At 43.8% G+C, this 143361-nt stretch overlaps 4 protein-coding genes across 4 annotated transcripts in view; 3 read left to right on the forward strand and 1 right to left on the reverse strand.

Annotated features, from left to right (window-relative positions):
* Positions 1 to 16165: 16165 nt before the first annotated feature.
* PPM1L (protein phosphatase, Mg2+/Mn2+ dependent 1L) lies at positions 16166 to 95853 on the forward strand (the record flags this gene model as incomplete). The annotated part of the gene is made up of 4 exons (XM_079539799.1): positions 16166 to 16568; positions 77239 to 77409; positions 92336 to 92497; positions 95507 to 95853. 4 exons carry the CDS (start codon positions 16166 to 16168, stop codon positions 95851 to 95853), a joined length of 1083 nt encoding a protein of 360 aa, XP_079395925.1.
* A 9424-nt stretch (positions 95854 to 105277) lies between these two features.
* Positions 105278 to 106240, reverse strand: B3GALNT1 (beta-1,3-N-acetylgalactosaminyltransferase 1 (Globoside blood group); the record flags this gene model as incomplete). The annotated part of the gene is made up of 1 exon (XM_079539643.1): positions 105278 to 106240. The coding sequence occupies one exon, from the start codon at positions 106238 to 106240 to the stop codon at positions 105278 to 105280; it is 963 nt and encodes a 320-aa protein (XP_079395769.1).
* A 4118-nt stretch (positions 106241 to 110358) lies between these two features.
* Positions 110359 to 110943, forward strand: ARL14 (ARF like GTPase 14; the record flags this gene model as incomplete). The annotated part of the gene is made up of 1 exon (XM_079539644.1): positions 110359 to 110943. The coding sequence occupies one exon, from the start codon at positions 110359 to 110361 to the stop codon at positions 110941 to 110943; it is 585 nt and encodes a 194-aa protein (XP_079395770.1).
* Positions 110944 to 127232: 16289 nt separating this feature from the next.
* KPNA4 (karyopherin subunit alpha 4) overlaps positions 127233 to 143361 on the forward strand; it is a gene marked incomplete at both ends in the record, with an annotated part of 18154 nt that continues 2025 nt past the window's right edge. Inside the window, 16 exons of the mRNA XM_079539828.1 lie at positions 127233 to 127301; positions 131472 to 131516; positions 132590 to 132679; positions 132766 to 132795; positions 132888 to 132940; positions 133201 to 133296; positions 133409 to 133494; positions 135169 to 135255; positions 137404 to 137573; positions 137662 to 137706; positions 138426 to 138557; positions 138803 to 138931; positions 140217 to 140321; positions 141345 to 141416; positions 142005 to 142167; positions 143275 to 143361. The exon at positions 143275 to 143361 is cut by the window's right edge and continues 8 nt beyond it. Coding sequence (XP_079395954.1) covers positions 127233 to 127301; positions 131472 to 131516; positions 132590 to 132679; positions 132766 to 132795; positions 132888 to 132940; positions 133201 to 133296; positions 133409 to 133494; positions 135169 to 135255; positions 137404 to 137573; positions 137662 to 137706; positions 138426 to 138557; positions 138803 to 138931; positions 140217 to 140321; positions 141345 to 141416; positions 142005 to 142167; positions 143275 to 143361 — 1459 coding nt within the window. The remainder of the gene's footprint in view (positions 127302 to 131471; positions 131517 to 132589; positions 132680 to 132765; positions 132796 to 132887; positions 132941 to 133200; positions 133297 to 133408; positions 133495 to 135168; positions 135256 to 137403; positions 137574 to 137661; positions 137707 to 138425; positions 138558 to 138802; positions 138932 to 140216; positions 140322 to 141344; positions 141417 to 142004; positions 142168 to 143274) is intronic.

Here is a 143361-nt window from a genome sequence, read left to right on the forward strand (position 1 = left end):
TCACTCACCTGCCCCTCACTGCGTGTTATTTAGCTATCCCTGGTCCATAGGCAACCAAAGCAAGTTTCTTCTGCCCACCTGCATCCCAGCTGTACACAAAATCACTATCTCATGGGGAATTCTGCTGTTGCAGCCCCTGATAAAACAGGAAGTTCTCCTTACACCAAGGTTTGCCTATTTTCTAACCTGTACAATCATTCTGGTGTTCTACTTTGTAATAAGGACAGTACCACACTAGCTACCTTGCAGACCCTGAGCACATATGGTCTGAAAAACAGACTGGAACAACATGGAGAGCTCTCACTGTATCTGCTAATAAAATTTCATTCGGTTTTCATATAAAAACAGCTGTGCATACTGCAAACCAAATGCACAATAACAGTCACATTGTTATGAAAAATGTGATATCACAGGTGAGTGGCACAGGATGAGAAGTGGAGCTTTCCAGTAGCACTGGTCAGGGACATCGTGGCCCTGTCTCTGTTTTCTCATTTCTTTTCCCCTCCTCATTCACATCAGAAGTGCACACACCTCTGGTGAACAGTCTCAGTAAACATTTCAGCTATGCTCTTGAATGAAATTCCAGCTTTAATTAAGGACTCTGGAGCTGACTCAGCTGTGCTTCTGCAGCAGCAGTCTGGAGAGATGGCACAGAGGTGATGCAAACATCAGCTGTGTTCCAATGCACTGAACTGAGGGACGCGGTTTAGTGGGCAATGCTGATGATAGGTGGACGGTTGAAGTGGATGATCTTGGAGGTCTTTTCCAACCTTTGTGGTTCTATGATGATCCTGAACGTGTCCAGCTGCAGAGCGTGCCACGTTGGGCACATCAAAAGGATAATGGCTGTTTGGTTCCTTAATAGCTGTTCATTACAAACGAGGGAGAGGAGCGTCCACGCAAAATCTCCTCAACGCTCCCCGCTCCCCACAGCTGGGCCGCGCACCTTCCCGCCTTCTCGCCGTTCCCTCACCTCAGCGGCTCAGCGGAGCCCGCCCGAACTCCCTGCAGCAGCCGTCTAGCGGACAGACGCCTACAAGTCCCAGCAGCCCCCGCGGCAGCGAGCCCGTGCAAGAGGCGGGAGGGCACCGCAAGGACTGCTGGGAACGGTAGTCCCGGGGGGGTAAGGGCGGGAAGAAAAGCTCCCTTAGGGAGGGACAGCGCGTGGGCGCAGCGTGAGAGGGAAATGTCAGTGTGGTCCTCTTAGCCTCTGCTGCAGCAAAAGCACTACGCAAAAGGTTATTATTATTATTTTTAAGCTTAATTTCTCCTACAGCTCAGGCAGGACGGGAAATGCACTGCTTTCAAACAAATAAAAGCTCCTTACTTACACGAGCCTGTCTCTTTTACCTCAGGTGCACCTCGTGATTTTGTGCGCACAGTCTGCCATCAGAGCAGTGTTGTGCACCACAGCCACGTTCGTGCTGACTAAAATCCAAATGGGCTGTGAAAAGAAGAGAACTCAGGTAAAATCTAATCAGTCATACTTTTTTTTTTTTTTTTTTTTTTTTTTTTAACAGCTGCAGGATAACTCATTATGTGCTATGAGCAAAAAAAACAATTGCTCCTGCCTTTGTGTAGGCATTTTTGGTGTGCATAGTGAATCCTGAAGTGATTGTATGTGCAGTGGATTTGAACAAGCAGTGTAAAAAGTGAAAACAGTGCAAGGAGAAAGCACTGGGGAATGGTATAATTCATCTCAATAATATGCATTATTTCTCTAAAAGGTCACTTTGGTGAACAGTCATGGGCTTTATGTAAAACTTATTTCAAGTTTTAGCCTTTATCAGTGTTGTCAAATTAGACCTATTTATAGCATTATATGCAAAATTTCCTTTCGCCCCTTCATTTTGTGAGTTCTATTTTAATCTGTGGTGTTCTGTGAAGAGAAAGTAAATTCTATATGGTGCTGAACGGAAAAAAAATGTTGCACAAATTCCCTGTAATAATAGAAAGATAGCTAGAAGTTTGTCTTCTGCTGAGAGAACTGTCCCAGAGTGCCCCTTAGGTGCCTTTCATAGGACAGAAGATGGTGTTCTGTGAAATTTAATCTGCAGCAGGAGGAAAAGAAGAGACAGTTGAAAACTTAGGAAATCAATTGTAATTGCTGACTCCTAAGAACTAGAGAAGCAAACATCCTATCATGGCTATGAGAGTGAGAACAGGGATAACGAAATGAGAGCCTTCTAAATACACTGCCATCAAGGAAAGACAGTAAGAAAAAACCCTGCAACTTCCATATCCTGGAATGCTGTCTGCATGACAAAGAGAAAAGAGGCCCACCAGCAATGCTGCGCAGTTAAAGGAGAGGAATGTGCATTTTTCCAGGCTGAAATAATTATTAATAAATAATATTAATAAATAAATAGTATGAAATAAATATTAATGATCATTGCTTTCTAGAAAAATACTGAAAGCAATATCCAGGCTGTTACAGCCCAGCAAATCCTGCAGCTTCCATGTGGCAGACCCCCTCACACTCTAGCAAGCATTCTTAAGAAAAAAAAGTAAATCTTGTATATGAGAAGAAAATAACCAGAACTTAATTTCATATAGGAGTTGAGGACACTTAGCCAGTAATCTGATCAGTTGTTTACACTGCCAGCTCCTTATCCAGGGGGGGTCTTTCAGTTGCCTGTGCATTGCCCAATAGATGACAAATGCTGTACAAAGAAAGGGGAGGGATTTGCATTTTCCAGGCTGAAATATTTAGTCATTGCTTCCTACAGAAACACAGAAAGCAATAGCCAGGCTGTTTCAGCCCAGCAAATCCTGCCTCTTCCATGTGGCAGACCCACTCACACTCACAGGTTTGAGCTCAGCTTGCAGAACAGAGATGCTTGTACCCAGGGAGGACTGTGCCCTTTCTTTGATCGCCATCTCTGCTCTCCCAAAGAGCTTCCAACTGCAAAGCAAAGCAAAGCTTCAGCACGGTGGGAAATGCCAGCACGCTGGGGTCGTCTGTGCACCAGAGTCTGTGTGGCTGCAGATGTGTGTTCCACCACGGACTCATCATCGCCGCCAGCAGTGCCTGTCAGCGCTCCCAGAGCAGGATGCTTCAGGAGTCAAAGTGTGTCCTGTCACCTTTTCCTCTTGCAATGCTAATTAGACTGTGCACTCTGCAAGCGCACAATGGAGGCACAGGAGGTGTTTATGCATTTTGTTTGTTGTAGCCCTGTAGTTATAATACATGCATCTCAGGACAAGCAAATGGGCTGAGCAGAAATGCTAGAATTAATCCTGTGTTTTAGAAACAGAGTCAGCAGATAAAACTGTTTCTGCTTTAAGACATTTATTCTACCTCATTAAAACTGTGTTTGGGCCACAAGCAAATAACACAAATAACACTTCTCTTTTCCCCAGATACTTTTTTTCCCAAACTTTGTATCTACTGTGGCCCACTGAGGGGAAAAGCCTTGTTTTCATATCTGATCAGAATGGAGACAGATTTTTTCTTCTGGCATTGAAGAATAATGTCCCTTGTAAAAAAAGTGTCAGACAACTGAATCTGCATAAAATGCTTCTGTTTCTGTTTGGAATTAATGTACCTAGCTAGAGAACTGGCAGTTTGTTGTTTGAGAAGAAAATATCAGCTAATGATGTTTAAATTATCTACAAAGGTCCTAAAGATCTGAAGCATCTCCCCTACGTACATTAATTTATCTAACTGCTTTTCCTTTACGTCCAGTCTTTCCATAAGAAGCTTTATGAAATAATAAGGCTAAAATACAGGGAGTTACTCTGTATTTTGCTTAACAGTGCTACAGCTCACTGTAAATCAGGGGTCATGGATTCGGACTTGCAGTTAGATTTTTGGAGTTAGACCCATTTATACTTGGAATTAACACCTAATGGGAAAGTGAATCTATCCATTGTTTATTCCTTTAATTTCTGAATAATGACTTTGTTGAACTGTGAGTGAGAATCTGAGGCAAATTTTATTCTTTATGATTTTTCCATCAAGAAACAAATCTTGTGCATTTCCACTGTCAGGGTGATCAGAGATGCTGCCTCTTTATTCATATCATTCTGACAGAAGCTCAGACTTTTTCCTGTGTATGAATTCTCATCTAGACATTTCTTTTATGTGTCCTAGTTTCTCTAGGAGTATGGCACAGGAAACAGGAGTGTATCTTCAGTGGAATTCCCAAATCACCACTGACAAAAATAAGATAGAAATACATGGGGCGGGGGGGGAAGGAATATAGATGTATTGACAGCTTGCCATTTACAGTAATACCAAAACAATCTGTGTGCCTATTATTACACATTGTGTTTGTATGTACATGACTGCTGGAACATTATATACAGTTCTAGTGGTACAATAAGATGATATGAAATTTTTACGTCGGCTTTAACAGTACTCCTATAAAACACTTCTTTTGTATGTGTGAAATTTCTCTGATTTTATTGCTGTCTCCTGAAAAGTACTATTTAATACTGCTGAAAAGAAATCATTTATGCATCAGCAGGGAGGTTTCTTTTCTGTAGCTTCATTTCTGCTGCAATTAAGGACCACCAGCAGGATGGTATCTTGTACATACGCTCCTAAAAGGTGGATGGTCTGTTAAACATGGTACAGCTACTTGCTAAGCAGTAGTTTAAGAAGAACTAGGATTATTGTGTTTAATTTTGGTCAAGGAAAAGCATGGTAATGCTTAAATGGTGAGTGAGGAATTGAGACTCTTGATATTTGGTATGCATTAACAGTGCTTTCTTCTGTTCAGACACCTCAAAGGCAGAGATGCTGTAGCATGTTAGAAGTAGAAAGCATCTTCTTGGACAGATTTATGTGGTCTTTCAGTTGTGTCAACTGCAGGGCCGGAAGGATTCAGAAGCAATGGCAGATTGATGTTACTGAATATGATGACAGTTAAATGGCCTTGCATCCATGAGAGGAGAAATAAATATGTGAAAGCAATGAGCAAGAAATAGAACCAGTTAAATGCGCTCTGAAATATTTTCATTCAGTTCCAGTTCTCTGTAATTTAATTGTCCTTCAAGTTAAGTTCAGCAACTTTTCACCTAAGAGTGAACTGCATTAGCTTCCTTGGTGCCCCTTATAGTTGCAAACTGTGAAAGCAGTGGGCCTTTAAGCCAGAAGGTCTCATTTTTAACATTTCTCTTCTCTCTTTATATCCTTCTCTTATTAATGGCCATTTATCAATGTAGAATTCTCTGAATTTTAGTATAGATGTAAAAATATCTTCTTTTATATGTATCCATCTTTATGATTAATGACAAAAATGTAGAGACTGGCCTAAAAAGACTGATTCCTTTCAAAATTATAAAAGGCTTTCATCCCATCTTCTGAGCTGATCTTAAATGAGGACATTTTCAGTTCTGGAAGAACAGACATCGTTACCCCATAAAAATCAAAATCTCAGCTCATGGTCTAATTTAGTCAAAAAGAGGAAGGAGAGCTTTTACTGAAAAATGCAGACAGAATCTTCAAATGATAGACAACAGAAGATCAGTGGTAAGTCATATCTTAGGAGAAAAACAAACCAAAGATTTACAGTTGTTAGATTATGTTTACTATTAACCTTTACAGTATAACTAAATAGAAACATTTCCCAGCAGGAATTAGTACTCAGCATGTAGCTTTTGGATCTCCGTGGATTTATGAACCATGTTCAATTACGTTTTTAGTTCTTTCCTCACATACAGCACTTTATCACCTTCCCATCTATCAGAGCACCATAAAAATAGGACCCTGCCACTCCTGAGAGACCTCTTGTTTCCAGACTTCGCAGACTTACTATTAAAGCTCATTTCATGTTTCATAAATTTTTATTTCAAACATTCATCCCTGGCTCACTTTCCTATCTGGATGACATACTGGATCTTATTCTAAGGAGAAATTAAATCCTTTCAGCCATATTTTCCTCATTCCAGATGTAGCTCTTCAGAATCTCTGTGGAGTGTCATTTGAGGGTGAGAGAAAACAAAGCCCATTTTGAAAACAAAGGGCAAACTTATCTAAAGTTTGGCATACGCTGAAATCCTCCTCAGTGAAGCTCATGCAGCAGTTGTTGCTCTCCTGGCTCTACATGTGCAGAGTGCAGTCAGGAAGTGTGCTTCTGTTGGAGGCTGTTTGTCCACATACTCATAGCTTTAAGTGTCTGGAGAGGGGGAGCTCTGAGTACTCAAGCTAGTCATCTTAACTCTATCTCTGCCACTGATTCAAATAGAACAGTAACCTATTAGGTGGATAACCAGGGTTACAAGGGCAGATAACCAGGAGGTCCTCAGCTTTGAAACAAAAGCCATAGTTGCAGGTATATCATCATTCTTGTGACTAGTCCCACGGATTTCATTAGTACGTACATTCCTGAGATTAATTCAGAACAGCCGTATATAGCAGAGCGCAGGCCAAAGGTCGGGGAGACTATTTATGTGCTTAACTGCCTTTCCAGAGCAAGGTCAGTTAAAAACTTGAATTTTAGATTCTTCAGCAGAACTCGGATCTTTAGAGAGCAAACGTTAAGACACAAGGCTTAATTAAATGCCTCGTGATATTAGAGAGGAGTAGAGATTAAGTGAACGTGCTAAGCTTAAGGAAGTAATAGAGCTGGTTTAGCAAATCACAGCGTGCTTTCGAATATGTATTACTTCCCTCCAGCATAACAAAGCTCATTTAAAGTGAGGTTTTTTTCTCTCAGATAGGTTCTGTCTGACATGCTTTCTTGTACTGTCATTCCTGTCTTGATATTTGCCAGCATGAGGCATCTCAAGCCTTCAAGAATTCATTTTGTTGGACTGAGAGGCTTTTATTACCTACCACTGAATCTGCCTGACAAGTACTATGAACTTTCTTACATCTTCTTAACTTCTGAATTAAAACTCTGTAAGAGAACTTTGTGTTGTATCAAAACTGCATTTTACAATGGCCAACATTTACTACCGCTGCTTCAGCTTCTGGTGTTGCATTTCTCAACCTGCTCCTTACATCTCAGTAGCGCAGATTCTCTTGAACATGCTCACTACTGGTAACTTCAGGTAAAAAAACATCTGAAGATTAAAAACATAATTATCTCAGAGACTTAAAAGTAATATTTTTCACATCTTAATCATTACAGAAATAAGTATGAGTATATTTGTTTTTTTCAGCCATATTTCATCTGTTTCATGTGTAGTGATTGAACTAACCCTGGCTAAAGGAAAATCTTTAAAGGGCATCTGGCTCAAAGGTGCTGGAAGAGTGAGGTCTTCCTTTTTATATACAAGACTTAGGTTGTAAATAAATGTTGCTTCACTTCTTCCTAAGAGTGTTGTGATTCAAGACGTCAGTGAATTTTCAGATCTCGATAGACAAGATAAAGAAAAGCAATAGAAGAAAGAAAGATAAATATGCACACAGCCCACAGATTCTGCACATTATGCTATAGTTTGCTTTTCTATCCTCAGATACTTCAGTTCAGGAATCAATTCCTGGTTGGGAACATAACTATCAGAACTCAGATTTTGGCTAGTAGCCCAGTTGCTCTGATATTAGTGCATCAGCCATCTCCTGTTCCATTTCCAAAACCATAGCTTCATGTATTTGTTACTGACAAATGCTGTTAATGCTTAGCCAAGCTCTGAAATTATGTTTTGAGTACTTTACGTATTCCATTACAGCTAAGGAGAAACTGTTTTACCTGCGCACTTTTAGCTGGCATTACTTCTGAAGCACGAGGTTAATTCTAACGTTAAGATGCATCCAGTCAGTGGATCTGCTTTTTCTGAGGTACGTTCCTAATGCTTAAAAGTTAAACTGGAAATGTTTTAAGAGTCTGCAAACGAAGAGTTGTGATTTCTTTGTGCTTTCATTTCTGGTAACAGAGCTGAATGTGGTCTTTGCTCTTTTTCTGTAGCAGTGCAGGTCCAAATGCAAATAGCCCTGGCCTTCTCAAGCCACCCCAGCACCAATCCAGGGCGGCAGCAGGAGGGCAGGGGCTTTATGTGAAGCCAGAGCTGCACGACTGTAGGAATAAAGATTTTGCACTGAAGAAAGGAGCAAACCCATTTCCTCCTTGCTTCAGCAAACAGAACGAATTTGAAATACTGCATCATCCTGAAGCAAATAACATCACCTTCCATTCACTGCATGAGTTTCCTTTGTAATTCCTACGGGCTACAACAAACAAAATGCATAAACATCCCCTGTGCCTCCATTGTGCGCTTGCAGAGTGCACAGTCTAATTAGCATTGCAAGAGGAAAAGGTGACAGGACACACTTTGACTCCTGAAGCATCCTGCTCTGGGAGCGCTGACAGGCACTGCTGGCGGCGATGATGAGTCCGTGGTGGAACACACATCTGCAGCCACACAGACTCTGGTGCACAGACGACCCCAGCGTGCTGGCATTTCCCACCGTGCTGAAGCTTTGCTTTGCTTTGCAGTTGGAAGCTCTTTGGGAGAGCAGAGATGGCGATCAAAGAAAGGGCACAGTCCTCCCTGGGTACAAGCATCTCTGTTCTGCAAGCTGAGCTCAAACCTGTGAGTGTGAGTGGGTCTGCCACATGGAAGAGGCAGGATTTGCTGGGCTGAAACAGCCTGGCTATTGCTTTCTGTGTTTCTGTAGGAAGCAATGACTAAATATTTCAGCCTGGAAAATGCAAATCCCTCCCCTTTCTCTGTACAGCATTTGTCATCTATTGGGCAATGCACAGGCAACTGAAAGACCCCCCCTGGATAAGGAGCTGGCAGTGTAAACAACTGATCAGATTACTGGCTAAGTGTCCTCAACTCCTATATGAAATTAAGTTCTGGTTATTTTCTTCTCATATACAAGATTTACTTTTTTTTCTTGAGAATACTTTCTAGAAACAATGACCAGCAATGACAATAAGCTTAAAAATGCAAGTGATATGACATTTCACAATGTGCTCAGGATACAGCAAGAAGCTTTTTTCACCATTTTTAGATTCAAAATTATTTCATTTCCTTTGCAGAGTCGGTCTCCTGACTGTCAACTTAAAAGTAGAAGTCGACTGAGAACAATGTTTTTGGAGAAGTCATTAGCTATAAATAAAGCAGTTCATAGCATCTGATAAGCAGGCTCCTGTAAAGGGATCCATGTAAATACATTCTGTTCCTTCTCTGTGCGCTGTCATCCTTTGTTTGCCTATTTTTCATCTGCTGAAGGCAGCTGCCAGTCATTCTGCACTCTAAACAGATACTGCGATTGTGGCAAATTTTGGGAGCTGTGAGAATGCTGAAACCCATGGAGGTTGCAGAGGAGAAAACTAAATTTAGCATTGTCTTGCTGTCACCAGCTTCTCCCATATGCACCTGCAGAAATGAATCTGCAGTGGCTGGAAGCAGCAGTAGGAAAGCCCGCAGCTGTTTGAAACTCATTTCCCCATCTGGTGTCAGCTTCACAGTCTGGTGCCTTAGGAAACCTAGGATGATGTGGGAATTGGAGGAAAAAAAATAAAAAAGCAATAAAAGGAAATTAAAGCAACGTCATAAAATTCTCTTGTAGTCAAATGATTTTTCCCATTAAAATACAGCTCCTCTGCAGTAAATCTGCACTGTGGTGAAGCAGATGGTGCTGTGGTGTGTGGTTTTTTTGCAAAGTGAGAAAGAAGGAGAGGCAGTTCTGACAGCTGAACGTATCACACCACACAGCTATTTTAGTACAAATCATACCATTTGGATCTTACTAGGCATACTGCCTTGGAGAAGATGGAGAACAAGCAAAAAGAAGTGCTTTTCACTGTAGGCTCACAGGTCGAGTAGGTAACACTTACTGTATCCTTGTGTAGATGATGTGATTAGGCTTATTTGTGTTTTTACTGCACCTGGCTCTTATGAACCCAGACTTTCTTGTATGATTCAGTGCAGCGTAGACATTTCAATTCAAGAATCTGACCACTGTTACCTGATGTTATCTTTAAAGTCTTCTGTGAGTTTCTGTTACAATTAATTCCTGTATTTTTGTTTGTATGTTTTTGTTTTGTTCTGTTTTCCTAGTACTTTTTGAATTTCTTGTCGAGCTTTAATATTTCTCTTGGAAGAAGGTTATAGCTGTATCCCGTGGACATCAGCAGTGCTCATTCAGTTTTCTGTGTTGACCCTTTAACAAAAGTCTTCCTTCACCCGGCACTTTTACAATCCCATCTGAGCCCAGAGATGTGAATGCTTCAACTTTATTTACTGGCAGACCTAACTCAAGCAAATGCCAAGCAATGAGCATGCATAAATCCACTGTAATTTTAAAAAGAGGGAAAGTCTTAAATTCTCTGTACCCCAGTACAGCAGTTTTCCACTATTTTTATTTTATTACTTCTCTATCTATCTTCATAACTAAAATCTTGGTGAATAAGTGAGCCGTTTAAACTGAGTAACAGGAACCTGTCCACAAGGCACCATAAGAAAGAGCAGCAGTCTGTCCAAATGGATCTCATATTCCCAGGAACAAAAGCACAGAGTGCCTGCAGCACGCCATTCAGGGACCACAAAGCAGTCAGAAAGCCAACTTACCTGGTTTTCCCAAGGAAATGTTAGGCAGCCTAAGGCTGAGTTACCTCTGTCATGCCTTTTAGAAGGCTTTACTGCTGGGGTAAGCTCAAGGGAAGGTGTGAGCGTTGGATCACTGCTGCCCCTTTGAGATTGATCATGGCTATAACCAGCCTCGAGAAGATTCGTGGCACTAGATTCAACTTGAAATCCGTTCTAAACAGTGCAGTCAGTGCAGTCTACAGTTAATTTTCATTTCAGAGTGAGACAAAAAAGATGTCTCTTACCTCAGTTCCCCTCTCATCCCAGTTGTGATACAAGCTTAGCTTGGCTAAACTAAGGATCTAGTTCAGAATGCAACCCATAATGCTTTGCATATAAATGTATCTGAAAGTACTAAAAATGCAAACTTGGAATTAAAATGTGTAAATCAAATTTGTAGTCTCTTGCTTAACGCAAATTAAATGGTCTGCAATATGGGACAAGAAACATCTGCTAAACTAAGTAAAAATTAATGAAGAAGAAAATGAGGTTTCCTTTGTTATTGATTTTTATCAATTCATGTTCGAATCTCAGAAGGATTTAATAAGAAGGCTGGCAGTTCATACCTAATTCAAAGTGATTCTAAATTGTTTAGTTTCTATTTATATTTTGCTTGCATATTTTGGAGTTCTTCATGAAAGTGGTATGTTTGTGATGCATGAATCCACCAGCAAAAACTACACAAGTATGTCCAAATATATCTTCACCAAGCAGTGATGTGAAGTTATGCTGCTATTTAAATGAACTGCTCCAGACAGCAGCTTTGGCAGCTGGGACCATCTTCAGGTTAATCTGCTGGGCTCCTTAGTTTACTTGTTTTGTTGTTGTTTTTCAATTTATTTTTGCTTTTATTTTCTTGAAACAATGTATTAGCTTCAGGTAGAACTTACACTAAGTGATGTACTTCTCCCTGACATCGGTGCACTGGATCTGGGTTATATCTGTTTACCTGCATACCTCCAACCTTCCAAACATATCCAGGAGGCGCTTCCTTTGCGCAGCAATTCGCTGTGTGTGCGTGCTGTGCTTTGGTGCACTGTACTTTGTAGCAGAATCTTAGGCTTAAATAAAAGTCGTTGGTAAAACATGACTCTGTTTTCCAGAAGTCTCCCCACATCCTGTGACCCTGCACACTACGTTGCCAGGAAGTAAACAAAGATCAGGCTTTACACATGAAGATGTACTACAATGGGCGCTGGGAACTGAGAGCCTTGGAAAACACAAGAGAACAACTTGCGTGGAAAATTGCTATTTTCATTCCACGTCTGCAAATGTTCTCTTTCAAGGGCGATGCAAGATGAGCGAAATTTCTGTAATGAGATTTCTCCTGGGTTTATCAGGGAGAGGGGAGAATCTACCTGTAAAGTTTCGTATTTGCTGCAGTGTAAAACTCTGGGAATGATATTATAAAATATGATTTATATCAACTGAAAAGAAGGATAAAAAACATTGGCTGAAAATCCACAGCTTTACTCACCTCTTATCAAAACTCTTACAAAAAACAGTTTCGTATGTTGTTATACTGTTATTCCTCTGGAGAGCTGTGTCTGTCATGGCCAAAGAACATTCTGTATATTCTAAAATTTGTTCCTTGAAAACATCTGAAGAAAAAGCAGGAGATATTTGGCTGCATTGCTATTTTGTTCTTGACATGAAGAAAAGACCGTTTGTAGTTTCTGTTGCAATTTTGTATAGTAGCAGAAGAAAAGGGAAGTGAGTCTATGTGCTTCTTGGGATATTCTGATACAAGTTTCCTTGTTCCACCCTGCAGTGAAAGTTACCATGGACTGCATTGATGTGTACTTCTGGGTTATGGTAGCAGCGCTGTTTGAATCTGAAAATCCTGAGAAGGCTTTTCCAACAGGCAGCACAATACAGTAAAGAACAGAAGCTTACTCTGAATTTTAGCATCCTCTCCAATATAAAACAGAAATTGTCTGGATTTTGGTAGCATTTTTTAGAGGAAGATTCCATCAAACTGGACCATGCATGCCAGTGAAATTATCTAGTGAGACTGATGGACCACGCAGAATCACATCTCCCCTGTTCTTGTCGAGGTTAAAGGAGCAGTGAATTCAGCCTGCATAAAGAGTAAATGAAATAAATTATTATTTTTAGGTTGTCCTGACAAGCATCGTTTTATGCGGCTTCTTACAAACGCGGTGCATGTAAGCAGTAGGAGGAGCTGTTGAGCAAGATATGTTTTTTCTAACTCATTATAAGGTGTATAATTATGAAGTTGATTTGTGAAGCTGACTCAGTGATGGCTTTTCAAGCCTTTCACAAATGAAAAGTGCCAGAGTTCTACTCCCAATAAAACCAAAGTGAAATCTTTCAATCACAAAGCATATGCCACATACTTGCAAAGCTTTTAATGATTTCCAGCACTGAAAAGAAAGTTTTTGGGTCATGAAGTTCTGGTATTGCACTGGGGAGATTTGCTAGAGAAAGCAGTGCAGGATTCAGCCATGGAGTGAGACACGTGAGTCCTTTTGCTCACCCTGGATCAGCGCTGTCTCAGTGCTACACAGAGCCTCCTGTTTTGCACTTCTGCTATCTTCACATAGGACTTGTATCTGTGTCTGGATTATTCATGTTTAATTGGTGGTCCCTTCCATTTCAAGAGTTGAGTGAAAGCAAATTCTCTGCAGTTTTTATATGGATGACTTTGAAATGGCCATATCATAATAACAATTGCTGCTCTCTTGCATCTATTTAGCAGAAGATTTTGCCTGCACTGTATTGTTGCATCTGCATTCCATTCAGAAGTGAAAGCATTGCACACTCTGCAGCTACAGAGTGTTTCAGATCACATTTTCAAGCTGAGATGCTTTTGGAACTAACTCTAACTCTTGCAGCACTGGGGACATATAAAGCTACAGAAGATAGGCAACAAAACTCAGGGTGCTGATGGAGTGCTTCAGGTGGTGTGGAGCATCTTCTGCTGTTGCACAGTGTGAGTACAAGGCCTCAGGAACTGCAGTAAAGTTTGGGTCTGCATGCTGGTGGCTGGAAGAGCACTTTGTGCAGAGTCTGGAATGAAACCACTTTCTTTCACTTGGCAGTCCCATTATCTGGCCTCATACCACTGTCAGTGAAGCACAACTTTTGTACAGCTTACTGTACCCTCATGGCACACGCACATTTATGTTTCATTAGAATGATGATTAAATAAATATCAAATTATTTGGCTGTAGTGAGCGTTATCCTCCACATTTTTAGATGCATGTTATCTTTTGCTAAATATAAGATTGAATAGAATTAAAAGAAGCAAGAATAAAGTTGTTATTAACAGCAAACACAGTTGTTACAGAGCAAATTTTGCTTAGCAGCCACATGCAGCTTATAGCCAGTACAATCAATAACTCAAAAGGGAGCTGCTGTAGCATGCAGCAAAAAGCCAGGAAGAAGAAATTAGCTCTCTAAAGTCGCACATACAAAGACAAATCGACTGTGTGGAGGGATCGGTGTTGCAGTGCAAGCATCCCAGCCGTGCTAAGACTTAATTTAAATAGGAAAAAAGAAATGAGGATTTGTTTAAACTGAGGGGTTTCGCCAAAAAAACTGTTTGTGAAGTGAGAACCCAGTCTGACAGAAAAGCTTCAGCGTAGCTGTTGTCAAAAGGTTAGCAAAATTATTTTTAATTGGTACAACATATTTTTGGCCTGTTTGTCACAGTTAGTCCTATGTTTCCCAAAAGTCCTCCTCAAGTTGGCTGTTAGCACCCACATCTTTGCAGTTATGGTAGTACCAAAATGATGAGTGCTTATCTTGGTCTTTCAGGTAAAGAGCTCCTGGCCCAGCCCACATGGATAGCAGCAGAAGGGAGGATGGAGGTAAGAGAGAGTCTTAGGCCTGGAAGACACGACTTCAGTATTCATTTGAAATACTGACAAAGTGTTACGTACCTCTGAGATCTTATAGCAGTATCACTGTTATTTGCAACATCTCTCATTACCTTCCCTGCTTTCCAGAGCTGGATGTAAGAATCAAAGCTGATTAAGCTTGATTCTGACTTAAGATGATATTTGAAAAGACAGCAAAAAATATTGTGTGAGTTTACACACAATTTCTGTATTACCAGCAGCCTAGAGAGAGGGAGCTGTTGGAAGGCTCAGAGGGCGCGCTCAGCTCTGGCAAAAAGGCAGGTTCAAAGGCAGACTGTTCAGTCAAAATTTCCGACAGGTTTCGTGGTTCGCTAATTCATTTTCAACACCACTCTTATGTGTTTGACTGTCATATCAGCTGTCACACTCTTGGAGGTTGCTGGCTGAATTTTGTCTGTTTTCAGACCCCCGTTCTGCCAGCTGGCTGAAAATCCCTCCCGCTCATTTGCAACTCAGGCGGCGCGCTGAATTGATTTTATCCCGGCAAACTTCTGCTCGCAGTCACAGCTTGTAATTTCCATTGCTTAGCAGTTATCAGAAAAACAACTTTCGGAAGTGGGTCGGAGAAAGAAAATACACATTTTCAGGAGTTCCTTTATTCTTTTCATCAGCCTTGTGTAGACACCCTCAACTATTGGCTTGATAATTTGGAAATGTCTACTTCTGTTCCTCTTCACCCAAAAGTGAATTGCACGTGAGTGCATCTTGGAGATCATTTATTACATGTAGAAGGTAATCTTCTACGACTGGCTTCAAGAACAGCCACAGCCCCGTTTTGTTTCTCTGTTCCTCTGGGTTTGAGTGGAGTCAGGGCTGCCGGGTCTCTAACTGCTCCTGGGCTGGGAGCAGCTCAGCCCGGTGCTTGTAGCCTGGGGGAGTCCTGCGGTCGATCACACTGCTGCCCCCCGATCACTCGACATCGATCTTCGCTTGAATCTACCTCTTGCTGTTAAATCCACAAGAGGGATGTTTTCGGTCGCTATTCCCGCTAACAAAGCACGCACAGCACCGAAGGAGCTGGCGGGAGAGGAGACTCGGGAAGGGCCAGAACAGGCAGAGACGCCCACGGGGAGACAAGAGGTGACGGGAAACCCGCAGACGCCCCTGGGAGATGCCTGCGGGGCTGCAGGCTCCCGGCTCTCGCTTCTCTTGGGCGCAGCCTCGGCGGACTACAGCGCCCGCAATCCCTCTCGCCGCCGGCAGCCAATCCGCGTGGCCTCCCGCGCGGCGCCCGCCGGGACTTGTAGGCAGGCGGGGCCGGGCGAAGAGGAGGCGGTGGCGCCCCGCCCCGAGGGAGGGACGGCGCAAGGCGCGGGGGGCACGGCGGCCAGGTACCCGCGGCGGCCCTGCCAGACGCCAGCTCGCTGCGGCCAGCCCCTGCCTCCGCGACGCTGCGAGCTGCGAAAGCGCCGGAGCGGGGCTGTCTCCCGTGGGGCCCCGAGGAGGAGCAGCGGCCTAGGGGCTGCCCGCGGCGGGCTCGGGCTCGGAGGGGTGCCGCGGCCGCAGGGGGTGTGCGGCACCGGCGGAGCCTTCCCCGCCTAGCCGGGCCGGGCCGGGCCGCTTTCCGCAGGAGGCACGGGGCGCCGCGGTGCCGGCGGCGGCGGGGCGAGGAGCGGCCCCCCCGGGGCGCCGGCCGGAGCGGGGAGCCGCGGGGAGCGGGACTCGGCGCTGGCCGCCTGCCGGCCGCGCCCCGGCCGAGCATGCACTGATCCGCTGCCTCGCCTCGAGCCCGTCCCGTCCGCCGGGAGCGCGTTGCATGGTGTGGGGATACACGGTCTCGATAATAAATGATAGAGGATACAATGACTTTGCTGTCTCTGCTGGGTCGGATCATGCGTTACTTCTTGCTCAGACCGGAGACCCTGTTCTTGCTGTGCATCAGCCTGGCTCTGTGGAGTTATTTCTTCCACACGGATGAGGTGAAAACCATTGTTAAGTCCAGCAGGGATGCGGTGAAGATGGTGAAGGGCAAGGTGGCCGAGATCATGCAGAATGACAGGCTCGGGGGGCTGGACGTGCTGGATGCCGAGTTCTCCAAGACCTGGGAGTTCAAGAGCCACAACGTGGCTGTCTATTCCATCCAAGGCCGGAGGGATCACATGGAGGACAGGTTCGAAGTAATCACCGACCTGGTGAACAAGACTCATCCCTCCATCTTCGGGATATTTGATGGGCACGGAGGAGAGGCAAGTGCTCAACTGGAGAAGGGGTGGGGGGGAGGATGATTACAGGACGAGGAGCGGACGTGTCCTTGCCTGTAAGGTTCGAGCGGTTGTCTTGAGACACTGGGGGATTCCTTTCCTCTTTGGGGGAGCGCGTGGGGGGGAAGAGTCTCTGAGTACGGAGGGAGGAAGGTACTCTATTTGCTTTCTCTTTCATTACCACTTTCAGTTGCAGTGTAGTGTAAATGTGTTCGTGCCCTCTCTGCCCTTTACAGTAGTAAGGTTTAATTAAAGTAAAAGCCGTTGAAGGTGGCTCCTACGTGCACAGAATAATGCTGATGAGCACAAATTCCCTGGAGGCATCTTTTGTGAGCACGGAGTGCCGTGTGCTCTGATTTTGGCAAAGGGCTGTCAGGGGCTGTGCTCGTCAGCAGTGCTTCCAAAGGAGCATCCTGCATGCGTTCAGCCTCCGAGCTGGGCTGCGTGTGTGCCTTCTCTGTGATTCGCCCTCCTCTGAAGACAAACAGGTCATGGAGAATGAATTCCACGCTTATGAGTTACATATTGGTTTAACAAAATAATATTTGTGTTTCATACTTGTCCCCTTCCTAGTGGCAATCCAGAAAAACTGTTATTTTGAAACTCATGGTGTTTAACCTCTGAACTTATTAGATAGTGGTTTCCTTTCAGTTGTGCTGTGCGATTAGTGTTCTTTCATGCTGTAATATGTCCTTTATTTTAGATGACAAATGTCGAAACTATAGTTTCCTCTTTCCTTAGGATTGTGGTGCTGCCAGTTAGCTTTTTGTATGGCAGAAAGCATGTATTTCATAACTGCGGCAAAGAAGTGCTGAAGAGGAGGAGGTTCCTTGTATGACATTAGATCCAGCATCCATTATGCAAGGGATGAAATTATCTTAAGCGTTTTGTTAGGGTAATGGAAGCTGGAGAGGAATACTGAAGTTTTTCATGCAAGTGCTCCTGCTGAGAAGTAAAGCTGTGTGTGCTATACAGTAGGAGTGCTTGGGTTTTAATCCAGCTGCTTCCACAGGTCAACTATTGAATCCTTCCTAGAAGCTCTTGGGCAGTGACCAGACACAGGAGCACAAAGGTGGCATCTGCTGTCCCTCTAAACCTGTGAGTGCTCGCTGGAAAATCCAGGCCTTGGGCAAATAATTATAAACCTTCTCTTGTGTTGCTTGCACAGCTGTAAAGTGATAATGCTTTTTTATTTTTTACTTTTTTTTTTTTGCAGTGTTCAGTGTTTAAAAATAAAGGCAGCACTTTGGATATTGAAAATTGTCAATTTCATAAAAATCATGATTGTGTTTGAACTTTGTTTTCCTTTTTGTGTCTTTTTTTTGGTTGGGATGCAGTTGTGCCAACTCTTATTGGCAAACTCGTGTCAGATCACTGTTCCTTGGCCTTCGAGGAATAGTAGGAGGAATATGTGTACATATCACGAACTGATACGCATCTTCTCATCAAGGGATATAACTTCTGGTCTGTGAATTTGGTACATCTGGCTCTTTTGTTTTCTGAGGCTTTGGACAGGAGGGAATTTGTTCTGTCTTTTGTTGTCTTCCCTGTTGTTTAAACCCAGCGTTCCCGTCTCAAATGATGAGCCAAAATGAGTCTGAAAGAATATGCGTCTCGTTTTTAAACAGTATTCTGAGATTGTTACCAGTAGAAATACAGTGTCAACAGTTAAACTCTGGCATTGCTGAAGAAAGATCTGATTTCTTTCTTCAACTTGTATCATCTGCGTATCTTGGTCCACGTTGGATTGCACACTCAGTTCCTTTAATAACCCAAAGCTAACACAGCATAGCAAAAGGATAAGGAAGTGCCCTATGCGTGTATGTGTGCGTATAGACATACAGATATATTTTGTCATGGAGCTTGCAACTACATCCATAAAAATGTTAGAACTGTAATACTAGATCTGTGGAAAGCTCAATTACCTTAATTGTTTTGATTCCCCAGGGAACTTTTTCTCACTGTGGCCAAGTGTGAGCGTTTCTCTGAGGCCTGCCGTTCTGAAGGGCCTTGTAGATCTTCCTCCAAGCCTTACTGAAGTTAATGTTTAAAAGCGTAAGAGCGTCACTTATTTGTCTTTCTCATGAAATCCCCAGCTGTTCTTAGTGGCCTTTTCTCCCACGAAAAAATAGGTGTCTGATGGCTGGGGGCATCGCTTGTTCTCCCACCCAGTTTTTACTTAGAACCAGAAACGAGACCTGTGTGCTTTGCACACAGCAAAAACAGATGGCAGAAAGTCGGTTTTTTATCTGCGGGAATCATAGTTCTCAATAGAAAAGAGGGGGGAGAAAAGAAATAACAAAATGAATGGTTTTATTTAATCTGTAGTACATAATATTGCATTTCAAGTCTCCCTTTGAAATTGTTTTCTGGATGGCTTATTTGTATCTTTTTGTTTTAAAAAAAAATAATCATGTAACACTTTTCCTGCATAAGTAGCAAAGCCTTCCTAAAGATGATATTTTCGCTCTGGGCTCCCATCAAATATTGCTGTGTAGCAGATAAAGAAGGAAATGCAAATCTCTAGAGCTAGAAACAAACTGTTGTATGTGCAGGAAGAAATGGTTTTCCAAATGGACAATGCCACAAATGAAATGCTAGATTAATTCTTTCCAGCTGTATGCAAGGCAACACATCCCTGCTAATTACTTCCTGCCACATCAGGTTGAAGTAGAAGGAAAGAGAAGCATGATTCAAGTAACACAAATTACTGTGTAATGCTGGTTTATGAGGATATCCAAGTTTTGCTTAAGTATTGCCAACTCTTTGCATAAATTCCACTTCTCTCTTATGTCACGTGCATTTCCATTTTAACGGTTTTATCCTGAATAGAATGGCAGTCATTGACTGAGATTTTGTGGCAGGCTTGCTAAGAAAGCAACAGACAGCAATTATTATTAATGCACCGTTACAGCGAAGGACGTGGTGCACTGCTGTATTGCTTGCTGTGGGGAATAACGTTTTAGAGGTGAAACTTGATGTATGGTGTGTAGTGTGCTCTTTTTATACAACGTCAGGTTGTCTTTTTCCTGCTGGCTGAGTAATTGCAATGCAGTGTGGGCAGAGGCACAGAAACAGGCTAGGAAGAGTGACAAAAAGTTTTGCCCAGTTGTCTCACTGAGAGACCGGTGAAAGGAGTCTTGAATGTGATGTAACTCAGAATCAAAGCAGAAGTGAAGAAAGCTTTTGTCTGTCGCCTCCTCAGCTTCTTTATCAAGCTGAAAGATGCCTCGCATGTTGGCTTTGTTGTTGTTCATTTTTCTGACTGTGGGGCTGTCTGGACTGAGGAGTAACAAACCAGATAAATGATAAAATAATATTCTATGAATTTGAAAGCTGAGCAGTTAGAAGGAAAGGACGTTTCACCAGAAGGATTTAACCATTTTATCTATGACTTACTGAGGGTTTCTTCGAGATATTTAACGTTTAAGTGTTTGGTTTTAGCTGAGATCTCAGTATTGGACGAAGATGAAGCAGCTCACCATCTGCAGTTTTATGATTGTGGCCACGTTGAATATCGTGTTATCAACCCCAGGAGGTGGGAACTTTTAAAATGAAAGCATTAGGACCTTAAGGTCCTTAATGCCACCTGTGCTTGTTCGAGGTTGAAAACTGATGTGGACTACCAGAGTGAGAAGCTCAGTAACAGTCTCATGAGAAGTGTCTTGCTTTTTTTTATTTCTCTTAACCTCCTGAAGTGTTCTTATCCACCTGGATAAGCAGGCTAGGGCTGATTTAGAGAGCTGCAGATACAGTGTTGCAGGATGTGAAATACTCCTTGTTCATAGTGTAGGAAGCTCAAATGTGAAGGCAGAGAATTTGCTGTATATATGGCTATGTATTCAACCATGCACAGAATCTTCTAAAGCTTTGTGGGTCGTGGGACCTTGAGATCAGCAGCACGAACTGTTAGCAGAGATCTCTGGTTACTGATTAACTTTCAAAGACAAGGAGGGAAAAAAAGAAGGTCAGAAGATAGTGGTGAGTCCTTTTCCTTTTTGTCTGAGCCTATGGAAATGTGAATGCTGAGGTAAAGCCTGGAGAAGGCAGCCCAGTGCCAGCTGCGTGCAAATGAGCCTGCTGTGCATTTGAAGTACAGGTACTTGAAAGCATGATGAATCCACCCTGATTCACTGGGCTGAGCTTGCTGCTGTGTGCTGTCTCCTTGAGGACTGCCACAACAAACGAGTTGTAGGAGGTTTGATTGGGAGTGAACTTCTGCTGTACTGCGTGCTGAGGTCACAGCTCAGGTGGTGGTGTTGAACAGCAGTGGGATGGCATAGTCGCCAATGAAAGGGAACAGTTCTTGGATATTGTATTACGGGGCCATGATTTTCTGCCAAGAAAGCTACAGTTGGCTAATTCCGGGGTCTGTGTTCCCACGTGAGCTGCAAAAATGTGATTATAATTGCTTAAAAGGTGCAAAAATTTGTAATTGGAAATGAGAGCTCTTAGCACTGTCACTCACAGCTGTATTTATTCTTCGGGTGTGGAATTGAATCTTTTTCAATTTTTATAAAAATCGAAAAGTCAATTAATTTTCAGTGTATTCTGCCCACTTAGCTTGAATCGGTGCTTCTATGTTTGGGTGCACAGGCAGCTGCTTTAATTAAATCAGTTTTGATTCATAGATGCTTTTAGATTATGAGCAGTCATTTAACTTTCTCTCTGAGCTTGAATAACTCCTAGGAAGTGTTTGTGTGCGTGCTCCTGCTCCGCAGTAAGAGCTCTGCAGCTTTTGCCATAGATGGGATGGGTGTTTCACAGCTGCTGAGCAAGAATGCTCAAGCAGCCCTCGCTGGAGTGCTTGATGCTATTCGACTCAGTCCCACATCCTGCTCACATCCTTAGGTGTATAGGCAATATTTAAAGGCAAATGGAGGCTTGGTAATGAGGAATGCCTCAAATTTCTTAAAGGTGTGCAAATCTGTGCTACTGATGCTACTTAGTGTACTGATAGACAGTGGTAAAGGCACGTTAGCTAGCTTTGTTTGACACAGTGTCCAGCCAGGATGTTTAACAAACAAACTAAAATGCGGCTTTGGGGCAGTGAGATGTTGAAACAGTCAGTTCTGTAGGTCAGGGAGCTGCATATTTTTGAGTTTTAGACTAAAAATTTGTACTCTTTTGTCACATGAGATTACTAAAAGCAGCAGATCGCTCGAGCTTTGTGCACTTTTTTCATGTTTCAGTAGCTCTTTTGGACCACAATAATATTTTTCCTTCTCTCCTTGTTGTTAGAGAGATCCAAATATTTAGGGTGTAAATTGTATCTTAAAACTGGACTTCTGGCTTTTGGCAGCTTCATTTTTTTAAACAATCTCCAGGCTCCAGATGCTCTGTTCTGCTGCAATCCAGTTCTCCCTGGTTGGAGCAGCACAGCAGCACTTCAGGTGGGCCCTGTGCTGTGATTCTGTTCCTCAGGCCTGGGCACTTCTAATTTTCCCTTTAATTTTGGGACCCTTCAGAGCTCTTCTGCTTCACCTGACCTGTTGCACATGTTTCCCTGGCACACGTATCACACCTTCCCAGCAGGAAATGACAGCACGTCCATTGCCCTCGTGTTCTGACAAGGCCTTGCCTTGGCTCCAGGAGCCTCTGATTGTGCTGAGTTAGGATATATTGCTGGATGAGTCCTATCATGTTTTGTGACCCAGCAAGGTGTCCCAGAGCTGTCTGACACTAATGCTCCAAGGTCCTCAAACCTCAACATGCGGAGCTTGCTCTTCATTTTGAGCACATCGTAGATTCTTAATAGATCCAGAAAAAGGAACAGAATGCTTGTTTTCTGTAAGCTCTGTGAATCCATGGATTTCAGATGAGAGTTCTGAAAACTAGTTTAAGGGCAGCAGCTGCTATAATTACACACAAAGTCTGGGGGCTGCCTTTGCTGGGGTGTTCAGCCTGCACCTCAGGGTACCGGAGATGAAGGCTAATGTGAGCTGCTGCTGCTCGTGCCGTGTGGCACATTCATGCTGTTTAAACTGAGCTGCGTGTTCCTAGCAGTGTCTTTGTGCCCCAGTATGAAAACCTCTATAATGAGCTCTGGAATGTGTTCCCTGTGCCACCATCTTCTGAAAAAGGGCGCAGATGAGAGTGAGGCTGTTCTTTCTTAGAAACAGCCTTTATGACTACCAATTCCTGACAGCTGCCAACTCCCTGGTCATGTTCAGGTTATGATCACCATTCTTGTCACTGGCCGTTACTTAGATACCAGCCCAGCTGGATAGACCAGTTCCTCTGGCTCAAGGCCATCTCTTTGCCCAGGAGATCTTCAGTGTAAAAGATCACAAAGGTTTAATGATCTTCTGTTTTTATTAGCCGCGTAGAGTTTCAGTTCACCCTGATGTTAACGTGACAACAGGAGACAGACACTTCCAGAAGGAAGTTTCCATGCTGACAAAGATGTACAGAAAGGCAGCTCGTGATCTCAGAGCTGTTATGAGTTGTATGCGTCATCAGCAGCTGCAGCAAGTTGGAGAGTGCCTTTATTTATTTATTTATTTATTTTGTGCTTTCACTCCAGCCCTTTAGCTGGTGTTAAACACTTGGGCTAGTGCCTTTATTAAAGCAGTTTAAGATTTACTGCCAACTGTAATGATTTTATTTGGAAGTAATATAGCTTTAAGCAATGTAATTCCTTTCATTATTTTGCTGATAAAATGTTTTGAAGGTTGCAGAGCAAATACTGAGAGTGCGTGAATCGTGGTTTGAGTAACTGCCCATTTAAGCCCTATGGCCTGATGCTTAGATATGGAAGCTGTTCCTGGTCTGGGATAAGTGATCTACCTTGATTGCAATCAGGAAATAAAAAGATGAAGCTTTTAAGTCTAGAATAAATGGCTACCTATAAAGTAATCTAAATAGAAAATCTACCTCTTTCTACTTGTGTAGAAGTGTAATTCCAGAAAAGCTGCTGACGTGGCTGCACCTGGTACTGGGCTGGGAGGAAGGCTCAGGCTCCAGGCAGAGCAGCTTCAGAGCTGCTGAGCACTAAAGCAGCCAGTGGGAGAGGATGAAGTGCCACTGCTTGGTTGGTGCCGTGACAGACCTCAGAGCGCAGAGTACCAGTGCTGCTGGTACAAATTGATTGTGATGCTGAAACATTGCTGGCTCTCATCATCTCCGACCTTGTCTGATTCACAGCTGTGTGAGCAGCTGACATCTCCAGCCAGACAATGAAAGGACGTGTTTTAACTGCTAAACCACAATGCAATTATCCATAGCACGTTATGTCGACAAACCTCAAAGTTCCCCTGGAGAAAGGAACGTTTATTTGCATTTACTTTCAGTGCTGGAATGTTATCCCTTGCAAATTTTCTCATTGTCCTTAATGTTGAAAAGGTGTTGCCCCCGCTCCCCTCCCCCCAAAGCCCCCTTAAAGGTAAATATTTTAAGTTCTGCTACAGTAGCTGATGCTGTCATATGGTACTGCTTTCAGTCAGTACACTTTTAATGTAATAAATATCTTCACTTTTTCATTCTCTACCAGATGGAAAACTGCTGAAGGGCTCAGACTGTTTCTTCTGATAGTGAGTGAAGGTGCTCTCTGATGTGTTCCATGGCTCACTTGCACTTCTTTGAACTTGCATTTTAAATGGGAACTTGATTCATTTGCAGGTAGTCTACTCATGGACTCCACCAAAGAATTGCTTAAACTTTCCCTGCAATGTGTGTTCTCCAAACACACTGATGCAGAGGTATTGAAAAATCTGGTTATGATCAGCATGGGATTAAGAGGAAATGGAGGATGAAATGTGCTGATCTCCTTAGTTTCCCTTCTGCTTATTGCCCTGTTACACCTCAGGTTCTCCTGCAATTGAGATGAAACCACGTCTTCTTATGCAAGAGCAATAGTGTTGGCTCCTGGTACTGGGAGCTGATGCTCAGTACCCCGTGTTGCAGCTGCTGGCATTCTCACAGAGAGATGTGTATGTGCTTGGCTGGTCAGGTGCTGGAAACTCTGAACTGTACTGAGGAAAGCTGTTGGTCGGTTGTTTTGTTTGTTTGTTTAATACCTGCCTGAAAAAAGGGCTGTTGCTGTCTTTTCTGCCCATGCAGTTGGAAACATCCAGTGTCTGCTTTGGAATAACGAGGCACAGGGACTCATTATTCCAAAGAGCAGAATGGGGCAGGGTGATGAGAGGGGGAGTTTTGATTGGAAGACAAGAGCATGAGAAGAGGAGAAATGGAAGATGGCATGTGGGTTTGCATCGTTGGTTGCCTTAATTACTGTAAGGCTGGACACAGTTCATAACACAGCCCTAGCAGGACTATAGGGCAGCCATAGGAGAACTACTATCAGTTTCAGTGTACAGTGTAGCACTATTTATATACTGCTTGAGATCCAAAGCCTGGGAGGGGTGTGTGTGTGTGTGTGTGTGTGTGTGTGTGTGTGTGTGTGTGTGAGGGGTTCTTCTGTAGCTTAGGATGAATATTGATTTATTTCTCTGTACACGTTTGAGAAACAGAGAGCATGAATGTGAATTTTGGCTGCATCTCTTTGTGGCTCTTGAAAGCACGAACGGTTTATAATTCTGGATGCTCTGAAAAGGAGACTTTGCCCTTTTTGTTCCTTCTGATGTCCATTGCTTTGCTGGCAGATATTGAGAGTCCTTATTGCTCGGGGTTTAAGGAACAAAATGTGGGACCAGCTGCTCATGTCGTAGTGCCAACTGGCACGAAAATGTCAGACAAGAGCTCCAAGCAGCCCCTCCTTTTGCTTATGCACCAAACATAAATAGTCATGTGAGGTGTTGCATTGGTTTAGAGACAGTTTGATATGACAGACTTTTTCACTTTGCAAAGTGAATGTTTTACGCTTTCATATAAAATACATCACAGAAGTTTGAGGGTTGTTTTGTTTTATAAAAGGGAACTTGTCTTACAGCTACTATTACAGTCGTGGTTTTGGAAGGCAAAGCAGAGTGATTGAATTCTCTGTGGATGAATGCTGCATAAAAGATTTGTAATCTTTGGCAATTAGAAAATTGTTGCTGAGGTTAATGGTGGTATTATTTTTAACTTTGAGGGCAGGAGCAATCTCCTGCCTCCGGGATGAAATTATTTCAATCAGTGCTTTAAATAAGCACTTTCTATGATGGTTCAAATTTACAAGCGTTTAAATCATCAACCTGAATTCTTCTTTTGCTTTAGTATTTGTTTTAGCAATTATATCACTTGATATACTGCCTTACATTATCTGATCTTGTATTGTTTGTGAAAAGGAGGATGGGACACGCTATCGGTTTCTTCTTAGAGATTTTTTTTTTTTTCCCCTATTCTTGTGTGGATATCAAAACTGTCAATAAAGGAGGAAAACTTAAATGAGACCAACGAATGTATCTACATTTGTTAGATGTTACTGAGGGTTTGCTAATAGAACTTTTTGTGCTGGATGTTTTGACCCTATGGAGCGTGAATTTATTTGATATATGCTGTAGGACTTTTGAGCTTGATTGGACATAGAAGCATATTCTGAGTAGATTTGGGTATCTCTTGGGATGTGTTGGCGTTCACTCTGCACACCTCAAGTTGTGTGTGCTGGAGTTTGTATATTCTCAAGTGTTCATGTAAACCCCCAAGGCTGACAATTGACAAAGCTGTTTCTAATAAAGTAAACAACATTATAATGCCACTGTGCAAGAGCCAAAAGCAAGTGTATCCAGCTCCATTCAATATGTAAGTTTTAAAAGCTTTTTTGGCATGTGGGTTATGCATCTCTTATTAAGGAAAACTTGACAGTGAAGATGAAAATCATGTTGATGAATAATAGGAAGGGACGTAACCTCAAACCCGCTCCAGTACAGAGGTTTTTTACTGGAATGCTTTGCTGCTGAGCTTCCCAGCACTCCCAATTGATTGGGAGAGTAGAGTGCAATTTGAGTGACAAGTGCTGTTCAACTTTGAGCTTTTTTCTAATATACAGATTGGAAATTTGGTAGTTTGTCTGTCATGGGGGCTCTGTGTCCACCTAGTTGTGTTTCTGATTCCAAGCATTTCAGAAGTATATCAGGAGAAAACATCAAGTTCTGTGAACAGGTGTTTTCAGATCATTTTACAGGCTTACATTTCAGTTTATGTCCCCTGGCTGTTAGGATACAAGTCAGTAATACAACTGAAAATAGAACTTCAGAGTCCCCCTCGCTTTTTCTCCTAGGTGCAACTGCATCTTTTTTCTCTATCAGACATGAACACCATCAACTGTGTAGCTTCTGTTTCTTTTTAATGTAATACCATCACCTGCCTGTTGCTTTTTGCAGTCTTCATTTTCCTCTCTTAATGTGGTTATTAAGAAAATAATGATTCCTAAGACCTTGCAGAATCGATGCTTATTCCACAGCAGCACTGTGCATCTTAATGGCCATCTTCTGTACCAAAACATGGTTCTGCTGTGTCCCTGTTGCTGTGAGAAGCCCTGATGGACACACCAGGGACGTGAGCTGGGCTGCTGTGGCTGTGCCGAGCCTGAGCTGGCAGTGGTTTCTCTGGCCAGCACTGCTCAGTGCTGTAGCTCTGAAGGCTTGTAGCTGGGGGTTGGTTTCATAAAGTGAAATCAGTAGTATGGAACAATATGAATAAGTAGGAAATACTTTCATGTGCTGCATGAGTGTGGCTGCATGGCACTGCTGGGACCTGGGACAGAATAGATTTTAATCCCTGCTGCCTCTCTGGATTAACTCCCAGACCTTCCAGGCCATCCTTGTGGAACTGCACGGGGGGAGAAGCTGAACTTCATCTTGGTGCTCACCTGCATCTCTGGATGAGAGGCGTGGTGATCTCTTTCTTTGATAACAGCTCTTTCCATGTAGTGAGCTAATGACAAGGCTTGAAAACTTGGCATGATTTGTTCTCTCTTGAGCAACGTAAAGGAGAGTCACTGCAATCTCTTCTTGCTATTCAACTACCACAGGTGTTGCAATGTGGATTCCTGGGGCTGTACTCTTTCTTTCCTCTAATTTTGAGGTGTTGAAAGGAGAGTTAAGTAAATGCCCTGGAAGACTAAAGTTTTGTGGAAGCTGCTGCTTTTGATCTAGGAGGCCAACTGCTAAGAGGCTGGGGCTGTGAGCAGAGCAGCTGGAAGGAGTATGGGTAGTGCTTTCTGATGTAAGGGCAAAGAAGTTAAACCAGGAAACTGTAATTTTTTAATATTCTTCATACAAATGCCACAGATGATCTATTTAAGTGTTTTTGGGGGTTTGACTTTCAGAGTTGTGTTGATAAAACACTTAACACTGCCCCAGTTTTTCTTCAATTAATGTATCTGTATCACAAGACTGTTGCCCTTGGCAGTGAGGAGAGCTTCAAGGTGAAAGTACGGGTTGGGAACAATAAAAGGAAATTAGAAAAATTAAAATTGGGAGTGGAGGACTGTGTTGCTATCATGCCTTCATGTAGCCACGCGAGGAGAGGAAGCAAATGAACCAAGGGAAGATAGTGCATGTAAACCCCAGCTGAACAGGGATCTTAGCATTGCTTAAGCAGCTCTGTGCCACTGGAAAAAAAAAACTTGCAAGTGTTCTTTGTATGCAGGAAGAAATTAGTGAGGAATGAGGGAGGAGAAAAGTGACAGAGCTAATGAATGCCTGATAGGAGCATACATATAAAAAATTAAGTAGATAAAAGTAATTAGTGGTAGCAGTAAGCTAAAGCCCAAGCGGTGAGTTGCCAGGGAATCTAGACTTTTCTAATAAACAGTTTCAAGTTGTGTCACTGCTGCTTTGCCTACTTCCATCATTAAGCCATAAAGCCCAAGAACTTCTTTAAACATCAGAGTTCAGGAGCCTGTCACGAAGCTCTCTCTTCAGGATGAAAATGAGGCAAAACACTCCAGGGAAGCTGTTCTTACTAATGTATCCCTGCAGCTGCTGGGTCCTGCTGAGTGCAGGTCCCATTGATGTACTGCAGGAGGCTGAGCATTTCTTTGCATTTAAAGTTAGAGCTCTCTGGCACACACAGGTGTGCAGGAGCCTGAAGGGAGCTGTGAAGGTCTCACACTGGCAGTGCTCTGTAAGTACTTTGCATTTTTTTCCCTCCATCTCTAGCTGTGGTGCTTTGGGATGATGAGTTGGAGAAGCAGATGGGATTCCTTAAGAATTGCTGGCTTCCTGCTCATCAGCAGGGATACAAGGCCAGAGTTTCACTGGTTGAAGTTTGCCATCCTTTGCCTGTCCCTGTTGTGCGACCTTCAAATGTGATCGTTCTCAATATTTGAGACAATTTGAACCCGCTGCAATTAGTAAATGCATTAATGATCTCTTATTTGCATGTCCTTTAAAAGACAGGAACGAAATACACTGCAGCTGAGTTTCAAAGGGACCAAAGTAATGATGGGCTGACCTGCCTGCTGCAAGCCTCACGTACCTGCTGGGGATGTGATGACTTCTGGTCGGTGAACCTGAAAGAGGGGGCCTTTCTTATTGCTGTTTTCTTCTTCAGTAGGAAAATTTATAGTGCTGAAGAATGCTATGCATAGCTTGGAAAGAGCTTGACTTAATATATTGAAGAATAGAAGCTGGACATCTTTGAGCAAAACTTTAAAAAATACAAGAATAACAAGCCCTGTTTTTTCCTTCTTATGGAAACCCAAAATCAATTAATTGGTTTCTTGTTTCATGCCAGTGAAGATAAGAACTGCATGCTTGGAAGCAGCTGCAAATGCAAATTCTGTGCATTTTTTCAATACTGGGTATTCCCATGCTCTACTGAGAGGTGTTATAAGAATCAGATGTAAAAGTGCAGTTGCAAAGGTGTGGGTATTTTGTGTAATTGCAGTGCACCGTTACGTACTTCAAGATTTGCAGAGAGCCAGTTTTGCTCCTGTTTTGCTATGTGAGTTCTTATCAGGAAAAATCTTGCAAGAAGCTTGAGGCAATAATGGATTTAACACTCATTTAAAACTCGTTTCTTAAGATGAAGAGAAATATTGCAACAGAATGAGCACTGTGCTGGGTTTTGGCAGTTTGGGGACTGACGTGCCCCTACCACTGCTGTGCCTGCAGCACACAGAAGTTTGTTAGAAGCAGCAAAGGGTGCTGTGATGTGGAGCTGCAGCGCTGGGGCTGAACAAGGATGTGCATGGTTAACCTGGGTGCCTCTCAGATGCTCGTCCTGCTGAGCACATCAGTGGTACAGCAGCCACATGCTGCTAATATGCAAAGAAGCTATTTAAAATTAGCACTTCAGTCTATAAATTTATCTTCTGCTGTCTCCACTAGACCTACTTAGTTCCTCTTCATTTTACCCAGCACCCAAGTTGAAATGTTTTACTGCTTAAATAAAATATTTGACAGCTATTGCAGGAGCTAATACTTGATGTTTCTGCATGAAACTAGATCACTGTTCATTAGGATGAAATTGAGATCTCTTGCTAATTAGGGAAGATAAAAGTGCTGCTTCGTATCCTCCTGTATGAGAGAATTTAGTACTAATTACTCATTCTGTGATTTTGTTTTTCACGTACATTTTTCAAGTACAGTTTTAAAATCCTCATATCCTTTCTTGAAACTGAATTTCAGTCTGCACTCGGCGATCTGGATTTAGGAGACAAATAGGGAAGCTGCAAAGCACCAGCTAGCACAGTATCTGGGATTTATCAGTGTTAGTAATTCCTCTTGTTTCTCTGGACAAGAAATCTGCATGCACACTCATTCAATAAATGGTGTGTGGGTAGGAAAGCACTGCGTGTTTGGCCGTGGTGCATACGTAAATAGTGTGAGGTCAGACTTGAAAATGCTGCTGTTCTTTTCAAGTTGAAAGCAGACAATAACCATGGATGTTTTATACGTGGAAAGTGTATTTAGTAGAGCTTTTATTAGCAGTTGAGTGTGGACTTCTTTAAAAATAAATCCCTTCTTATGTGCGTGTGTGTTTAAGTCAGTGATATTCAGCTGTCATTGCCTGTAGGTATTCAACTTGCTTGTGTGTGGACTCTGGAAGCTGGGTAGGCTGTCATCCTCAGCATCTCAGTGCAAGCTGACTTCAACAGAGGAGGAGATTGGAGGGTTTATTGGACTAACTTCTCGTTCCCACTTCAGAAAGTTGCTTCAAACTATCCTGAAAGTGAAGTCTATAAATTTTTTAAATTGCCCATACAGTAAAAATTGCAGACATGGTAGCTGAATAATTAATTGCTCCCTGGTTGTAATCCTGGGGTGAATGCTGCCTTCCCAACTGCAGATTAAAGTACTCAAGTTGTCTTCAGTTGCGAGGCCTTGGTCTAGATGGAATGGAAGCAGAACTTTGAGACCAGAAAGAGAAAAGACTTGGGGCACACGTGAGGGAAGAGATGAGGAAGAGCAGAGGGTAGGAATTGCGGTGTTGTGCAGCTGGATCCAATTTAGTTTTTGCTTTTTGTCAGCGTGTCCAGGACTAGTAGTCTGCCCTTTCATGATCTCCCAGATGGTGTTTGCAGCCCTTGTTTGGCTGACAGAAGACAACTGGAATGACAGCTATTCATTGTGTCAGGGGAACGCCTTGCGTGGACAGCAGCCTCGCTGTGTGGGAACCGGTTCAAAGGCTGTTAACTGACGTGTGTTGATACACAGAAACAGAGGTTGTGAAAAACATGTCAAGTGTGTGATGTAACCCAAAGGTTTATCCTGTCTTAAAAGAAAGATGGGAGGTTTCTTTAGCAAAAAGATGCACTGTGACATTTCGCCATCTGAAAATGAATGAGAGACATCACTGAAAATGTTCAATTTGAGGGCTATGGCTGCTCATCTATGAAACTTGTCAGAGCTGGATGTCAGGAACAGAGAGGTCGAGAGAAAATGTGCAGAAGATGAAGAATCTGGTGTTTAGGTATTTAGTAGGCAAGAGGCTCTTGAGGATTTGTTAGTTTACGTTATTCCGAATGGAAAAATAGGAAACTTTAAAACAAAACAGAACACCTCTGTTGGGTCAGAAGCTATGTCAGAGATGGAGCATTTGCTGTGTAAATTGTGAGCTACTGAAATGGGGGAGTGATATATGAGAACTTGCTTCACTAATTATTGTGGAAACTCCATTTTGCTTACGAAATATTTGGAGTATCTATTGTAAACGCACTTAAAAGAATTTTTGTGTTATTGCTGGATTTATGAGTTCTATTTTAAATTAATCCCATCTTAAAAAAAAATTACTTCTCTCTAGAGAAATAATGCCATTTGAAAATGGGAATGCAGTCAGATTTGTGCCCTGTGATTATTTCATCTTCCCTAGTCCCAACAAATGATAGTTCCCCTCAGTAATGCCTGAGGCTGGGGTTGAGGTAATGACCCTCCTGTGATAAATACTGATTGCACTGATGTCCTCCTGAGTTCAGAGAACATTCTTGGTTTGAAATGTTAAAAAGAAATATAAAATAGTTGCGCTGTTCCAACAGGTCTCACAATATTATCCATGGCTACAACAGAGACAAAGAACTGATAAGCACTTAATAGTTACTTGAAATGATCTAATTTGTCTGGTGACGCAAATACACGATGGTCTGCAAGATCTGTTGAAGTATTGGGTGACTGAATAGGGAAAAGGTGTGTTGTAACAGACAGCAAACACTGAAGTTCAGGATGCAATACACAGCCAGCCTCTGGTCAGCAGACTTGGCGGAGGGTCTGTGTGGTTCTGCAGGAATTCCCCAGCCATGAGGTCATCTGGCCTCCCTGCGCAACAACACCCGGATCCCAAACACCTACAGACTGTGTGAATTTTGTCATGGCTGCTTTTTTCTTTGGATATCTTCCCGTTCAAGATCATCCTGGTTGTGTAAGATTTCAGGCTGACGCAGGAAAGCTCTCTGATGCAGTCTGCTGCTGGCCGCTCTTGCACCTCTGACTTACTGAGGTGTATTCTCCATCTGCTGTTTGGTTCCTCCTGGGTTTTCCTCCACCCTTGTTTTCTGCTTAAAATCAGGAGCAAATGTATTCCTGTATTCTGGGAACTCTTAAGTGTGCAACCACATGTCCAAATGGTGGGCACAAGGAACTGCTTCCTTGCTTTGCCCTGTGAGGAGGATAGATTCGCTTTCTTTGTGATGAATTAAGCTCCAGTTAATTTCATGTATAATTAAGAAAGCTAAATATACATTTCTTCTAAGGCAGGATTTTACATACATAACTAAATGTTCCCCAAGAAGCAATCCTTCGTCATCTTATCAGAAAAGCCACAACTATGGTACTGCAAATGGCACGAGTAAATGCAAGCTAATTCCTTTTTCATGGCGAGCCTTGTGTGCTTGTAATAATCCCTTTCCTGCTGTTCAGTCAGAAATGTGGCACCTGGTGAGAAGGAGCATCCTAACTGAGGTGCTGATTAAATGTCTACTGTGTCAGAAGTATTTACCAGTCAGCTTTCTTAGGTCCTGTGCCTTTTGGTTTAGTCTACTAGTTGGGAACAGAGCAGTGTTGGTTAGATACGTGTATTTACAGACACTTGTGTGTTATTGGAGTCATGGTCTTTAAATGCCCAATAAAAGCTCTGTGTGTGTTACAGAACATCAAATGTTTGCAGAAGACTCAACAGACCAGAAAGTGGCAATAGTGCCCTTGGTTTTCATGCTAAATTCAGATGCCATTGTGAGAAGAATGAAATATGGGAAAGCCCAGAATGGAAACTGTTATTCCACTGAAGCCTGGAATGCACCACAGATTTTCTAGAGGTGTAATGAGAAACTGTTTTTTAAGTAGCAGATATATTAGCCCCAGCAAACAGAATCAAATTCTGTGGATTAAAACTTCCTGAAGCAGGTGTTGAAATCTTTAGCAGGCTCTGATTAATCCTATGGACTGGGTTGAAGGTTTGCTGTTCATTTGTCTTTTCCAGAAAACCTGAGGAAATGGTTCATGAGTTACGTATTTCCAGCTGATCAAAGAAGCTGCCGTAGATATTGGCCTTTTTGAGATACGTGTGTGGTGGGGGGGAAAAAAAAGGTAGATTTTGTAATTAGCAGCATGAAAGAGCAGCGCCTGCCCCACGAGGAGTCAATTGCCTTTGAGGTGGGAGCCCTCAGCTTTTGAGAAAGGAAGAGAACTGTAGCAGGGTGCTTTTTTGCTAGTGAAAAGAAAGATAACCTAACGGTACTGAAATCTGATGTCAGAACGTTTGTTAGAAATCTCTCAGAGAACCTTTAATATGATCAATGTGCGTATTTTGGTGGCCTTTTAGGAGGCTTTAGTGTGCCTTTTTAAAGGAAAAAAGAAAGCAGAAAACAATCGTAGTAGGACATTTCAGTTACTGAGAGATGCAGTGAAAAAGCACTAATCTGCAGTGAGTAATACGGTGTGAAGGTAGGCTGGGTGTTATTGGGAAATTTGCCATGTGTGTAGCTCCCTGCTTTTGATTTGGAGGCACAGAGTAGCTTTCTTTCCAAGCTCATAAAAAATAGCTCCAACCCGTCTTCCTCAGACTATAGTCTGTATTTTCTTAGCTCTCATCTATATTCAGAGGTTCTGGTAGACTGACATTTAATTTGTTTGCACTAAATTACTTTGCATAAACATACAGGTCTTAAAAATCCTTTCTCACCCACCCTAGTGCAATGGCAAGCTGCTGCCAGGAGGGGAGCTCCCATTCTGCGTGCTTTTTCTCCATCCTCCTCAGGTGGTGCTGTGATTGTGGTGGTCCTAAATTTCCTGTGGATCTGCCAACCTGGCTGACACCAAAGATACACAGCTCCCACCACAGACACGAGGAAGTCTCAGGAAGCTGCACATCCTGCTTGGGGTGGACCCACATCTGCCTGAGATGTCTTCACCCCCAGCGACTTGCTATGGCGAGGACTGGTGTCAGCAAGCAGTCTTGGAGCATTGCTTCCCATAGAAGAAACCTGCCACAAAGATAGCCAACAATGTCAAAAAGGTTCTCTGGCAGATAGGATGTTTTTTCCCTTCTGCACAGTATTACAATACTGATAATTTTTTGTTGTTGTTGTTCATTTCACAGCCATTTCCATTTTTTCCTCCACTTTCCTGTCCAGTAAATCTACCATTTTTCTCACTGGGTTCCCTAAGAAAGCCTCGTCCATCCCACTGACTTCTTTAACACCACTCCTTCAGCTCTGCCCCTGCAGTTGTAACTTGGACAAATCTTTTTGTTCTGTTCCAGTTGCTGCACTTCTCACAGATCTACAGTTAAATCTATTCTTTTAACTGGCCTAGTTGCCTTCTGCCTGTTTAATTTTCCTTTTTCTGGACACTCAAAACAGTGCAATTAGATTTGTTTCACTATTAGAATAACTCTGGTATTAAATGGGGAGGTTGATGGCCCTGCCTGTGGTGGGGAGTTGGAGCTTCGTGATCCTTGAGGTCCCTTCCAACGCAGGTCATTCTGTGATTCTGTAATAACTCTCCATGGTCTTTGTTTCCTCCATGGTTTCACTGTGCCAAAAAAAAAAAGCACACAAAAAAGGACATTCCTAATTCCACAGCTCCCTGGAGGTACTGTCCTAGTAAATACTAGGCGCCTTGTCAGCTGACAACACTGAAATGAGGTTGTTTTATACAGCTGGGTTGGTGATGCCCCTCCAAACAAAATGCTGTGAATTTTTGGGGGGGGGCTTGGTTTTGTTCTTTATAGCCTGCTATAACATCATGAACAAACAAACGCGATGCCCTGCAGAGCTCCTCTACCAAAATGAGTGTACTTCTAACAGTTCTGTCCCATGAAATCAGCTACTGCCAGCCAGCTGGTTTGAAGCTCCCAGCCTGCCTGCATCAGGCCCTGCCCCCAGGTAAGGGCACGGGCAGTACAAGGCAGCACCATCTCAGGGCTCAGTCAGCTGCAGCTTTTCGGCCATGGCTGTGCTGGGGTATTTATCTATTCCAGAGGAAGTCTGATACTGGGAAAGTGCTTTTTACCTCTCACTGAGCCACATGCACTGCAGCCCATTGCTAAATGGTAAGTTTCTCAGCAGTAATAACCAGAATGTGCTTTTGGGGTGTCAAGCTGCTGGCTCAGCCTGTGCCTCTCTCCTACCCTCCTCTCTCCCTGACACTTGCCTGAGTGTCAGGAGCTGCTTCAGGCAGCTGAATTGGTGGCAGTTTGTTTGCCCTAGCTTTTAGCTATGAGGCATGAGAGGGAACATGTTGGGCAACTTTCTCTTAAATGGGGCTTCTGTCTGCAGAGGCTGTAGTCTCAGGCACTTATTTTTCTGTGCAACTCTGACATAAAGAACCTGCTTTTCCTTCTGAAGGCAGTGCCTCAGGTGTCAGACTCTTTGTGATAGTCTTACAAGTATTCCTGTGACTCATTCACTACATCTCAGCTGCTGCTTTCTACCCCCACCCGATCTTCCATTGCGTTTTTTATACCTGGATCTTGTTGGTAATTTTTTTTTTTCAACTCAAAAACTTCCTTTTCAAACCCTTCCCCACTTCCACAGATCAGCTTAGCTCCTCTGCCCTTACTGTCCTGACTGTTCTCTGTTGACCCCTTTACTGCATTCTTCTTTTTCCTTTCTGAGTCCGATTAAACTGCTTGCAGTTTTCGGTCAGTCTGTGAAGCTATGGGGGAAGCACTTGCTTCTTTAGAAATGTTTCAGAGGTGTGGGAGAGTGGCAGTGGTGCTTTCCTGCTCCTATGCGTGCTACAAAAGCTCAATCCAGGCATGGATTATGTCTTGTGAAAGGATATATTGCCTAGGAAGGAGGCAGGGTTGGTAACTATAACATGATGTTTGAGTGCTTGGTTTTGCGTGAGCATCCTTTGTACTGGGATACAATGAATTACTTGTCTTTGATATGATAAACTGTTATTGCAGATTTAAAAGTGCTTCATAGTATGCTAGGCATAGTAGAGACAGAGCAAGTCTCCCCAAAGGCTCTATTAATATTCATTACAGAGTTAATAGCATTACAACACTCCAAAACAGACATAATATAGAGAGAAGAAACTTTGTGGGGGTTGAATCTGAGGACTGTGAGCTAAAAGTAGCTGCTGCACTTTTGGAGCTGGAGCGTGTTGGCAGCAGGAGCAGCGACATTTCTCTCCTTGCAGCCATTAAAAGACAGGTGAAATATAGCATTGCAAAGCTTCACATTTTGAGCTCCATAAATCCAGTTGGAAGAGGTACCCAGGTCTCTTGGCACCAGCTCTAGGCAACCTGTTGTGGTGGCCACAGGAACTGCAGTGATGTGCCCAACCTGGCAGCACTCGGTGCTCAGGACTGGTGTGTAAAGCACACTGAAATACTTGCCAGGGTGCATCTTCCCTATCAAACAAAATCTTGTGTAATGAAACCATTGCTCTGCTAAAAAGTAAGCTGTTTGCTCTGCTTGTGTGACTTTGTGCAGCATTCTTGGTATTAACAAGCGGTTTGTTCTTAGCAGTGCTCATACAAAGGAAGCAGTCGTATTTTATAGGCAGAAGGTGGCTAAAATGGAGCAACGTGTTCCTAGAAAAACTGTGTCATTAGAATAAGAAAGGGACTGACTCCATACCAGCAATTGGAGTAGGAGTTCCTGGCTGATTTCCAACCCATTTGGTACTTTGGCTGTTGTACTGGTCAGTACTTTCAGGCTTTTCTTGGCAGCGTACCCAGATGCCATATGTTTCTTCTTTACAGTTAAGTCCCCCAGTTAGTTCCTCATTGGATCCTAGGCAGAGCTTTTGGGGGGGTATAAAGGAGCTTTGTGCAGCAGAAGATGAGGGCACTTTGTCGATGTTTCTTTAGGGCTGGACCCCACTGCCTGTCTGATTCATTCAGCCCCAAGGCTGCCTCTGAGGGCGAGCTGGAGTAGGCTGATGGTGACAAACTCCCCAGTACTCAATAAATGGATTCAGTGCCTTATTCTTCTGCCATTTTCTCACTATCTAGTTGCAAAATATCTGGTATCCCTCACTGTTTATAGGTATTACTTGCACGTTTTTTTCCTGAATGTGGCATTGCAATGAATTTAGTTAGGAGTTGAAGCTGGGGCTTAGCGTGCAGTAAATTTGAGTCTCAATGAAATGGCATATTATTACGTTTGCTTAGAAAGATAGCTTTTGTTGTCTTGGACTCTTTGCATCTCACACATTCTCACTATTTCGATTTATCACCGTTCTGTAATTGGAAATGTGTGCGATTCCAAATTGGCTTTCATGCGTCTTGACCTGTTTAGTACCACCTCTGCTGCATTTATTAGCTCTGAATTGCTTTAATGTAAAAGTAGGTGTTCCGTTTGATGTTTGTTTTGTGTTCTCTCTTCAGTGTAGCAAAATTTAGAGAGAGGAGTCAGAGATTACCTAATAATAGCTGTAAGTTTTATGAACAAGGCCATAAACACTGCGCTTTCTTGCACCGCTGCAGGTGGGTTAATTAGTTCTGCTCCTCTGTGGCAAAGGAACTGAGTGGTAGGTGGCAATCAGCCCTGTTCTGATGTGTTCCCAGCTCAAGGGACTAAAGCTTTTGAATGATTGGGTTGAGGGTTGTTTATTTTTAAAGCCAGTAATTGTCAAGGCTGAGTCTTTGTAAGGTGTGCTTCTGCCTGCTTGGGTGTGGGTAATAAGATCTGTCTGTCTCTTGAGTGGAATCAGTCTGAGCACCATGTGGATGAGCAGCCTTACTTTGGTAGTCGATTGTAAGAGCTTTCGATTCTTTCAGAGCTGTGGTTAAAATCAGGCAGAGCAAAACAAAAGGACAAGTATTAAAATGTCTAAAATACCAATGAAAAGACGGCAGATTATTCAATTCGTACATTTGATGGTGCTCAGATGACGAAAATACCAACTTCTTAATTTGTGCCTTAATAATGTTTTTGAAGGGAAGATTTAGAAAAGAATAATTATAGGAACCGAAGGGGATCAATGTTTGCAAATGATGTTTAAGAACCCTTTGCTGCGGCATCTGCCAGTGGCGAGGAGGCGTCGCATCGCAGGGTCACTGGGGCAGCAGAAGGTCCCTGCTGTGCTGCCATCCTCTGCCTGCTGTTACGGGCGGTTGCAGCATCGCATGCAGCTGTGTTTGGTTTGGGACTCAACTTTGTGTCTCCCTGAAAGTCTGTGCCAGCGTTGGTGTGGAAAATCGTGCCAGGAAAACAAGTGCTCCCATCTCACAAGTCCCTTGACAATCAGTCACTGACATAAGTCGTGTGTGTTTAGGTTTTCCCCTCCTGCAGCCTAAGAGAAGCACTGCTCTAATCCTGCCAGATACGGTAACAGCACGTGGTGCAAAACTTGCAGAGGGTTCTGTTGATGGATTCCTTCATGTGCTGCTTTATTGCCCCCTCAGAGCACAGCCTTTGCTGGGTTTATTCATCCCACCTCATCTACACTCCAAAGAGTCTCTTTAGACCAGTGCTGGCACTGGGTTTTAAACCAGGGGTGACTTTGATGCATCCTGTTTAGGAGACTGATGGCTTGGTGTTATTTTGTTGTTTTGTCTCTTTTTTCAGTATAATTTACATTGTCTACCTGCATGATAATTGTTTAGCTGGGTGCAGACCACAGCTGGTCAACAGATAAGTAACCAGTGATGTAATTTTGAAAGTGAGAACTGCTTGCTGTGTTCGTGTAAAGAAAGGTGAATGTCTCCTCTATCTTTGTTTCGGAAGATTTGAAGGCAGACAGTCTGTGATGAAACATATATAGGAGAATCGCTTTATGACATTAAATTTGTAGAAGAGCTTTTGGAAATAGCCGTGAACGTGATAAAAATGACTTTACGCTCCCATCTGTTGAGTTGCAGGCACAAAAGAGGTGTCTTTGTGTTAAATCCGTGCTGTATGACAAGAAACAGTCAAGCTGTTAGAAACAGATAAACAACTCGATACGGAGCTCCTGCATGCACTGAGAGCAGCTTTGGCTGATGAATTTGAGGGGTGAAAATCATAAACACGCAACAATTATAAAGGCTGAAAGATATTTTGAATTAGAGTTTCTAGCTTCTTAGACTTCATTTGATCTGATCTAATGGGAAGATTTAGGAGGGGTTAAGATAACAAGTAGCAAACCTCTAATTTTAAAATTGATTCCCTGCAAAATCAATTCTACTTCAAAGTACATTATGCTAGGAATAATAGCATGGTTTTGTTTTTGTTGTTTCATATGTTTTCTTTGCAAAGCAAAACTTATTTTTTTTTTTTTGTATATTCCTTCTAGGACTCTCGGTTGCTTGTCGATAAGGATTATAACATGTTGTAAGCATATCATTTTATGAAGAATTTGGGTAGTGAGGAATTAAGCTGCACTGCTGGGGAAACAGTAAAGAAATCGACAGTAGGTGTAGGGGCTGAATCACGTTTGTGGAAATGGTTTTAATAGAGTGTAGAAAAAAACATAAGTGCTGTGTGAAAGCTGAAAATTTCAGCAGAGGAGAAACTGTTTCTGGTGCTGTTGCTACATGTATGCATTTGCCATCCATTTGCTTTGTGCTCCATTAGAATGAGCTGATGTTTCTAATTGAAATACCCATTTTCTGTGAAGGCTGATTTGCTTTTTCAGGTTTCCTTAGAGCTGGAGCATTACTGTGCTGGGGAGCAGCCAGAAACAAAGCACTGACCTGATAAATGTGAGCTCTTTCTCCTGCTGCAGCTCAACCAGCCAAACCCGAGCGTTCCTCACTGCAAGTTTATCTCATCCCAGCATTGCCTAAATCGTGTGTGATGTGCTGACCTTGTGTGAGCAGGACTGTGAGTGCCAGGAAGGTAAAACCAGTACTTCAGATGCACCAAAGTCTTCATAAACGTTTGCTGAAATCCATTTGTTACTCGTTTTTTGATATTATTGGGCTGCATGTCAGTCCACTGACATCCGTGTTCCTCAACATCTGTGTCTTCAGCAGACACTGGGTGCTATTCCTGAGGTTTCAAAGAATGCTTTCTATTTCCTGCCTACTGGTCTTCCCAAACTGATATTTGTGGCTGAGCTGCCTGGATTCGGTGCGCAGAGCTGTCCCCACAAACTCGCTGTGCCTTAAGTGGAGAAATACTAAAAATAGTTGCAGTCCTCAAAAGGAGAGGAAAAACAAATCAGGCTTTGGCTTTTCTTCACTGCTCTGCTCTGTTCTGTAGCCTGGTTTGGATACAACAGTTCTTATGGCAAAATCTTATATTCATCTCCAGTATCCTCATTCGTGTTTGTCTGCGAGATTTGCAGTTTATCATATCCTTGCCAGTGTTTTACTCCCGAAAATTTCCAGCTCTGTGCTGTTATTTGTAGCTTTCTCTCATCTTCTGGTCCTGTTTTACTTAGAATTGAGATATGGAATGATTGGGAAGTCTAATCTTTTCCTGAGCACGAGTTCATTTTCTTCCTCTCTTTCTTACTTCTCTTCCAACACTTCTTACCTGGTCTTTCTCTCCTTCCCACGTTCTGGCAGAGTCTTTGAAAGCTGTATGGTTGGCCCTTTTTCTCCTTTGAAGTCTCAGGGTGAAATGTACAATTTTCACCCTCTGTTCTCCCTGAGCTGAGATGTCATTGTGCGTGGCCAAGTCTCCATCTATCACTTTTACTGTTATAATTTCCTTGACTGACAGTCTATATGCCCAAGGGCTAAATTTTGCAACACCATGTCGCACACATCCATTTCCTTGCACTAGGCATGTCTTGTCCTTTTGGTGGTATTTCCAAGCCAGATTATGAATATTACTGCTTTAAACAGAGTTGTGAGGCACTTCCTCCATTCAGTTCCCAGTCATTTATACTTCTTTTTTACTGTTTTCCAGGTGTCCTTTTAATTCTGAGTTCAACTTTATTATCAAGCTGCTTCTGAGACTGTCAGCCTCAGGTCTGCACTCAAATCCAGCTCATGTCTTATCTGTGGCACTGTCCTGCTTTTCTTGCTGGGGAGAGTCCTAGATTCCCATTGCCTAGTTCTTGTGCCTCCCCTGTCAAGGGAGAAGCACTCCTTGTACAGAAGTCACGTTGGTTTGGTAGATTTTCTAGTTTATTCAGGTGGTCTGTGGTGATGTGGGGCATGCAGCCCTTCAGAGATGCTGAACACAGTTTACTGATCAGGGCCTGATACAGCAGTAGGTGCAGACAGCAGTGAAACAGAATAAAAAGGCACTGCAAAATGTTCGTGTTGAAACAGTTTGCTGTTGTTTGTCAGCTTTGCACAGTAACCCTTCCCTGTTGTAACAACATCTGACTGTTTGTCGAGCTCTGATTTACTCTTTTGATCAAAGAGTTGTTACTCATTGCCTGGCAAGATTTTCTCAACCAGTTTATCGCTCCGTAATACAAATGTGAAACACAGCGTCTGGGGAACTTGAGCTAAGTTTGATATTTGTAACGCCGAGTGAATAAGTGCGTTGTGTTGAAGCTATTTGAAAAGTTCTCTGCATAACAGGTGATCTGCCTGTATGGTACACACAGCTGTTTCATGTCCAGCAGTTCTCACGTGGGGACAGAGTGAGGAGTTGTCTCACAGTGCTGTGATATTTTGTGAGCTTCTGATTGTATCTCCTATATAGATTCATCTACTCTGAGCAGCACTCTACTCTTGATGAGCTTGTGGGCCCACAGTTAATGGAACAAATATCTAATACAGAATCCCCCAGGACACAGTGGTTGTGCTTAAGTGCAGGAAGGAAAATGAAAGAAAGCCAAGAACAATGCATGATGTGTGTGAAACAGAAACAAGCAAAGCCTAAAATCTGCCTGTTTTGCGTGGTGTCTTAATAGAAAGCAATTGTTCCTTGCAGAGCCTTTTAGCCTTTTTAGCCTCCTCCTTCTTTTGCAGGAATGTCAGCCCACTCTGAAGCAGGCTTGGCTGCTTGGACAGAAGAGCTTATTATTCAATTATTGGTGTTCAGAAATGGGCTTGGGTCGTTAGATAAAACCTTGTTTTAAAATTCAGGCCGACGCTATCTTTTAGTTGCATCCCCAAATAGCCTAATGGCATTTGATGAGCTTTGAGGAGAGGTGAGCTTTGCAATGTTTCAGAACAACAGTGTATATTCAGCCTGTCTTAAGTAACTTCAGTGAATTTCTCACACCTGGGCAAGCTGCAGTGCGTTTGATCAGATGTGTGCCTCACTCTTGCAGTCTCTGTTACAGGAGTCAGCATTGCTCCCTGTTGCCTTCAGCATCTTCAGTAGTTTTGCTGAGGTTTGGTCGTTGTGATTCAGACAGTCTGATAGAAGCCAAGTGAATTCACTAGATTGGGCCCCAGTCATTTCATAACAGATGGGCACAAATTAGGTATCACATGGCTGAGGACCATGTAAGTATCCAGCTTAAATGTTTAATGATACAAAATATTGAAAACTAACTCTCCCTTAGCCAGCAGACTAGGAGGATGTGAAAGCTTCCTAGTGACATTTAATTGTAAAGTGAGTGGCTTTGGGATGTGAAGAGCAAATGCTTTGAGGTTTGTGTAGTATAATGAAAGCTCTGTAACAAGTGCAGGACTTTATTCCCGGTCTGGGAATGAACCGTGTCATAGCTTTACACAAGGGTGGAGATCTGTTTTACTTTGAGAAGATAAAATCCTCTGCCTGCGATGCAGAAATGCAAACAGTTCCCTAGGAGCTGCTAGGAATTTGAAATAAATGATCACAGGACCACGTCTTTCTCTTTCATAAGATTCCCCAGTTGTATCAGTTTAGGCTTTTTCCTACTTAGCAAGTACTGCGCTGTGAGAAGAAAGCACTTCATGTTTAACTTCTTGGCTCTTAAAGCAAAAACCATGTAATTATAATTGGATAGCTTTGGAAAGGCATCAGCATGGATTAATGAGGTGGCCTCTGTCTGTGCAGCTCTTATTGATAGTAAAAATCAACATTTCCTCCTGAAATGCTTCTTCCTGCTGAAATGGTACTGAGTTGAGGTATAAATTTAGAAACAGATTTCCTTTGAAGCTTTTAAAGTAAGGAATTAACTGTCCAGAAGTAAAACTTTCCCTTCAAATTACCAATCCTTTCTCAGTTGGTCCAGCTGCCTGGTGACCTGTCCCTGATTTGGGTGCAGGACCTGGCCACTAGAATGAGGTTAAACTGGTGCAGCTGGTGTGTGTACAACTGCTGAACTGCTGCTGTGTTGGAGTTGTTAAATGAGAGCAGTGGTGTCTTGGCAGAAATGGAGTGCTGGTTCCCAGATAAAAATGTAGATCAAATATGGGTTTTTGATTCTTTTGTTTGTATCTATTTCTACTTTGAGTGCTTGTGTCAGTAATAACCAACTGTATCATCAGATGCTTCTTTCTGTTTATCAGCTTATGATGAAAAGTGTTAACGCTTCTGCCTGCTCCCTATCTTCTTATTGAACCATCTCTCTGGCTGTTGAGAATGTGGCAATACTTTGCAGATAAGGAGCAGACTGGAGAAATGCTCTGTGAAAAGGCAAGCCCTCAGCTGCACAGAGTCAGGAGTGTAACTTCAAGCTGGTAGCAAGTTTAAAAATAAATCACATTGCATAAACATATAAAACACTCTATTAGCATAGCAGTTTTGAGTATGGGTAGTAAATGTAATAGGCCTGCTTGTGGCCTTGCCTAAGTACATACTTATAGCCCCTTTTCTTCCTATTTAATATAAGAGGTTAAGATTTCAACCTCTTCAATATGTCAGAAGTTCCAAAACGCTGCTGTGATTGCAAGCTGTCCTTGGAGGAAGCTGAAACCATCTAGTGATTTCTAACCTGCTTCTGTGAAGGCAAGACTGCTTTCTCATGTGTTCCTTCAAAGCTGACGAGCAGACTTGAAGTGCAGTGGAAGGTTGACTTCAAGCAAGAGAGCAGATTGAGCCTGAGAGTTGTAGCTGCCCTTACATTGCAGTGCTGATCTGTAAAGCTCTCCAACCTCTGCACCTTCCTGCTCACGGCAGCACAGCAGGCACTGGTTGTGACCTGTGGTGCAGGAGCCCTCAGAGGTGTCTTCTGGATCTCCTTAGTGGACTAAGAGTGCACGAAAGTAACAGGGTAAACTATTCCATAGCAGCTTTTAGAAAGGCTTACACAGTCAACCAGGAATCGAGCTTTCTTCCACCGTGAGTCATTAGAGACCAAGTTTTTATCCCATTTAATAACTTGTGTGTCTCAGCTCATGCTGAGGCATTGCTCCAGGTCTTGAATTTTAGACGATGGTGTTCATTTCTTTGTGAAAAGTGTCTCAAGGGGGAATTAGAAAATTAAAGGTCTTGAGAAAGTCTTAATGCAGACCTGCGCACTGTTCTGTGATTGTGATAAGCGTGCATTAAGCAGCACTGAAATACAAGTGTCAGCTGAGCAGGTGCTTGCACCCCTCCTGCTCGGATGGAACTCAGTGTGGGCTCCTCCCACTTGGCTGAAATTGGCTTTTAAAAATAATTTTGAAATTTAGAGAAGTGCAAAAGCATGCGGGGCTGTGCCATGGGCTGGAGCAATGGCTGTCCTCACCACTGCTCTCTCCTGGGCAGCTTAGGGCAATCCTAACGGATTTGTCTCAACACTTTCATATGACCCAGTAGATTTCATTACTTAATCTGCGTGGGTTTAATTTTTTCTACAGGGAAATATGTTTAAATTTTCAATGATTTGGATTGCTTGGAATTCTTGGCACGAACCAGGGAACAGGCTGATCCGTGCTGTAACATGGCAGCTTTTATGAGGATCACACACAGAGCTCCTTTGCAAAAGAAGGTCCAGATCCTGCCACCTGTTAGCTCCCCCCGTGTGCTCTGGATTCACACTGCAGGAGTGTGGTGGGCACACAGGGCACCCAGCTCCTCTTGTGTCTTCTGGGCTGAGCAATCTGTGCCAAGCAGCTTGTTTTGGAACATTTACCTTGTGTTTATAAGTGCTTTGCTGTATGCTATTTGGCCTTCATGTACAGCAGTAAGAAGAAAAGGTGATGAGCTGCTCTTGTATCTAAGAAATACTACACGTTTTCCCCTGTTCTTAAATTCACTTGTGAATTTGTGTGCAACAAATGTTTATATCTTCATCTTTCAAATTCTGAGAAACAGAATTGGCCTTTTCTATAGGTTTATAGGATATGATGGTCGATAATTACTGCTTTTCTTCCAGAGAATTTGACCAAGCAGAGAAATAATAGCTGGTTTCAGATTCACAGTGCCTCAGTGAAGAGGCACTTCAGTGTTAAACTTACAGTATCCCTTAAAAAATTCAAAATATGCCTGGCTTAACTGCTTGCATAGATTTGTATAGGAGGGGACAAGTCCTGCTACTGCTTTCAGTGTTGATTATAGAGTGCTGGAGACATGGATAGATCTGGGTCAGCTGAAACAAGCAACGCTGGGTGCTGCTGGTGTCCAGTGTGGGAGACGGAAGGATTTTAATCTGGTTCAAAAACTTAAAGCTTTTCTACCCTTCCCCTCCCCTTTATTTATTTTATTTATTTACTAAGTTTCCAACAGAAACCTCTGTGAAGAACTTGTAGAAGTAGCTTTGGCCCTGCTTTAATTACATGTGTTGAGGTAAACATGCAGTTTTCCTTTACTTTGTACAAGCAGCGTGATAAATATAGTCTGTTTTAATTTGCCTGTCCTGATTAATGACATTTCAGCTTTTCATTTACAAATCACTAGGGCATAGCATGGTGAGTTGTTGGAATAATTGTGCCTTTCAGGAGAAAAGAATAAATGGAAAGAGAATAGCTCTCTAAGACTGTTATTATGCAAAGACTGTGGGAAGCAACATTGCTATAATAGTCCTTTTTGGTGCTTCTATTATATAAATGCTCGGTTTTCTTGAATTTGTTGCAAGTGGAATAATCTGACACATTAATGCAGAGTGAGAGCTGGACCGCCCCGAGATGCGTCAGCAGGAGAAGGCTCATCTGCTGGGATTTGGCTATTCCTCTCTGAAATAAAAAGGGTCACCGAGTTTGGGGTTCGTGCCGCAGCCAGCGCACAGCTGCCATCTGCTGCCCTGGGTGCTCCAGCTCCGAAGGCGCCCTTTGGCCGTGCTGCTGCAGGCACTGCTGCGCCTCCTCAGCTCAGCGTTGTCCCAGCGGCTCGCAGCCTGCTGAGCCCAGCGTGCTTTGAGCCAGAAAGTTCTGGTCTTACTCAGCTACTCTGATGATATTTTTTTCCTGTCCAACATCACGTGGAAGGAAGCAATTAAGACTTTGGGCGATTAACTGTCAATTAAACCGTGGCTCTTCCTAAATTACTTCCGAGTAACTGTGAGTTCAGTTGGTTGAGATGAGAAATTCAGCAAGTAACATCAGAGTTTCATCTGGAGGGAGCTTTTGTGTCCAGAGTGATCGGCTTCTGTAAGACCAAATCAGTGCATTGGCACTGCCAGGCACACCTTTAAAGCATGGCTCCAACCTCATCATCACTAATTGCTGTGATCAATATGCAATTATTGCAAGTAAAACAAGTTCCTAATTAACTTGGTGAATCCAATAATGTCCGAGTTTATTTCTCTCCCTTTTAAATGAGGATTTTAAAAGATACCTTTCGTACCTACTAAATCAATTCAATAGTTTATCCTAATGCAAAATGCTGTGCAGCTGTGTATGTATATACCTAGCTCTTCTTTTTATTGAGAAGTCTCGTAATGGTTTCTGTTTTTTTTCCCCAGTGCTGCTTTATGGCAGCCTGAAGTACAACATAGTTTTGGAGGCCCTCTTTGAGAGATCCTAGGCCCAATAGCTACTTGCCCACCGGTTTCCAAGGCTCGTGTTGTTATTACCCCGGGGAACTTGCTGCAGGGGGAGGACGGCAGTGGCGATGCTGGGGATGCCGGCTGATGGAAGCAGCCGCTGCTGCGTTCTTCTCTTGCAGCTCCTCCTCCTCTATTGTGCCGCTCTCAGCTGGCCTCGGCAGCTCAGTCCTGGCCCTGAAGGACGAGGCTGACAATAGGGGATTAGCCTGGCTTCTGCTGATTTAGGGTGCGGTAATTGGCAGGTGTAAAGAGATGTGTGAGTTATGAATGGAAAACACTCCCCTGGTATGAATATGGATGTGTGAAGTATTGTATCAACGAAAGTAAATTATGCTGAAAAATGGAGCGCTGGCAACAATGCTATTAAGAGAAAATGATATGGGCTCACCCTTTCTGAAGAGAAGTGCCCCCTAGCAATATCATTTGTCCAAATCTGCAGACTATGCAGCCTAACGTTTAAAAGGCCCTTCACTATTCCCAAACTGAGGAATTATTCATAGCATAATGTACATATGAACTATTTTTAGAAGGTGCAAGCTAGAGACTCCATTCATTTTACATTTACTTGGGGATTTAGACTGTTTTATTATGTACTGTGGACTGACTTCTCTTAAAATGTCTTCTCTGCTCAGAGAAGGAAGAATGTAGAAAGTGCTGTGCCTGACTGCTATTTTCTAACCATGCATTGCGTGTTATAAGCATAAACCTCATCCCTGCAAGCAGATACTTAGCAGAACTGTGCCTTGAACAAATTCCCTGCAGTTTCCCCTGTACAACAAGAACGCAGAACACACAAGCACTCTAAATGCCTTCTCAGAGGCTTAAGGAGCATCCTTTACTCCTAGCACGCTAACGCACACTTCGTTCACGTTTGTTTTATCGGTAAGGATGCGTTAAGCTTTCCTTCGGAGCTGCACCACTTAGCAGGATGCGATCTGCTCAGCAGGCGGTGACGCCTGAGGGCACAGCGTGATGCTGGGCGGTGATGCTGGCAGTGCCCAGGGCTCAGACACTCAGAGCTGCAGTCTGCCTTGCAGCGCTCCTCCTAAGGGAGAGATCTGAGGCAAATTGCACTTTGCTTCCTGGTAAAGCATTCGCTGCTGAGGGTGCACAGCTTATATCCTCTGCCTGTCAGCTTTTCACAGCCATCAGACCTATTTTTTACATGAGCCTTTAAACATGGCTGAGGAGAAGCCCTAGCAAAACTCAGGATTTTGTTGGAAGAGTAATATTTGAAGGTACTTATTTCATTTTAAGTATCTTCAGAGGAATCGCTCTGAATGTTTGCCCCGTACCTTTTTCATTAATATTTATATTGGAGCAGCTGAGAAAGCAGAAAGGAAGAGCCTTTGTGTATTGGTCTGTTAGTCTGGAGGTGAGACAAGAAGAACACATGAAAGCACTTGCTGACAATGCACAATAATGATAGAAATAGAATTCTATTTTTATGCTCTTTGGGGAAGCATTTTTGTTAATGGCTTTCACTGCAGTAGGAGCGATGGTATGGCTTTGGCTCGGTCTTGTGACCATTCATATTTGGGTGAGGGAGAAAAAGCATTTTGCAGCTTTCTTCCAAGCACTAAATGTGTGTTTGAAGTCAAACCCTGCGCTGAATTTGGGGAACAATTTGTCTCTTGAAATACCTTGTAACTTGTTGCTAGTGTAACGACTGCCAGAGATGGATGTCATGGTTCATTTTGCAGCCAGAGCTGTTTCATTGGAAGCTGTTTGTGTGTGTATAGAGAGAGCAAACTTTTCTGATATGCTCTGATGAGAACCGACTCCCAGAATAAAGCAGAAATTCTTCTCTTCCTCAGCTCCTGCATCCTGGTAACAAAATTGGGCAGTGTCCAAGGATCCTGCTGTAAGTGCACCCCCCTATGCTTTGAGAGGAGAGCTATTTCCAATTACTGTTTCCACTGGAGATCTGTCACAAACTTTTTTGCCAGTCCTGAGGATAAAATAGGTCTGACGTTCCCAAGTGAGTTGTAAGGCATCATCAAAGATACAGAGCAGCATTGCAGGTGCTTCTGGGAGGTATTCCTGCAAAACAAGGTTATGAGTAGCCTTCATCTTTCACATGTGTTTGGCTGGAAACTGTGTGTTGTCAGGCAGCGGTGAGGGATGAGGGGCTCTGCTGAATGTCCTGGTACATGAGAATCTGTACCAGTGTGCTCCTAAGGCAGAGCTGCTGGAGAACCACACAGCAGAGCATTACCAAGACTTAAAATTCACAGGAATGCCTTAACAATCCCATGTGTCACTGAAACTACTGTGTCCTCTTACTTCTGGTGTTTAATTACTGTTTCACTTTCCCCGTTAATTCTTTTGCTGGGTGAGTATTACGGATCAGCAGAGTAAGCTGATTTTTGACCTTCTGTAGTAGGACTATTAAGATTTGTATAATGTGCTGCCTAATCGGGCAGAACTTGGTTGAAAAGCATGAATTTTGTGTTAGCAGAAGTTTACATCTGCCTCGAAACATCCTGTCCCCTATGCTGTAGCAATGGTGAGCTCCTCCCAACAGCTGTACTCCTCCAATCACACTCCTCCTTTTACCACTTGCCCTTATCTTCCTCTCTGCCCTTCCCGCACAGAGAGGCTTTTTGGCTTTTCAAGCTGCTTATGCTCCCTGGCTGAAGGCTTCTTTCCTTCCATACCCTTTCAGATTTATTCTTCTAGAAGAGAGGCCAGAGCTTATTCCACCCATTTTCCCAGTGTTCAGAAAGCAGCAGAGCTCACCTGAGCCCTTTTCTCTCCTGGTCCTTTCCTTTCCTGTTTTCCAGAAATGGAGCAGTCCTGTCCCTTGTCTGGCTCCTGGCAACAGAAGGGAGAACGAACGTTCCTGCATGGATGCAGGCTGTGGCAGGTGACAGTCTAAAACTCAGCTGAACAGCTGAGTACATATTCTGCAAAAGCCTGCCCTTCAGCAGTATTAACAGTGTAATTTTTTCTTCATATTAATCAGTCTGACAGCTTCCTCTTAAGGACAGCTTCCCACTGGGATGGGAGCTGCAGATCAACACGCTTCCATGCAAAGGTAGGAGGAAATTATAGAGTTTCTAAAGTTTGTAAAAGGCGGCTTAAAGAAGTGACACTTCTCTTTGCTCTTGGCAAACTGTCAGCTCAGTGCTGTCAGCAATTACAGAGGTAATTGTCACTAAAAATGTCGATGGATTGTCTCCACAGTAATGACTGAAACCCATTTGAAACAGGTCTCTGCTGCTGAAGTGCTTTTCAGGACAAAAGCAGTTGCAAGACTACAAATAGTGAGGTTGGGCAGGGTGCTGGGAGACGAGCTGAAGCCTGGAGTCTGCAAGAGCACACATCTTCAGGTCTGGAGCAACTTTCATCTCAGAAGTATTTCTCAGAAACTCGTTGTTTTGTTGACAGTGTGATGTTTAGATTCCTTGAAGTGTTTTTTCAAGCTGTGTGTGCCTTTCAAGTTGTTCAGCCTGTGCATACGCATATTTCGTGCTTTACAAGTTCCACAAGTTCCAAGTTTACCACTTGTCCTTGCTGAACTAGCTGGACTGTGTCAAGGTACAATAACATACACCATTTTTCTTTGTATTGCTTTTTCCAGGTGGAAACCTGTTTGTGCAGCATCGTGTTTGCTTTGGTCTGCTTTGTTAGACTGGCGTTCAAAAAGTATTACTTTGTCTGACAAAGTTGTAAGAGGATGTAGCTCAAAGCAGCTCACCTTGGGAGAGTGTAAGCTTCACAGCTTCGTGTAGGAGTCTGGTTTGTAAGAGCAGATTGGGGCAATAGATGGCACGTCTCTGCACAGTGCTTCTACTGCTGTGGGGGGAGAGCTGCATTTTGTCTGAGGAACCAGTAGTGTTTTCTGTCCTAAAGCTTGGAATGGTGAACTCAATGTGTACTGTAAGCGTAAGAACTAAGATGAAACTGATTTCATTTCTGTGCAGGTCTTGAATACTGAGATTATAAAACCCGAGGCCAGACTTGCACTGATAAAGAACCTATTAAAATGCATCATGTTAATGTGGATTTATTACACACGAGGTTTGCAATTTTTATTTTCTGTGTACAGAGTTCAGTGACTGCTTAAGCCCATTATTTGTTTTTGCATTAGTAGTATTGCATGTCTATTTCCACAGCACAACTGGTGTGGATTAAAGCCTATCGGCACACACTGTTTCTCTTGGCCACTTCAAAGACGTGTGCAGAGCAGCCATAGACACTGACAGCACACACATCATCAGAAAGCAGGACCAATACAGCACAGAAAATTGTCCTTCTCCAAGTGATACTACGGGCAGCATTTAAGAATGAATATTGTTCTTGGGATAGCAAATCTGTGCTATTTCCAGGCTTCAGATTTGCATCAGTCTGCACTGACAGAACATCGTGTCTCCCAAAAGCACAGCAGCTCCCACCCACCGCTTACCCAAACAAACCCTCTCCTTTTTAGTGCTGCTGTTGTGTCAGAAACAACAAAGATAACTCGTCAGGTTTCTTATAAGAAAAAAGAGGGGAGGGCGTGTTCTTGTATTTCCTTCTCTAGTTTTTCTGGGAATGGCTCTGCTTTATTTATCTTTAAACCATTTTTTCTCTGATTTGACTTTTTAAAGACATAACAGCTTTTGAAAGATAGATTTTGTTGCAGGGAGCACGAAGCAAAACCTTGTGTAACTTACCTGGCATTATACGTATGGTGTGTATTAGTTACGTGGTACTCTAAATATAGGAAGTGCATGTATATATTACAGCATGTTTTCTGTACTGCTGTGCTGTTGTTTGAAGCGCTTCAAGTACTGCCAATGTTGAGGGAATTTTCTCACAGAAGGGCACTGAGGCAGTGGCACAGGCTGCCCAGAGATGCTGTGGATGCCCCATCCCTGGAGGTGTTCAAGGTGAGGTTAGATGAGGCCTTGGGCAGCCTTGTCTGGTACTTGATTTAGCAGTTGGCAACCCTGCCCGTGGCAGGAGGGTTGGAACTGGATGATCTTTGAGGTCCCTTCCAACTCAAGCCGTTCTTATGATTGCCTTGGACTGGCAGCTCTGAACAAATTCCCTGTCACTGAAGATTGGCAGGCAACGTGATTTCTGGTTCTTGTTTCGTGGCCGTTCTACCAAAAGTGCCAGCACCCGCTCCTGCTTCATACAGGCAGCCCACGGCTGGTGTTTATGCAGCAGCTGTAATGCAAGCAATGCTAAGTTTAAAAAAAAAAAAAATCTTTTCACTGTGCTGTAATTATTTTGTATTAATATTAAATGGAGGTAATGTATTAAGTTAGCATCCACAGAAAAATTAGAAACTAGGCTGGAGTAATGAGGCAGGCACAGCAAACCCATTTTAGTACAATAGAACTGTTTCAGTAGACTGGTTTCATAGTCAGCATCAATCCTGCTGGCCTGTAAATGTTCAGGTTTAATATTTGGAATTTCCTAGGGAATAGCAGCATGGAATTATGGTTGGACTTATAGAATTATAGAATTGTTTGAGTTGGAAAGGATCCTTGAAGGCTATCCAGACCAACTCCACTGCAGTGAACAGGGACACCCACAGCTCAAACAGATGCTCAGAGCCCCATCCAGACCTTGAGTGTCTCCAGGGATGGAGCATCCACCGCCTCTCTGGGCAGCCTGTGCCAGTGCCTCTCTTGTGCATTCTGCTGTATATCCTGGGTTAGGAGCCCTTTGGTTGGTGTAACTCAGCTCTCCTTGCTTGGGAGCGATTCTGCACTTTGTTATATAAACAACAGTGTGTGAATCTCTAGGTCTTTCCCATCCCCTTTCAAAATATTACTGTTCTTTGAAATGCATTTCCAGATGTCTTTGATTCTGGAGCTGGAATTTCAGAGTGTGACGTTAAAAGGAGAGAAACAAAAGCCACAACTGTTCCTGAGCACATTCAGTGTAATAGGTTTCTGCACTGCGACCATGCCATAGCCTTTCTGCCCTTCTCATGCCATGTTCCCATGTGGTGGCTTGGGGGTTCCAGCCCCAGAGGTGGGAGCTTTCACAGGTGCCTACCTTTCTGAAGTCCCTGCTGCCTGAAGGGTCCCCTGCCTACTGGGCGACGCCTGCTTGGTGCCTGTGGGCAGAGCTCTCTCCACCGCCTGCCCTGTTGCCTTGCTGTCGTGTTCTGTGAGCAATCCAGGAGCTCCGTCCCCACGTTGCTTTGGAAGTTTCGGAGCAGAATCATCCTTGTTGCCGTTGCTGTACAGCAGTGTTTCCAACTGGGGCTGCAGAAGGGCAGACCACAGTCTCGCCCATTCCTGTGATGTGCAAATTGGGTTCGCCATGACTAACAGAGGTTATGGTGTGGCTGGGAGGCAGTTGGAGTTTCTGTAGCATGAAGGAGATTTCTAAAGTAGAAATGAATCTTCCAGGTTTTCTTAAATAGTTCTGTATGTTAGCAGCAGCTGAAATAGCAGCTGTGCTGTTGATTCTTTGCCTTGCATGGTCTCTGTTTAGTAACAATAAAAACACAGCTTAGACATTCAGTCATCCTAATGATTTCAAATTCAGCAGCATGAACTGAACCCTTGGACTTTTAAATGCAGGGGATGCAGATTGTTGGTCATGCTGAGTGCATCTGTCCTAGGCTGGCTGCCTTTGTGCAGCAGGGCTGGGCACTGTGAGGGCTTGTGGAACCCTGCACCAAGCAGCTGCTGCTCTGTCACAGAGCTGAAGGTAGCCACAAAATCTCTGTGTCACCAGAATGTGGCAGAAATTCAGGCAGCCACTGGGATGTGAATGCAGTGGGCTTCTGATAAAGCTGTTTTTCTAAACTGTGTCATAAACCCAGTTTTTAAACCTTTACTTCGAAGTGCTCCAGAGAGGCAGCACTGATTTTAGAGCTTCGTGTTCAACCACCTCGTGTGGTGCCTGTCAACAACACGCCTGATTCTGTATTCATGAGTTCTTTTGCATTCCCCTCAGAAGCAAGAATTACATCTGAAATTCAAATCTTACCTCTATTAGGGCATCTTTTAGCTCTGTGCTGAGGTTATTGTTTTCTTTCTGAAATGCATTCATTAAATGTTTATACGGGGGTAAAATTAGGGAGAAAAACTTGGCACGTGAGCCGTATGCCAGCAGCGGTTTGGCCACTTTGACTTCTGGAAGGAAAAAAAACCTCCTGATTAACAATTATATGCATTATACAGCATATGTTCTGCAAGCAGTACAAGTGTGAAGAAGTGTGTGCGCTCACAAATACAGCAAGCATAGCAAAACACCCTTCATCCACTTCTTGCTTTCACAGACCCACAGAATGCGCCGAGTAGGAAGGGGCCCACAAGAGTCATTGCATGCTGAGGTTTAGGAACTGCATGCTGCTGCAGCACTAAAAGAATGTTCTGAAGGTTATCATCTCAAAAGTTCAGAATGCTGGAGTGAAGTTTCGAATCCATGTAGTTTGTAGCACGCTTCCCCTTACGTCCATTTCTATGCTGTTCCCTATATTAGCGCTAGCTTTAGATTTTGTTTGCATCTTTTCTTTTCTAGTGGTGGTTTAAGGAGCAATGTAATGATAATTCGACATTAACAGCAGGAAAAAATTCATCTGATTAAATTAAAATGCATAGCTGTGATTCCATATTCGATTCTGTGCTCCTGAAGGAAGCCTGTAAGGTTTCTGATCCAATCACGGAAGAGGAAAGCCTGCTCCCTTGGCTGCTTAGACCAAGCTCCTCTGCACTTCAGTTCTGTTCTGTGTCACCCTGGTCTGAGGTCCTCTCCATGGTTGAAAACTGCACCCTGAATACAAACTACTCATCTAATGTTCAATTTTGGGTGCTGCTCACATTTGAACTCTACTAAACTACAGCGTATTGGGCGCAAGCTGGGTGTGGAGCAGAGCTCCATGACCTGTGGCTGTTCTGCATGGTGCGTTCCTCAGTGTCCCCCCACCAGATGTTCTGAAGGTATGAGCAGTGTCTTTTGCTGCTGCGTTCTGGAGCCGTGGTGCCCAACGTTTGTGCATTTTGCACCTGGGGAACCAAGCAGGTCCCTTTCCCTTTGTGCCTCAGGTGACATTTCGCTTGACAGAGTCTGAGAACCACGGTCAGCAAATCTCAAAGTGGAGCTGCAGCCACGACACAAGTCACTATTTGTTTCCTTATGTTGACTGTGGTTCACCCTTTAAAGTAAACACTTAGCAATGCCAGCCTTTGCCTGCAGTACGTAACATCTCGTGCTAAGTGGTTTGTATTTTAATTTCCATAATTCTCGTGACTTAATTCTGTACCCACTGGTACATAACAGTAGTTCTTGGCTAGATGTAAACAACAGTTTTGCTGCCATTGTTTCCTTTTTATAATAACTCATATTTAATGGAGTGGAGAATAAGTAATAAAACCATTTGGTGGTCTGTCTCCTGAAAACAGAAGAAGGTGTAATTGCTTTTTAGTACATCAGTGCCATCAATCCTGTCGTTAGCCAGGAGCCCAAGCTGAGCTGTGCTGACATGACCAGAATCTGTACTTGGGGAACCAAAGATGCAGCTCAGCTGCACTCAGGAATCTCTGTGGGTAGCACCCAGGTGTTCCATCTCTCTCCAGATTTCGATCATCTGACTCAGAGCATGACTTCCAAGAACTCACGATTAAATAACTGTTTCATTTAGGCAAGTCTGGACTTCTAATAAATTGGAAATCCTTTTTCTGCAGTCACATCATTAAATTTTAACTTTCCCAGGCTTTTTCTAGAAGGGCTTTAAGCAGGATTTTTCTTTTGCTGGGCAAAATTACGTTTCTCTGTAGCTGCTGTGGGTTGTGGTGTATTTAAGAATGATGTTACATGGATTAACCTCTAAACTTTCTAGTCTTAAAAATACCTCAAAACCCCAAATATGAAGCAGACAGATTTTTTTGGCTGTTTTATAGCTGCACGTTGGGCATAATGTACTTCATTTGTCATCTTCTGTAATTATTTTTCTAACGCTGCATCTACCACAGAGACAATGTGTGAATTTCAATAAGCTGTGAAAGCTGTTCATGAAGGGAATAACAATTTGGATGTGTGGAGGTAGTTACTTGCATTCATCTATTTTTAAACAGAAGCTTCCTTTTCCTTTTTATTTTTGTCCTTTATTATTAATGATGTTGTAATTTTCCCCAAAACATTGCTGTGTTGTATGTGAGCTCTGCAGACAGCAGTACAGCAAGAGCAATTTCTTTCAATTAGGTTGAATTAGCTAAAATGGGTTAAAGCACCAAGGAAGCAACCGGGGCTGCAAACCTGAGCTAAAAGCCAGAGTCATTCTGCTCTCACGCAGCGCGACTGAAAGAGAACCAAAGGCTTTTCCAGCACAGAGAACTGCGAGTAAAGTAAGAGCCTGCTTGCTAGCAGATACTGGTAGGGCTTCAGTCTCTGAGTTCTGCCCTTTTGGGGTAATTTTCTGGTGTGTCTGCTGTTTGATAATCTCCCATTCAGCGTGCTGTTACTACACGGGTTACTTTTGCAGCTTTTTGCTGTAAAACTTAGGAAACAGCCTCTACCCGAGATCTTCTGATAATTGCTTATAGCTTATTCTGTTCTGTCTGCAACCAAAAGGACTTGGTGGCTTTTGCACAGCAATAAAGGCAGTTGCAGAAGGCCAAGGTTCTGTGCTCGCCAGCTAGTTCTTTCCTCTCCAGTTTCAGCCTCCTCCTTGTGTTGCTGATTGAAAGACCACGCTGTGCAGAGCTCTGTTCCTCACAGTGCAGATCTGGCTGTGCCTTAATGTCCCAGTGCTGCTGCTGAGCTCTGGCTCATGCGTTGCCTTGCAGTTGTCATCGGCGGTTACTGCCGCCAGGCAAGGAAACCAGCGGTGCCTCCGCCTGTTCTTTGACTTAGTGACCTTTGGAACTGCACCCAATGGCTTATAAATTCTATCCTTTGATCTGATTTTTTTCCTTTTGCTTTTTCTTTCCTAGTGTGGTACCTTATTTTTCAGCTGCCAGCAGCTGTTTGAAGTGTAGCCATGTCCCTTCCCCTGAAATCCTTCCAGTCAGTGAGATGACTGTATCTCAACACCTGCTGATCTTCTCCTATATCTATATACACACTTGCATACTCTGTATCTCAGGTGCCTGGTTCTTTATTTAGGACAAATGCAACAATTCTCGTATTAGCACAGGCCTACTGAGTATCACCTTTTTGATGGGCTCTGCTGTTCTTGTCCTCCTGGCAGCCAGGCAATGCTCGCAGCCATAAGCCTGGTGACTGCACTGCATGCTCCCACGTGTTCCGTGCAGGTGCCCTGTGCAGCTCATGTCTGGGGCGCTCTCTACCCCCTCCTAGTCCTTTCCCACTGGATTCTGTGAAAGAAAGCTCTGATTTCTTCTTATGCTGCCTGCTGTGTGAGGAACATTTTGCCAATCTCACGTGGCTAAGCTGCATTCCTCGCTTTCAGGGCTGTTGGCATTTTTGCTTTTCTGCTCCTTCACATTACCTTCCAAATCCTTTATGCTGCATTGAAAAGAGAATGAGGATAACTTGTATTGCTCTTCTCTTCATCTGATGACCTGATTTCCGTTCATGTTGTTTTTGTCTCATGCTGTGTATTATTGGATATTGTCAGGGTGTGACGCAGAAATGCAATTAAGAAATTATACACTAAATATAAGCAAACTGTTTTCTGCACATACTCAATAGATTAGCATCTTGAAAAAGTACCAGGCTGCACTCCAGTGTCTCAGTCCAGGCCTTCTTGGCCAAAATGAACACTGGCAGCAATGATGAGAAGTTTGCAGTGTTATAAATGTGTTGATGTTTGAATACAGAAATGTGAAGACTTCCTGAGAACTGGCAAGTCCCTTCCCAGTGTGTGTTATTGTTATTAGAGGGAAGTCTTCATTAAGGGAAATTTGAGTTCCGTGTCAGGGGAAATGAAGCTGAGAAGAATGCTGCTTATTGCTCACAGAGATGTTGTAATATGAGGAGCCGTAATGATAACGTGGACTTTATTATCATGGAGCTTTCAGCAGTTGCATCGTAAGAAAAGATAATGATGAAATTATTAATGCAGAATGAAATTAGCACAGATTCAATATTTGCAACTGCTATCTTAAAGAAAGAGTGAAATGCTTAAAGTTCTTTTGGAGAGAAATGAAATGGGGGATTTTTGAAGAATAAGCAAACAAAAACAGACTTACTTATCTGCTGCCTGGCAGCCTGAGATGTCCTACATCCACAGGGAAGGCCAGGCGGAGTGGGAGAAGGGCAGGGGGAGGGAGAGAAGGGAGTGGGGTTTATGCAACTGATTACTGTTTAAAATGTGAAGCAGTTTTCTGTGAGGTGTGCAGATTTAGAATTCAGTATGCACACATTTTTCCTACATTTTTGGCAGCCGATCAGTGCATTGAGATATGTGAGGCTACAGCCATGAGCCTGAACTGGTGCTGTGGGTCAGCCCAACGGGCTCGTGCAGCAGGCCTGCTGCTGTCGCCTTGCTGCCCTCACTGTATTCTGCTGCAACTGCAGTCAGCTCAGCTCAATGGTGGCTCTGTCAATTTCTGTAGTGATGTAGCTGTTTCTGGTGTGAAGCTGATAACAGGTGGGTAGCATCACAGCTTACAACAGCAAGCCACATTTTGTCCTGTTCACCTGATTTCTCACTTCTTACACGGCTTCAGCCATCCTATCTACTAAAGGTGCTCCTGATAAGCTTAACCTGAGCTAAGTGAATTTGCGTGAGCAGGAGATGCTTGTCCCTGCCAACTCTGCCTGCGTCTGCTGCCCTCGCCTGCACCTGGGTGTGTGATCCTGCAGCTCTGCAGGATTTGGATTAGCTGCGCATCGGCTCGCTCGCAGACTAAAAGTCTCATGTCGGTTTTTCATTTGCCCCGGTTGGTTTTCAGCCAGATCAGCAAGCTGATCCCTGTGCTGAGCCCCGACTGGGCTGGATGTGATGTAAGTGACACGGGAACACGTGCCTGGTGTGGGCCAGAGCAATGCTGTCCCTTCTGATGACAACCAGCTGTTAAATTGGGCACGTCTTGGATCTGCATGGAAAAAAAGCCGCAGGGCAGGGAACAGCTTTCCCAGGACATGATGTCCTATTGCTCAGTAAATGTGGCAAATGCTGCGGTAATCGGCTCCTGCCTTCTCACCCCACTTCTCCCAGACCACATGCAGGTTGTCCTTGGGTTCACAGTCAATTGGTGTTCTTACTTTTCCTGTCTTGTATCAATGGCATGTGGTTTTCAGTCTAAGTAGTGCTGTGTTCCATCAACGGCTTCTCAAGACAGGAAGACCATGGATGTTGGTGAGACTGAAACCCTACCGAGGGTGCGTTTGGGGCCAGGAAGGTTTTCCTCGGTCAACTGTTGAATGCTCTTCCAGCTTCTACTCTGGCAGCTGCCCTGAAAACATGTGTTTTGAACATCATGCACTGCTGGTTGTTCCAGGACGCAGTAAATCCATTTTCAGACACAAAATGTACAAACATCCTGTTCATTTCTGCGTTAAGCTCCATTCCCAAGGCAAGTCTCTTAAGATCATGCTAAGAGGGGTACATCAAAGGGAAACCTTGTAAAATTTTTCCCCTCGTCTAAAATAAACCTATGAACAAAGCCCTGGATAGGATGTTGGTTCTAAGAGTGTTTTGTGTTGCTTCCTTGTTGACAGTGAATCTGTAACTTCAGGGATTTTTTATATCTATTTATAAAGTATTTTCCATTCCACAATTTAAATGCAGAAGGTTTTATTCTGTTTTGTGAACGATCCTTAAGGCAGAGTGATGAGCTGCCTTCTCTTCCTGCACCTCTATAGCTAGCTGCAGCAGCTTGCATACATGCAGTTAAGAAACAATTAATTAAATTACTACAGTATTCTTTGTAATGTCATTCCACCCAAAATGTGACTCTTTAAATGCTTTGCTCAGAAGCTATGTCTAAATTACCCCCAATTTAACTTCAGCTGGTTTATTTTGTTACACGCAGTGCGATGAGGTTGGTTCCACTTTGCTGAGCTCAGAACAAGTCAGATATTTTGTTCTGTTCCCACCGTTTCTTTGCAGGCGGCCGTGATCAGCATTCCTGCAGTTACAAGAGGTTTTGTGATTGCGCCCATTTCTACCAGGAAATGTTGGTGCCAGTGGTGCAGCTGCACTCCTGTTCTGCCTGCCTGCAGCCCTGCGGTCCCCAGGGGAGGCAGACCAGCAGGGCAGCTTCCAGCTTGCTCGCACCACGCCGTGCTGCGATGCCAGGGAGCGTTTTGGTGCGCCGTGATGTTCCACTCCTAAATCCAGGCTGATTCTTTGAAGTTTTCACTGGAAATAATCAAGGGAAGCTTTCGTTCACCTTCTTCATGTGGTGTTTTATTAAAAATTAAAAAAAGCCAAATCTGACGCATGTGTTTATGTTAAACACCTTTAATGAAAAGAACAGTCACAGAGAGCCGACCGCTGAAGATGTGACTGACCCTGAATTCCCTGTCACATTTCTACCTCAAGTCATCTTGTAGATGAATATTTCATCACGCAGGTGGGGTTGCATGGAAATTAATTTATTAGGTCCCTTTCAAAGTTGAGGTGTTGGTCCTTTTAAAAAGAAACAATCTGCCTGTTATTTTGGCATTGCTTGGGAAGAACAGAGCGTGGGTTTCTCCTGTAATCGATTTCATTACAGGAAGTTTGTGATGTTAAAGCAGGGAGAGGCATTACTCGAATGACTGAGTTTCTAACTTGGTTTTTAAGGGAAAGCAGGAGTGTTTCTTGAACACCTAATTATGGAAGTATTTTACCAGTATTCTTGCTTCACACAATCTATTTTCTTTCACGTAATGCCTGAGATCTGTCAGAGTGCCTAGGCTATGCTGAAAGGTAGAGACCATCATTCTTAAAGGCTTAAGGAGTTTGAGGAGAATTAAGCTAGATGCTCTAGAGAAGTCTGCCGAAGAACAGGGAGCTGGGGAGTAAAAAAAGTGGGAAAGCTGTGCAAAGAGGCCAAGGGCAACAGCATGGCAATGAGGAACAAAAATAGCAGGATAAAGATCACAGCACTACAAAGAAATGGCCTGTAGCTCCTCATGTATATGCAAAACTTGAATGTGACCAAAACAACCTTCGTGGAAGAGAATTCCAAGATATTCACTTACAGGCTCTCCAGACACGTCGGTGTGGTTGTTGGTGATGAAGAATTTCCTTGTGAAACAGCTCTTTATCCAGTGGAATAAAATCAAGCTGAATTTTGTTTTGTTCCTTTATGTTCTTAATTGTTAGGATTGAAGATTTCCTGTTGCTTTATGGCAACGTAACTCATCAATGATGTCACATTCAGGCAGTTTAATCTGTAGTTCTTTAAAAATGTAACCTATCTTAATTGCATCTAATGACAACATTCACTACAAAATGCTCCATTTGAATTCTTTTATCCCTTTTAGTTTCTTTCCTATTTCACAGATGGAGTTTAAAGCTTCGGAAAACATTAAAAAAAAAAACAAAACAAAGCAACATTTTAAGTGTTGGGAAATGTCCAGCATTTCTTGTGGTTACCTGGGCTTTGCTCTCATAGGTTTGATTTATCAGTTCATTAAAATGCTGGTTTTGAAATAATTGCATCTGGCTGTAAGGAAAGGGGGCTTATGGACATCAGAAATGGTGAAGGTCAGAAGCAGCTCTGATTTAAGTTTTCTTGGGCTTTCTGTTTACATGCCTTGTTCTGACATTTTGGAGAGCATCTTTTAGTTCATCTGATTAATTTGCTCTCAAATTCATGCATTTTCATTCTAGAATATCTTGGTTTTTGCATGTAAGTATCTGCAGCTCTTTAAGGTGAGTCTCATTCTTAATGTTTATTTTGCAGGAGATTAAAAATAGCCAAGATTTAATCAAAAGGCCAAGCAAGGCAACCTCATCTGGTCTGAACTCCTGAGCTGGCTCACAATGAGGGATGTGTTGGCTCTGGGCTTGGGAGCTTGCTGCCTTCAGCTGCAGGTTTCTTTCCAAGTGAAGCCCCGCTCGGTGCTCCCATCAGTGCTCATCTCCAGCTGGTGAGGTGCTCTCAGAGGACTGGGCACCAGCAGACTCCGGGTTCTCTCAGTGACCTGATACTAAAAGCTGGGGATTAGCTGCAGTAGTTCCAGAAACAAGCGGCGCTCCTGTTTATAAGCTGTGATTTGCTTTCTCCTTGGGGCAATGAGTTGTGTGAAGCGTGAGCTCTGGGTTGCTCTTTGCGTGCTCATCTGACCGCAAGGTGGCATAGCGATCTGTGCTGAGTGTTGAGGAGCGCAGCGTGGCAGTGCTTGGGCACTTAAACGTTGCGCTCTGATTCACCAAGGGTTGTTCTGGCTTCTCTACCCAAACTGCCTTCCACGTTGTCTCTGACATTTCTCCTTTCTGTCACAAGCTTTTTGGAGGCTGGGCCTCCCTTCTGATTCCTCCTCTCACCCAAAGCAGTCTCATTTCCCTTTGGCTGCACCACACCATCCCCACCTGCTGCCTCTCAAAGTGGTTTCTCTGTTATTGCCAGGTTTTACCTCCAGTGCTTCCTGTTGGCATTTCACTTTTCTCTATTTAGCTCAGTTTCACATCCACAACATTCTCAGATCTGGTTTGATCCCTTTTTGCTCACTGTTGGCACACGTATTCCAGTCTTGCTCAGAGCACTGTGATTCTTTCAGATGTTGCTTTTACCTCCATGTCTCTGCCCCAGTGTCAGTCAGCAAGGAGCAGCCACTTTCTGGAGCACAAAGCACTGACTCCATTTTGGGCTTCCTGCTCAAAATTCTTTGTTCACGTTTTTGTCTTAATCTGTTGAGACGCTCCAAGTAGCATATTTTTCTAATGTTGCTTTTCTGCTTTGGTTTCACCACGGTTCATCCCATCAGTATGTGCTTCTGCTCAGAACAAGGCCTTTCTTGCCACTGCCCCGTAACCTTGTTGTCCTACCCTACCAGAAGGAGCACGTTTCCTAGATGGGTTTAAAACAGGCTGCAGTTTTCTGCTGTGCTGAGAAGGCTCAAATGCAGTTCAGCCATCGAGTGCAAGAGGCAGAGCCAAGGCAAATGTTGCCTGCATGAGAATGCTGGCGTTCTGCCTTCTGGGGAAGACGAGCATTTCTGGGAGAGGATGAAGAGCTGTTCTGACACCGTGTTGTCTTGCAGCACTGTGTGAATATCCCTAGGTAAATGCTGAAGCTGTCTGACTTCTATTTTAGTTTAGCTCTAGAGAGTCAAGGGAGATTGGCAAGTCGTCAGCGTGAAGCTTACAGCCAGTTTAGTGTTTGAGTGAGACTCTTTACCTTGGACAAGCATTATGAAATGCTCATGGAAAATAACAGGTGGGATGGGAGTAACTCTGTGAAAAGGATCCAGATGGAATAATTAGCAGCAGGGAAAAAAGAGAGTGCCGTTCAAGCAGGCCAAGATCTCAAGCAGGAAATCCTGCCAGCGGTGTAACGTTGCTGACAGCCCTAGGGATGGATGGAGTGCCTGGAGACGTGCTGGTGGGCATCTCAGCCCCTGCTGCCTTCACTCAGAGACACCCCAGCCTTCCCACTTGGCTGCTGTGTTAGGCTCTGTTTTCTTTCACATCACCTTCGTGTTTTGAAATCTTACCTTGAAATACATCTGCTTGTTCGTGCCTCCCAGCAAATCTGCTTCCGCTGTGCAATCTGCATTGGTTTCCTTGACATCAACTGTATCAGATATGGTGCAAGCTTGGGTGAAGGTTGTGAGTATGAGGAACGTGTTGGTTTAATACCAGTGTTGTTTAGGAGAAGAAGCTGCTTATTTCAGAAGGAGGGAGAGGCATGGCAGCATGGAATTGCACTGCAGGACCAGGCAGCGCTCACAGCACCCAGCACGTGCTCTGGTCCCAGGCCCGGCTCTGTTTGCAGAGCCCATGGGTACGTAGGTGCCACACTCAGAGCTGTTGTGTCATCCTTGGGCTTGTGGCACGGCAAAAAGCAGAGTGGAGAATGGTTCGTGTGCTGCAGAGTGCAGGGTGTAAAGAGGGGTAGAAGGAAACCGGGGAGAGCTCCGTGTTGGGCAGGAAATGCTGAAGTTAGGGACGGCACCAGCTTTAAAATCAGAGCATCATAGCTTGCTGGGAGGCCTTGGCAAGGAGATTGAGTGCCTGAGAGTGTGGGATAAAAACAATGTAGTAACTACAGAAACTTATAAATCAAACCCTGCAGAAGAAAGATTTGCTACCAGCCCTTTTTGCTGAGAAAATAATCTTGATCTCCCCAACTTCCAACTCCGTGCCTCAGAGGCTGGCAGCTCGCTGAATCAGAAACATGGGTAATTTATTCACAAGAGGCAGGTACTGCATGGGGCTGTGAAAGGGAAGGCTGTAAGATAAGCCACTTGTTAGCTTGTTAATCTGCTTCACAGGGAACTGCCACATTATACTTTGCTGTTGCTCTTGATAAAATCAGAGCAATAACATTCTTCTCACGAGATACATTGTGTGCTGGAGGAGTGAAAGGACAGGACCTGCGGGATGATGGATGCTTCGTAGTGTAAAGGATGCACAGCTGTTCCTGGGCGAGTGATGGCAGGATGCACGTAAAGCGCCTTGCAAGAAGACCTCACTGCAAGTGGGCAAGTTGCAAACCTGTTTTTCTTTAGAAACATTGGCTTAGGTTTATTTAATTTCTATTTAAATTCCTGGAAGTTAAAAGGTTGAATGTATTTGGGAAGTCTCCAAAATATTGAGTGCTGCTACAGAAGTTGCCTTGCTATGTAGCGCTGATAAAAGGTGTGGGCTTTTTGTCGTCTCGAGGCTTGCTGTGAAATCTGAAAACTTCAGGCTGTGTCACTTTAATACACAAACATGCTGAGCAACACAAAAGGCTTAAAATCAAAGCTGTGCTCTGTTATCTCTTCAGACCAGGAGCTTTTTCAAGGAGGTTCTAATGCAAGAGCAGAATAACTTCCAGTTGTGTCTTTGAAGTTTTTTTAGTGTGATATCATGGACATTTAATCCGTACTGCGGCTGCTCTTAGAAACAGTGAGAAATTGCAAAGTGAAGCAGGAACCAAGAGGAGCTGTTTGAACGTTTCATCGCTTCGTGACGTATGTCTTGATTTTGGTGTGACAGTAAACCTAGCGATGACTGCAACTTCAAGTCTGATGCTTCCAAAGTGCCTCAGTTTAGGTGCAGATGATGTATGAAGATATAAAAATGAAGATATAAAAACTGCTGCAGCAATGACTACAACACATGCTTTTGTGTAATTCCAAGGCTGAAAGCGTGTGTGTGGTTGGGGCCAATGGAGACCCAGTGTGTGTCCTGCAGAGCCCTCAGATCTCAGCAGCGTGCTTTTCAGTCGCACTTGAAAGTCAGCGTATTGTGAAGTAATTTTTTTTTGGCCGTGTATGTTTGCTTTTTGGGGACTTTTTGTTGTTTTCATTCAGCAGCAGCCTTACTTCTTGCAACTAATGCACAGAAAGGGCTTTGCTCAAACACTGGTTTCAGCAGCACAGGGCTTCAGCAGCAGCTTGTTTGGCTGAGTAATGCCATTGCTCATCCCTTGCCTCATCCCAGTGATGACAACAGCCCCATGTCAGCTTGACCTTCTGCTTTGTCAGTAAGTGCTATTTGCAACCCCTTGTCCTAATGAGCTAGAGAAACAGAATTACTGGGTACTATCATATTTAATTAAATTGTGGTTCAAGAAGCTGCCATTTAAACTGTAACTTTTATTTCCCTGGCTTGGGTTTCATCTTTCCTTTTCCTAACTTCATTCCTCATTACTTACCCTTCTCCCAGTAATGAGCATCATTTGTTCTTTTTTCCTGCATCTGCCTCTTTCCTCTGTATTTTCCCTGTGTGCCCCCAGGCTCTTGGGCTCAGTAAGCCCAGGAGTGCTGATCGCACAGCCAAGAGAACTTCTTGGTTCTTTAGCTGCATGCATCTTTAGAGAGAAGAAATAACAGCATCCAGGCACTTGTGTTTATCTTAATTGGGAGCCTGATTTAGGCCCTTTTTTCTCTCAAGGATGCTCCTTTCAGGGTTTGTGTAGTGAAATGGCACTACGAGATGAACATGCGTTGGGAACCTTATTTATAGATTGCAATTGGCTGCTCTTCTATTTAATGGAGCTCTGTCTCTGAGCTGATGTCATTTAATTATGTCTTTTGTGTAACTGCTCCCTATTCATTCTTTCCATTCTGGAAGGTTTGTGTCTTCATACTGAAGAGGGCATTTTAATTTTCATGAACTTGGTGAGTCCACAACTTGAGAGACAAAGCTGCAAAGAAAACAGAAGAACCCCAAAGTTGGAGAGGCCTTCTGTAGCAGCATGGATTGGGCGGAGGGGCTGCTAAAGCCATTCCTTTTCTCGCCAGTTACTGATCTACCAAAAATTTATCTGATTTCTCCTCTGTTTAGGAAGAGGGGCTGCAGGTCAATCTCTTTGTCAGTAAGGAGGTGGAGGCACAACTGTGCATCCTTGTTGGAATGCCTGAGCTGGCTTGCTCTGGCTAGACATTGTTTTCCATTAACAGCTCCATAATAAAGTCCTACACTCAAATGTTACTTTTCCATTGGTGCATTTAGGAACACAGTACTCTTCTTAAGGGTGTGTTGTGCCATGATCTTGTGTTTCAACTCCTTACCACCCACATGAAGGGCAAAAGCAATCCTTCTCCTGGCAGCCTGTTACACCAGCACACACAGAGGGCAGACAAAAGTCCCTTCTATTCTGGAATGGTGTTGGATTAGTTTTACACAAACTGTGAATGCAGCACTTTCCTAGCTAGCTCCGTGCTCATTATTTGCAACACGGGTCAATACAGTGGCCTTTTCAGATCTGAAGTGAGGAGAGAACCTAAGCAAAAGAACCATAATTGCATTTAAACAGAGCTCATTGAGTCTCAAAGTCATTATCTTCACAAATTTCAATTTCCATATACATGGCTAAAGGAAAATGTCATCAGGTGCCCGTGGTAAATCGTTTAAAGAAGACATGGGCACATTTTCCCCCTTAACTGTTTGTGTGCACTGTTTGTCAGGGCTTTTGAAAAGGCAGTGGGACACAGTGAGTGGGGCTGGAACCAATTGTGCTTTTGTCATCTATTCATTAATCTCCCGGGCTCCTCTGAGCAAATGGTGCAGCACAACGCAGCCACAGAGCTTGGATTAACCCTTCAAATGCATTTGTTTCACAATGAAGTCATTTATCTTGATTCCTGTCTCTTTCTCCTTGCAGCATTGGATGTAGCATGGGGTTAATTATACATGTGGTTCTTAATATAGAATTTTCAGAAGGCCACTCAGAGAAGAAATGGAGACCTAAATGAAAGCCTGAGAATTGCTTCCAGCATTAGGCTGTGTAGCAAAAGCTCTACCAGGGCAGGACTGGTGTTGTGTTGTGGAAAGGAGCAGTGGGAGCCTTGCAGGTACTCCGGCTTTGGGGGAAAACGCAGCCAAGGTGGCGGCCAGTGCCCGCTGTGTGGCTGATCCTGTGCTTCAGAACCCTTCTCCTACTCTTTTAGACTACATGAAAAGCAATCTTTACAAAGTTGTTCTTACCAGACCAACGGTCAGAAAGTGTAATGCAGGGTTTGCACATAACTTCTGCTGCAGCCGGGACCCCGAGGAGCGCCTTACAGACGGGCGTCTGCGCACCTGCCTTTCCGTGTGAGAGCCTTTAAGTACAGAGCAGCTCCACGTGAGCCATCCGACACCCTGCCGCAGCTACACCGACTGGGCAGCGCTGGAGCGAGCCCCGGTCCCAGCCAGCGTCCCTCTGAGCGCATTTCACGCTGCGCAGCCAGGAGGCAGGCGGCAGAGAGGACTCGAGCAGCTGCGGCTCGGTTCTGCGCTGGCTATGGCTAGAAATGCACGCTGTGCTGCACACAACGGATCTGTGCGCTCGCCTCTCCGTGCTGCACCTGGCAGCACGCCTTGCTCTTTCCTAGGGGAGCCCGGCAGTGTGGGCTCCGTGTGAGCTGCAACTGGGTTGTACCCTGCTTGGGGGTCTGAGGTACTGCCAAGCTGAAGGTACTTGAGGAGAGGAGTCCCAGACGTGACTTCTACAGTGGGAAAAGCAGCATTTTGTTCCTTAATTTCATTCTGTAGTTCAATTGAATTGTTTAGACTACTTTTTTTTTTTTTTTTTTGTAAGAATCTCCAATAGATAATAAATTTCAGACCAGATGGTTGGATTTTGGTAAAATGATAAGCAAGTAAAAATAGAATCTTCTCAGTCTCCTGCGTAATGAACTAATTCTGAGAGTGTCTCAGCCCAGGCTGAATCTTTCTAATTCCTTTGATGATTTCTGCTTGGCAGAAAGTGATGTCTTTAAATCAGGAGAGACCATTTAGACTGAAATATTCCACTACGCTCACTCTCCCTTTGCTTGGAGAGGGAGAACGACGTCAAAGAAAGAAGCGAGCTTCTTGCTATTTAATGTGTCTAAAAGGCTATAAATACACTTTTCACTAAATGCACGTAACAGAACGGAAGGCTTTTGGTAAAAACCTGATTCTTGTAAACCTTCTTATATCCTACTGCCATTTGCAAAAGCATCTGCACAGAAATACCTGTAAGGCATTTAAATAGCTGTACTGATGCAAGCTTACAGTCCCCAAGCTTTAATGATCATTTTCTCAGGGGCTGCACAAAGTTGCATTCGTTCTGCAGAACTGGTGGGGTTTTTTTCCTTCTTTGTTGAACTTGATGAGCTCAGTACAACAATATGTGCAGTATTTTTCTGTACAAAGTAACATTTGCTGCCCAGCTTGCTTATGAGCAGTTCAATACTCTTGTAAAGCTAGTTGTCTTAATGATATTTCAACCATTATTTTCAGTGTTATCTCTCTGCTTCTGCTGCTTCTGGTTCTTACACCAACATAAAAAAAAATTGATCCGCTTAGATTTGATTGTAGTAATACAAGAAAATGTTTCAGTTTCTCCTTGCTGGATGAAATTCTTTCTGGCAGGCCTTCAGCAAATGCAGTGTCGACGTTTCTACTTGGTAATCACTTCCGACCTTCTGACCACGACTTGCAGTTTGGGACCCAGATTTTGCTGCAGTATGAAAAGATGGTGGACAAGTATTTTCATGCACTTTCAAACCTTTTCCTTTTTTTCAATTGTTTCCTAATTCAATATTTGGTTACTCCTCAGTCAGTACTGATAACCATTATCATTAGATTTGGGTCAAACCTTGACATTCGTACTTCATTTTTAATAATTATTCAAGCATTCTTTCTTTGTTCCATTAGCTAAATGCTGCCTGTTGGTAAGTACGGATATCAGTGATGTCTCTTCCGGCCAAGTGGACGTGGAAGTCGTTTGTCTTTTTGAAATACATCATCTCTGCAATAAGCTTCAGTTTCTTATTAGTTAAAACTACCCGGAGTATTATAAAATTACAGCTTTGTCTGTGGTAATTTTCACTTTAATTTACCTACTAATCTTAATTCTTCTCCTAAAAAGAACATGAATAATAATTGGCTTCCCAGCACAATTAGGATTCAGAATTTGTATCCATGCATGTGCAATTTAAGTGCTAATGCATTTGCTTTTATTAGGGTAGTAACTTTGCTTGTTCTCATTATTCTTAATGTATTTACTGAAGCTTTTTTCTTTTTTTTTGTGCACATGTGCAGTTGTCTGAAGACCCGGAATAAACGAATAAACCTGGGTGGAGCATCACCCTCCTGAGCTACCAGGAAGGTTTCACAGTGTGTGGAAGGGGCTGAGGCTGGAGGCAGCCGTATGTTTCTGGTAGCTGGGTAGAATTTCTGTAGTTTGGTTTGTGCCCGTTGTCTCTGGGCCATTCACTGCGCACAGCTGAGAGGAATTTGGCTGCACCATTTGTGTTTGTGCACACAGATAAGGCCTCCCTGAATTTGTTGTCTTTGGGCAAAACCACCCCAGTTTTGCTGAACTCTGTGAGATTTGTGTGGGCCCATTCTCCAGCATGTCTGGTCCCCCCAAGAGCAGCACATCCACCAGGAGCAGCCTCTGCCCTCAGTCTGTATCTCTGTTCATTAAGGAGTGGATGTCATTTCCTTGGGGGTAGAATTCCTCTCCATGGTGATATCTCACTGTGTTCATTGATAATAACTGTAATGATTGCTAACCAAAACATGCAGGAAGGACATGTATTCTCATTTGATGTATTTGCTGCTTTGAATACTTTCAAATCAACACAGTGTACATTAAAGGGATTAAATTCAGGTTACATGATAGGCTTGGTGGCAATTTTGAGCAGACATGTTGAGTAGGTATATTCATAAGGAAACCCTCCTGGCTCTTGTATGATTGGGGTGTAATAATTGTATCAAAGATTGGGAAAGTGATAAATAATGAAGGTTAATTGAAAATCCAGAGTAATTGGATACATTTGCTTGGTGAAAGCACGCACAGAGCACGCCTTTCAGTACAGTAGGTTGTGAGGCTGTAGAGCTAATACAGCAGAAGGCTGAGGAGTGCTTGCACCGAGGATGAGATCTCATGGCAATGGAGAGCAAGAAACGTTCTGCACGGGGGTAGGGAAGGGGTGGTTTGGTATTGCACTGCAGCACTGCAGTCCCAGGTCCCAGCACCACCAAGGGCAGAGCTGGAGAACTGCAGCTAACAGAGGGGATCAGGAGTGCTCGAAAAGATCGGTTAGCCTGCACAGTAACTTGACAACTAACAATGTGCCATTCAATGAGCTCCATCTATTTAGGTTATCAATGAGAAGATAATGGGGTGATTTGATCAATTTGCATGCATTTGCATGAGAAAAGGGAAGGTAGGTGAGCAGACATTTTACTTGATTCAGTGTTGGAAAGTCATAGATAATAGCAGATTCAGACTGGAAATAATGTGAACATTTTCTTTGGTATGTGAAATTATCCTCTAACTGTAAGGATAATTAACTTCCAAGGGCAATAGGAGATTCTCTGTCTCTGTTTCAGAGTAGGAAATTTTTCTAAATGGCTTATTCAAGCAGTGAGAAGGAAGCTGTATGGTCCTCCTGCTTCAAGATGTCAGACAAGATAATCATAATGCTCCCTCTTGATTTGATAGAATTAATCTTTCAATTAGACGTCCAGGTTCCGAAGCAGCCCTTGTAGCTCTGCCAATTACAGCATCATCTCTGACAGGTCAGTCTCTGCACTCAGTTCCTTTCCTTGTCTGTAGGATGAGTGACTGCTTGACTCTATCATATGCAGCACTTTGGGGTAATTCCAATTAATTAAAAATTATTTATTCAAAAATGAATTATTCAAGTATTTTGCTGTCCCTTCCCTAAGCAGAACATGGAAAATGGTGGTTTTGCCTTTACTCTCACCTCTTCTCATCCATGTCCTACAATAACGAGCCCCATGCAGGCACTCAAGTACGTGCTCGACGTAAGGGAATGCGTTCTTATGTGACTGATGGAGGGGGGAGTGGGAGGCAGAGCACAGCGTGTGATTTTTACATCACAAATTTTGTTGACTTACTTGCTTCTCATCCAGGACGTTTAAATAAGTCTATTTAAGAAGTGAGTGACGAGAGCTGTCTTAGGGAAGAAACTTAAATACATAATGTAAAGCCATAAATCATCATCATTTATCATTTCATGTATCAAATCATACATGTTTGTATCCCTTCTGTTTGGTGATACGGCTGCTTGGAGGGCTGGCAGCCATAAATCACATGTAGGCTGTGTCAAAGGAGATCAAGCTCTCTGTGCTCAAAGCACAAAATCAGAGGAAGCTCCACAACAGATGGCCTTTGCTTTCCGTTTCATGGGCACCGGTTCTCACTGGGCAATTCATTATTTTCTACAGTTGAAGCAGCTGTGGATTACTGTAATTATAGATTAAATATATCTCTGACAATCCGGTGTGAATACTAATTTGAACTTTATACATCTCCTTGGAATCAGGTTAATTTTCTCATGATTATACAGCCTCTGATTGACTAAAGATGTTTGTGAGGCTAATATTTCTCCTGCTACGGAAATGAATTGTGCATGGATTGCAAAATACCAGTGGTGTTCTTAGGGCTGTTGAAACTCCTCAGAGAGAATGCCTGAGTCCTGCAAGCGTTTCTGACATCATGCTTTTGCTACCAGCCTTGGTTAAACCCTGGACTTGGCTTTCCTAGGACGCTTACTGATCAATAGCAAGTTATTGGCTCAAATAGTCATTTTGGAGGAAACAAAATAAAAGACACTTTTTTAATAGATATACTGGGCTAAGCGTACCAGAAGCTTGCTGGTGGGAAAATACTGCTAATGAGTTTCTTTTGACTTGTTTGTTCTTTAAATAGTTCCTTGCTGTAGAGGGCAAAATGTTCATCCCAGTGCCATTTGTAGACCTTGCTTTATCCTCTTGAGAGTAGATTATGTTTTGCAGTCATGGTTTCCTTCTGAATAACTATTAATAGACTCACGTCCTTTGTCCAGGGGGTTTGGCATAGCAAAATTCTACTGACTTCAGGGCAGTTATTTGTGGCTCCTGCTGAGGAAGGAGTGGCATCGGCCTGAGCGAAGCTCTCGTCAAGGCAGGGATCCAAAGAGTGCTGCGTAACCATTCCTGTGTGCAGTCAGCACCCAACGGAGCACCGAGGCGACAAGAAACACCTCCTAAAGGTTTAGGGCTGTGCCCCCTAACTGCAGTGAAGTGGGAATAAATGTGCTGGAGCACAGCATGAGGGGTGTGCTGGTGGAACTGCCCTGTTGGCCTTGGCTGTTGTGTGTTGGAGGGCAGGGTGTGCACGTAGATTGACTTCAGGCATTGTTTCTTTATCCCAGCAATCCGAGTTTATATATATAAACATTTATTCCAAATATATTTTTGTAGTGTACTTTTTTGAAATAAACAGGAAACTGCTACCAAAAAATCACTAATGGACTGGAATTCATTTCTTGTCCACAACCTCGTCTTACTGTAAGATATCTGGCAAGTTAAGGGCACTGTTCTTTGTGTAATGAGTTGTGGCATGGTGGATTTTTAGGTTTTGTTTATCAGTTTATTTTGTTTTAAGATATTAGCTCAGAAACATGTGTAGCAAAGTATCCTTGCTAAGGAATTCCAGTCTAAAATACGGAATGTGAAATCTCAAGTGGGATCATCGCATATTTCCAGCAGTACTTCTGGTGGAGTCCTTGAGTTGCTCCCCAGTCTGCACTGATGGGAACTGAGTTACTGCATCCCTGCATGCCCTGGGAGAAGCACTTTGCTGGCTGTGCCTTACGGTTCTTGCTGCTTTCTCCTAATAGAGATCATTTGATCTTTTATTCCGCTTTTAGGCACCGAAGTTAAACTGCCTACTCTGTTATCCCACTTCCCTTCCTTTATCCTATTTTAAAAGTAGCCCCTGCGTTTGCTCTTTCCAAATAGTGCCCTCTGTGAATTTTCAAAGGCAGAAGTTGTTAAAGAAATTGTTTCAGTCAGTCACCTACAGCTGAGCTAATTTCATCTCGCCCAGCCGGCTGGAAAACCCTGATCTGTACAAACACTTCCTAACATAATCTTTCCATATTTTGTCTTAGGATTTTGGTTACCTTCCTCTGATATAAATTGCCACTTGAATGCACAAAAGGAAAGGCAGTCATACTGTAGCCAAAATGAGACTGCAAACACTTCAGCTTTTATGGCATCATCTGTCAAAAGCTTTTCTACTCTGTTGAGCTGTAGACCAACATTTGCCTGTCTTTTTCTTATTACAAATGGACTTGCAGAAACTTTTCTTGCCACCTTGGCTAGCTTTAAGTCATTTTTTACTCCAGTCTCCACTTGTTTCCATCCTCATTATTACATTCTGACCGTGCGTGTGCTTCCTTCTCAGAGTCCTTCCCTCAGCTGAACCAGGAGGTGAGCAAGGTGCCCCTTTTCCATAATGGCAGCTCTGCCCTTGCCCAGCAGCTCCTGACGTGTTGTCTCTGAAGCGTGTAGCAGTGACCCTGTGACCCTCAGCAGTGACAAGAAGAGGCAGAAAGATGTGACAGAAGAATCTTGATCTTGTTTGTGATCCTTCAATGTAGATGCTATGCCAGCAGTACGCTCCCTAACATGGATCTGTATTTTCCTGTGATCCCTGGATGCTTGTAGCAGCAAGGCAAACAGGACAAATTGTCCCAGGAGTATAAAGGTCACACATCTTTGGTTTCCCTCCAGTCCTGTAAATCACTGCAGCCAACGAGGAGCTCAGGTCTCAGGCAAGGAAGTCCTCATCTTCCATTCTTTACACTGGAGATCTGTGTTGTGGCTGACAGCTGTTCCATCTCCTTAGCTTCTCCACCTGCTGTATGTGCACTTGTGCTCATCTTCCCACCCTGTTGTCTGTAGCACTCCTTGCCATAGGGCCATGGACCTGCTTAGCACTTGGTCTCTCCATCATCACATTTGATGCTGGAGAACTCTGGTCTCCTCCTCTGTGCCCATGGGGTGCCAGTGGATGCAGATCCTCTGGCTGCATGTCCCCAGTAGTTGTTTGGCCACCAACACAGCTTTGTGGGACACACAGGGCAGCTGCTCATCCACTGAGGACATATTTCGGGCGGCAGGAATGCACGGATCATGAGTTTGTTTTTTGTTTGTCATGAATTTTACAGGTTGAGCATCCTGCAGAATGCAAGTAAAACAGGGGCCGACTTGAGAAGTGTGTTGAGCCGAGGCTGAGACTTTCTCTTACAGAGATGGCTCTTTCTCACACACCAAACATTCAGCTCCTTTTGTGTAAGGAGACTTCTTGCTCGGGCTGCCATTTGACTCCTGAAGTGGCTTCACAAAGAAGTTGTTAATTAACCTGTGTAGACCTTTACTTCTCCACATATAAGGGAGCTCCCAGAAGGAGATGATTCAGAAAGTAGAGCAAAGGGTGGCACTTGGCATAACTAAAGAAAAAAGAAAGAAAATGCTTGGAATAAGTATTTCTCATTGATTACAAACGTTGGCAAAATTGGGAGTTACTGAAGGGCGATGGGTGCTTTGGAGGTCCAGAATGAGACACAGTGAGGGATTTCAGCATTTCCTGATGTGATTTACATGCAGCGTCATGGAGAAAAAACTGACTTTTTGTGAATAAGCTCGGCAAGTCTTCTACAACATTAATGATGCTGTGACTCTATGATTCTTGAGTTATTTCACTGTAGGTAGGTGCATAAGATAATAGATATAGAAGATAATAGATTTTGTAGAACGAAATGCCTTAAAGGCAATCGATATAAAAGGCGAGGAGTTCATATCCATTTTGTCATTACTTTACAGCTCAGTATCTAGCTGTGGCATGGAAGGCAGACATCTCAAAATCTATTGAGAATTCTTTTCAGATCCCTATTCAGATCGGTCTCAGCGCCATGTGCTTGCTGTCCTTCGAGGCTGGAGGCTGGGCCAGCTACCTGCAGCCCTGGGCTCCAGGCTGGTTGCATCCTGCTTGGCAGAGTAACACTTCAGCAGGAAAATAATTGCTGCACATATGTTTGGAAATGTCTGGCCATTGTGCACATGTATCTCTTCTGGGTCAGGAGTGCTGCTGGGAATGACTTCCAACACTCAGTGCAACGGCATCCCCTGAAGCATGGCAGGAGGAGCTGTAGGCACGTGAGCATCTCAGGAGAAGGCGCTTGGGCAGCGTTTCTCTGGATTTGGGGGGTTTGGATGTCGGTGATGAAGGCGGCCCTGTGCTGCGGGTGCCTCGCTGGGGCCGCCTCCTCACAGCCGGTGCCTTCGGTCCTGGTTGTGTTCCCATCTGCTCCCGTCCATCTGTCTCTGGGCTTTGTGAGGTCTCTGGGTCAGAAGTGATAGCGTTTACAGCCGCTGGTGTGCTTGCTCAGATGGCGCAGGAAAATGAATGTGTATAAACCTCTCCTTCCTGCTCTTCAGAATTGCTGCGGTGGGAGAGCACAGAAATGCCCCCTGCGGGGTGAAGCCTCTTCTCAAAGCAAACGTTAAATATAAATGCCTGAATGTGGACTAAATAATTAGAGTACAGTGTGTCTTTTGGCCTTCCCTTGGAAGGAAACAGCTATTAAACTGTAACATTAAATATGTTGTACTCGTGTGGACAGTTTGTTTGGTTTTTGTAGAATAATTTCATTCGCCTCACGTGGCTTAGCCTGCAGATGAACTGAATGCAACTTCTGTGATATTTTAAGGTTGTGACTTAATCAGCAATCGACTTTGGCAAACTAAATATAGACCCAGGAGAGCACGCTGCTGAGCAGGGCTGAGCTGTGGTCAGTGCCAGGCCTGAAGCAATGTCGTGTTTGTGGTTTTCTCAGAGAGCTGCTGGTGCCTCATGCTGCTCAGAGCAGCAATGCTGGCAGGTGGGCACCTGTCCAGAGGCAGCTGCTCTTCTCATTTACAGCCCTGTTTTCTGCACGTTGCTCTGTAACACTGATACAACCATGCCACCTTGTGTTAATTTCTGTTTTCTTATGGTCTCAATTTTGTGTCTTTGTGACCAATCAAGAATTTGCTGTGGATGTGTAATACATCTGCAGTCTTCCTGTCCAAGCCTGGTTATGTAACAACAGCAGGTGAAGGGATTCCATTCACTCACTCGATACTTCAAAAATTCTTTTCAAACTTTGTTTATGATGAAGAAATGTAGGTATTGTGTTATGTTCCTATTCAGGCATGGTTGCATGGTTAACTGCTTCTGGACTGCCGTAACCTTCCTGCTGAAGGAAAATTATTTTATTTGTATAATGCATTTTCACTGCTGTTTTTAAACGTTACTTTGAGTGGGAAACATTACATGATTATCCTGTATTGAACAGAAAGGTAGCCAGAGGTCATCAGCTGAGATGTAACAAGCTAGCAGAGCTGCACTGAATGACAGAGCACGTGGTGAGGGCTGGGAAGGCTGAGCATCGAAGCCTAAATCCCATTCATGCCTCAGTGCTCCACGGCAACCCCAGGGAATGTAGGAGACCAAGATTATACCTCTTGAGCTACTCTGTGTCTCTCAGTTTGCTGTTTATGGACAATCAGAACAGCACATTGTAAGGAGAAGCCATGACTTGTGCATCCTGCTGGACGGTAGGACTGCGCTTTCGCTCAGAGGAATTTGTTCTGCTGTATCCCTGCATCCATGGGAGTTCTGGGCACATGGTAATTTTGGCAGAGAAATGACCTGTCGATCTTAGCACTATGGAGTTGGTAGTATTAAGAGTATTCTTTGTATGGATTGTTAAATTTGATAGTGCTTTAACTGAAAGCAATACTACTAATGATGCTATGAACATCCATGAAGCTCTTCAAAAGAAGTGCTAATTAAACCTTTGTTTCTTTTCTACAGTCAGCAGCAGAGTATGTGAAGTCCCGCCTGCCCGAAGTCCTGAAACAACATCTTCAGGACTATGAGAGGGACAAGGAGAACAGTGTGATGTCCTATCAGACCATCCTGGAACAGCAGATTTTATCAATTGATCGAGAAATGCTGGAAAAATTGACTGTATCCTATGATGAAGCAGGTATGTCTTTACTTCTTTCTGAGTCACGTGCTACTGAAAGCAAGTTGCTCACCTCCAGTCTTTGGAGGGATCGTGAAGCCTGTTAAAATGTTTTTGTCAAATGGATGCCGTGCACATTGCTGGATCCTTCTTCACAACTAACTTGTTTCTCAGCTCGCTTGGACCACGTGGTCTGGGTGGGCACTGAGTCTGATTTTTAAATGTGTCGTGATGGATGTGGATAGACAAAAACAGATAACTGGTAAAATGTCAGAGGCATTTTATTAGCGCAGTTACAGGGCTCTGATGAGCCCTGCTGTGTCGTGACGGTCTGGATTCCGGAGGGTTTGTAATTATAGCTAATACTTTTTACTAGTGTTTAGTTTGAAAGTAGTTAGAAGTGTCCTAGCTTTCGGATCCTTCAGCTTTGGGATCAGTTGTCCTGATGCCAGGTCTCCTTTATGATTTCAGAGGAAAAGGAACAGATCCTTTGGATGGTGTTTGTTGATCTTCCAAAATAGCCTCCCATATCTGCTATACACATCATCAGCCTTAGCCCAGCTCTGGAAAAGCAAGCATTGACAAGCTTGTACTGTTTTGTTGTGTCACTTTGTGCTTTCAATGCAGTGCTGAGAAATACTCTGAGCACTTGGATACTCAGCCTCCTGCTCAGACTCCTGCTCACTATCAATGTCTTTGATCTCAAATGCTCCAGCAACTTAAAATGCCATGTGCAGTGCCTGTTCTGCGTACTTGCAGGGCTGTGAGCTTTAGTGACTGGAAGCAATTACAATGCTCTGTTAATTCATCAGCTCCTTTCACACTCAGCCAGTAAATGCACCTCATTCTCTTAAACTGCTTTGATCTTAGAAGCTCTGAGCAACTTGCAGTGCCTTTGCAGACTGCACATGTCATGTGCTTAAGGAGCTGTGCGTCATAGGAGTTCTTGAAGGACTGCACAGTTAAACAGGGGCTCAGGGTTTATTTTTCATCACGTATCTCCAGTTTTTAATGATGCTTAAAAAATAAGCTTTTTAAAGTTGTCACCTTCTGTTGCTTCTGCTTATATTTTAACGAGGATTTACCAGTCCAATGAACAGTGTAGATCCTTTGCTGTCATGCTGATTTGGTCACTTCATCTCTCCAGTCATTTTGATTGATTGAAGTTTGTTAGGAAGGAAGAAGACAGTGGAGAAAATTACCAACCTCTGTCAGGAGAAAAAGATAGCATTTTCCTGTATTGAAAACTGCACGTTTGTACAGGGAAAATAAAGACTAAACTGCTCCAAACACACACTTGGAGATTGATGTCATACAATAAAGCAATCATGCAGAAATGCGAAGCTGTGTAAATAAGCGTTATAGTAAAGTCTCAGCAATCAAAACTGAGAGAGGATGCAACTCGCTGTAAATTAAAAGCCAGAACTTGAGGCTGCTAATCAGCTAGAGATACCTCTAGAGGTTAAAGCACCAAGGTGGTGGTGGCTCGTAAGCCTGATCATCTCGCTTGTTCACTAAAAACATGTAACTGGTGCTACCTGCTCCTGAAGGAAGATCTGACTGTGATCTGAGCGCAGAGAATCTGCTGCTCGAGCCACTGCAGCAGATGTTTGTGATTCCAAGCTCTGCAGTATTCAGACTGTTCAGTCTCAGACCAGTTGTGCTGGTGATGTATTTTAGTAATGTTTTGCCATATCAAAGTCAGTTTAATGAGAAGATGAAGCTGCTGGCTTCATCTTCCACAAAAAGTGGAAAGCAGTCTTTAAAATCAAAATAGTGAAATACCTGTGATTGTTGTGTGGGACAAACACAGTTCTGTCTGACAGAAGCTGATGTGAGCCATCAACAAAACCCATCCTGGGCTCCAGGCAGTGTTGCTGGCCGGGATGCTTGCCTTGGCACCCAGAGCCCTGGTTGGGTTTTGCTTCAGCCATCTCCAAACTGGTTCTGAAGTCCTCTCTTCTCAGGAGAGCATTTTTCCCCTTCTTTTCTTCCATCAGTGAGTTCTTTCAAGGAAAATTGGTGCATATTGTACTTAAATGCTGTACTTATAGGTGCGCTACAGAGAAAAGCACTTGTCAAAATGGATCTAAGCTAATTTTTCTGGTTAGGTATCTTAACTCCATCATTTTGTAGGCTGCAAATGCTTTGTGTGTGTGTGTGTGTGTATGTATGTGTGTGTGTGTGTGTGGAATTCTGCTACATCCATCTGCTGGATTAAAACAGTACGACTGTGCATGTTGATTTGGCCTTTGTAGCAGAGCATGCAAATATTAATCAAGTGGAGCTTCGATGGACTCAATGTTCAATTGCCCCTTTTTGTAAATCTTCCCTGTTAGGAAATCATTAGATTTGAAACTACCAAAAAAAGTGAGTTCGTCTAAAAATAGGCAGCTGCTGACAGGATTCTTAGTGAAGTTTGACTGAGAAAGATTTGTAAATGAAAGCAGGCCAAATGTGACAGATGGATACAAATCCTCTCGTAATCTTTAAATCCCTTCGTTTAAAAAGTGGCAATCTTGAGTAGCCATGGCTGGGTTAATTTTGTGCAAGAATATTTTCTCTGCTGAAGCTTTACTGGATGCTGATCCTATTCCTTCCATTTACAGCACCGTAATGCTTGGGCTGGTCAGTGATGCCTCTGCACAGATGGATGTTTAGGACCCTGAAAGGCGCTTTGGCACTGAACTTGTGCGTGCTGGTTAGCTGCAGCCTGCAGGAGGCTCTTCTGACATTTTCATACTCACAGGTTTCTCTTTAATGGATAGCCCCTCTCTGCCAAAGTCCTGTACAAATTGAGTTTCATTACTGAGTGACAAAAGAGATGAATTTCATTTTTCCCTGCCGTGAAGCTGTGGTGAGAGATATTGATTGCGGCCAGTCAGCTCCAAAAATGCTTCCTTAGCCACTGGTTATCAGAGCGTCCCATGTTTCCACGCAAAGCAGGTGGCTGCTGCTCAGCACATCCTCCCCGAGGGGACCCAGAGCTCATCCCTGCACTGCCAGTATCCAAGGGCTGTGCTGTGCTTCACCCTGTGCTGGGGCACCGCATCCTCACCGGTTCTGTGGCTTAGGGTAAGCCCGGAGGAGATGGAGCACGGCGCTGCTGCGGGGCTGGGGCTGACTCAGGGCTCAGGAGGGAACCACAGAGGGCAGGAGGAGCCCACCGAAGGGATCCCATGCTGGCACACAGGGCTGTCACAGCCTTTTTGGTCATGGGGAGCTTAGGTTTCAGTACTTCAGTCCCATTTTCCTCCTCCAACCCACTTTCAGTGCCTCTGAGTAAGTGAAATTGCTCGTAACAGCGGTTTATTTTCTTAAAGTGTATTTTTATGCTAGCAAATCACGTCCCAAATTGCCTGAATGCTCCAATCTTAGCAACATAATTTATTTGCTGCTGAGATAATCTGTCCATTAGCACTATGACACACGGCAGTCTGTCTCTGGGTGAGATGAGGTTTGTGCTCTGCCTCCACCGAACATGCCCACGTGTTGCGTTCCGCTAAGAATTACGCAGTGTATCGCTGTCTTCTCCTCCATCCCTGCAGGATTTAGCAGGTAATGAATTGATAATGAATGAAATGGACTCCTCTTACTCAGCCTGTATTTCTGTGCCTCACAGAACATCATTTTTTTTCTGTAGCTGCAGCTGTGAGAAGCTGTTCCGAGCATGAATGCAGGATTCAGGCTTTGGGATTTGCTTCAGGACTGCAGCCTGGTGCTGTAGTGAGCTATATATCCTATACAGGGATAATAAATACCCTGTCGGAGAAAATCCTTTCTTCCCACTGAAAAAAGAGCTTTATCAGGTAATGTCATCATTATTGTACATCACAGCACAACTGAAGGAAGTTAACTTTGCTGTGATGTTTATTGCAAGGCAGCTCGTGCACAGGAGCAAGCCATTAAAAATGCAGGAAGGAATTTGTTTGGTTTGCTATAACTACCTTCTTTTTCTTTTTTTGTTTAAAGAAAAAGGTCTTAAAATGCTGGGAGTATCTTTCTGCCACGTGTTTGGCTGGTCCTTTCTGCATAGATGTGGTCTTTGGGGATATGCAGCACCCAGGTTCAGCAGTGGTGACTGGTTGGGAGCTTCAGCTCTTGGCCTGAGCGGAGCAGGGGCTCAGGACCATTCCTTGCCCTGCCTCACCACAGCCCTCCCTGGGTCAGGGTTTGGGTGCACTGGGCTGCCAGGCATCCCTCACCTCACCTCCCCTCCCTTCCCCTCACCACACCATGCACAGCCATAATGGCCTGCGGTGCCACACAGCTGTGCCACACATGAAATGACCCGAGCTTCAGAAAGGACTGAACATCTTGGTGGAGTGTGCAGCACTTCGGGAGGGATTTAAGAGCGGGGAGGAAAGACACACACTAAATACAATGAACACAACCATTGCAAAGGCATTGGATTGCACAGAATGTCCAAGAACAAAAAGGAGAGAGCGGTACAGGAGCTGCTGGGAAGAGAAATGCCAGACACAAGGCCTTTCCTGGAGAAAGGGCATGTGCAGGCAAAGGATGGCTGTGTGAATGGCATTTCCATTATCTCAAGAAATGGAACGGGACAGGGTTTCTGTGTGTTGTTGTCAGCACCATTTGCCAGCGTTGTAGCAACGTAGTGAATTTATTTTCCCATTTGTGGCAAACACACTGACACAGCAGATGTGTGACTAACATTGCTCTGTCTGTCAGGGTAACAGTTACTGCTGCGCTTCCTTCTGATGGAGACTGAAGCTCTGTGGCCAGGAGTCCACTGCTGTTTCTCTGCTGTTTGCTTTCTGTCAGGCTCAGGTTTCATTTTGCAATGATTTTTAGATATTTAATCTCAAGAACATGATCTAAACCAACAACTTTCTTTCAATCTCAGTGTAAATTCAGCACTGAGCCTTTTCCAAATAATACAGTAAGAACAATTTTTACCCTTTATAGCTAGATGATTACTTCTGTATAATCTCTGCCTTATGCTCAATGTTTTCCTTGGCACATTTAATTTTTTTTACTCATTAAAACTGCACGTTGATCCTGGTCTCCATGAATCAGAGCTCTGTTACTCAGCAGAGGACCAATAACCCTGGCAAAAGCCACGGGGCCATCACCTCGAGTGGGATTTCTCCCTTGTAGCTGTTCATATTTGCATTAGAGGCATCAAATTCTGGGCCACTTTTCTAAAGCTCTTCAGTAGTGAGCAGGGAGAAACTGGAGGTTCTGGGGCATTCATGCCTTTGTTTTAAGCAAGTAAGGGAAGAAATCTTAAACATGCCCCCCCTTTTCCATGGACTATGAAATAGCTTTTACTCACAGGTGCATACAGGTAGACAGCTCCAGCTGGGAGCCTAAACATCTCTGTAAGCACACCCATGAAAGACATTACATTTCGGTGTACGCTCCAGCAGAAGCTGTGTGACTGTCATTTCCTACACATGAGCTCATGCAATGCCCTGTGGTCTGTGCAATTCCTAGAACATGGACAATGTTTGTAACAACAGGTGTATTAGTTAGGTCTGCCCAAGTGCATGGCGTTATTTTCCTTCAGTTAAGATAGTTTGTTATAATGCATGTAATTATAACCTTTCAGCAGAATCTGGGAGCACTAATAGTACTTTGACAGGTAAGTAAGTGCCTACTTGTGTGTGACATATCCCTCCCTTCCTGATGAGTTTTTTAGCAGATATTCAGCTAATTCAGCCAGCAGTGGTCACTGAGATGGGGGGCAGTGCTGCAGTGCTGGATTGAGGCACGTTCTGACCGCCTGCCCTGGGCCACGTCTGTGAGTTAACCATGTGAAGTGTTCTGTGTGTGTATGTGTAACTGTGTTTGGTTTTGTGCAGCAATACCACATGTTCTTCTCTTTGGCATTTATATTTGTAGCAATTAAAAATGAGAATTAAACATTCTACCATGATGTAAGTTGCACCAAAAAGAGGTGAAGCCAACCCGGCCCTGCAGAGTGTGGGCATTCGGGGGTGTAAGAGGAGAGTCGTTTGTGGATTTGAAACCAAGTAGACAGCAGTGTGTCAGTGACCTGTTCTCTTTCCCATTTCACAAGGTGTCTTTGAACACTTGCAGTAGAATTGCTTGGGATGGACTTTCCTATATAGAGAGCATGTGTCAGCATTGAATTCTGCTGCTGCCTGCGCCCAAAAAATACCACAAGGAAAGGAAAAGTGACTCAGACAGCGACAACAGAAACTCTTGGCTCGGTGCGCTGAGTACATCAAGAGAGCATTTGGGTTTAATTCCGTTCTCTGAGTGCTTGTCAGTTAAGTCTGGAGAGCAGCTTCAATGCAGAGACTTGTTTTCAGGTGCTTGCTCAACTCAGCCCTCAGCTGTGCTGGAGTTGGCTCAGGCCTGTGCCCAGAGGAGCAGTGCAAAGCTTGTGTGAGGACTTTGTGAGGGACACTGCTTTATCACAGCCTGATCGCCTCACTTTCACTCTATCTTTGGCCAATGAAGGTCTTGAAAAATGCATAAGAATTAAAATGCGGAGAATTAAAACCCTTGTTTGAGGCTCACTTTGTGTAAGTTGGTGTTAGATTTCTTTTGAAAACCTTTATCTTCAGTTGGCACGCTGGAGGTGCTTGCTGTTGGTACTGCAGTGTTTCGTCAACATCAGATGCATGTGTTGCATGGTGAGAGATATCAGCACAGATTTATGTTTTTGTTTTTAATTTATTTAAGAAATGTCAAGACAGCATTTGAAGATGTCAGTTTGCTTGAGATTCAGTGTGTGCAGAGAGGACATCAGTTGCAGGCCCCTGGGAGAAAGCCGCTCAGCTAACAGAGCTTTGTCACCTGCTGATGGGAGCAAAGAGAGATGCCTGGAGGCAAAGTTTGTTCTACCTACGAGCCTGGCAGACTCTTTAGAGATCCTTATTAAATTTTCCTGCATCGTTACCCAAACAGCATTGCTGTAGTGGGACAGAGCAGCACAAAATCAGCAGCAGCTACACCTTTGCAAAACCCTTCATTACACTTGCAATTGCAGGATGTCTGTTGAAATGAATCTCTTCAGCCTCATTGCTCCTACTATTGCCATATAACGTGCAAAAAAACCTAATATTTACATTCTTTTGAAAACATTTCAGTGGGAGAGTCATTGAGAAGAAAATATATTGTAATAGTGTCGAGCACATGCACCTGCACACAGATTTATGGTCTGAGGGTGTTGCTGTGTCTCAAGACATCGCTCGCACTCCTGTCTGCATCTTTATGTCATGTCCTTGGGCTCTTATTTGCAGCACTGTTCAGCTTGTGCTAATCCCTGCTTTGCATGCACAACTGCATTGCATGCCACAATCAATCACTGTTAGCCTTTTTCATTATTTCCCGGTTTCTGAATTATACATGGTTCCAAGTAGGAGGAGAAGGGAGCAGGAAGAAAAGAAAGCTTTCTGTTCTCAAGCACAGCTCTCTTAAAAACCCCATCCATAATCTGTAACAACCCATTAAGGTAAAGAAGTTGGCCATAAACATGTGTAACACCTTCCTAATCGAGGCGGCTGCTGAGTTTTGGCAATCTCTGTGCTTTTTGCTTCCTCTGTTTGCATGCTTTCTGTGAATCACAGGCAGCAGACACTGGCTGCAGCTGTCTGCGGGTGTCTTTGGAAGCTGTTTGTCTGTCTGGGTCTGTCCACCAGCTTGATGTGCTGAAAATTGCTTCTGCATAAGAGAATGTAGGAGGAAAACTACCAGCTGCAGGTAGCTTTTGGCCTGAAAGATGATTAGCCTCCAAGTTTGATTAACTTGGTGAAGGGAAGAGTCACGAGCTTGATTTAAGCTGCATTCTCAGCTGGTACATCCTGTGTTGAGCAGGTTTTGTGGGGGGCTCTCGAGATAAATCACAGACCTCTCAACCTGCCCATGGTTCTGGTGCATTGTCACTCCCATCCCTTTATTCTTCCAGCTCTTACTCCCTATCTTCTGCCAGCACGTGAAATACAGAGTCAGACTGTAATCCCTTTGGACAGAGAGCATGTTTGGTTTTCTGATTTTGAGATGCACCTTGGGCACAGAATAAATAACTCTTAAATACCTCCTTGCTGCTCAGCTCTCTCTTTGCACTAATAAGTTTCTTATTTGTTTAGGAGTTAATGTGAGCCATCTGTCATGCAGGGGCCTTGGAGGCAGCTGGAGAGCAAGACGGCTACTTACAGCAGTCCTCAGTGAGATCAGCAGCAACCTGAGTGATGCTCGTGCCACTGCCACCTTATCCTCCACAAACCTGAGGGCTGGAGCCCAGGGCAGTGCAGCCGGAGCCCGGCCCACTCAGCAGCTGCAGCCACCAGCTGGGCAGGGATTTCTGAGCAGGCAGGTCCTGCTCCTGGAAGGTGGCCTCTATTTATGCTGCTCGTGAATAATTTGCCAGCTCTGGGTCTTGTGTTTGGTGCCTACCTGCTGGTGCCGTACTTATTACGTCTGGTATTTACGGCTCACAAAGTGCAGGGCAATGCCCTTGGTTTGCATGAAGTACTGCAGTCTTGATCCTTTGGTCAGAAACCGAGCAATACCACTGAATTTTGTTGGGTGCTTTTAATTTTTTTTATTTTTCCTTTTTCAAATGGGATTTTCATTTTTCTTCTAGCTTTTTCTGCCTTCTTCCATTTCTTGGTCCCTGATGGGAGGTTTGGTTTGACTTGGAAGCCAGTGCCAACATACCAGTACTGCTGGTGCAGACATGCCTTGCCCAGACGTCACTGTGTCCTCCTGCTCTCAAGTGCTGCATCTGCCTGCTTCTGCCTTTATCCCTCTCTGCACAGAGCACCACTCTGTCCTGACAGCAGTGAAGTGTGCAAGATGAAATAGAGCCTTTGTTAAATGTTAGTGGCAGGTAGAAGAGAGATGGCTTCTAAACTATGTGGGAGAGGGGAGTTAGCAAACAGCCCCACGTGGAGGACGCAGATGCAGAGAATCCCAAGGGCAACCTGACGCTTTTGTTCGAGTTGACATTATTGGTAAAAGTCATATGTGACAATGCAGTCATCTTTCTGCACAGAAAGCAATCATGATGCAAAACTTCTCAAAGCTTTGGAAGGTTTCTAGTGGATATAAAAGAATTTGGGAAAAAAATTCTAGCCAGAAAAAAAGTGAAACTGTTTTCGATGTATTTCTACTTCTAATGTATTCAACAACTGAGTGTTGTGCTAAGGTGAAACTGAATATAGGAGCAATGCCAAGAAATCGACTTTCAGGATATATCATATGATAGAATCATAGAATGGCTTAGGTTGGAAGGGACTGAAAAATCTTGAAGTAGTGCTGCATGCAGTCAGGTAGGAATTGCTTCATGAAGGGAATTAAGCTACGATCTTAGAAACTGGATGTGAAGTAGTTTCTATTTCTAAGAACGATGTTTGTTTCAATCTCTTTTAAAAGATGGCATTCTTTACATGTTGGGGAAAGGGTGTTACACCGAACTGATCAGGAAACTGAGACACCTTGCATTTTTTCAGGATGGTTCTTCTTATGTCTGTGCTCTGCAGAGCAGACTTTGCAAAGCAGCTTATTGCACTGCAGAAGAGGCAGGTACAGCTCAGTGTAGGAAACACCAGTGCTGAGGGGACCCAAGGACATGCCTCAATGGCATGCCTGCTTGGCCCTGTGCACCTCGTAGGGAGCTCCAGGAAAAGGAGATGGGGACAATTTCAGAGATGAGATTAGACTAATTTTCTATAATGACCACTTCAGCTTAATGCAAACTCCCTATTACAAGCCCTGTTTGTGTGGGAATTAATGTAGCTTTTAGCCCTCTGGGGCTTAATGCTTTCTGGCCAAACATTAAGAGGCAGAGTTGGCCTCTCCAAAGATAATGCTCGCAGGCTCTGCTATTGAGGTCATTATCCTGCCAATTTTCTTGTTGTGGAAGTGAAGCCGCGCAGTCCCACGCTGGATGCACTGTGGACAGTGGGGCTGAGGCAGCATGTCCTGCTCCTCACTGCAGCAGCCCAGGGCAGCTGGTTCCACTGGTGTGGTTCCACTGGTGGCACAGAGCAGGCTGGGGGACACAGCGGGGCTGTGCGGGTGCTGGGGTGCTGGGAATGGGATCAGTATCTGTATGGCAGACGGGCTGGCCTTCAGCTGAGAGAAGAGGCCCCTGTGGGACAGAGAAGCAGATCGGGAGTCCTGTATGGCAGCACTGGTGATGTCTGTGTTTGCAGATGAGATTTCATAGGAGTAAAGCCTATGCAGAGAGAGTCAAAGACTATCAGAGCTGTGTAAACCCGAGAGAAAGAGAGATGAAGGCATCTTCAGAGACCGTGCTGGGAGAGAGGTGTTTGTGATTAGAGAAGCAAAAGTGAGAACTAGGAAAGAAGAAGTATCTCATCTGAGAAGAAGCGCTGAGCTGGCTGTGCCACAGGCAGATAAGAGGAACAGAAAGAGATGGCTGTCTCTGCTTTAGCTCAAAAACAGTGCTAAGATCTTGGCAAAAGCAGTTTCAGTGGTGAGCCTGAGGCAGAGGCTATGCTGGAGAGAACGTAGAGCAGAGCTGGAGGGAAAGAACACCGCAGGCAATGACTACGAACAGCATGTTCAGTGATAGAAAAGGAGGTGGCGGCCATAAAGCACATGAAGGTTAATGACGTTGTGTTTAGAAAGGGGCAATACTAAGGCAAACTTGTGTTGCAAAGGCAAAGAGCCAGAGAAGCCTAGGGGTGGGGTGGGAAAAGAACCGGGTTGGAATGCAGCCGACTAGTAACTTTGATGTATGCAGTGTGAGGGAGGTTCTGTGAAAGGGGGAGCCATGACTAAAACATAGGACGTGGAAGTCTAATTTTCCAGTTTTCTCTGGGTGCAAAGATCACAGAGGTGGAGGAGGACTGGAAGAAATGTGCTAGAGGAGGTAGGAAGGCACCCACGGGAAGTGCAGTTGTTTGGGAGAGCTGTGGGGAAGCTCCTTGTCCTGGAGCTGTGGCAGTTTAAGAGCTTGGGGTAAGGGCACTGTTTTCAGTTTTTACAAAGGAGGAATGGGCAAAAATTCCAGGTGGAAGAGTGAAAAAGAGAAAGAGCAAGGGACCAGGTTACAGGTGTTCTCTATGAGATATCAGATAGTGGCTGGAAGAGAAAGAAAACTCAGCAGAGAGGGCAGAGAAGAAAGGTGGGGACTTGGTGGGTGCCTGGGAGATGGACTGCACTTCTGCTGATGGAGTGGGATGAGATGGGGACAGTGGGGGAATTTCAGTGAGCTTCTGCCACCCAGGGCAGCCACAGCCTCATCAGCCTGTGCTGCTGCCTTGCTTCACTTCTGTCCTTCTCCCCTGCTTCCTGCTCCTGTCGCCCCGTGATGGATGTGCTTTGTTCACCAGGCCTCAGTCCTTTATCGCTCCCTTCTTAGCCCAGGCCTCAGAATTGCTTTAGCTCTTCTGTTGTCAAAAAAGGCTCCCTGCCCTTTGTGTGCATCTTCTGCAGCTCATCCTGGCTGCCTCATCCTCCTGCTGCTTACACATGTGCCTTCAGCTGCTTCTGTACCTTTATTTTTCCTTTCTTCTATCTCCTGATGGATTCTTTTTCCCTCTTTTTTTCTCACTTCTGTATCATTTCCTTTTCCTCATTTTGATAAAGCAGGTACCTAAAACCCAGTGTAGCTGGTGCAGCCCTGACTTCTATAAGGCACCTTGGCTGGTGCTAAAATATAACACCACTAATCTTAACAGACTCAGAAAAGAAAACAACACAAAAAATCCAAACCAAATGTACGCTGTATCTCTGCAGCCAATATACCACAGGTTTTAAATTTCCTGGTGATTTCCTTCTTTAACTGCCCAGGCAAGGCATTATTCAGGCAGCTGCACCGAGGGGCCAATATAACATGTGTTCTCCATTTTGGACCCTTTATGTTGGGAATTTTCCATTGTGCAATGGCATTAAATCTGAGGCAACTGACAAGTGCGCAATGGTTTCTAACTCTGCACAAGGTTAAATGACTGAAATAAAAATAGATGGAGAAGAAAACAAAGTAAGAGAAGTTTGCTTTCCCATGCAGCGGCAGGCAGCACCACGAGGTCAGGGACTGACGCAGCCTGCCATCAGTCAGGGGCTGCTGCCGAGGCTGAGGCGATGCACAAACTGCAGCCAGCACTCGGGGTGATCTTCTGGCTCAGTTCTCCCTCTCCTTCATACACACAGATCACACAACCAGAAGACTGTAATCAAAGTCTTCATTGTTACGTGGGGTTGTAATAATGGCTGTATCACCACATTGGACATTTCGTAGGTTTGGGTTTTAGTCAGAAATGCAAAAGTGGCTGCTAATTTTCCCTCAGAAATTTAGACAAGGAGTCAGAGTGCTTTTGGCAGGTGCCAGCCACAGAGTTCCACTGTGATCATGATGCTGCTTGAACAGCCAGTAAGAAAAGCCTCATAAATCAAGGCGCCATTAATTGATGTAGTTTTCCTGTTGAAGCAGAGCTTTTATCCATTTACAGAGTTAATGGTTTTTGTTCCTTGAGCTGACCTCAAATGCTAAATTCCACACTGTTCTGCACAAAAGCCACAGGTGCCCTCCTGCAATACTCTGCACCTGCACGTGCTGCTCCCTCCCACAGAGCCACGGCGCCGCCGTCCCGACAGACGGCCGTATCGCATGGCAGCCAGGTGTTGTGGTGTTGCTGCTTACCTGCACTCTTTCTGCTTTCATCTTAATAATGCAGCTCTCTTCCTGATACGTTCCAAGGTTTATTTGTACAACAAGCTCTTTAGCACTTACTGTTGCAACTTCAATTAGCCTCAAAGCACAGGGTCTGTTGGACCATCCGTGACTCCTGTGCAGAGCTCCCACTGCAGCCAGTGGCCCTGTGCAAAAAGAAGGCAGAGTACAACACTTCAGTGCTAATTCAGTGCTTTGAAACCACTACAAGGGCATGTTGCTGGGCAGAATCTCATCATCCGAGGCAGTAACAGGTGTAATAGTAACCATAAACAACCCCCACACCACTCAGCACTCACAGAAAGGATTATTATCCATACTGAGGCATGAGCCTGCACCTGCACTGTGTTCTTTTGTCTTTGTTCTCTGCTGAGGGCAGGCAATGGCACACCGAGTGCTCTGAGCGAGTGCTGGTGCTTCACCTGCCACCCTGCTGGCCTTGGAGCGGGGCTGTTTGGGGGGACGCTGGGGTCTGGTGCTCCCAGTGCCACAGCTCTGCTGCTGGCAGCCAGCTGAGCCAGTGGGGAGCGGCCAGGGAGGTGAGAGCTGTGCAGAGCAGCAGTGCTGCCTCGGGCATCCTGCAGCCCTGTGAGCACCTGCCAGGCTCCGTGTGGCCTTCAGCTAAGGTACCTGTGGAGGGGGCTCTTGGTTTGACAAGGCCCTTTGGGTCATGCAGGTGGACGGTTGCTGTGTCGTTACACGAGCCACAGAGCTGTGCAGCTGGCTGGTTTTTTTAGCCACAAATGGGAAACTATCCAGTTAGGTCTGCAGTGCATCAGTCAGTGGCACAAAATGAGATGTATGCACTGTGAAAAAGTGTTTTTGGTTTAAAGCTGTGCAAGACAGATCTTTAAGATAAAAATAAATCTCCAGAACTCAGTGCATCTAAAAACAAATTGTTTATTACTGGCTATTATATTTATTCCAGTCATGGGATATTCAACTACTGGCATGGGAACTGCAAAACATAGTTTTAAATTCTGCGTTTGGGCAGCAATGCACAAGGTGTGGCTTTGAGAATTTGGAGAATTCCAAGAACCTTTTGTAAGAATTTGGTAACAATTTTAGGACTGCCATACAATCTAAGTGTCAGGAATATTCCCTTTAAATGTTTGTTAGTGAATATATATAAAAATGTATTTGATACCCTTCTTTTCCAAAATATGAATGAAATTCTGGCACCTGGGCCAAAGTCAGTGCAGGGCTTATTTTTAATGCTGGGCATTTAAGTAACACAGCTGGTATCACACTGACTATAAGGGGAAAATGCACCACAGACACGTTCATGGTGGGGTCTGGTCAACTTTCCCTCTATTCTGCATCAATTCAATGAGGAAAATAAAAACAGTAGTGTCAGTACTTTGAAAACAAGCAATTATTTCAATACTTTTCTGTCACTTCAGCTGACAATACTATGCTAGCTGAATACTATGGTCAATGAGTGATCACATTTTTTTCTGTGTATTTAAAGGTTGAAGTAATTAAAACTGTCAAATCATTTCCTTTCTCCAATAAAACATCCTTCAGCTGCATAGCCTGCCTTGGTGGCAGCAGTTTGGGCAGCTGTATTCCCTCCTAACGGCGTACACAGGGCGCTGTGACCAAAGCTCATCCTCAGCATCCAGGTATCCGCTGCCTGGGGACGGGCTGCCATGGGACGTGAGCCCTGACAGCATCCTTGGAGGAGCGAGGGGGCAGAGGCTGTTGGGCTCGTGTACATTCAAGTGCTGTAGCTTCAGTCCATGAAAGCAGCGCGTGGGCTCTGCTGCCAATACACACTTTTCTCTCTTATTACTTTTCTCATCCATTAGGAAAAGACAGCTCTCAGAGACTGGAAAACACTCCTCCCCTTTGAGCTTCTCTCCGCCATTATCCATCTAAAGAACATTTTCCTGCCACTGTTTGTTCCTAGCTGAGTTTAAGATTTTCAGCTTCACCAATGCTCAGCCACCTACCAGTCTGTGCAAGAGCAATACGGAGCAGGTGCTGAGATAAGTGTGCACTCCATGTAAGAACTGGACCAAATAATGGTAAGAGAGAGAGCGAGCAGGGAATAACTCAGTAATACCCAGAGATAAGAGAAAAAACCTCATAGACTTAAAAATCCTTGGAAGAGAGCTGTCAGATTTGATGACAGCCTCTTCCGTGGCGTTGATGGAGTAGAAGATGCTTCAGTCAGATACCAGAACAGCTGCTGGTCCACATGGCCACGGGCAGCCACTGCAGAAAATGTGCTATATAACTGCAGATAGATACGTCCTATCTATCTGTGTTTGCTCCCCTCTCCCCTCTGTTTTTCCTCAGGCACAACTTGTTTGATCGCCTTGCTGTCAGACAAAGAGCTCACTGTGGCCAACGTTGGTGATTCGCGAGGCGTGCTGTGCGACAAGGACGGGAATGCCATCCCCCTGTCACACGACCACAAGCCCTACCAGCTGAAAGAGAGGAAGAGGATTAAAAGAGCCGGTGAGTGGTAACGGATTTGCTTTGGATTGAAAGCTCACCTTTTTCTTCTCTGCTGTCAGTAATACAGACTTTTCCCCTGTGAGACAGTGAAAAATACCAGACCGAGAAACCAGCAGATAAAATCTTCCATTATTAATACAACACTTTTCAGAGAGATTGCATGGTGCAGGCTGAGAAATGGAAACAGGCTGACCTATCCTTAATGAAGCAGTGTCAAAGGAAGAGGAGCAGCCTTCATCTTCTACAGCCAGTTGACTGTCCCAGCCGCTTCCCTCCTGATCTCTGCAGGGAGCAATTAATGAACAGCCACAGCACCCTTACCGGCTTCTCCACACCACATCATATCAGCAGCCTTTATGTAAGAGGCTGGGTCTTAAGCAGAGTGCAATTTAGTTACTAAAATAAGCAGACCACGAATCTAATTAATTAAAGCTACTTTTTGTTCCCCTATAATGACTGTAAATGATCACAAACACATACACAGTAGCAGAAGTACAAGGAAAAGAACATTGGAAATGGTAACCTTGCACAATAAATCTTTCTGGCTTTCTTAACTTGTCACTTGAGACCTCCTGGGCCAGAAGTTGCATTTGGTACCTCAAGTTTAATGGCCAATTCTCCATGAATTTGTCAAAGCCTCTTTTGAAACTGTTTCTGTTTTGGTTCCCATAGCAGCCTGCGGTAGCAACTTATCTGACGAAGAAAAAGTTCCCCTTGCTTGTGTTAACCATTCTGATGAGCATTGCCTCTAGAGATGCTTTGTTTCTCTGCCTCAAATTCTTCATCTGTGAAGTAGAAATAATGCATTTTTTCCCTGAGTGTAAAACATTTTTAAAACCTGCAGGTATTCAGTAGGCTCACACTAGTATAAATGCCTGTACGTGGCAAACTCATGCCTTCTGCTGTTTGCTTTTATCTCCGAGGAAGCTGAAGAGCAGCGTGATTCTTCGTGCCGCTACAGAGGCTGGGGCTGTGTAAGTTCCCAAAGGCAAACAGAATGCACACAGATTGTGAGAAGAAAGAATGGGAAAATTCTAGTCTCACTTTGCTTCATTCAGCTGTGTGCTTGGGAGATGTACTGAGAACACCCGGAGATCTTTTGTTCAGCAGTTGAACTTCTTAAGGCCTCCTTCACCAACACCATCCAGGTGCTCTGTACAATTGTGCATTTAGAGAAGGCCTTTGCTCGCAGCTCTCGTGCTGCAGTTCCCAGAAGCCAACGCACAGAGTGCTCCTGAGTGTTTCTGTAAGGCAGTACGAGGTTACTGATGCCAGCGTTTGCAGCCAGTACCAAAGGAAAGCCACTGGCTGAGAGCACAGGGCCCTTGCTTTCTTACAGACGTTGGTATTACCTGCTCAACAGCATGCTTATAGTTAGCAGCGTGAGTCACAGGCCCGTCAACACTGCCTGCTGCCACAGGGAGCTGCTGCCACACACTCGTGACTGCTGCAGTGCTGCTCCTCTTGCAGCTGAATGACAGCAATCCCACTCTGATTCTTTCCCATGAGACAGAAAAATGCACGTTTCTGCAAAAAATACAAATCCCCTGACAGGGGTGTCCTGAGCAATGGGTACAGTATTCACCTTAGGGGCTGTGAAACAACCACAGCAGTCTTGGCTTGTGAAAAAAGCCCAGTTGGAGCACCACAAGGTGACTGTCACTGATAGAAATTGTATTCACCTTGAATGCACTCCTTGGAGCTGCAGTCTCTAGGTGTGGAATGTTTGCGTGGCTGCCAAAGAGCTCCTATTTCCTTAATGTCTTTTCTTCTCCAGTGACAGCTGGAACTGCAGAACATTTGCTTTTTCTTAACAATTTCTAACCACTGTGTACAGATGACTTTATAAAACAAAACACTACAAGTGCCAACAGACACTTCACTGAACCTCAGGAGCTCCTGCCACTGTCACTTTCAGCTGCCACTTGACAGCAGCACTGGAAAGTCATTTTGCATGTATAAGCACTGCCTGCTTATATTGTCTACTGTCAGTGTGCTGCAACCAGTTAGCAGCATCAGCTATCTCCTCTGTGAGTACAGTAATGGATGCCAGCACTGCTTTCCTCTAATTGTTTGTATAATACATACTTAAAACTGCCTCTCCTTGATGGCATTTTGCTTCCCATCACTCCAGTACATACGTATGATTACTCTGAGGTACTGCAGTTCTAAACACTCGTGAAAAAAGTGCTGGGAAATGGGTGGCTGAGTAATTTGCAATCAAAATGTCCTCAAAACATACTGCAGCAGCTGGACAAGGCTGGTGTGACTGCATAGCTGAGGTGCAATTGCAGTAGGGCAGAGTGAAAAGCTGAATGCATTCTGATTACTGTAAAGAACAAATGTTTTTCTAAAAACACCAAAACAAACAACTTGCAGATGTAAAGACAACAATTCTTCCAATTTGGTTACACGTTTCAATGCTCCATGATAGACCTTTTGCAAATTATTTGTCCTCAAGCGACTCTGACTTTGGATTCATGTTAGAGTGGAGGAAGTATAGCTACACATCAGTGCAGACGTGGCACACAGGCACGTGCACACAAAACTGAAGGTGCTTCAGTTCTGCTTTGACCTTGAGGCACTGCGTAGTTCTCTCCCTAGCGCGGTCAGGCTGGGTGCTGCCCAGGTGCTGGCTCTTATCACTCACTGACTTCAGTGAGAGATGCATTTGCCTGTAAGCAATTCCTAAGCACTGTAAGGGATTTGCAACCAGAAGTAGCCCTAATCCACAGTGCATTTTTCTAACTCAGAATAGCACTTTATGATGGGTTTGTTCACAACACTGTTCTGATATTTTTTGGCACACCTTGTGCAGGGCAGTTTGCTAGAAGAGCTCTAGCTGGAAGGCACAATCCAACTCCTCTTCGCAGTGCTGCGATATTTAATTCAGACAGCTGCTTCTTGAGCTGTGTAACATTTACAAACCTCAGGATACCGAAGGTGAATTTGTGAGTGGATGTGGCAGGAGGTCGGAGAAAGTTGTAACAGTTTGGTGTTTCTCTCCAGGTGGATTTATCAGCTTTAACGGCTCCTGGCGCGTTCAGGGCATCCTGGCCATGTCCCGCTCCTTAGGAGATTACCCTCTGAAGAACCTGAACGTTGTCATTCCTGACCCCGATATTCTCACCTTTGACCTGGACAAACTGCAGCCAGAGTTCATGATCCTGGCATCTGATGGTCTGTGGGATGCCTTCAGCAACGAGGAAGCCGTGCGATTCATCAAGGAACGCTTGGATGAGCCACACTTTGGAGCCAAGAGTATAGTTCTACAGTCATTCTACAGAGGGTGTCCCGATAATATAACAGTGATGGTGGTGAAGTTCAGGAATAGCAGCAAAATAGAAGAACAGTAATTACCAGTGGTTCTTTGCCTCGCCGAACTTAAAACAAACTCTTACATTTTAAACATAGTGGAAAGCTCTAGTAAATCCCATTAAGATTCCACACAGAAAGAACAGATTCCTCCGGGCTTTGTTCTTTGCTTAACAAAAGGAGCAATACAACAAATACATTCTGTGTGATGATAAGAATTAAGTTTCTTCACAAGCACCTGTCTCCTGTGACCTTGCTGCTCCTTAGAAGCCAACTGTAATCTTTCATTTCAGAATTTCCTTTACAAATCCCATGTATGCTTTTCATTTCTCACCTCTCCTTTCTAAAAGGGGTTCGTTCAGACACACGGCAGGGTCAGGGCAGAACTGCTGCTTAATAGCAACGATAGGAATGATGTTGCTTTTTCACTCGTAGATGTGACTGTGTTTCAGAACAATGCTCTAATGTTTCTCATCTCTTTTTTAATCTGCGCTGATAAGGTCGTGTTGGAAAAGCTTGTAGTTGTTGGTCTGTTATGAAGGAGGGAAAGGAGCCAACTGCTAGTCTGCTATCACAGAACTGGCTCTCACACCTTGTTTTTTCCACCCTCAATTAAACAAATCCCTGCCAAGCATGTGGTCAGGTATAGCTACTGAATTACCTGCAGACAGGTTTATTCAGCCTGTGCATTCCTTTAATAACGTTTATTCTATGCCATGTTGTAATGTTAAGCTCCATCAAAGTACTCCGAAGTCTGTCACCTTCTCTATCAAAAAAATAGCTCTCTCGTGATAGAAGAATGAGTGCCATTCCCTGGGACTCCTTCCTGTTAGGTTCCTGGCATGGACTTTTCACAGTCAAGTAAGAAAACAATGCAAGATAAAATTAATTTCATTAGTATTTGCAAAACTAATCAGAGCAGAGTGCTCTACAGAGCTGCCTAGATGGAAGCCATGGCTACGAAATCTTTGTACCGCTGCAGATTAATTTGTGGTTTTAATCTGGGGGAAGACCACTGTAGGACTGATTTTTGGCATAGTGTATAAATGCCAGACAGTGTAATTGCACTGTTCAGTTGAAAGCTTGTGATAAATCTAGATAAAAATATTTTTTTATCTAACTTTCAATATTTAATTATACTTTGGAATCTGTGACTGTTGTCTAAGCTGTGCATCTGATAACTCAGTTGGCTGCTTCACAAGCAAGCGGCAGCAGTGCTGGTGTACAGGACGTGTTTCAGAGGAACACGTCAGGGCTGAGGTAGATGATAATATTTTGGGTGGCTTGCTTCCCTGTATTACGTCCCCTGGGATTCCTTCCCTTCAAAACATGGTCCTCTGGATGATCCGCTGATCTCTTGTCCGCAGGGTAGTGGAGGCTCTCAGTCCTTGGGCCCTGAGCTAAAGCAGGGCTGTCACGCGGCAACTGACGCTGTCTGTTTCTTGGATGAAGATGTACAATCAATTAGATGAAAAACTGCCTTGTGCTTATCACCCACCAGGAGTGTTTTCTGAGAAGGGGGCTTGCTGGTCTCAAATACTCTCATCTGCTGTGGTTGTGCTGGGCAGGTATGATATCTCTCAACACAGAAATGAAAGAGCACAAATTCTGCTTTCCACTCAAGAAAGAATTCTCATCGTAAGCCTTTTCAGTTTGATTTCTAGATGATCTCTTCCCTAACAACCTTCCTTTCTTTAGTTTGTTTGGGGATCTTAGTGACAAGGGCACTGACGGCGCCCTTCCGATTGTATACATGTCCTTACATGTCTACATTCTCTCCTTCAAAACTGTGAGTAGGATTTTTGGGCTCTGAGTAATGGTTTATGCATGCCAGTGAGCAACAGCAGCAAGAAAGCTTGCAGCGTGCTCTGATACCCCCCTGCACTGCCCTCCCCAGAGGATGGAAGGTTTCAGATGTTTTTAATCGCTTGAACAGGACGGACAGCATTCAGTTAATTTTAAATGCAATTGTGCAGTTAAATGGAGAGGGTAACAAACGCCAATAATTGCAGACTGCTTCGGTTATTTAATTTTGAAATAAGTATTTGAGGTCAAATGTTGCAAAATGAGAACCTTGTGTGGTATTTTCATGGGAGTGCTTCATCATGGACTCAGTAATGCTGCAGCAGCAGTATCAAAACTGTGCTCTAGGCAGAGCTCATGGTGCGTGTAGCATTTGCCTTTCCTTTCTCCTTCACAGATGATGTTTCTGTTGCACTGGCTTTTCTTTGTAGAACAGAGACTGGATGTTTGTCAAACAGCTGCCCAGGGAAAAGAAGAATTAGGTGTAGCAGTTCACAGAAGGCTAAAGCTGAGAAGTTTGTACAGCTGCTACAAATCCTTCACAGGCATTTGAGAAGTTGGAAGCAGAACAATGGTCAGCTCCAAGAAAGAAATGACAGACTAATGCCACTTCAGAGAAAAGATTCTGGCTGCCAGTAAACCTCTCTGCAGCTCACGTTCCCAAGTTATCAAGTATTGCTGAGGAATTGCAGACCTTCTCTGGAGCACGGCTAGCCCTCCGGTTGCTCTATTGAGATGGATGGGAAGAGGAGGTGATGGGAAATGTGTGTGTTCACAGACTCTGGCAGCTGCCGTGAGGAAGCTGTGGGACAGTGGCACAGTCTGGGAGTAAAGTGGGCTCTTGCATGGCTTGCTGAAAGGGTTTAAGAAAACCCAGAGTACAGTACAAAACTGTTTTGCAGAGTTCATTCACTCACATGGCCACCCAGTCAGTTACTGGAACAGCCCTATTTCTACCTTTTGAGTGTTTGCAGTTGCAACGGCAGTCAATGTAGCACTTTTAATTTTCTCTGCAACACTCCCACCTCTTTGGTAGCTCCCTTTTCTGGCTGAAGGTGTTCAGGCCAATGACCTCTCGTAAGGCCGAAGCTAGTTTAGGGCATGGTGGTGATGGGTTGATGGTGGGACTAGCTGATCCTAGAGGACTTTTCCCACCTTTACTGTGTCCATGATTCTATACTTACAGCTACTTTAGGTTTAAAAAGATGAAGGACTAATGAAGATGACAGGCTTTGTGCATCAAAGATGAAGGACTAATGAAGATGACAGGCTTTGTGCATCTTCCTCATATGCAGTGCCTACCCACGTTACTCATTAGAGGTCTTCTAAGAAGCTTGCTAATCTGGTTCTAGGTTTCCAGCCATGCTGATTTGTGCCAAATTCTGTTGTGTTACATACGGCTGTTGGGTGACAAGATTAGCTAATGCACACAGTGCTGTACGGCCTGACAGATCCCCCACTGCTCTGATACATCCCATCTATCCTATGTGCTACATCTGGAAAGAAATATCCCCAGTGTCAGAGCTGTGCAACAGAACGTGGTCCAGCATTGCAGAGGTAGCAATTTCCACACTCCATCCAGTGCTGCTTTGCTGCCTAGGCTCCTGCCCAAAGAAGGAATGCACATTTTGGTTACATCTCAGAGCTCCCTGATTCCTGTGTTTGTAAAAGTCTTGTGATGGTTAAGCCGGAGTAGGTCCATCGGTGACATCTGTTCTTCAAGCAGGTGCTGATATATCAAACTCCTGTCAAGGAGCATCTTTTATAAGGTAATAATAATAAAATAAAGAGCTTTGGCTCTTAGTGCCACTGTAAACATCAGTGTAGCCCTGTGATAGAGATGCTGCCATGTCGTGTGGATGGCGTACTGGTACGGCCTTAGAAAGGCTGCTCCTCCCGGCAGCGGCAGGGCTTCCAGCGCGGCCATTGGCGCTCCCGCAGCGGACGGAATGCCAGCCGTGGTCTCACAGCGCCGCCCAGCGGCAGGGATCAGCGGTGAGCCCTGCTGGGCTGCTCTGCTCTGGTAGCGCGTTTGGAAAACGTGATGTCGGAGTGCGTTGTGCCTTGTGCACATGTGCGCTGTGAGGTTAATGCGGACCGTCCTCCCAGCTGCTAAAGCAGCACAGAAAAACACGTGCAGCCATAGGCATAGCTAAGAAATGCAGGCACTTGGTTGCTGAAACTGTGTGAAGCAGCCTGGCATACCATAACCATGCCCTGCATCCCCTGCTAGCTACTGACTTGTGAACAGAAGGTCAGTACCAAAACTACTGCTATTACAGCAAGATGCTTTTTACATGCAGTAGAACGAAAGTTGTGCAGATTTTAGAGTACAGAAGGTCGTTAACGTAAACACCACGTCAGCCTGAAGTAACAGTGCTTGCTGCGTTACGTCACCTCAGAATATACGACACCCTCGCTTTATATACTATTAATCTATCGCTAGTGTCTCTAATAATTACTTGATATAGAGAAACATTTAGTGAAGGCTTATATCAAAGTAAAAACCCAGCTCATCAGCTTGCATTCTAGGCAGTAAGTTTTTAGGCCTCTATAGAATCATAGAATCATAGAATCACCAAGGTTGGAAAAGACCTAAGAGATCATCCAGTCCAACCGTTCACCTATTCCCAATAGCTCCCACTAAACCATGTCCCTCAGCACAACATCCAGCCTTTCCTTGAACACCCCCAGGCTCGGTGACTCCACCACCTCCCTTGGCAGTCCATTCCAGTGCCTGACCACCCTTTCTGAAAAGTAATAGTATCCTGCAACCTGGCCATACAAAACTGTGAGATTAGAAGTTAGAAAATTCTGCTGAAGTCTGACAACCATTCAGACCAGGGCTGCTGCCCCTCAGTGCTGTCCATGTGTAACTTACCTTTCTAAATCTGTGGAGTCATATCCAATGCTACCTAATAAGATATTCACAATTAAGTCTGCATTGATTTGAATTTTAGTTACCTTTATTTATATAGTACCAACAGGCTTGGGTAAGCAGCAGCTTTAAATCCAGTTTTGCCCTAGGTAGCAGTGTCCTGGGCATCAGTTTGTCTCTGGTTATACAGATGTTTTAGATGTATTTTGCTCTGTTAAGCAAAACGTGTGCTGCCAAAGCAGTTGAAGTTTGTCTAAAGCCATAAATAGAAGGTTAAGTCAAGAGCAAATCTTAACTAACATTTTGAAATCCACGTTTATGAGCAGGTCGGCTCCTATATCTGATATTAAGGATGAACTCTAAACTGGTTGAGCAATAGGGAAATGAAGCACTTGGTCCTGCACACAAAGGACTAGCCGTGTCTGAAGCCTGTGGGGACAGTTAGCACTTCTTGGGACAAAGATGCTCAGCATTCCACTTCAGCCTATATTCCAGCAAGCTAAACAAGCCATCAGTTTCAGTGTTACAGAGATGTAGATGTGGGACTGTCAAACATTGCTCTGTGCATTCCTGCACTGTAGTCAGGGGTGAGAGTACTGCAGGTGCACTTTAACTGCATGAGCTTTAATCCTGGAAACAATAACTGTCATGAAGTCGGGCTGGACAGGCTGGCAGTCAAATTCCTGCTCAGCACCCCAGCAAGAAAGGCTGTGCAAATGCCTCCTCCACTGATAGACACTGTGACTGCAAAACCACTGCTACCCACAGTGCTTGGAAGTGCTCTCAAAGAACAACAAACTAATTAGGAAAATGAACTGCACATGAGGATTCTGTAAGGGCAGTGCAGATGTTTCTTAGAGAAAAGCCCACAGAGCAGAACACACAAGATAAGAAAATCACAATGTTTAAGCAATTTGTCTCAGCGAAGGCAGCTTCCATTGAGTGTAACAGCGCTGTTTTATCTTAGAGGAGAACCTCTTCAGGCTTCTTTTTAACATTTTTTCTCTCAAAGCCAGAAGTGTTCTTAAGATCACATCTTCACTGCAAGCTCGGAGGAGACTGCACTTTCCTCTTGCTTTAAGGACCACCACAACCAAAGCATTACTGAGAGAGCAGACAGGGCTTCAGGCTGTCGTCCCGTCAGGCTGCAGGCTGGGATGCACACAGCAGCCACACGCCATCGTCACTCACTATAAAAAAACTTCGTTCAGGTCATCGGGATTAATGCGGCCTGGAAAATTAATGTGCTGCGTAGCAACTGTCAGAAGGCTGGAGGTAAACAGCGCTTAGAGACAGAAACTGTCCCAGCAGAGGTCACCCGGGGTGAACTCTGTGTTTTAAAGGCTTGTTTGACTGGAGGACAACGAAATCCCAGAGCCCCAGCACTGCAGGTGGCCAGAGAGCCTGCTTTGGCACGGGTTGGACTAGATGATCTCTGGAGGTCCCTTCCAGCCCCTACAGTTCTGTGAGTCTGGGTGACTGCGTGAAACTGTGCTATAAAACACATTTCCTCCTACGAGTTGCAGGTTTGTACTGACTAGCTGAGAATCATGTAACAGCATTTCAAGGAGAGAAACTACTGAGAAAGCGATTTTTAGAAACCCAGTACATGGACAGGGGGAAGGGGTGAGTTCTGTTTGCTTTTTACAAGCTTAGGTTTCCTTAGAGTAAGGACTCAGTTACACATAACCACAAAACAAACTATCTGCCTCGCTTCATTCAAACTCTGTTTGCTTTCCTTCTTACACGGAGCACATTTGGGTATGGCAAAGCACAGCAACTGCTTTAAAACTCTCTGCAGTCTATGAACATCATCTCTTACCCCAACACCTCTGCCTTAAGCAGGCTGTAGACAAAGCAGACCAAATGGCACACGCCAGTCAAAAAATAGAGATGAAAAACAGGGAGTAGAGCTCTACCTCCCAAATGCCCTTGGCGTGTCTAACATATCTGGCAGACAGATCAGGAATTCAGTGTCGCGGCCTGATTAACCTCCAGTCAGTTTCTAGTTTAATTTGAAAGAAATAGGATAAATTTACATTATTTTAATGTGCATCCAGATGTTGAGCTCCTTACTGCTAAGACACTTCAATGCAAGTTCATTGTAACTAGACGATGTAAAACGTAGATGCTTCAAACTAAGTCTTAATGCTGAAGTGACTACAGAGAGTAAGGCCTCTGAATCTGCAGCACTGCTTCCTGACTTAATTGAACAGCACCTTGAACCATTTGGACTTAAAGATTCCTATGGACGCTGCACAGGATTGGCACTGTACACCGTAAGCTCCTCTTGCTATGCACCCAGAAGCAGCTTCCAAACATCTTTGTCCAACCAATTATTCCACTTTTCAAGATAGAAAGCCCCCAGTTTTCATATTAAAATCACAGTTCCTTGGAATCCTTCTTGAATATGGTTGAGACTTGCGTGCGTGAGACTCTTAGGATGTGGAAAAAAATTAGCCTATAGTTTGTGATTCATTTTCAGTAAACTGCTTTAAGCAGATGCTATGAAATTTGCACCCACCACTGACTTAAATACTGTCATGACTCCCCAATGGTAGCTTTTTTTACCTCTTGCATGGCAGCTCACACCAGACTCTCCCAGTAGTTGCTTTAAGCAGACATGTGACCTTAGTTGTGCATTATTACAGTCTTATAAGCAATAATAAGGTTGGGTTCAAATATGAATTGTATCTGGGAATGAGTTTTTACAAAAAACTCGAGCACAGATTCAGTAATGCTTTACAGTGCAACTTTCTTGCAGAATTGATGTCATCTGAAGTTACAGTGTCAGGTGGCATAAGAGATGGCCGTTACAAACCTGCATCTGAGAAAGCAGAAGCCCTGTAGTCTGTGAGCAGTGCTGTCGTTCTGGAGCACCAACATGACAGTGCTGGCTTGGTGACACGCACACTTTTCCTGCAGTGCTGTGCAGCCATTTCTCCACCACAGGCGTTTTGCTCTCACCAGGAGCGCTGTCTGCTCTCCCTACCCAGCTGCTGAATGTTGCACAGTCTTTCACAGTCACATTCTTTTTGAAGAAGCAATACAAACTGTACTGTGGTGCCAGTGCTCTTGTGAGAAACCATTTATTTCTAAGCATGTAACATGGCAGGCGTAAAAGCAAAACAAGAAGGCTTTTTTATTTCCACGTAGAAACAACCAACAAACAGTTCACATTGCTAACAGAGCTCCCGGGAGCTGAGCGCAGTGCTACCAACCATGGAGCCCAAACCCAGAGGAACAGCTGCAGCTTCCTCTGCTTCAGGAGCCACCCGGCATTCTTTCCTCAGTTGTGCAATACTGTATCTTTAGCTATTAGTTTAACCGCAGCAACAAAATCCAATCTTGAAAAACTTTGACCTTCTTGGCAAATGTTCTTAGAACACTGAAGTCTGAAGTACTTGTCTAGACAATATTCTCTCCGAGACATCATTTTTGTATTTCAAAAAGTAATGTCCTATAACTCCACTGTAAAACCATGTACAGTTACAGAAAAGACAGAAGTCAATACTGACCGTTACCACAATGTAACAAAAGCATTGGTGAAACCTCAGCCTGGGTACTGGAGGTTTCTGCACCTCTTCTAATTTGTCTCTAAGAGACTATCTGAAAGACAGCCAAATGTAAATACGCCGTAACGTTAGCTGGAGAACAAAAGGTGGCAGTGCTCTGTCATTCTAGATGTACAGGATGTAACTACAGTATCTTCACTGTGTATTAGATGTGTCTAGGATAATTGTTCATGCAATTGCAAATTCTGTATTGCTGTCAATTAAAAGTGTAAACTACTGAAACCTTGGCCTTGCTGGTATGAATAAAGTGGTTAAAATACCCATCTTTACAGATACAGTCACGTTTGTCTTCTTTAAGACATGAGAAGCCTAGAATGACATTCTTGTTTTCATTTTAAAATTTTAAGCAAGAAAACTGTTTTGAAATGGGTTTGAAGTCACAGCTTAAGCACATCTGTCTGAATCTTCCCAGTGTAGCTACAACAACTCGGGGTGCATCAGCACCCACACCAGTGTTATCCTGCAGCACCACCACACGAGGCAGCTCGTACCTGAACTGCACGTGGGCTCTTCTGCATCTAGCCCTGCAACGGCCTGCGAGCATTAGCAGTCCTACCTGACAGACATCACAGCGATTCTATTTTGCATGTACACAAATAAGCTTACGCTTGAACACACACTATAAACATACGTACATCCGAACACTGTTTAAATGAGAAGATGTAAAGCTCCCAGCAGGACAGAGCTGATACATTTAAATAAGAAGGTAGCTGCAAGCTTTGCGCTGTGCAGAGAACAACTAACTTGAGGGTGGCAAAGGATCACGCAGTTCACAGAAGGACCAAAAGAAATATCATTAAGCAGTGATTGAGAAGCATCTTCCCGGCTCATTTCTTGACATAAACATTATTCTTCAGTGACACTTCATCATGAATTCCAGGAGATTTGGGCAGACATCCCTTGGTTACAGCAGAGTGCACAGAGAAGGGTCAAAGCAAGACAGTGCAGTGCATTCCAAGTACCCTCTGTGCATAGGATAGGCACATGGAAATGTGTCAGTTCCTAAATAAAGGCACCAGGAGCCTCAGAGCATCCCAGAGGAATGCTGCCCTCACAGTTCTGCGGCTGCAGCACAGCTGGCTTTCAATCAATGTCATCTCAACATCTGTCTTTGTTCCATGCTCCCCGTACTTCAGTTCAACATTTTTACACTGGAATTCAAAGTTTCAGGTGATACAAGTGTGCATTTATCCATACGTCAGTACAGAATCAAAAGCAAGTAACTGAAATGACGGATGACAAATCCTTCCAGAACCTGATCATTTCACTTGGCGTGATGCCATGCACTGCAATCAAGCGTCGGTATTTACAGATATCGAAATTAATTTTATCAATAAAGAATTGTTGATTACCTTCTGGAATACTGATGGTCACCTTGAGTATATTTAAGCAAATTCCCACATAAACATCCTCAAACTTTATAGGTTTGATATGACCCATCAGTTCATAAATCCTCAGAGCCAGTTTTCCATCCAGTATGTAACCCATCCCACTGCAGTATGGAGGATAAAACTTGAAAGGATATTCATCATAAGAAATGTATGTTTTTTGGTAAAAGCCTCTGTAGGCAACGTTATCTATGAGAGGGTAACCTGTAAAAATGCTTTCTGAGGAGTTGAACTGCAGAAGAAACTTCACTAAGTTACCAGTGTTGATGAAGACATCGGTGTCCGTCTTCATGATGAATCTAGCATTAGAACAGAACTCAGACACCCATCTGAACGCCATGATTGTTTTCAAGGTAAGATTGTTGTAAGTGTCCACAAAATCCTGGCGAATTATGTCACCATAGAGAATGATTTCATCTTCCACTGACAGTGCTGCAGAACTGTCCTCTGTTTCCGTTTCCTGACCCAGTAAGAACAGGGTTAGAACTCGATGTCCCCACCAGAAGCTTTCAGATCCCCATGTTATCCTTATGGCTTGCCTTGACTTCACGTCCTTAGGTCTCGAAGACACCAAGATGACTAGAAATGGATTTATGTCTTTGCATTTCAAGTGTTGACGCGACGTGAAGAGGTAGGCTTGCTTGTACACCGGTTCATACTCATAGAAATACATGCTGTTCACGTGCTCAACCACAGCGTTTGAAGAAAAAGTAATGTACCACATGGTTACAGCAGAAAATATGAGAAGAAAGAAAAAGATCCATTTCAATGGGATCGTGTGCATGACACTAAAAGGAACCAGGCAGTAACAGGAGTATGTCAGTAGCCTTCAAAATCTGTACCACAAGTTCTGAAGTACGTCTCTTACTGAAAAATAGATGAAAAAGTAGTTTTCAGAATGCTGTTGTCCAAGCAGTACCTCGTTCTTAGCGTGCCAGCCAAAGTGTGCTGTAATGAGGAAGACAAACACAAGAATCATTGGCCCAGCTGTTACACGTAGCATTCTATGCACCATGAATCAATCCTGTATCCCAGAGCACAACCAAAATGCTGAGCTGGAAGAGAGCATTTCAGTGAACAAGATGAAAAATATCTAACTTACATTAGATAGAGCAATGCTTAGAATTTGATTTTATATAAATAGCAGTTCTTGGGATTTGACCAATCTGAAGTAAAACACATCAATGTGTGGTCAGTTCTTGACAATCTAAAGGAAAAAAAATCTGGTGATAAAGATTTCAATTCCTTACAGAAAAGCCTGATTCCGTGACATTTTGAGCAACAGAATCAGAGACCAAAGCCTGATCTGATAAGCAATGGAAAAGCTGAGAAACAAGGAAACCATCTCTTCAGGTCCCTTGCCACACCGCGCAGAACACAATCTTAAAGCTGCCGTATCCTTTCTACGTGCCGGCACCACACAGCATCCAGAACAAGAACTGCATTTGCTGCAACCAGGAATCCTTCTGTGGAGCTGTGAAAGTTCAGCTCAGGTTCCCAAAAACCCTTGCAGTCCTGTCCCACCCTTCCCACCCCTGTCAGCCCTTCCAAACCCTCCTCACCGTCTTACTCATCGAAACACCGACACTGAACCATCTTCACCTTTTTTGGACATACAGCAGCTAGCACAGAGGCAGAGCGTGCAGCCACAGAAGTGAGAGCACAGGATGTGTGATCAGAAATGAGTCCTTGCAGACTGCTGGCAGAAGAGGGCAAATGAAAAAAAGTCAACGCTAGGTATTGTGCCAACAGCACCATCAGCTCAACATGACGGCCAACAAAGCATTTCTGCACGTGTGAGGTCACGTTCCCTAAGTGATATGCTGACTGTCTGCAAGTTAGCACAGGTTCATCAAAATAAGGCTTTTATAGTGGTCTGTGGGTGGGCACTACACTCCCTGAAACACCAGACAGCTGTTCCTGTAGTGCCCAGAATCAGTAACACGGGCAGGCACCTTCCAGCTTTCAGCAGCAGAGCTCTGCCTTCAGACCCGTGATGTAAATAGAAGAAGGGCAGGTTAGAGGGGAAGCCCAAGCCCTCACTGCAGCAGGTGGCAGAAAATTCCCCTTCTGTTCTTACATCAAACGCTCAAGCGAAAGAGAAGAGGCAGAGGAGAGGAAGTGCAGCTCAAGGGCTGCTCCTCTCAGGATGACATTTGTTTCCAGGCTCACAGCTTGCTGGAAAGGCCCCGCCAAGGTGAAGTCGCCTCCACGTGTCGTCCCACGGCTCACCGCAGGACCGGAGGTGTTTTTGCAGGAGCCCGGGCTGCGCAAAGCAGCGCCGCGTTCAGAGCGGCTCGCAGCAGCTCTTAAGGACGCTCCGCGCTGCCCGAGCGGCCTCTCTTTGCTGCGGGGAACCTCTTTTGAGAGCGAACACCCACAAGCCACCATTCATTAAGAGGACGTCTGCTGCCCTCTGCTGAACTCCTCAAAACTTAATTCGCTTTCACGTTCACGTTAGCAAAGAAAAAGGCCAAAAAGTTGTCGGCGATTTTTCTTTTCCGCACCTTCGAGGAACCGCCGCCCCCCGAGCGGGCAAAGCGCGGCAGCACAGCGCGGCGGCACGGGGCTCCGGCAGCGCCCGGCACGGCCCGGCGGGGGCGGCAGCGGCCCCGGCACGCACGGCTGCGGCTGCGGCTGCGGCTCTCGGCACCGCGCGGCCCGGCCCCTCGGACGCAACCCCTCCCTCAGCTGCCCGCCCGCCATTACCGTGCTGCGCCGCGACGTTCCGCCGCCGCCTCCTGCTCGCCGGGCGCGTCCGCGATGTCGCGTAGGGCGGAGCGGGACGGGAAGCGGCCCGCCTCCCCCGGGTAACGGCGCCGCGGCCGCCTCGCCGTTTCCCGCCGCTTCCTGCCTCGCCGCTTCCCGCCCGCTTCCCGCTCACGGCCGCCTCGCGCCTCACGGCCGCCTCGCGCCGCAGCCCGCCTTCCGCTCGTCTGGCGGCCGTCTCGCGCCTCGGCCCTCCCGCCTCACGGCCGCCTCGGCCTTGCTGAGGCTCCTGTGGGTTCCAGCGAAGGAGATGTTGTTTAACTGAGCTCGGCCTCCTTCAGCCGCGAAATTCACCGCTGTGAGATCTGCCCTCAGAGCCTCCCCGCGCGCCCCCGCGGCCATTACGGCGTCCTGCTGCGGCGTTGTGGAGAGCAGCCCGAAAGTGTTACGGCACGGGGGTCCTGAGTCCTGACATAAGGCGAGCGGGCTGCCCCGTGTTTTACAGCTCTAAAACGAACATCCGAGCAAACCTACAACAGTAACCGCGCCCCAGCAAAGCAAACGCACCTTTGGACGCCCTGAGGCGAGCTCTGGTTCCCACACGTTTTGCATGGCTGCTCGTCTCCCCATCCTTCAATTCATTCCTATGCATTACTTATAAAGAAACACAAATGCTTCCTTCCGTGGTTTAATACCCCCTGAAAGAAATCCTACATGTAATCCACGTGTGTTATTCAGTATGAAAAATGTACTACAGTGAGCATGTCTCTGCCATCCATTGCTGCCCCCAATTAATTCCGGTAAAACCCCTTTAGCTTCAAGAGAAACCAGCTTATGACTCGTCTGCCGAGGCTGAGGTTCATTTTACTCACAGTAATATCAGGGCAACCCCTGTCATGGGTATCACAACGATTACCCTATCAGCAGCTTATTTAGCCAAAAGACCTTTGCATCTTTTTTGCTGATTATGTATTTTCTGAAGCACAAATGTACTGAGCCCCACGAGTCCATTAGGTGTGAGGCCAAATAAGCAGTGAAGCACTCAGTGTGCATCAGGTTAGCGCAATGTAGATCTACCAGCTGTCCCAAAAAACAGAGACTCAACATGATTCCAATAATATTAGACTGAATTTTCAATTTCCTCTTATTTAATCTATAGCTTAGAACACTAGTTTAAAAATAATCCCTTCTGATTCAGACTCAGATGCTTCCCTCTTTCTTATTCCTTTCTTAAAGGAAATCAACGCAGTATCTGTGAGCAACAACAGGACAGATGATAGCAAAGCTAACAAATGTCAGGTAGCTGAATCCCACCAGAGGTCAGATCTCAAGATCTGTTCTGAGACTGCATCCTGCATGGTGCAGTTGGACGTGTTCACACAAACATAACTCAGAGTTTGTAGTCAAAGCAGAGCACTTTGTGCAGGAAGGAACAGGAAGAATAACTACTGAGTCAAAGGCAGCCAGCTTTAGAGCACAGCACATTTTTAAGTGCAGGGCTAATACAGCTTGATTGAGTCCGTGTGTACCTCCACAGGCGAACATTAGAAACCACTTGAGATTAATGCTCTGCTGGGAGATGAGATACTCTGGAGAATCGGGAACTTTGTTGTTCCATGGGCTGATGAGCCTGGACAAACCAATAGGGTTTTCCTTCTCACTGGCTGTGTTATTAAGTTTCTTCTCCAAAAGGGATGCGGTGACACAGTGAGGTCTCTGTGGGCACTCACTGAAACAGTTGCAGGCGGGTGGTGGATCTCTGGACTGTGGGGTTTGGGTGTATAACCAGATCACTGCTGATTCAGAGCACGCAGTTCTTCAGCAAAAGAAGAGTTCCTATATTCTAGAGGATGGTCAAGTGAGTATGGCTCAGTGTTTGAGCATGTTTAGAGACCTTTGGGCTTTGTGACCCATTGCTGCATTACTCACTGCAGTTCCACCCACGGGCTTGGCATTGAACATTACACCTTCATAAATACTGTTTGCATATTATCAACTCGATAAAAGCCAGAATGTATTTGTACAGAGCTTTTACTTACTTTTCATAGCACAAAGCAGCTGCTTCCACTTCCTTTTCCTTACTCTTTGTGCTCCGTCTGACGGAGGAAGAAAGAAGTCGTACTGATAAAAACTGGCTCCACAGAAGACAGTGGATTCCGCCTTTAAAGGTTCAATACAGAAACCACGGCACAAATGGGCCTCCACATCACCAAGCACTCCAAAGTAAAACAAGCTAATATACTGATGTTAGGACTCGATTCGGCAGGGAAATCTACTCTGCTGTACAAGTTCAAGTCTGATGACGTTTTTCTAACGATTCCAACAATTGGCTTTAATGTCGATATGATCGAAACGGGGAAAGATTTTACACTGACTTTTTGGGATGTTGGAGGACAAGAGAAAATGAGACAGCTTTGGTGCAATTTCCTGGAGAATGCAGAAGGACTCATGTATGTCGTGGACAGCGCTGATAAGCAACGTCTAGAGGAATCAAAGAAAGCATTTGAACTCCTTTTAAAGAATGAATCTATAAAAAACGTGCCGGTCGTCGTGCTAGCAAACAAGCAGGATCTGCCCGGAGCTTTAAACGCTGAGGAAATAACCAGGAGATTCCACATGAAGAAGTACTGCTGTGACAGAAATTGGTACGTCCAGCCCTGCTGTGCCATCACGGGAGAAGGTCTGTCAGAAGCTCTCCAAAGGCTGACTGCATTTGCAAAACACTACAGCAGATCAAAGGAGATCTCTACAAGTTTTAAGCAAAAGGAAAAAAGTTAAGAATTTATGCCGTCAGATTTTGGTGAATATGACTCAAAATATTTTATAAGACTAAAATATTTGATTCTGGAGGACTCATTTATAAGTAAATAAATATTTATAATGCACTTGGACGATTTTAAATTATGTTCTTATACCTGCAGATGCTTCTGAGATACGGCTGCACTTTTATTAGTGGCACCACACTCAGGGTTATTCAGCTCAGACGTGTGTGCTGAATGGTAAAAGAGGCAGAGTTGACCACTTCAATTTTTGTAGTTGCAAAGAAAATAGGTGAGCAATGCTTAAAATGTTTACGCCAAGTAATTCATCAAAAGGTAACAGAGCCAAGCAGTTCATTCAGTAAGAAAAGCAAGAGATAAGATGTTGTTTCATTAGATGTACTCTGTGGATGTGTTCGTTGCTTATAGTTGTTTGTAGCCTAAGCTCTTAGCTATGTGCAAAAAGAAATGTAACATTATTCAGTATTTGTTTGGATACTATTGCATTCTAGGACCGATTACTATGAACAGATTTTAACCAGCAGCATCTGCTCCTGCCAAGCCACAGATAAATCTGCTTGTAAGGTGTAGGTCTGCTGTCACACTGTTACCCCCCTGCCCCTCTGCTGTTGTTTGGGACTGCTGGTCAGCTCTTAGAAACTGGGACGGATCCTGTCCTGGCTGTAGCAAAGCCACCTTAGATTTTGTTACTGAGTAATTTAGTTCTGATTAAATCTGACATAAGAAGTGCAACAAAGTGCTAATCCTGTTGCTACAGCTTGGGGATTAAAAAAAAAAAAAAAAAAAAAAAAATGAATGAAATTTCTGTTGAGACTTCCTGATTCATGAAGGAGTGAATTAGTATTCTGAATGCTTTAAAGCAACGATGGATTGTTAACTAGAAGACTAATTGAACTGTATCGACCGTGAAAACAGTTTAAATGCTAAGATGGAAAAGTTAATAGAGCCTGTTCCTTCATAAGGAAGTGAAAAAGACCGTTGGTTATGTAGTTATTGGTTATACAGTCCCAGAACGTCCAGCCCATCTATTTCTGCCTCCTTGAGCCATGCCTGCATCCATCACAATCGCTGGCCATGTCCTTCAGTCACTCAGCACCCCTTGGCAAAAGGATCTCTGAAAAGCTGTGGCAAAGCTCAGCACGTGTGCCTGGTGTGCAAGAAGTTTGCATTTCATTCTTAGTAATAAACAGGCAGGAATTTCAAGTTGCAGAAGGGTGAAAAAGTAAGTAAAGCACCCAGCTGTACCCTGCTGTCTCATGCATGTGTTATTCACAGACAAGAAGTCATCAGGTGAATTCACTGCAGTAGTGAACAAAGGAAGCTTTCTCAGCAGAAGCTGTTATTAACGCTGACAGCAATTACTGTGGGCTAAATCCTGAGTCATGTTGAGCCTACGTTTCCAAGAGCAGAGCAGGTCTGCAGACTCGACATTGCCTGGGCTGTTCATTCAGCGTCAGTGTAAAATACCTTCTAGCACAGAAAATAGTTCTGATGAATGCACAACCATGGAAATGTTGTTTTTCCAAACTCAACAATTCAATGTTAAAAATGTAACATTTCAGATCAATAAATTTATAAACATTTGTATGAGTGTGATTTAATTCTCCCACTTGTTTAATCTGATCAGGTATCGATTATAAATCAGAATCCAGTTCACTGGCCTCAGGACTTCCTCGTTCAGCAAGGGATTTAATGAGTGTACCAGGGTCTCTAATTAGACAAGAAGTTCTGAAGGGAGAAGCAGCACAGTATGATTAGACCCAGGTGGCCGAGCTAAAATACAGAAGCAGCTCTCCGGCACACAGTCGCTCCTCCAGGTTATCAGATTAAATGATGCCCACATTGATTTGAAGCAAATCTTTTACATTGTACTTCAAAGGAAATAAGACTTTTTCACATTCACTTAATATCAAGTACTTTTTCTATTTGTATTTTTTGTAAGGGCTTTCCTCACCAAACGAAGCCCCGGCCATTTTATCTGCCTGTGGAGACCCCTTTCCCTGAATGATTTTGAAGCCTCAAAACAAATATCAATCAAGCTGGACATAGCAAAGGATTCTCAAAGGAATTGCATGCTTGAAAGTTTAATTAAAAAAATCAATGATAGAGAAAAGGGACCACACTGGTGCCCCCACTGAGGGCAAGGCTGATAAGGTACAAGAGACAGATCTCCCAGGGGATAAATGCGCCATTTTAGCATTTCAGCCACAAGAGAGCCAACAAGAAGACAGAAATCCACAGCGTGGACTTAATTAGTCCACCTGCTCCCAGAGCTCCTCCTGGTTGGTATTTTTCTATAGTGTACGGATGAAGTGTATTGGGCTTCTTTGGGATGAGCACACAGCGGGCATAGAATCCACTGTTCAAAACTGCCTTTCTACATCTGGAGTAAAGCATCCCCTTGAGTACCCACCACGTCCAGGGCAAGGGCTGCGGAGAGGCCTATTGCATGGGTAAGAAGGTGAGGAGGAAGAGCAGCTTGTGTCTGAGCTTCTTAGGAGCGGAGAGCAGAGCACGTCTGGGTGTGCCCTGCAGCCAAGGTGGCACATCTCCCCGGCCCACAGCCAGGCAGGGTTTGTGCTGAATGAGTTGTCAGAGGAGGAGAGCGGGGCCTCCTGTGCCAGTTGCCACATCTGTGCCTTCTGCTCTTGTGCACACAACGCAAGCCAGGGCGCCATCCTCTCCCTGCTGGAAGCCTGGAAGTTGTTTGATACCCGATCCCATCGCAGGTCACGTGTGAAATTGATGGCAAGGAAGTTAAAAAGGCATTTCACCACTCCATCCTGCTATGGGGAGCTTCAGATCATTCAGCTGCTTGGCTGAAAAATACAGTTAGCAGAATAGTGTATGTGTTCAAGGGCACAACCAAACTGAATCCTGCTTGTGCTAAAAATACAAGGCACAGCATCATAAGCACAATTGATTCCTGGATAACTTTTATTTTGTTATTTAAAAGCTGTATTGGATACAAAAGCTATAAGGATCCTGAAAACAATTTTAGGATTCTTGAAGGAAATGTTCAGGGTGCCTCGAGAAAGCAAGAAGAGTGTGCTGCCCCCTGCTTGTGCAACAGGAATGTCAGAAGCTGCTTTTTCTTACTGCAGCCAAACTGAGCAGCAGATCAGATGCTGTGTGACTGGAAAAGTTTGCTTGGGGGAAGGTTTTAAAGGCATTGGGGATGTTGCCAGCCTTCTATGATGACTCTGGGTTTGGAACTCTTTTCATTAGCTTTTGCAATGAATCACACCCTGACTGCAGGTTCTGACCTTACGTTCCTGCATTTCTTATTGATGCATACTGACAGTCTTGTGCAACTGCATGAGACAGGCAGAAACATCAAACATGTTGCAGCTGCACTGTAGGAGTCCTCCAGTGTCTGCTATTACACGAAGTTGGCTGTGCCTGTTTGTTTCTGCTCAGAACAATCATCCCTGAACAAGTCAATGGTGCATAGCTGAGACTGTGAAACACAAAGGGCAGGATGTGAGAATCCTCAGCACGCTGTACGCTGTCAGCTGCACAGGAGCTTATTCAGTGGGAAATGTTTGGGTGTGATCATTTAGAAGTTAACAAACATGGAATATGGGGAAACGTCCTTCTGACCACGCATTGATGACGGTGGTATAAAATCACAATTGTCTTCCTGAATTTTGGAACAGATGTCACAGAGCTGACTGAACGCCATCCCAACAGGACTGAATGCTGCTTTAAGGGCAGACAGGGAACAACCTAAGGAACCATGGCACATCTGGATGGTAACACTCCCTCCTTCCTCTGGGAAACAGCTCCTCCAGTAACTGAATACTCTGCAGAATCAAAGGAAGGAAGAGTGCAGAAGAAATGCAGGACAAGGCTTTCTCAGTATCAGGTAATCTAAGCTGGTCGAGTTACCTCACATGTCTGTGTTGCCATTCCCCCTCCTTTTAGACAACTAAACTCCAATAATGGAAGACTTTCATATATCGAAACAAACATCATCTGCTTTTATTTGTTCAGAATATTTAGAAGCACTGTGTGCATGTTGAAGAAGGCTTTTCTGTTAAAGTAAATGACCCATGCAAAGTTCTGTGCTGCTACAACTAGAGTTCTCGCACTTGTAATTGACTCAAGTATTCCTATTAAGCACAGGCATAAGGAATCTGGACATCTAAACCTCATCAGATCACAGTAGATTCTTTAAGTCTCTGTAATTCAGGATGTCAAGTCTTGAGGGTGGAGACCCTACTTAAAAAGCACACACCACCCTCTGGGTGAAATTTACAAATACAAATTGATAAAACTGTAAAAACTTAAAACAGGCCTTATTTTGAATACGTGTGACTTCAACAAATCACACTTTACCTCGTGACTTCCTTCCTGCAGAGTTCTGTGACGTTTTTGTCCTGCTCACAGCACTGCACAGTTTACCTGCAGCGTCGCTGTGCTGCATCTGGAGCGAAGCTGGGCTGCCATGAAGGGACACCTCCCACCTCCCTCTCCTCCCTGACCCCTTCCCCAGCTACACAGTTACACTTGCAGGTCTCTGCACAGCAGAAATTTTCTCACTTTCCCACTGCTTCAATAGTTACCACAGAAGCAATGGCAGTTTTTGTGGTCTTTTTATTAGATTTTCATTGAGCCCTGTGTGCTTGCTCTCACGCTGCTCCTTACACTTGGAAACAATAACCCAAATGCATTTACAAAACTGTTTCATTGTTTTCTTCCAGATCCTTCCTTAAAGCACTCCCTTCCCACCACGCATTCAGAAATCCTGACAATAGCTCTCCTGCCTTTATGATACGGCCTTGGCCCATATTTTTGACAACTATTTTATTATTTCCTCTTTTAGCCCCAGAATGTGCTTTCTTTGGTCCAAAGATCATCTTTTTGTTCTGCGTTTCATATACTGCCTGATTGATGAGAAGAGTTTATAGGTTATATCCTATTGCTATTGCCCCAGTCCTGTGGGATATCTGCAAAAATAAGCCATTTTTGAGTTAAAATAAACCATAAGGCTTCAAAATCTAAGCCTTGTGTATTTGTCCTTTACAGCAAAGATAGTTGGAGGCAGCAGCAACACCTGCACTGCTCCAAAGCCAATCTCCCTAACAACCACGCTTGGCTGTTAAAGGGTAGCTGTGCCTTAATACTGCTCAGATACTTTATCTAAGGTACACACATTAATCACTGAAGAATGCTATTCTCTCAGCCCTCTCTTAACGGATTTGGAATTCGGAATTCATGAGAAAATCCCTCATTTCACTTTGACGTAAAATAAAACACAAAGGCATTCTGTAAGCAGCTTAACAACTACATGAGAGATGAATGTCAGCTCCATCAGTCGGGTGTGATGCCCAGAGCCCTTCCTCCTCTGGATGCTGCCATCTCACCTCCCCACAGCACAAGGCCGTGCCTTTTGACTGAAAGCACCTTTTTCCCTTGCTGAGGATTTACAGTGTAAGGTTCATTGTCCCTGAACTGTGCAGAGCTGCTGGCAGTAGGAATGCTGATGCACTCATCAGTTACCTGCGCGCGCTGCAGGCAGCACGAGTGTGTAAAAATACAGCTTGATTCACTCTGGTTTATTTCCTAATCTAAGAAGATAAAATAAAATAAGAAACAGTCTGCTTCAGACAAGGTATAGAAGGAATTATGCAGGAGGTGAACTGAGGGAAGATAAGTATAGAAACACAATGGAAGAATACAAAAAAAAACAAAGAAAAATTGGTGAGAAGCGTTCCCAGGGCAAACAGAGCAGTGGGTGTGTGCAGGCAAACTGAGCAACACAGAGCAACACAAACAAACAAGTCATGCTGCAGTCACCAGCTCTTGAGCATTTTTCACATTTCCCTCTTGCAATAAGTGTGATAAGAAGCCTCTTCTTGTTCTAAAATCAATATTTAACGCATTCCCGCTTTTGCTCACGTGCGTAACCACCCAAGCATTTTGCTGTGTGCATTACACACAAAAGGAGATTTTTTTCATAGGTTTCAGTGACATTCGGCCCCCCAAAGAACATCTCCTTAGAGAAAGTGTGGTACAAATAACTGACTCCCTATAGCAACTCTAAGTAATACTAACTACTTAATCCCAAATAAGAATAATTAAAATATGTTGCACCATATAAAAATCAATGGTGGAAATGAAATGCAGTAGCCTAAAGTTGCTCTCCTATCTATCCTACACAAGAAGACACTCGTGTTTCTCAGCTGCTTAGTAAGGACTATGCTTCACACCTTTCCTTTTTTAAAACTAAGGTTTTCCAAAGAGTCATTTGGTTCATTAAGCACTTGAAGTTATCTTTTACTGCCTACGCTAATGGGCAAACAAATACACAGTCTTAGGTCTCGTGTTAGCAAAAAGCCCATGTAGAGTTCTGGGTAAAATTCAAGGCAAATACTGGAAGTCCCTGTCTGATTTGAGCAATATTGCAAAACCACTTCATAAAAGTTCAGTATTTCCTCACTGAGACATCTTGTGGCCATAGGACATACTGCAGTTAATAATAATTAATCTGTAAATTCAAATAGTGACAATGCGAGCTTGAGATCATTTTGGTTTGAGATGTTTATACAACACAGAGCTAAAAATCTGCACCCTCCTTTTTCAACCACAATCTCATTAATTAAAACAGCAGTGAAGCATCTTCAGATAGGAACCTTTACAGATATCAATACCTACAGCCCAGTGGTACCAAATGTGGCACCTCAGGAAATACCCACACTTCATTCCACCTGAAGACAACTGTTTCAAAATTACAGCACTTTGGGGAACAGAAACTTCCTAACGGTGCACGTTTTCTCAATGAGGTGTTTAAGCAGAGCCATGCATTTACTTCAGTATTTGACCTGGACAAGAAGTCTGCAGCTTGAAACCACTTCAAATGTAAATATTCCAAATCAACTCCAAACACCATGGACTGAAATGTTCGACATTCTTCTGTCAGAAGATTTTCCTCAAATAACTTCTTTTGAGGAAATTATTCAGAATTCTCTCATTAACAATTCTTATTATTCTGTTTGTACCTCACTGGATCATCTCCTCCTCTCGCAGCCCTTCCAACTCCTGAAGATAAGCGTACCACCAGTGAGGAAGTGGCCAGAAGAGCTCCCCCGATACGCAGGAGTCCTTCTGTAAGTGAATGATTACATCATTAACACAGAGCCCTCTCCTATATGTTTCTCCCTTTGCTCTGGGGGCTTACAAACCTCACTAACCCACTGGGCACAAAGACACTGTATTTCCTTGTAATTAAAAACCCATTCAATACGTTAGCAGTGTAGTTCACGTATACAGCAAATTGTATGATGTCTTTCATATTTCTTCATGGGGTTCTGATTTATTTACAGTATGTAAATGCTGAGAGGATTAAAACTGTTCCTATCTCGTGGGAATCCCTCCTGCAGTCTGGTCTATAGAAGGAGCTGTGAGTGTCGTATATAACGAGCTAAAATTAATAGATCAAGCCTGACATTTACTTGAAAATCTCTTGAAGTTTTGGAGCACTGAACTAAATTTTTGAAGAAACTTGATTTAACGTTTGACTGTTATGCTGCTGGTGGATGGTAGTGTCTTGTTTTAGACAATTCAAGAGTAATTCCATAACAGCACTCACCCTAACCTAGCACCCCTCTGATAGCCAAACCTACCTCTCCAGAAAGTGAATCCTCATGCCATCAAGCACGTGGCTGTGCTCCCACCTGAATGGCTGTCGGTGGGTTTCCCAGGTGAGGCTGTTGTTACTGGGGTGCAAATCACCCACTGGTTCCTTTTCCTAACTCTTGGTCGTAGCCTTTGGGAAAAAAAGTAAACAACAGTCATTCAAATATTCAATAGGCTTTACCCAGTAACACACATGTCCAAAGCTTAACGACCCGTCGGTGCACAACCCGTGCCTTTTCCCTTCTTCATTCACTCTCTCCTTTGTTTTTGTTTTTTTTATTTTCCTCCAAAAGCAGTTTTTATCATTAGAGTAAAATATACACTGGCAGCTGTGGACACAAAAATAAATATTCAGGCAGGTAAGTCTGCCTCAAAATCTTCTGTGTAACAGATGGGAGTGCAAGGCAGCTTTGCATCAGCTTTTTACTTGCTACTCTGTGGGCAAGTACTACTCATAGTCTACTGAAATACTGCAAGAAACACTGGGATGGCCACCACAGCATCCAGGACTGCCATGCTGCCAGTCCTGTCATCAGCAGAACTACTTCCCCCCAATCCTCTCTGTGCAGCATTATTCTCCTGCAGGAACAGCACAGAATTCTGCCCTATCTGTCTCACAGATTGAATATCACCACTGAGAAAGGACAACAGGTACTCCATCGCCTATCAGGATGTAATTATGTGCTCCTAAACCAGAATTGCCATTAACCTCAAAGTGAATTTTCACACGAAGTAGTTAGTGATTCATAACAGCCCTGAATTACAGTTCATAACTGAAAGGAGATTTTAATAATATAAAAAGAAGTAATGAACGCTAAAAGAAAGAGTTGATGTAGGTGATCTGATAGAAGTATAGAGTTCTTTAAGCTACTAAAACTCCACGTATTTCAGGGAAATTATGTGGCCATTATTCCCCCTCCAAAAGAAAAGCTGAAACAGAAATATTACCCTTTATCAGACACCAGAAAATAAAGGAGAGCTCAGTTACAAATCCTTACAAGAATGGGCCTCGTTAGTGCTGCTGCTCAGAAGTACTCATTTTCTACATTATAGTTCAACAAAGAGATACGCATAGTTAGTGTATTTTCACATCTCTACTCAATATCAATCCTTCAGCCTTCCGAAATTCCAAAGGCAGTTATGTATTCCAGTTGCCTTGCAAAATTAGACTGAAACACAGCATTGAAAATAGCAATCTGCATCTGGACATTTACATATTTATTCATAAAAGATGCATCTCAGATCCGATGCCATTTTATACACTAAATTCTGCTCACTGGCAGCATCAACAGCCAGAATCATAAAATGGTCTGGGTTGAAAAGGACCTCATCATCTAGTTTCAACCCCCCCCTGTGCCACCAGAGCAGGCTGCAGAGCCACATCCAGCCTGGAAAGAAGTAATACAGCTTAAAATTCAGGTGCTCCCTTAAGTGTCCCTAGCTCTGTGATCCTATTAGTCATAGAGTCACAGAATACCCTGAGTTGGAAGGGACCTACAAGGATCATGGAGTGCAACCCCTGGCTCCACACAGCACCACCCAAAATCCAAACCCTATGTCTGAAAGCACTGTCCAAACACTTCTTGAACTCCAGTGGCTTGTAGCTGTGACCGGTGCCTTGGGTTGCCTCTTACAGGCCTTGAGTGTTCCACATCCAATGGGAAACTCATTGCCTAACACTTCATATTAATTTTTAATTATCTAAGCATACTGTACATAACATTTGTTTTTCAAAATACAGCTCTGAGCATCATTCTCCCACCTGATAGATCAAGGAACAGAGGATATGAGGGCAGATGACCTCCCCTTTCTGCAGACAGCACAGGAGAGGAACAGGATTCAGAAAATTGAAGTTCCCAGCCCTATGTGCAGATAATAGTTTTCCTTCTAAGAACTATTATGGAATTCACCTAAAGCAAGAAGATTCCCTTCACTGTGCTATCATTAGTGGAGCTACCAGAGGAGAACTTGGTTCCAGGGACTTCTTTAGAAGGGGCTTTTTTTTTTTTAACATGGAAACAAGATACCCCCAAGCCTTGCAGCAAACACAGAAGCAGCTCATTTAACCAACAGTTTCCTCACTTTTTACCTCAAACAAAATTTTTCCCCCCGGTATTTATTAGGAAATTGTTCTCTTTGAAAGGTAGAGCTGCTGGAACAAAGACAGGAAACTCAACTCCACAGTCTGTGGATCCCTGCTTGGTTCTCCTTCTTCTTCAGCTATTTGCAGCTGACAGATTCTGTGATCACTTCCAGCACCAAGAAACTTCCTTGGCAAGAGTTCCTGCATGGTCCCTAAGTCTGTCTTCAAACGATCTGATCATTAAAAGCCAAACGTGCAGAGACTGGTGAGTTTTTCTACAGTTCAATTTAAATCAAAAGCAATCTCAAAATAGAAGGTTCTATTAAATACAAAGTCATGTTAAATCAGACTAACTGAGCTCAGGCACAGGTTCACGTACTGCTCCACACAGCTCTGACAGCCTGACCATAAGCTCTAACACGAGTGCCTGCTGCTCAGTGCTTGCAGTCATGTGGGAGCCCTTCGTTTATTTTCTAATCACAAGAGCAGATGTTCAGCTGATGTGAATCAGCAAACCGCCCCCAAAGCCAAAGGAACTACCTTTAATTGGTACCATCTGGGGATCTGTTTTGCAGGCCCTCTTTTTGAAGGCAAAGAATGCAGTGCGTTATCTTAGAACTCGTCGCACGGTAGCTTCCAAAAAAAATGGAAAAGGAAAATATCTAAAGCTCTTTAACTAGGAAAAAGTCCTCATGATGTGGTGTTTCAAACTCAAACAGGCCGCGTGGGAGGACATCCCCAAGACAATTATAATACTTAGGCTCTAAGCAAGCACAGGAAAGAAAGCCTGGTGAAGGACAGCGTTAAACGAGTGAGAGCACTCAAACTGATTTGGCACAGTGACATCAACAGCCTTTGGATTTATGAACATCTGATATGGGCCAGCGCTGAAACCAAGCACGAGAGCGTCTCTCAGTAACGTTAGTGCACTGTACAACGTGATTACAGTGTCACAAATGGAAAGGTGTTGAATCCCACCGAGTTTTGGACAGCTTAGGACATGTTAGGCTGATTTTCAGTTCCGTGCAGTCCATTGCTCTGAGTATTTGTGTTGCTAGAAAGTAGGTTTCTAAGCACTGCTCCAGCTAAAGGGTAGTTTTTAGAAGTGTAAATACATTAGGTTTTTCTCTAAATACAGCAAAGCTGAAATACAGCGTAACCAATGACTCTAAATTCTACTTGTAAAATGGACCCAGGAAAATGAAGACATGCACCAGAACTCCACAGCTTTTGGATGTGACAGAAGCATCACGCTGCATGAGAGAATGACTCTTGTGTGCAAATGAATTTAGCCCAAAGATATGAGAGCTGAAACTACTTGCAGAAAATTCCCTCGAAGCTATTTCTGCTCATGCACTGTAGCAGCACCTGTCATTGAATACATGGTCTGTATTACCTTTCAAAGCAGGGTAAATCATTTCTCTCCCAGCCTTGGCTGCAGAGCAGCACTGCGATGCCTTCTTAGGGGTAACTGCAAGGCCTGAGATGAACACAGACACTTGCCAGGGGTGGTTACAAAATGTTGGATTACTGTACTACATGTTATGTATAGTCAAGAGTTTGTGGTTCACATATTTTACTTCTGTCATGCAAAGCTTCCAACAAAAAGCAACATTAAGCAGCAGAGTAACAGTTTAAAAAGCACACTGAAAAAGTGAGCAGAGAGTCAGGGCAGAAGGCTGTGCTTTGTTTCAGACATTCATTTATCTAAGACAGCAGTATTAATGTATTTGTAGCTCAAAAGGGATGACATGCATCCACCCCACATTTCTTCAATGCACAGGCCATCATACTGCACTTTTCACATGCCTCCAGACGTCAGTAAAAAGTAAAGCCATGATAGCAGTCAGCAATGACTGCAGGAACTCTGCTGCGTTTGTTGTGGCTGCTGCAGGTACAGCACTGCAAATTGACTTACAACTGGAGCAAAGCAAATCTGAGCAGCTAATAAAGAACCAGCTAACAAAGCAAGAGGTCAGAGAACCTCAGGTTTGTGTGAACATTTTCTAAAAGAGAAAAAATTACAGTCTGGCTCAAACAGTTCAAATGGGTAAAATAGGAAAACAGCACAGGAGATTGCAGGGGCTCGCTCAAAACCCAACGCCGTACCAAAAGGTGACACCCAAAACACAGCAGCTGGAAATGGCACATACAAAAGCACAGTTCTAACTCAGTGATGTACCGGAGGACTGAATGTAACAGCAGCACTCAAAGAGTAGAAATCAATTTTTCCTCTTAGATTTAATCTTAAGAGTTGTGCTGCCTTTTGCAAAAGCACAGCTTTGATTTAGTTCCCCTAAAGCAGCCTGTGGCTCCCCGTTCAGGGGGAGGCCAGAAATACAAGCAGAGTGCATGCTGCTCACAGCCCAGTGCTGTGCTGTAGGGTCTGCATAGGCTCATGCTAAGGCTGTGTGCTGACTTGTTTCTGGCACCATTATGCCTCCACCTGCCCTCTCCTTCAGCAGAAAGAGTCTGTCAGCACCTCCATCTCTCTCTAGAAAAGCTTTTGATGTTAAGGAGCTACAGCAGAGCACTTTGGGGACAAGTGAAAACAAGTGCAAAGAACCTGAGCTGCTTCATGGAGCCTGAACCAGCCATAGAGTTTTACTTGAATGGCTCCTATTCAATCTTACGTAGCTATTTTTTGTTATGATGTCCATCTCAAAATAAAGCCCCATTTTGTGAAGCCCAGTTCAGTTTTGATGTCTTTCTCAACCGGTGCAGCATTCACAGCTGATCCCAGTCCAAGTTCAGGCATTACTTGGTATGGCTGTTTTAACATCCAGCAAGCTCCCTTGGATTCCGGACTTGGAAATGCTGCTTGTAAAATGAACACATATATAGCTGTGTTTGCACACCAAACAGAAGATTATCAGAAAATACCCTACCAGAAAATATCCTACCTACTTTTTCGTTAATACTAGCTATTCCATTTTGAGTCTGAAAAGGCACATAAGCCCCAGGATTAGTGAACATTTTTCTATGTACAAAACAAATCTTCTCAGTTTTACATAATATCTTGTTCCTTACACTACAGACAGAGGTTTACTGGCATGAGAAGCGATTTCCAGCAACTCATTTTGCTCAAATGGACCAAAATTTCTGCTTTATGTTAAAAAAAAACAGAGCAGCATCACAAGAATTCTGAAGAGAACTGTTCTTCAAAACAAGTCTTCCACGTGTTGGGAGATTTGCATGGCAGATCTGAAGTAAAATCAAACCAATACAAAAATAAGGTGGTAATTGTTCCTCTGAGAGCTAAGCAGATTTATCAGACTACAGTTAAACAAAATGCACTTGATTAATCTCTGGTTACGTCTGCACTTAAGACAGACTGTAAATTATTCTTCAGATGATACCAGACCAGAAATACAGATCAAAGACTGCTGAAGGATAGTCTTCCTCTGAACATACATAATTTAATAACAGCGAAGCTTGCTCTTGAATTTTGTATGAAGGTGCACGGTAAGAAAACCACACGTGCCAGAATGGTCTGTTAGATCTGTGATTTTAAGGCAGGTGTCAATTTGAAGGAAGATTCTCCGAGGAATGATGAGTGATTCTTAGTTATTTTCAAATGGTTACTCATGAAATGACACGGCTATTGCTCAGCTCCTCCTTTCGGTCAATCTTTTTCCAAGAACTGAGAGGTAATGCTAAGAGAGAGATGATTCCATGGAAAGGTCATTGTTACTAGTTGGGGCATTGAGTCAGTTTTGGTCGCTAGAGAATGTGCTGGCTTTCCAATTCCATCCTTCCCAAACTACATGCTGTGTAATCAGTCAGAGCTGAGTGTGGTGACAGAGGTGATAAATCAGCCTGTTTAGGTTAGCAAAGACAAGGAAAGGCTAACTATGAAAACAGCAGCGATGGGAGAAAACTTGTCTTCCTTTTTGTTAACTTCTGGGCCAGCTCTTAGACACTGTGTGTTTTTTTCACCTTGTCATCTTAAGGCATGATCAGAAATCAAATTACAGAGACCAATTTCATTATTGGTGACCACCTTCTGCAGAGACAGAGCCTCAGTTGTGCCTTAACCTACTGACTCACAAAGAAAACTTCTTAAGGATGCAACAGTCTAAAAACCACTCTGCAAAAATGTTTCCCTGGGACTCAACAGCTGTTCCTCCAAGGAAGGGACAGCACAACTAACCAGCAAAATGTGATAGATCTGTAAAGCACTTGACATCTTATGAGACCAATGATTTCATGTCATTCTGTAACAGTAACTTTTCAGTATTTTTACTTATGCTATTATGCAAAGCTCCAAAGCAGTTTCACTTTTGAAAAGCCTTGTATTTCCTTCTGTCTCATGCAATTTCCTCAGGAGGAGCAAAACGTTAACTGTACAAACAGCTTAATCAGTCAAAATTCATAGTGCTTCACCTCAAATTTTCACTTCAAAAAAATACATAGCTAGTTTAACTTCAGTTCTGTTTAGGTATTCCTTTCTGCATTCTCTTACCATGTAAAACAAACAAACAAACAAACAAACATAGTTCAGCAAAGGCATTAGATCACGGTTGGCAGCGTGGATCTATTTCCATCACATTAACTGTGTGATTGCAATAGCTATCTTCAGCTGGGGCAGTTTCAAAGATGACAGAGAATGAAGAAAATACAGGATTTTGCGTGTCTCTGTGAAACATACAATACAATCCTCAGCCACAAGAGGAGGCAGCCTTAAAACATGTCTGAAAATTAAATCAGAAGTAGGGAAGTTTCACTTTAGCTAATTCAAACCATTCAGATGTAAATACAGACCTACAAAATAAACTCAGTACAACAAAAGCCATAGCAAATGTAAGAGATTTCCAATTTGGTAAGGCAAAATATTTTACCTGCTAATTCTTTCATTAAAATAGTGCATTACCTTTTAAGACACAAATAGACAAGTACAGAAAATTTCTTTCTTGTATACCAGACTGCAACATCCAGGAGTTACTGTTGCTGGCTTCAAGGAAGATGGTAGACAACAAGGTATGCCCATTTATTTAGTGAGACTGAAGTACTAGGTACCACTCCCAGCATAATTTTGTTAGAAGTTAAAGTTGTGTCCAAATGTTACATGCAGTACCAAGTAAGCTTTGAAAGGAAGAAAAAAAAAACAGTGTTATCTTCACAAAATATCCAGGTTTTATTATTATTATTATTATTATTATTATTATTATTATTATTATTCTTTTAATTCTTGTTGTCTGCCTACCCAGAAATTTTCTGTGATCTGATCAGCCGCGTCACAAAAAAGCTGCAGAATTAGGAGATTTCTTCTGCATTTCTGGAAAAGTCACTGCCAAGAAGCTGTAGCTTATCAGCTCCGAGTTTCCAACAAACAGTGTTGTTATACTCCTAATTTACCAAAATAATAAGGACGTATCAGAGAACCACATCACTTGGTGTAAACAGAAAGCCTCGGCTATGTTCAAACAAAACACGTCCATGGAATTTTCATGGCACCATTATTCTCTTCACTGCTATGCTCAATATAAATTCAGGAAAGACTTTCTGCAACTGCAACAGCTGGTGCAACACATAGGTGACATTTTCGTTATCAAGCATCCTGGAAGGAAGCAAGGAGTTAACAAACCCGTGTAACGTTGAAAGCTCTTAACTATTATGGAAACCTCGTGTCCGCCAATACTGATAAGAGAGGTAGTGGCTTTCTGACAGGGGAGGTTTAGGTCGGGTATTGGGCAACATTTCTTCTCCAGAAGGTGGTGATGCACTGACAGAGCTGGGATCCCCATCCCTGGGGGAGCTCAGAGGGGATGCAGGCAGAGGGCGCCGAGCCCTAAGCACACACAGCGCCGATTCTCTACCGGAGCTTACCCGCGTCCCCACAGGAGCCGCCGCAGCACCCGCCGCTCCCCGCGCCCCGCTTCCTCCTCTGCCCCCTCAGCCGCGCCTACCGCCAAGGCCTGGGGAAGCAGGGCTCATATCGCCTTCATTGAGACCGCAGCCCTCTCTGACACACACACACCAGCCCCCAAGGGGAAGAATTGCATTATAGAAACGTTTAATTGACTTTTGCCAAGTCTGGCGTTACAGCGACGACCGCGCTCCCCTCAAGACGACGAGCGACCGCCTCCCGCTCCTCCCCTCTGCCCCGTCGCCCCGACCCGCCACTCAAAATGGCGGCGGCCGAAGCTCCTGGAAAGGCTCGCTCTCTCTCCCCTCCCCCTCCCGATCTCCGTCATCGCGCGCGTCACGGCGCCGCGCAGCTCCCTCCCTCTCCCTCCCTTCTCCCATTGGCCGCCGGGCGCGGGCTCCTCGACCAATCGGCGGGCGCGGCCGGGCGGCCCAGAGCGAGGCTGCCCCTCTTTCCCCTCCCCCCTCCCCCCCTTCCCTCTCGCACCGTCCCTGGCTCCCGGCACGTTCGGCGCCCGGCAGCGGGGCAGCGCCGCCCCGAGCAGGCCGGCAGCGGCGCGGCGAGAGAACTCGGCCGCTGCTTAAAGCGGCCTCCGGTGGATTCGAGCTCCGGGGCCACGGGTCCGGGAGGAGAAAAAGGAGGAGGAGGCGGCGGAGGAGCAGCAACCGCGCTCCCTCCCACCTTCCCCCCCGCCATGGCCGACAACGAGAAACTGGACAACCAACGGCTGAAGAACTTCAAGAACAAAGGCCGCGACCTGGAGGTACGAGAGGAACCGCCCGGCTATGGCGGCGGGAAAGAGACGGAACGGCCGTGTGGCGTCTTTCCTTAATCCGCCGACGAGGGGCCCGCCGCGGGGCTGCGGCCTGCGCCGCCCGCCCAGCGAGGGAGGGACGGGAGGGAAGGGGAAGGGAGAGGCCGCGCTGCGCGCTCGGGTGCGGCCGTTGGGCTGCGCGCTTGGGGGAGGAGGCGCTGAGGGGCAGCGCGGGGCTCCTCGGACGCGCGGGGCGAAGGCGAAGGCCCCGCGCGTCCGAGGGACCCCGCGCTGCCCCTCAGAGAGAGCGGGATGCGAGGGGGGGTTTGTGACTGAAGGAGCGCAGGAATCTCACTCCCCGGTTAAAAATAGGTCCCGTTACGCTGACTTGCAGTTCTGTGAGGAAGCTCGGACGCTTTGTTGTTTAAAAGTCATAGCAAGAGACTTGTTTTTATAAAGCGTTTCAGTTGGAGTAACGCGGCTTCTCCAGGAAAAAAGCCAGAATGGCAGCGTGTGCGGCGTCATTGCTTTTTATTTTATTATTTGTATTTCTTTGGACGGAGAGTTCCCATTATATTTCTAAAGTGGAAAAAGCTGAGATGTGTTTTTCTGGGGATGGTCTGCTTTAAAACTCTGCAGCATTTTTATGGGTGATCTTGAGAGCAGCCTTTACTGCTGCAGTCTGCAGGTGAATCAGAATTAGTATAGGAGGGAAATAATGGATAAAGGAGGGCCTAAGTCACTGTTCTGGATTTTTACCAAATCCAGATGTGAGCTTGCATACAGCTCCAAAGACTTCATCCTTCCTTTTGTAGTTCAGTGCCTTTTTAGGAGGAAGTTGTTCACACAGGAGGTTGTGATGCACTGGAACAGGTTGCCCAAGAAGGCTGTGGATGCCCCATCCCTGCAGACATTCAAGGCCAGGCTGGATGTGGCTCTGGGCAGCCTGGGCTGCTGGTTGGCGACCTGCACACAGCAGGGGGTTGGAACTGGATGAGCATTGTGCTCCTTTTCAACCCAGGCCTCTCTGTGATTCTTTTATACCTGTGAGGCTTCTTTGTCATTACTGTGAGGGCTGTACTGGCTGCTGTGGGTATGGAGCTGCCTTCTTAGCCACTGTTGTTGTAGGGGTGCAAGTAAGTGTTCAAATGAAGTATTTCATGATGGCAGTCCTCCCCTGAAGTGCAAACAGGAAAGCATGAAGGCATTCTCCTCCAGCTGTGTGTGTGGTAGGGTCGAGTTCTTGAGAAGCATGGGTTGGAGAAAGAAGTGGAAGAGGGCATGTTAGCTCTGGATGTGAGTGCCTGCTAGGCTGATGGGTCTGAGCTGTCCTTGAGTGTGGGACATAGAGCACTTCTGTATTGGGCGTTGCTGAGGAAAACACGAGCATATCAGCATCCTGCAGCTCACACAAGATTGTACTGATAAGCTGAAGGGCTCAGTGGTGATTAATGGTCAGAAAATAGCCTTTATGATAAAAAATGTTAGCAGCTAAATATACTGAAAAAAGGAGTAGCAGCGGTAGGTTGATGAAAATAGATTTGATGACTTGATTTCTGATGTAGAGCAGGATCCAGTGAATGAAAAGAGCCAGATGAATTCATCTTGAAGATGCAGTGGAGCAGTTGCCAAGGAAGGAGCATTCAGAAATTGGTTTCTAGAAACTTGTAAATTGAGCTTGCTTTCAAATGGTTGTGTTAGTGCAAGGTGAGACTGCTTCAGAGCAGTTCAGCAATCACATCAGAGCTTCTTCAGAGCCGAAGGTGACACTGGAGAAGGCAGCTGTATGATGCCATCTGCCAAGGAAAGCAGTGCACCCTGATTTCTTCTCTTTGAGATGTTTTCTGACAAACACCACAAGTTTATCTGAGTGTTGCTGTTACTGAGTTTATCGGAGCAGTCTGTTCCATTTCCAGCACTGATGATAGTACTGTGAAACTTATGGACTCCATCTCATCCTTGTGTGTTTTCCTTTCCTGGAAGGCAGAGCAGTGACAGGTGAACCAACAGCAGCTTCTTCATCAACCCAGCACTGCTTGCATAGGAAGTGACTTGAGGGAGCCCTGCTTTGATCAACTGCTCTTCAGTGGTGGTTTGTCTGTTGTGCAGAGGCTTCTGTGAGTCCTTGGCTTTCAGGTGCTCTTCAGAACCCGAGAGAAACTGAAGCCATGGGGCCGGCAGTTTTCTGTTGGGTTTGTTTTTGGGTGATTTTATTTTCTGGAGGGAGAATCCTTTTCCTTTTCCAGCAGTGTTGATGGGTTCACAGGGTTTTGAAGGCTGATAGTTACACGTGACTTTTATTTTTTCCAAGTGAAGAAACTCTGTAGAAGTTGTGCCCAAGACTTTTTTGCTCAGAGTATCTGTTTTAATTCTACTCTTCTCTCCCCGTTTCTGTTACATGTGTGCTTCTCCTGAATGAGGATGTGCTGCCATCCGAGTCGTGACGCTGTTAGTTGGGACGATACGGCTTTTTAAAAACCCTTATGGTTTCATTTCCCTTTACAATTGGTTCCCCAGCAATGCAGATTTTCACTCACTCTTTGAAATGATATAGCTGATCTCCTTCTTGGTTAGCAACAGTTTTTCCCTCTAGGACAAGGGGAAAAACTCAAACAGGAGAGGTTTAGTTTGGACGTTAAGCAGCAGCTCTTCACCCAGAGGCACTGAGGCCCAGAGCTGCTGGGGCTGCCATCCCATGGCCACCTGTGCAGAGCCCATCGTAGGGAAATGGAGCTTATCTGCATCCAGGTGTGCTAGCTGCTGACCTTGTGTTGTTGATGTGACTTTTTGTAGGTGTACAGTTGAAGAGGCCATGCATGTAAGCAGCACTGAGCTCCTCTATTAACTGTGGTTTTGACTGGCCAGTTGGGTTAACATCCTCTAAAATCTGCACATCTCCTGACTGCTGGCTTTGGTGCTTTTAGTGTGGGACACTTTGTACTTGGTAGTGACTCTTACCTGGCAGGTCTATGTGCTGCAGCTGCATTAGGTACGCTCCTTTGCTTTGCCTTTTATTTAATGGGAAGCCGTTGGCCTGCAGGTGTTCCTCACTGCTGTCCTCTGCCTGTTGTTCTCCTGACAAAATGCATTTTTGGCCCTCCAGCAACAAAAGTTTCTGCCTGCAAAGCAGTGCAAGGCCATACTTTCTTTTCCACTCACTTCTTGCCCTCTTTTCCTTTTGACTCCTTCCTTTGAGAAGGTGCGATGCCTTGCCCAGAGCTGAAAGCTTGATTGTGATCTAATGTCCATTTCTTTCAATACAAATACTTACATACCCAAAAGTTGGGTTTTTAGTCCTTCCAAGCTGTTCCTTATTGCTGGTCAGAAGCTCCCCTGGCTGCTTTTTCCCCCACATCCACTGTTAAAGCAGTCCCACGTGCTCTGGGATTCCAGACTTTCTCTGGAAACGTTTCATTCACAGTAAAAATGCAGTTCTGTTGTTACTCATTCAGATTTTGAAGCATAGGACAAAATCGCTGTAGATTATTTTCTTTTTGTTAATACCTTTCACAAGTGAATGAATTTTTGTATATTTACACTTTTTCTGAATACTCTGAGTGGGACAGGATAAGGAGAATGTTTGTCCTTACTGTATGAAGGGTTGTACGTGGATTTTGTTGAATGTTATTTTCTCAGTTGTAGTTTGGTTTTGCACATTATAGTTCAATTTTGCTTATTAGGTCTCTTAATTTGAACTTATTCATAAATGTGTTACCCAAGGCAGGGTAACTGTTATGGTTGAGGCTTTATGGCTTTCACATTCCCTTTGCCTAAGCCTGGAGGGAGGTCAGTGCTGAGTACAGAACTGCTGGCTCAGGGTTTTGGCCTCGTGTATTCTGGTGATGTGGGTATTCTTTTAGTGGGGGGAATAAACAACTAGTAATCTTGAATTGAGAAAGAGTTACAAATATCATGCAATCCCAGTCTACTCTCTGTTAGCTTGCCGTGGCACTGTTATATCTTACAAACAGCATCATCTGATATTGCTCTTCAAGGTGCTTGTTTGTTCCTCACTTTGGTTACTTCATCTCCTGTTGGATTTCTGCTCCTATAGCGAAAATGAAATCTGGTGTGTATAAGTACTGTTCAAAGTGCATGAAGTTGAAAATAGTTGGGCAAAAACTTAATCACTTAACCCAGGTCCAGATCATAATGTACTTCTGTTTTGATTCTTTTCAGACTATGAGAAGACAAAGGAATGAAGTTGTCGTTGAGTTAAGAAAGGTGAGATAAACTAGTATTAACTTCTTACTGAATGGAACTTGGTGATGCTGGTTACTTTTAAGTAGATAAAATGCTTGTATGTAACTCTGCAGTCCACAGGGAACACCATGCTTCAACTGTTAATCCTTACTAATTCTGTGGAGGTATCTTGGTTTAGAAGAAAGCTCTGGTTACCATTCCCAGTACTAGAAGTCTCGCATTTAAAAATGAAGTTTTATTTGTAGCCTTAGGAGAAGAATGATTCTTGTTCCTGCAGCAAGTTTTTTAATTTTGAAGATTTTGAAAGACTTACCATTTTTGGCAAGGACAAGGAGGAATGGTTTTAAACTGAGACAGGGGAGGTTTAGGTTGGAGATTAGGAGGAAGTTTTTCACCCAGAGGGTGGTGATGCACTGTTACAGGTTGCCCAAGGAGGCTGTGGATGCCCCATCCCTGCAGGCATTCAAGGCCAGGCTGGATGTGGCTCTGGGCAGCCTGGTCTGCTGGTTGGTGACCTGCACACAGCAGGGGGTTGGAACTGATGAGCATTGTGCTCCTTTTCAACCCAGGCCTCTCTGTGATTCTTTTGTACCTGTGAGGCCCCTTTGTCATTACTGTGAGGGCTGTACTGGCTGCTGTGGGTATGGGGCTATTTTCTTTCCCAGAGCAGCAGTTTAATACAAAGGTGAAACAGTGCAAGGATGTGTGTGAAGATACAGCTGTTGAGAATTTTTGGAAATAAGTTGACTTATCTCTCAAATTATAGCTTGAATTACTTCAGAAAATCTAACTTCAGGGAATGGCCTGGTCTTGTTACAAGTATTAACAGTTAAGTTGCAGTGTCAGCATTGATGGATGTACATATGAAACTTCTAGAAGAAGTGCAGTTACTGCTAGAGCTGAAACTAGATGGCGTTTTTACTTACAAAAAGTGATTTCCAAAGTGTGCTTCCCTCTGCACCAGTTACTAACTTCTGAGTGTTGGAACTTTTAATAGTCTCAGTGAAGACACACTTAAGATGCTGGTTTAAAAAATCATTTCTTAACAGCCCACACGTCCCCTAAATCTAATTTCTTATTAACGTGTTTTTAAGAACAAAAGAGACGAACATCTTCTAAAGAGAAGAAATGTTCCCCATGAAGATATCTGTGAAGATTCTGATATAGATGGAGACTTCAGAGTGGTAAGAATTAACTCTAAACCATGTCTTTTTTTTTTTTCCTTCAGAGATGGCTAATTTCTAACTGCTCTTGTATCTTTTTTTCCTAGCAAAACACTTCTTTGGAAGCAATAGTACAGGTAAAAATAATAATAATAATGATAACTGTTGTCCTCACATTATTTATGTTATGTTGACAAATGTGAAAAGTCTGAATTTTCTCTTATTTTAGAATGCTTCAAGTGACAACCAGGGTATACAGTTAAGTGCTGTGCAAGCTGCAAGGTAAGAAGACACTTCTCTCACGTGTGCTGTTTTCATTCTTCCATTCAACCACGCAGTTGAATTCAGACAGTGTGTATTCTGGCTTAAGTAAGGAGGGTATGTCACTTATTGATTTAAAAAAGTAAATCCTTAATGACTGACCTGATCATAATTGCACTTTGAGCAGGATGTTGGACTAAATGACAGTCAGTGACCCTTTCTAGTCCTCACTTCTCATTCTGTGATTGTTGACTTTTGCATTTTCTTATTTTCTTACACAGAAAACTGCTTTCCAGTGATCGCAATCCACCAATTGATGATCTAATAAAATCAGGAATATTACCTATTTTAGTGCACTGTCTTGAAAGAGATGACAAGTAAGTATTTCTACAAATCCAAGTATTGTTGGGGGAGTTCCTAGTGTTTAGCTAGTGTGCCTGTGTGTTCTGACTGAAAACTCATGTTACAATATGTTTTTTATTTCTCTAGTCCTTCTTTACAGTTTGAAGCTGCGTGGGCTTTGACAAACATTGCATCTGGAACCTCTGAACAAACGCAGGCCGTAGTTCAATCTAGTAAGTCCAGTACTATTTGGTGGTTGATAAAGCATGCACCATAGCTTCCACAAAAACAAGATTAAAACGGTAGTGTAAAGAGCATCGCATCCACACTCCTGTTTCTCTGTATCTCAAGCATGTTCACCAGTCCACGTGTGGTAGGGTTGGTCCTTTCTTGCGATAGCCAGGTTGAAATTGAGTTGTCAATCACAGGCCCGTCGCTGAAGGACCTGTCCATGAAGTCTCCTGCCAGAAGTTCTACTTCTTCTCTGGCAAGCAGCATCAGTTGAAGTGCACATCTGCTTTTGTTCTTCATTTTCTCAGATTTTTAAATTCAGTTGGGTTTCCTGATGGTGAGTAATCTCTTCTGGGAACTCACACTATTTTAGCAGAGTTGATATCTGCTGGTTTTCAGTTCTCAAACATAATTAAAAAAAAAAAAAAAAAAGTCTCCCATGGGGGAATTTCCCATGTAATTGCAAAGAGAGAAGAAAAGTGTGAGCCAAGTCTAGAGAATGTGTCTCATGAAACTTTTCCTAACTTGAGCTGAAGAAAAAGCACTAGCCTTTGTGATTTGAGGAGCCTGAAGTTTGGGAAGGAATTTGTCTTGTACTTGGAATCTGAGTTATAAAGCAGTCTATCTTCTGTGTTTGAAATGTGGCTTAAGTTCTTTTTTATAAAGAAAAAGCTAAATAGAAGTGTCTGCAGAGCTTCCTGAGACCCTGAAGGAACCTGACATACTGACTTTGCCTAAAATCCAAGGAAGAAATCCACAGGACTTATAGTATGTGAGACGCTGTTGTCCTTAATGGGTAGAAACAGTGTCGTATTGCAGTGCTGCTGATACCATTAAGTATACAATGTTTCCAGAAACGAAAAGACAGAATTATACTTGATTTTGTTTTCCCCAACATTGCAATCATGTATTGGCTTTTTTAGTGCTACTTGGAACTTTATTCAGTGTAGTAAGTATGCAGCTTCTCAAACGTGCAGTGTGGTTTAAACCATGAAATGTCAATGTTTTGTGCTTTCTGTAACTGTTTCACTTCAGCCATTGAAATAGATTGTTTCTTTTTCATTTTTAGTGCTAAACAGTTACAGGCTTCTTGCAGCTTGTATGTTATTTGTTTTATATTTAAAAAATATACCTATTTCTTAGCACCATCTTAGCTGTGAAGTGGCTGGGTGGATTTCTGGTTAGCAGCTGGTGCATACTTGACTACTAGTAGTGATGTGGTAGGGGGACAGTGTTTAAGATTGCAGCAGATCTATTCCACATCCCTGTTACTGCATTGCTGGTCAATAATCTATTGATTTAAGTTGGCTAACTTGACTGGATGAGGTTGGCTGCACGGTTAGTACTTCTGCAATTAGTTCTGTTTAAAAAAAGTTAGTGCTGGATTTCTGTGTGTAATGAGTGTAACTCAGCTTGGAGTTCTGACAAGCCTTGGTAATTTTTTGAGACTTAAAGCAAATTAAATGTCAGGTTATTTTAAGAGTTGCAAGCTCAATAAGAACAAGTAATAAAGGAAGAATTGTTACAGTGTTTTACTTCAGTATCATCTGGGAAGCTGGTAAAGCTTTGACCAACACTCAACCACGAGAAGAAAGTCTTACGAAACTTTAAGTAATTTTGTCTTCTCAGATATGTATTCCTTAACAACTGCATGGTGTTTTGTTTGTGTTTTTCAGATGCTGTACCACTTTTTCTGAGACTGCTGCATTCACCTCACCAAAATGTTTGTGAACAAGCTGTGTGGGCTTTAGGCAATATCATAGGTTTGTGTTACTCCTGCCACTAAAAATTGCTGAGTTCCTTTTGAAAATGAACAAATAAACTAGGTAGCATTTTACATCAGAACTCTGAGATGTTCAGCTGTAGGACAGTAAGGAGGGGACAGAAGGACAGTGGAGGGGAGCTCTGCGGAAAGGGACCTGGGTGTCCTGGTGGATGACAGGTTGGCCATGAGCCAGCAGTGTGCCCTTGTAGCCAAGAAGGCCAATGGCTTACTGGGCTGCATTAAAAAGAGCGTGTCCAGCAGGTCGAGGGAGGTGATCCTCCCCCTCTACTCTGCCCTGGTGAGGCCTCATCTGGAGCACTGCGTCCAGTTCTGGGCTCCCCAGTACAAAAAAGACAAGGATCTCTTGAAAAGAGTCCAGCGGAGGGCCACGAAGATGGTGAAGGGCCTGGAGCATCTCTCCTATGAGGAAAGGCTGAGTGAACTGGGTCTGTTCAGCCTTGAGAAGAGAAGACTGAGAGGGGACCTGATCCAGGTCTATAAATATCTAAGGTGTGGGGGGCAGAATGGCGAGGCCAGACTGTTTTCAGTGGTGAGTGGAGACAGGACAAGGGGAAACGGCTGGAAACTGCAGCATAGGAAGTTCCGCACAAACATGCGCAAGAACTCTGTACAGTGAGGTGACGGAGCGCTGGAACAGGCTGCCCAGGGAGGTGGTGGAGTCTCCTTCTCTGGAGATGTTCAAGACCTGCCTGGATGCCTACCTGTGCGACCTGCTGTAGGGAACCTGCTTTGGCAGGGGGTTGGACTCGATGATCTCTGGAGGTCCCTTCCAACCCCTACAATTGTGTGATTGTGTGATTGTGTGATTGTGTGATTGTGTGATTGTGTGATTGTGTGATTGTGTGATTGTGTGATTGTGTGATTGTGTGATTGTGTGATTGTGTGATTGTGTGATTGTGTGATTGTGTGATTGTGTGATTGTGTGATTGTGTGATTGTGTGATTGTGTGATTGTGTGATTGTGTGATTCTGTGATTGTGTGATTCTGTGATTGTGTGATTCTGTGATTCTGTGATTCTGTGATTCTGTGATTCTGTGATTCTGTGACAGTAAGCAGCCTTTCTTGGCAGTCACTCTGTTCTTAACTCTTTCCTGTTTTCTCTGTCATGCATTTAGGGTGTACACCCCAAAGCATTTCTTTGCAGATACAGGAAAAGAGGAGTTATTGTCCAACAGGCATGTAGATTGTTAAAATGAAAACTGTTTTGCATTGGGTTTTGAAATATGGCCTGAGCTCACAAGTTACATTGAGTAGTAGACAAGTTGTGATCATTCAGTCTTTAATTTGACTTTTTGTGCGCAGGCTGTAGCCGGCGCTTGTAGATGGCATCCAATCCATTACAGTTGCAGTGCTTGAAGTTGTGATTTCTGGCATACTGAGGTTTCTTCCATCTGGCATTTTAGAAATGCCAGGTCTTAAGAAGCAAGCCAATAAAAAGCTTGATTTTGTAACTGCCTGAAATGTACTGTATGCTTGTATGTCCCTGAACATCTAAGAGTGGGTTTAGGGAAGCAAAATCCATCCTAGCATAAGAGTGGAGCAGTTCCAAGACCACCTCATGATGCCACGTGTGTACGTATATGTGGGACCAGATGACATGCATCCTGGGGTTCTGGAGGGGCTGGCTGGTGTGGTGGCCAAGCCACTCTCAGCACATCTGGAAAAGCATGGCTGTAAAGCAAAGCCCCTGGTGATTGGAAAGTGAGAAACATCACTCCCCTGCTCAAGAGAGAAAGACATGAAAAGCAGGCTGTTGAGCCACATGCCCATGCCTTGAACTTTGTATGCATTTTCAGTTGTTTGAATTTTAAATGTCTGGAAGTTAGAATGACTTGTAAGCATGAATGCTGAAGTCTGACTGGATCCAATGTGATTTATTGAGTAGCCATGATGAATCAAATTTAGCTGTGCTTTTGTTGGATGTATACAGAACCAGTGGTACAGACTTGTTTTCCGAACAACAGGACGCACGTAAACTGGTCTTGTCCACTCATACAGAGTCTTGAAGATTACCATTAGGAATTTGGAGTGTGTTTTCAGATTAAGGTGACCAGTTGTGGCATTACCTTTCTGTGAATTGAGGGGGATGACCTTTGCTTTCTTTCTCTCTTGATATTTTTAACAGGTGATGGACCCCAGTGTAGAGATTACGTTATTAGCCTTGGAGTAGTGAAACCACTGCTGTCCTTCATCAGCCCATCTATTCCCATAACTTTCTTAAGAAACGTTACTTGGGTCATGGTCAACTTGTGCCGTCACAAAGATCCTCCTCCGCCAATGGAAACCATTCAGGAGGTGACTGAATTGCTCACTGTAATTAAAGCAAAGCTGAGTATCTGAATGCCTTAAAAATAACAGTGAAATGATTCTTTTTTCTCTTTAGATCCTTCCAGCCCTCTGTGTTTTAATACACCACACAGATGTAAATGTAAGTAATTCTGCTTGGAAATAGTTTTGTGTTCTGGTACAGCTTTTTAGCTGAAGCATAAAGCTTCCCATACTTAAGTAGATCTTTATAAAATGAATAAATCTATCACCCTGTGGTAATCTTATTATCATATTTGATTTTAAGCAGCAGTTAGGATTTTTGCCTTGTATTTCTCTCTCTATAAGTCTTTTCTTGAATGTACTTGAAGAGAATCAGCTTTTATCCATTCACGAAGTTCATCCTGATACAAAACCAAATTTGACTTGATTTTCTGTAAGCATCTGGTAACACATAAATGTTGGGTTTTTATGACTTCCACTTATGCTTGAAACCATAACAAAAATCTGTGTAAATAAGAAGAAAATGTGAGCATGTTAGCAGGTATTACATTGCATCAGAGGTGAAATACAAGCATAGGTTGTTTCGCAGTAAAGTAAATGACTGAGTTCCCTAAAATTATAAGTCAGCTTTTTGCCTAAACAGAAATTGGAGTTAAGAATTGTTCTTTAGTGAAGTTGTAGCTGAGTTGGTAAAGTTAATGGCAACAGTGTTTCACTACAATGTTTAAATAAACTATTTCAGACTTCCATAGACTGGAAAGCATTAAGTTTATCAAACGAAGTAGGTTATGGACAAGAATCTGCTGTGTTACATCAGTTCTTTGTTTTTAATGATGATACCTCTGTGGTAACTACAAATGAATGTGTTTTTTTTGTTAGATATTGGTAGATACAGTCTGGGCTCTCTCATATCTAACGGATGCTGGCAATGAACAGATCCAGATGGTGATAGACTCCGGAATAGTCCCTCATTTGGTTCCTCTTCTCAGTCATCAAGAAGTGAAAGTGCAAGTGAGTTCAGCTAACTTTTTTTAAGTGTTGCTCAAAATGCAATGCTAGAGAGAGCAGCTAATTTCTTTTTACAGTCCATGATGAACTTTAAAGAGTACTTTTTCCTATATGGTACATCATTAACATAACATAGTTTGCCTCTTTAACTGTTTGAAGCTGTAGCATATGCTCAGTTAAAAAAATCTTTGCTCTTTCTGCTTAAAGGAAATGTTTTGTTTGCAAGAACTGAAAGTGTTTTGTTTCAGACTGCTGCGCTGAGAGCGGTAGGAAACATTGTCACTGGTACTGATGAACAGACACAGGTAGTTCTGAATTGTGAAGCCCTTTCACATTTTCCAGCACTTCTGACACATCCCAAAGAAAAAATTAATAAGGTATGTAATTGCACAGTTTGTGTTTGATTGATACAGCCCTTATATTTGGTTCAGCTGTTTTGGAATCCACATAATGTAGCGTGGTAGAGATTTGAGTAATGACTAATTACAAAATGCCAGCTTTACAGCAAAATGGATGATGACTTTTCTTTTTTTTCCCCTCTTGAATTTAACAACCGTAGAAAAATCTCTTAAGGAACTAAAACTTGTTCCTGACAAAGAATGGTTGTTTTCTGATTCATCTAAATGAATTCCTATGATTCCTATGAAATTAATGCTTTATCTTGTAATTTTGGCGAGTGACATAAATGTTAGGGTTATTGATATGTGAAATGTCATTTTAATTAAACTGACTCTCTTGGAAGTGATGAAATGGAGATAATTGGATGTCTCTTTGAATGGATTGTGTGTGAGGAACAGAGTCAAATGGGGTGGGAGGATGGGGGAGGGGTGTGTGTGCATGCATGCTTGTATAGAGAAGGCTTTAAATGGGGGCACTGATAATGAAGTGCTGATTCCGGAGTGCATCTGAGGCATGTTGTTAAATTCTGGGGTCCTACTTTCCAACATTGCCAATGATTAAAGCCCAAGACAAGCTCACCAAGACAAGCCTAGGCATCTTAAATCTCTAACAGGTTCATTAATGAAAATGATCCTGTGATCTGATCCAAGAGACTCAGTTGAACGTTTAAGTATAGAAATTGGGAAATTGTATTGTCCAGAAAATCATGCTAAATAAGTTGAGCTGTTGGAGCAGGTCCAGAGGAGGGCCACGAAGATGATCAGAGGGCTGGAGCACCTCCTCTGTGGGGACACATTGGGCTGGGGCTCTGCAGCCTGGGGAGGAGAAGGCTCTAGGACAACCTTATAGTGGCCTTCCAGTGCCTGAAAGGGGCTACAGGAAAGCTGGGGAGGGACTGTGTAAAGGCAGGTGGTGACAGGATGAGGGGAAATGGTTTTAAACTGGAAGAGGGAAGTTGTAGGCTAGATATTAGGAAGAAATTCTTTGCTGTGAGTGTGGTGAAGCACTGGAACAGGTGGAACACTGAGGTTGTGAATGCCTGCTTCCTGGAAGCATTCAGGGCCAGGCTGGATGGGGCTGTGAGCGACCTTGCCTAGAGGGAAGTGTCCCTGCTTATAGCAGGAGGCTTGGATCTAGATGGTCTTAAAGGTGCCTTCCAGCCCAAACTGTTCGATTATGATTCTGTGAATGTAAAATCTTGCTGATGGAAATAAAATACAGAATACTGTTTGAATTAATTTCTCAAAACCTTTTATTTTGCAGGAAGCAGTGTGGTTTCTATCTAACATCACTGCAGGAAATCAGCAGCAAGTTCAGGCAGTAATAGATGCAAACCTTGTTCCAATGATAATACATCTTCTAGATAAGGTGAGATAATAAGAAGGATTTAACAGTTAATTTCATTAAGTGGGGAAAATGACGCTGAGTTTCTTGCTTCATGTTTTACAGCATACTGTAAGCTTGGGGATGGGGAAGAGGGGGTGATAAACCTTAACTTTGGGCACTTTTAATATGTTGCAAGATATGTGTTACTGTTTTGGATAGTACTTTGTGAAGAACTGTACAAAAATGCATGTTGAATGTACTGGAGAAAGAAGCAAATCCCCCCTGTTCTCAGTTCTTTTAGTCTTGTTAATTTCTGTCTTCTTTCTAAAGAGAGGGGGCAGAAATTCTTGCCTGTATGTAAAATTAATACATGTGGATGGAGGACTGTGAAGTAGTTCCCAATGCTTTGCCAAAAGTTAAGGGTATGGAATAGGGATGTCCTATCTTTTTTTTTTTTTTTTTTTTTTTTAAACAATTAAAACTGTATCAACAAAAAATAAGTGGATGTATGAAGTAGTTTTAGAGTGTATTTCTGAGCTCTGCTTCAGAAATGGCAACTTGCTGTATACAGGTGTGCTGCTTTATGGCAATAGAAGCCAGAAACACCAACCTTGCTTGTAGTCAAGATGAAGATGGAATGAGTCTTAACTGAAGAAATACTTTTTTCCCTTAAGTAACAAATATCTGTTTACAGATAGTTCAAACCCACCATGAGAATCATGATGTCAGTGAGGTCACTGAGAAAAGAGTGAGGGGCAAACCTTTCTGGTTTTCAAACTTAGTAAGAAAACTTCTTGGCTAACTTCAGAGGCAGGCAGTTACACTGTGCCATGCACAGTGCACATAGCACATGTTTATCAAAACAAACACGCACCACTTATCTCTTGCTGCAACATGACAACTATTGATAAAGAATGTCAGAAACGAGTGCTTCAGTGCAGCAAGTTTCTAGTGGAAGAGATGATGTTACCATGCAGAATAAAGAGTAGCAAATTAAAGCTTTGACTAGAATGTAATAATTCCAGTTCTTATCTGATGTAATTTCTATTTGCTTTTGTATTTTAGGGCGACTTTGGTACTCAGAAAGAAGCTGCTTGGGCAATAAGCAATTTAACAATCAGCGGAAGAAAAGACCAAGTGAGTCAAACCTGATGAGCAGACATAAATCCTGTGGCAGGATTATGAATATCCAGATTATTCTTTGCTTAAGTCATTTTTTTCCTTTTCCACAAGAGATTTAGGAGTGAGCTTAGGTTCTGGTTTTGGAATGGCCATATCAGTGGGGAGTTGGGTGGAGGCCCCTCTGTTAGGATAGCCTCATAGCTATGAGTAACACTCTGATAAGGATCTTGATCATTCAGCATTAGTATCTTTTTTACCATTTTTTGGATAAAAATGTTAGCTATGTTACAAGACTTTCTTCTTAACTCAGAATATAAAATTGTGTCATTTGAACATGAAGTTCAGACCCTTTTGTATTGCTGAGAAATTCACAGTATCTGCCATTTGTTTAAGCAGTCTGCCTTTCGAAGCATATTTTTAACATAGTTCGTGTTTACTCTGCTAAGCTATAAATTAAAAAAACCAATGAGATGTGTCTTCTACAGACTGCTTTTGCCCTGATGGGTAACTTTGAGTGCTCTGACTGCCTTACATTTGGCTGTTTGTGCTTGTGGTGCTTTGTCGCGCTGTTGAGATCACTGCCTTTTCCTTTTTTATCCTTAGGTGGCATACTTAATTCAACAAAACGTAATTCCTCCCTTTTGCAATTTGCTAACAGTAAAAGATGCACAAGTTGTGCAAGTGGTTCTGGATGGACTAAGTAATATATTAAAAATGGCTGAAGATGAAGCAGAAACCATAGCCAATCTTATTGAGGAGTGCGGAGGTATGAAGTTGAGTTGTTTTTATACTGTTTTAAAAACATTGTTTGTTGAGCCTCCTGCCCTGTGTGTGTGCTGTGGGCTCTGTGTTGGCACAGATGTTTTAAGCAAATCTATTTATGTATTTTAAGAAACATCGTATTTTTGTGTCTGTTTAAGTTCATGATCAAGTAAAACATGGAGGAATTGGCGTATGGCAGTCAAGTTCATTAGGCATCAGTTATTCTAGTCATGCAGTGTACTTGACAAATTACCTGTAAATGTGTGGATAACTTGCTTACCTTAATCATACGTGTGTCTGGGTGTTTTTCTTTTTTTTTAAGGGGGGAATAAAATAATAAGGGCAACAAGTTGCAGAAATACAGCTTTATTTTCTTAATGGCTTTCAGACTTCCTGTGTGCTGGTTGCTATTTAAGTTGACTGAAAATCTTCCAGGGTGAAAGAACAGTGATACTAAGCTTGAGCACAAGTGAAAACTGAGATATCATGAGCATGGAGTGAATTTTAAAACACAAAAACTCGATAGAGGGAGAAAGCTTAATTCAGTGAGAGTGGCAGGAGGGAGAAGAGGCGTTCATGCCTAAAGCTCTGCTGGTCAGAACATTTAAAAACACAGATGCATGCTTCACTCGTGTCTGCCAAAAAATTGTATCCAGGAGCTGGTTGGTATATAATCAAGCTGCAGATCAGTAAGCAATGGCATGTGTGCTACCAAGAGCGTGCATGTGGTTTGGAATGTCATGGGTTGTGGCTGCAGCTGTGAACTGAGGGTACAAAGCACTGCTCAGTGCCCCCATCTCTGCCCTTATTTCCAAAGACTGGCCTAACCACTCCAAGTGGGAAGAGAAGGATCACCATAACTCTTGGAACTGGCCTTCTCTATGACCTTTTCTGGTCCTGTGGTGTGTGTTCCAAAACCTCTAGTACATCTTGTCCAGTCTCTAAAGCTTTTATGCCTAAGCACGTCAGGTGGGTTTAACAGCTTCTTATTGAGTTTTACTTTATATCTGGGTTTGTTTTTAATGATTTTGTATGATGAGACTTTAAGGAGAGTGAGGGAGGTAGTTTTACTTCGACTTAGTATTTTAATTTGACTGCATCTTTTGTGTAGGCCTGGAGAAAATTGAACAGCTACAAAATCATGAAAATGAAGACATCTACAAACTGGCTTATGAGATCATTGATCAGTTCTTCTCTT

Source organism: Tetrao urogallus, assembly GCF_951394365.1.
Source record: "Tetrao urogallus genome assembly, chromosome: 9".
In the NCBI taxonomy this organism is placed as follows: domain Eukaryota; kingdom Metazoa; phylum Chordata; class Aves; order Galliformes; family Phasianidae; genus Tetrao; species Tetrao urogallus.